Consider the following 144,179-nt stretch of genomic DNA (forward strand, 5'->3'; position numbering starts at 1 on the left):
GCTATCCATATCCAGAAAAAGAATTATGGAGTTTGAATTTAAACAACACATAATATTTTCACTTTTTTGTTTTTTTCTTTCTGTTGTTTTTTTTTCCTTTTTGTTCCAATTCCTCTTTTGCAATATGATAAATGCCAAAATGTGTTTAATATGATTGTACCTATTATATCAGATTGCTTGTCATCTTGGGAGAGGTAGAGCTGAGAAGAAGCGAGGCAAAAATATAGAACACAAAATCTTTTAAATGTGAATGTTGAAAAGTATTTTTATATGTAACTAGAAAAAACAAAATACTATTTAAATAAATAAATGTAAAAATAAATAGATAGCTAAACAATTACTTACCTGATAGATTCTTTTGCTTTTTTTACCTTATATTTGAGAAGATAAGCTGTTTTCTCCTCCTTAGCAGGAAGAAATTCAAATCTGTTTTAAGCTGTAATTGATTAGATGTCATTTTCCTCCCTTTCACCTCTCTGTAGTATGTTTCTATTTTCCATCATCATAACAAATTTATCTCTGCAAAACAAAATGTTATCTTTAGGAACCTTTCATCTGACAGAACAATCTGCAAATTAGAAATGTTTTTTTTTTCCTGGTCCCTTTCCCTTTCTCTTCCACAATCACATAAAGACTACTCTAGAAATATGGATAAAAGTAATTCCAGTTATGGAAAAAATACATAAATATTAGGCATTTGAGCAAGTACTGTCAAATTTACCATACCCTTCATAATACTTGAGATTTTTTCTCTCAACAATGTCTAGGTTATGAATATTCTTAAATAATGATGACCAAAACTAAGCACAATAATCTAGAAATGGTTAGATCATGTTTTCAATCCTGAAAGCTATTTTCCTCTTAAAGCAACCTAAGAATCACATTATATTTTTTGAATGACATATAACTTTTAGTAGGAAAAGAAATATATTAAATTGAGGCCAATGGTTTTAATTGTCTGACTAATGATTTAAATAATGATTTAATATTCTTTTATTTTATTTTAAGCATTGTACTTTTACAATGCCAGACACTTCTACATGGTGACAGAAGGGTAAAAATAAAAAATTTCCTTCCTTCAAATATCTTGCATTCCATTGGAGGGAAAGGGAAGTAACAATATATAAATATTAGCAAATAAAAATGTATAAACACTAAACACAAAGTAATTTTGAACAAGAAACTAGTAAAATAGTTAGGGACCAAGAAAATACCCATGAAGGAGATAGCACTCAAAGTGACCTTTGAAAAGAACTAGAGATTCTAAAAAGTGGACAGCATATGCCAAGATATGGATATAAGAAATGGAATATTATGCATTCAGAATGGCAAATAGACCCATTTGGCTGACATATAGAGTGTACAGAGAAAAGTAATGGGCAATAAATCTAGAAATGTAGGCTGGAGCCAAATTATGAAGTCCTTTAAAGGCCCAATAGAAGAGTTTATTTTATACTAAAAGTAATCCAGAGGAAGACACTAGAGCTTTGTGATAAAGAGTGATAAGATCAAACTTGTGCTCCAGGAATATCATTCTTATAGTTGGAAAGAATAAGTCAGGGAAGGGAGAAATCTAAGACTAGGAGAACAATTAAGAGGCCTGTGAGTAGAGAAAGGATGATAGATGTGAATGATGAAATAAAGGTACAATCAACATGGCAACTGATTAGATGTGGAGGACATGGAAGAATAAAGAGCTGAGCATGACCTGGGGTGATGAACCTGAATGAATAGCAGGATGGTAATGGTCTTGAACATAATAGGGATGTTTAGAAGAGAAATGAGTTGGGTTGGGGATGGAGTGAAGATAATGAAATAAAATAAACTACAGGTCAGCTTTCTCAATTTTGTAAGCTCAATATGAATCATTGGCCAGATGGCAGCCATTAAAAGCAAAAGTAATATGATCTTAGACTGCATTGACAGAGCCACATAAAGGAGAAAAAAGATTAGAAAAAGTTCATTCTGAAAAACATTTGGAATGCAACTGGTAGAATTTATTATAGTACAATATTTCTTGTTCAGGACCAAGAGATAATAGAAGAAAATCAAATTTTTTTATAATTATGAAAGAAATTCTTTTAGACAAAACTATAGGGTCTCTTGTTCAAGAACAGCAAGTAGTTGTTGCCATAGTGAATGTGACCATAACCTTATATAGTTTGTTGTATTTTATTTCTTCCTGAATTTGAATTGAGAATTTTCAAATATTTTACCAATAGATGTTACAAGATAATAGGAGTTTCTCTTTTTCCTCCATGATATCAATAAAAACACAGATTCCACTGTTCTCTATACTGCTCATATTCTGTTCACAATACTGTTTATAGTTCTGGTCATCACATCTTAGTAAGAACATTGACAGCTATGAATATGTCTTGGGAAGAACAACCAGTATGCTAATAATAATGAAGACCATGCCCACACAAGAGTCAATCAAATGAATTGGGAATGTCTATATATTCAAGAGAAAAGAAGGTTTGGATCAAGGAGCATGTCAAAACTACCACATTAGAGAAGTATTAAAGTTATTCTCCTAGGTTTATGAGACTAAAAGCAGAGTGGAAACTGAAGACAGAATTGGGTTTAGAGGAAATCTTAATGATAAAACCTTTTTAAAAGTAGAAGCAGGACGTAGTTCATTCCTCATCACTTCAGATCCCCATAGAGAATTTTGATAAAGGGCAACTAGGCAGTGCAGTGAATAGAGCACCAGCCCTGAAGTCAGGAGGACCTGAGTTCAAATCTGACCTCAGACACTTGACACTTTCTAGTTGTCACTTAAGCCCAATTTTCTCAGCAAAAAAAAAAAAAAAGAAAGAAAGAAAGAAAGAAAGAAAGAAAGAAAAAAGGAAGGAAGAAAAAAGAAAAGAAAAGAAAAGAAAAAAGAATTTGGATGACATTGGATGAGGATTCTTTTTTAGGTATGAATGTGTTGGCCTAGATGACTCCCTTAGTTCTAAGTTTTTTTTTTCTATTCTGTCACTAAAAATTCAAAACAAATAGCTGAGATGGCATACATCTCAGCTATGTCTCTGTGAAAAAGAATGGATAAAGATAGAGAATATTAAGGGAGAAAAGAGGTATTAGAAAGCAAGTAGATATTAGCAGAACTTTGGTTTCTCAGTTTCCTCACTGAGAAACACATTAGCATAATCAGGGGTATGCTAGAGCCAGTTGGAACTGACTCCTGAGAACCATTTTGTTTTCATTCTGAATATTGACACTTCAGAAATCAGAATACTTCACAAATAAGAGCTTGATTTATTGTTTTGCTGATTATCTAGCTCTAAGAAGCTAATAGAGAAAATGTTAATCATTCATATTAAATTTTAATGTGTATTGTGCATATTTTTGAAAGTTAATTATTAATCATTTACCAGCACACACCTTACTTCTGCCCCTCACCCAACAAAGCATTGGGGTGGTTTTCTCAGTGTATGCCTTTGGTCTTAAGCTAATATCCTGAAACTGAGGGTAAGGAATTATGTAAACATTTATATAGAAAGTGATCTCTTTTAAGCAGTAGTGATTTCTTTCAGCAAGATGACACCAGTAGTAAAAATAAGGAATCATAAAATCTTAGATTCAGAAGGGATTTCAGAGCTTATCTTAGGTAATTATAAGTTAAAAGATTCTCTAACTAATAAAAGTGACTTGTAGAAGGTCTTTCTAGGATAATACTCATAAAAATACATCAATCTTTTCATAAAAGAAAGGAAGATGCTGATGATAATGATAATCTACTCAAAGACCAACAACTGAATATTTTCATAACTTCTTGAAGGAACACAATCATATAGACAGAGGCTTTTTAAAAGACTTATCTTAGGATATTTTGTCTCTTTTTCCTTCACTCTAGATATTCTAAGTGATACTAACGAGCTATAAAAAAGAATGAAAATGATAGTTTCAAAGAAATGAGCAGAATTGTATGCAAGATGCAATATGATATAGAATCAGAAGACCAATTTATACAACAATAACACTATTTTAAAAATGAACAATTTTGAAATGTATAACAATTATGATCAATGCAATGAATATCCATGGTTTTAGAAGAATGCTACCCATGATACAAAGAGAAATTCCATTCAAAATAACTTTTGATAGTATAAAATATTTGGGAATCTATCTGCCAAGGGAAATTCAGGAACTATATGAATGCAACTATAAAACACCACAAAAATAAATCTAATAATTTGGGGGAAAAAATCAAATGCTCATGGGTAGGCCAAATGAATATAATAAAATGACAGTTCTACCTAAATTAATCTACTTAGATCTAGAATCTCAAAGGAATTAATAAAATCAAATGAAGGTGGCGTAGCTGTACCTGATCTAAAACTATATTATAAAGAAGCAGTCACCAAAACCATTTGGCATTAGCTAAGAAATAGATTAGTTGATCAGTGGAATAGGTTAGGTTCACAAGACAAAATAGTTAACTACAGCAATCTAGTGTTTGACAAACCCAAAGATCCTAACTTTTGGTATAAGAATTCATTATTTGACAAAAACTGCTGGGATAACTGGAAATTAGTATGGCAGAAATTAGGCATGGACCCACACTTAACACCATGTACCAAGATAAGATCAAAATGGGTCCATGATTTAGGCATAAAGAATGAAATTATAAATAAATTAGAGGAACGTAGGATAGTTTATCTCTCAGACTTGTGGAGGAGGAAGACATTTGTGACCAAAGATGAACTAGAGTCCATTATTGATCACAAAATAGAAAATTTTGATTATATCAAATTAAAAAGCCTTTGTACAAACAAAACTAATGCAAACAAGATTAGAAGGGAAGCAACAAACTAGGAAAACATCTTCACAGTTGAAGGTTCTGATAAAGGCCTCATTTCCAAAATATATAGAGAATTGACTCTAATTTATAAGAAATCAAGCCATTCTCCAATTGATAAATGGTCAAAGGATATGAACAGACAATTTTCAGATGATGAAATTGAAACTATTTCCACTCATATGAAAGAGTGTTCCAAATCACTATTGATCAGAGAAATGCAAATTAAGACAACTCTGAGATACCACTATACAGTGGTCAGATTGGCTAAGATGACAGGAAAAAATAATGATGAATGTTGGACAATGATACTATATGAAGATGTATTCTGATGGAAATGTATTTCTTTGACAAAGAAAAATAATTCAGTTTCAATTGATCAATGATGGACAGAAGCAGCTACACCCAAAGAAAGAACACTGGGAAATGAATGTAAACTGTTTGCAATTTTGTTTTTCTTCCCGGGTTATTTTTACTTTCTGAATCCAATTCTCCCTGTACAACAAGAGAACTGTTTGGCTCTGTACACATATATTGTATCTAGGATATACTGCAACATATTTAACATATATGACTGCTTGCCATCTAGGGGAGGGGATGGAGGGAGAGAGGGGGAAAATTGGAACAGAAGTGAGTGCAAGGGATAATGTTGTAAAAAATTATCCTGGCATGGGTTCTATCAATAAAAAGTTATTATAATTTTTAAAAAATAAATAAAAGAAAAACAAAAAAAAGGGAAAAAATGAGGGATGAGGGAAAACTGGGACACTTATGCATTGTTGGTGGAGTTGTGAATGCATCCAACCATTCTGGAGAGCAATCTGGAATTATGCCTCAAAAGTTATCAAACTGTGCATACCCTTTGATCCAGCAGTGTTTCTACTTGGCTTATACCCCAAAGAGATACTAAAGAAGGGAAAGGGACCTGTATGTGCCAAAATGTTTGTGGCAGCCCTGTTTGTAGTGGCTAGAAACTGGAAAATGAATGGATGCCCATCAATTGGAGAATGGTTGGATTAATTGTGGTATATGAATGTTATGGAATATTATTGTTCTGTAAGAAATGACCAGCAGGATGAATACAGAGAGACTTGTAGAGACTTACATGAACTGATGCTGAGTGAAATGAGCAGAACTAGGAGATCATTATATACTTCAACAACGATACTGTATGAGGATGTATTCTGATGGAAGTGGATTTCTTCGACAAAGAGAAGATCTAACTCAGTTTCAATTGATCAATGATGGACAGAAGCAGCTACACCCAAAAAAAGAACACTGGGAAATGAATGTAAACTGTTTGCATTTTTGTTTTTCTTCTCGGGTTACTTTTACCTTCTGAATCCAATTCTTCCTGTGCAACAAGAGAACTGTGCAGTTCTGCACACATATATTGTATCTAGGATATACTGTGAATATATAGGACATATATAGGATATATTTAACATGTATAGGACTGTTTGTCATCTTGGGGTGGGGGGGAAGGTGTAGGGAGGGAGGGGAAAAATTGGAACAGAAGTGAGTGCAAGGGATAATGTTGTAAAAAATTACCCTGGCATGAGTTCTGTCAATAAAAAGTTATAATTATTTAAAAAATAAAAATAAAAAAATAAATTAATCTACTTATTTAGTGCCATACCAATCAAATTCCCGAGAAATTATTTCACAGACCTAGAAAAAATAATAACAAAGTTTATCTAGAAGAACAAAAGGTCAAGAATTTCAAGGTAATTAATGAAAAAATGCCAGTGAAGGTGGCCCAGCTGTGCCAGATTGAAAACTATATTATAAAGCAGTAGTCATCAAAACCATTTGGTACTGGCTAAGAAATAGAGTAGTTGATTAGTGGAATAGGTTAAGTTCACAGGATAAAATAATCAATAACTATAGCAATCTAGTGTTTGAAAAACCCAAAGACCCCAGCTTTTGGGATAAGAACTCACTATTTGACAAAAATTGCTGGGAAAATTGGAAATCTGTATATCACAAACTAGGTATTGACCCATACCTAACACCATATATCAAGTTAAGGTCACAATGAGTTTATGATTTAGACATAAGTGTCATTTTATAAGCAAATTAGAAGAATATTAGGATAGTTCACCTCTAAGATCTGTGGAGAAGGAAATAATTTGTGACCAAAGAAGAAATAGAACCATAATTGAACACCAAATAGATAATTTTGATTATATTAACTTAAAAAGTTTTTGTACAAATTAATTTAGACAAGACTAGAAGGGAAGCAATAAATTGGGGAAATATTTTTTACATTTAAGGCTTCTGATAAAGGCCTCAATTTAAAAGTATATAGAGTATTGACTCAAATTTATAAGAATTCAAGCCATTCTTCACTTGATAAATGGTCAAAGGATACGAACAGGTGATTTTCAGATGAAGAAATTAAAACAATTTCTAATCATATAAAAAGAAGCTCTACATCACTCTGGATCAGAGAAATGCAAATTAAGACAACTCTGAGACACCACTATATACCTCTGAGATTAGCTAAGGTGACAGGAAAAGATAGTGCTAAATGTTGGAAGGGATGTGGGAAAACTGGGACATTAATACATTGTTGGTGGAACTGTGAATGGATCCAGACATTCTGGAAAGCAATTTGGAACTATGACCAAAGGGCTATCAAACTGGGCATACTCTTTGACCCATCAGTGTTTCTATTGGGCTTGTATTGCAAAGAAATCAGGGTAAGGGACCCACATGTGCAAAAATGTTTGTGGCAGCCCTTTTTGTAGTGGTAAGAAACTGGAAACTCAATAGTGCCCATCAGTTGGTGAATGGCTGAATAAGTTACAGTAAATGAATGTTACAGAATATTATTGTTCTATAAGAAACAATCAGGAGGATGATTTTAGAGAGGCCTGGAGAGACTTACTTGAAATGATGCTAAGTGAAATGATCAGAGCCTAGGAGATCATTGTACACAGCAACATCAATATTATATGACAATCAATTCTAATGGATGTGACTCTTTCCAACAATGATATGATTGAGGCCAGTTCCAATGATCTTGTGATGAAGAGAGGACTGTGGGAACTGAATGTGGATTACAACAAAACATTCTCACTTTTGTTGTTGTTCCCTTCCATTTTGCTTTCTTACTCATTTTTCTTTCTTTTGGATCTGATTTTTCTTATGCAGCAAGATAATTGTATTAATATGTTTACATATATTGGATAGAACATATTTTAACATGTATTTAACATGTTAAATTAAACAATATTTAACATATATTGTTTGACATCTAGGGAAGGGGAGAGGGAAATTTGGAACACAAGGCTATGCAATGGTCAATGTTGAAAAATTATCCATCATATGTTTTTAAAATAAAAAGTTTTAATAAAAAAAAGAATGCTACCCACTCCTTGACAAAAGTGATACTCATCTTTTTTATGTATTTACTGCTGCCATTGGAAGGAAAAAAAAAACTTATAATGGTAGCCCCCAGAAGACAAAATTTAGACAATCCCTAATACAGTGTATATAGTTAAAAGTCAGCTAAATTCTATAAGTTTAGCTCCTCCATTTTGTGACAAGTCATAGCATGAAAAAGTCATTTGGAATAGGCAAACAATTGATGGGAGTATTTTGTTATCTTTTATCTTACCCATTTTTAATCTAACCTTTTTATTGTTCAATATTTATAGTACTTCCTTATGACTGGTATTTTCACAGGATAACTAGCAATGAGGAAAGATCATTGCTTTTTCTTATTGCTATTTGAGTTCCTTTCTTGGGCCACTATTTTTACTAGGGAGAATAAAAGATACTAAATATGCTCAATTTGCATTTATCTTTGTTTTGTGGTGTGTGCTCACTTATGAAAAAAAAGAAAGCCCAATGGCAAAGGCCATAGGTTCATGGTGAGCTATAATGAAAACATTACAAAGGGAAAAGAAATCTGGCAACAGAAATCAGGCGATAGAGTGCCTCACATTTCTCTACATGGATTTATTAGCAGAGCCCCCAAAAAGATATTCTTCATGCTAGTCAACACTCTTAGCTAAGCTCCAGGTAAACTGGTCCTTAAAAGAATAACAAATGGGGTAGTGACACACTTGGGACAAAGTCTTATTCCCACTTGCATACAGACAACTCATTGGATTATGTCTTGTGGGAACAGGAAGCCAAGTTATGAGATTGTTAAATACATATGGATGCTGTGGAGAAATAGTTGAAATCTTAAACCTGAAGAATTCATTGGTATCTTATTTCTTCTACTTCCTAGATTTGTATACAACAATGAATTAAAGAATAAGGTATTTTCCAGACTAGTATGTCCCAATAAAAGGATTAATGAGTTTCAGTTTATTTGGCCCTTGCATACTTACTGATAGTTGATATATCTGAAACTTACCCAACAGATGTTAAAAACATATCTGAGACTCATATAATTACAGTAAATTCATAATAATGTCCTTATGACAACAAAGGTCAAGTAGGTAGATTGTCTGTCCCTCAAGGACAGGTATATTGTCCTGAGGACTGACCTCTCCACTTACCAAAGCAGCCCATGATCCTCATGCAACATGTTTTCTACTGAATAAAAATATTGGGAAGATTTAGGATAGCAAATAGCATGGGTTAGGTCAGGAGAATACTTTTTTTACCAACCTAATTTTCATTTTTTTCTGTTTTTTTAAAATCTCTCTCATCCATCATAGGACAGGCAGTATTAAATAAATTCTTCCTAATAACAGATCAGATAAAGTCACAATGTCAAGTAACTAGGAAAAATCAGAGTTACTGTCAGACACTGTGACCTCGTGGACCCAAAAAGATATTGTAAAAGGCTTAGAAATATGGTTAAGACACAACTATCACTAAGTTTTCTGAGAGAGTCAACATTGACAAATGTTTTAATATTCTCTGTGACCAAACTTTGGGCAATTTATAGAATAATTCAATTCAGTCAATCAATAATCAGCATTTATTAAGCACCTACTATGTGTTAGTCACTATGCTAACTGCTGGAAATACCGAGAGTCAATCCCTATTCTCTCTTTTTTTTCTGATTCCATACATCACTTATTTTATTCTAACCCCAGAGATAAATGTGTTGGGACTCATCAGATGTTTTGAATATTCACACCAGTAATCCCTTTCAGTTATTCAAGAGATCAATATATTTACTTTGGTTATAACTCCATACAAACTGTGGCCATTTCTTATATCTTAACATTGACTTCTTTCCAGGCTATTGTGTTCTATTTTGTGGGTGAATATGATTTCATAAACAGAAGTAGTTAATTTTTTTAAAGCAGTTTATTTTCTTTTTTTTATTTATTTAATAGCCTTTTATTTACAGGTTATATGTATGGGTAACTTTACAGCATTAACAATTGCCAAACCTCTTGTTCCAGTTTTTCACCTCTTACCCCCCACCCCCTCCCCCAGATGGCAGGATGACCAGTAGGTGTTAAATATATTAAAATATAAATTAGATACACAATAAGTATACATGACCAAACCGTTATTTTGCTGTACAAAAAGAATCAGACTCTGAAATATTGTACAATTAGCTTGTGAAGGAAATCAAAAATGTAGGTGGGCATAAATATAGGGATTGAGAATTCAATGTAATGGTTTTTAGTCATCTCCCAGAGTTCTTTTTCTGGGTATAGCTAGTTCAGTTCATTTACTGCTCCATTGGAAATGATTTGGTTGATCTCATTGCTGAGGATGGCCAGGTCCATCAGAACTGGTCATCATATAGTATTGTTGTTGAAGTATATAATGATCTCCTGCTCCTGCTCATTTCGCTCAGCATCAGTTCATGTAAGTCTCTCCAGGCCTTTCTGAAATCATCCTGTTGATCATTTCTTACAGAACAATAATATTCCATAATATTCATTACCACAATTTATTCAGCCATTCTCCAACTGATGGGCATCCACTCAGTAAAGCAGTTTATTTTCAAAACATATGCACAAATAATTTTTCAACATTGACTCTTGCATAGTCTTGTATTTTAGATTTTCCCCTCCTTCCTCCCACCCCCTCCTCTAGATCACAAGCAATCCAATATATGTTATACATGTTAAAATATGTTAAATCTAATATATGTAAATATGTTTACATATAAACATTTATATAATTCTCTTGTTGTACAAGAAATATCAGATCGAAAAGGAAAGAAAATGAATAAGAAAACAAAATAAAAGCAAACAACATCAAAAACAGTGAGAATGTTATGTTGTGATCCACATTCAGTTTTTACTGTCCTTTCTCTAGGTATATATGGCAATTTTCATCACAAGATCATTGGAATTTGCATCAATCATCTAAATATTGGAAAGAGTCACATTCATCAGAGTTTATCATCATATAATATTGATGTTGCTGTGTACAATGATCTCCTGGTTCTGCTCATTTCATTTAACATCAGTTCATGTAAGTCTCTCTAGACTTCTCTAAAATCATCCTCCTGATCATTTTTTATAGAACAATAATATTCCATATTATCAAAGGGTATGCACAGTTTGATAACTTTTTGAACATAGTTCCAAATTGCTCTCTAGAATGGCTGGATCTATTCACAATTCCACCAACAATGTATTAGTGTCCCAGTCTTCCCCCATCCCCTCAACATTTATCATTATTTTTTCCTGTCATCTTAGCCAATCTCAGAGGCATATAGTGGTGTCTCAAAGTTGTCTTAATTTGCATTTCTCTGATCCAGAGTGATTTAGAGCTTCTTTTTATATGATTAGGAATTGTTTCAATTTCTTCATCTGAAAATCATCTGTTCATATACTTTGACCATTTATCAATTGGAGAATTGTTAAATTCTTATAAATTTGAGTCAATTCTCCATATATTTTAAAAATTAGGTCTTTATAAGAACCCTTAAATATAAAAATATTTTCCCAATTTGTTGCTTCCCTTCTAATCTTATCTAAATTAGTTTTGTTTGTACAAAAATTTTTTAAATTAATATAATCAAATTTATTTATTTGGTGTTCAATTATGAGTTCCAGGTCTTCTTTAGACACAAATTCCTTGCTTCTCTACAGATTACAGTGCCTATTCTCAAGGAGCCACAATTTAATAGAGGAGAGAAGAAGCAAACAAGGTATATTCAGAGAAAAAATAGAAAATAGTGGAAAGTAAGAAAATTGAGAGAGAAGAAAATGTTTCTTGTAGAAGAAGGATTTTAGTTTGGACTTGAAGGAATCCAGGGAAGCCAAGAAGAGAAAAAGAGGGATAACATTTAGGCCATGGGGGAAAAGTCAGAAAAAATGCTCTGATACAAATATTTTGTTCATCAAACAACAAGAGTTTGGCACCACTAAATTGAAGAGACCATGCAAGGAAATAATATTTAAGAAGACTATAAAAGTGAGGAAAATGTTAAATCATGAAGACTACTGAATGACAAATAGAAGATTTTGTATTTGATACTTGAAGGATCCAGGGGAGTTTACTAATTATTGTGTAGCAGAAGGGATCTATGCTTTAGGAAAATCAGTTTGGTGGCTGAATGGAAGATGGATTGGAACAGGAAGTAACTTGACAGGCAGACCCATGTGCAGACTATTGCAACAGTTCAAGCATATAGTAATAGAGGCCTGCATCAGGGTAGCAATAATAGCAGAAAAAAGGGAGTATACTAGAGAAATGTAAAAGTGAAATAGTTGTATGTGATCAAAGTAGGGCAGAGATCATGGGAAGTAAGTAGATTGAGGGACTGAGTAGTAAGAGTGTTTAAGAGAGAATTAATGTTTAAATTAAAGCCTCCTAATATGAAGGCAAGAGTTGAGGAGGACAGAAACACTAGGAGTGAATCAATTACTGAACCAGCCTTGCTAGCTATTTGACCCTACAAATGTCACTTAATTTGCTTCAATTTTGAACTGGAGGGTAATAATAGCATCTACCTTTCAAGGTAGTTATAAAGATCAAATTAGATTGTATCTATAAAGCACTTAGTACACTGTCTGGGCCATAGCCTTAAAGCTTAGTACTTTCCTATTCCCTAAAATTGTTGAGGAAGGAAGAGTAGTGGTCTGGATTTTAGTAGGCAATGACTACTAAGATTTGAATTGGGTAGTAGTTACCGGAGATAAAGGAAACTGAAAATGGTAACTTCAGTGAGCTGAATAAGTGAAAATACAATTAGCACTGGAAAGAGTAGCCAGGGAGGCTATGTCCTCAAAGAAGATACAGTTTGTAGTGATTGCTAAAAAAAATTGAAGTAAAAGAAAATTTAACATGAGGGGAAGTGTATTGCCTCTGGAACAGATATTCCATAAGACATGGTGAAATATGTGAGTAATTCTGTATAAGAATTTGGAGCAAGAGAGTTGAAAGGGATAGGAATAAGGAATCAGGTGGTGGAGAAAAGGATTTGGATGATGATTTACAGAGTTTCAGAATTTCTGGGTTGTATATGGCTCAGAGTGAGTTTATTCCTTATTTAGTGGAAAGGCTATTCCTATTCCTAGAGAAGGTAGGAGAGAAGCACAGCATGAGTGGAAGACACAAGTCAAATTATTTCACTTTTTTTCTTCCTTATGAGGTCTGGAGAATAGGCAAGAGATGTCTCAGCAGATGAAAGTCAGAAATGCACAGACAATTATCATTCCCCACCTACTTTTGCCTTTCTTTTCCCTCAGGGAACAGATATATCAGTATATTTAGGGTCTGAGATATATATATATATATATATATATATATATATATATATATATATATTCTTTTCACCAAAAGTTCTCCACAACATGAAAAGCTGGAGATCAGTCTATTGGGATGAATAGGAGATAGAAGTTCTCTTGCTCTAGTGCAGATGGAAGTCTCACCTATCTCATCCCTAGAAGCCTGAGGCTAGAGATGAGTCCAGCTCAACGGGAAGTAGAAGTCTAATTCATAGGAATTATCCTATTTTTTTTTTTTTTGTACAGAACTAAAGCTAAAAATAATTTATCTAATTAAAAAAAAGGTTTATTATATTTTTAATGCAAATACCATTCTAAGATTCCCAGGTAGTAAAAAAAAAAAAATGGTCTGATTTGGTCTTCAGGTCAATGACTTGTTGATTCTCTCACAGGCTTAAAGAGTTACTTAAAACAAAATTATTAGTTTAATTGATTTACCCATGACTAGTATCAGAGGTAGAATTTCAACTTAACTCCAAAGTCAGAACTCTTTACACTAGACCACACTGTCTCTGTAATATAAGGAATTTTAATTTCAAATTCGATATTCACACACAGTTTCTCTGCCAATGCCCTCCAGTTCCTTCTCATGAATCTGAATTCCCACTGTATTCTTGCAGTTTATGTCAGCAGAGGCAAGGGGAGTATCAGTTTTGGCAAGTCTCCAAAATATGTTTGATGATTTCTATCATGCAAAGACAAGCCCAACTTTTAAAGAGGCTCATCACTAGAAGTCTGATCAACAAGAGTAATTTTTCTTGGCCATGACAACCAACAACTAATTTAAATTTTCAGTGCAGGTGCATGCAGGGTCACTGGAGTAGACTTTTATGGGCCAGAACTTGAAACAGGATGCTAGGTCACTGGAATTGATAGAAACAATGCTTATGTACTTGGTTCACCCCTTTGGAGTTCACACCTTTGGGAGAGTTCACACATTAGCTCACACATTTGAGTTCACACCTCTCACATTTTTAGAGTTCACACCTTTAAGAGATCATATATAAGGAGCTCCCACAAGCCAACTAGAGACTTCTGGGAGATTCACAAGTCAGTGGATGAGATTCACAAGTCACAGCTCCCACAAGCCCACTCTCTCGGAGGAGGAATCAGATCCATTCGATATTCCACCATTGTGCTGGCTGGAGGCTTTGGATTCAGAGGGAGCTGGAGGTGGAAGCTGGCAGAAGCAAAGCAACAAGAGCTCTCAGAACCAAGGAAAGCTAACCAGGCTATTTTGGAAGAGACAATAAAAGACTGGACTTTAACAGCTGGCTGTATTTGAGGTGATTATTACTCAGAACTGAAATGAAGGCTGCTTCCAGAAGCTCTCTAAGAAACCTACTCCCAGAGTACAATTATATTTAAGAGAAGAGAACATTATAGCTGGCAAGGAAAACTAAAGGGACAAATAAGAAAGATTATGGAATGCCATATTTTCTCTGTTTTTCAAGAAGAGTGAAACAAAATGTAATCTCCAAAATATGGAACAATGACACTGAATTCTATTCCTAGAAAATTAGAACATATTACTGAGACAGATATCAAGGTAAGATAAAGAAAAGTAAACAATAATTTAAAAGAAGAAGGGTGTGAAGGAGGGAAAGCACGAGAGAGTATTAAAGAGCTGACATATTAACAATGAAACAAGTTTGTACATATAAGATCTATATACAAAGCTAAACTGGAGGTGATCACAGAGTAAAGTCATAAGCATGGAACAAGAACATGAAAAGCTTTTGTGAAGAAATAAGCAGACTATTGCAAGACTTCAAAGCTTGCAGGAATTATTGGATTCCTGGAACATGAATTAATAGACAATAAATTCCTTTTGGACTATTTCTAGGACTTATGGACATGTATAATTCCTCATGTTGATTCATGTTATTTGTTACATCACTACTAGCTCATGTTATGTTACTATGTGCTTATGTAATTTATGTAATTATGTGTAATACCTCCCATATTGATGGATTTATGTATACCTGTTTCAAGTGAGCCCCTTCAGGAACACGCTAATCTGGTTTGATTTCCCATTTCCTTTGGTGTTTTCGTCTCCCTTCCTGAGAAGTCAGGAAGGATGTGACCACCTCTATTTATGATGTTTTCACTTCTTTTTTGAGCAGTCAGGGAAGGTGTGATCACCTTCTTTTGGGGGGTTCTCACCTCCTTGAGAAGTCATGGAGGTCATGACCACCTATCTTCTAAATCAAAAGAAAGCAGGAGATGTTATGGGCCAGAACTTGAAACAAGGTGCTAAGTCACTGGAATTGATAGAGACAATGCTTATGTACTTAGTTCACACCTTTAGAGTTCACACCTTTAAGAGAGTTCACAAATTAGTTCACACTTTAGAGAGCTTATATAAGCTAGGAACCTCAACTAAGATGGACTTTGGAAGATCAGAGCCAGGATTCAGTGTGAGATTCACAAGTCCAGGAGATTCATAAGTCAAAAGGACAAGCCCACTAGAGGAGGAGCCCACTAGAGGAGGAATCCACTAGAGGAGACAAGACCGATTCATTCCAACTTCTACCTTTGTGCTGGATAGAGGTTTTAGATTCAGAAGGAGCTAGAGGCTGAAGCTGGCAGAGACAAAGGACAAGTGGCAAGAGCTCTCGGAACCAAGGAGAGAGATAGGCCTCTAAGAAAACTAACTGGGCTATTTTGAAGGAGACAATAAAAAACTGGACTTTAACAGCTGGCTGCATTGAGGTGATTTTTACTTTGAACTGAAAGGAAAGCTACCTCCAGAAGCCCCCCGAGAAATCTGCTCCCAGAGAACTATTATATTTTAGAGAAGAGAACATTACAATGGATCTTCAGCTTTGCCCTGGTGAAGAGGACAGAGTGGGTTCTCAAAGAAAAAAATGTAACATACCAACTTACTGTTAGCTAGGAAAGGCTGCCAAAGGTGTCTTCAACAATGGATATGGGTTTGGTATGGTTAATAGATCTTAGCACCAAGTCTTGCAGTGGAGTGGAATTTTCCACATCTGGTTATTCATATACTGAAACAGGTAAAGCTTCAGGTAATTTGCTAATGAAATACAAGATCTGTGACTATGGGATTACCTTCATTCAAAAATGGAACACAGACAACACCCTGGAGACAGAAATCAGCTAGCATGAAGGATAAATTGGCTGAAGATTTGAAGACGATTATCGAAACCATATTTGTACCAAGCACAAGGAAGAAGAGTGGGGAATTAAAGCTCTCCTACAACTGAAACTGTTTCAATCTTGATGAAAATGTTGTCATTATTTGTCTGGACCGACCAGCTGGGCTGTATTGGCTTACAAAGGATTGATTGCTAGCTATCAGATGAATTTTGATACAGACAAATCGAAAATTTCTCAGAATAATTTCATCCTAGTTTATAAGGCTGTTGACTTCCACTTACACATGTGAATGATGGCACTGGATTTGAAAAGTTGACCTATCAAAAAGTTAATAAAAAGATGAAAATATCAATAAATCTTGCTTGGACCACTGGAAGTAACAACAACCGTTTTGGCATTGCCACTAAGTACAAGCTGGATCTAAAAACTCTGTTGGATAAAGTGAATAATGCCAGCTTTATTGGAGTTGGTAATAATCAGACACTCTGAGCAGGTTTAAAATTGAAACTTTCAGTTTTAATTGATGGAAAAATTTGATTGCTGAAGTTTGGGTTGGAACTTGAATTGGAAGCTTAATATAGTTGGTCTTTTTTTTTGTTTGTGTTGTTTTGTTTTTGCTGAGACAGTTAGGGTTAAGTGGCTTGCCTAACTCACACAGCCAGAATATGTTAAATATCTGAGGCCAGATTTGAACTCAGGGCTGGTGCTCTATCCACTACATCAACTAGCTACCTTTTAATATAGTTTTTAATTAAAATATCAGACCCACTCCTGGAAATAAGGAGAAATAAACTCACTCTGTTTTGGTCTTTATATTATTTCATGAGATTTCAACAATGTAAACTTTTCTTATTTCCCAAAAAGATATTAAAGAAGGGAAGGGGACCTGTTTATGCAAAAATATTTGTGTCAGCACTTGTCATAGTAGCTAGAAACTGGAATTTGAATGTACCCATCAATTGGAGAATGGCTGAATAAATTGTGGTATATGAATGTTATGGAATATTATTCTTTTTTTTAATATCCTTTTATTTACAGGTTATATGTATGGGTAACTTTACAGCATTAACAATTGCCAAACCTCTTGTTCCAATTTTTCACCTCTTACCCCCTACCCCCTCCCCCAGATGGCAGGATGACCAGTAGATGTTAAATATATTAAAATATAAATTAGATACACAATAAGTATACATGACCAAACCGTTATTTTGCTGTACAAAAAGAATCAGACTCTGAAATATTGTACAATTAGCTTGTGAAGGAAATAAAAAATGCAGGTGGGCATAAATATAGGAATTGGGAATTCAATGTAATGGTTTTTAGTCATCTCCCGGAGTTCTTTCTCAGGGCACAGCTGGTTCAGTTCATTACTGCTCCATTGGAAATGATTTGGTTGATCTCATTGCTGAGGATGGCCAGGTCCATCAGAACTGGTCATCATATAGTATTGTTGTTGAAGTATATAATGATCTCCTGGTCCTGCTCATTTCACTCAGCATCAGTTCGTGTAAGTCTCTCCAGGCCTTTCTGAAATCATCCTGTTGGTCATTTCTTACAGAACAATAATATTCCATAATATTCATATACCACAATTTATTCAGCCATTCTCCAACTGATGGGCATCCACTCAGTTTCCATTTTCTAGCCATTACAAAGAGGGCTGCCACAAACATTTGTGCACATACAGGTCCCTTTCCCTTCTTTATGATCTCTTTGGGAAATAAGCCCAGTAGTAACACTGCTGGATCAAAGGGTATGCACAGTTTGATAACTTTTTGAGCATAGTTCCAAACTACTCTCCAAAATGGTTGGATTCGTTCACAACTCCACCAACAATGCATCAATGTCCCAGTTTTCCCACATCCCCTCCAACAATCATCATTATTTTTTCCTGTCATCTTAGCCAATCTGACAGGTGTGTAGTGGTATCTTAGAGTTGTCTTAATTTGCATTTCTCTGATTAATAATGACTTGGAGCATCTTTTCATATGACTAGAAATAGTTTCAATTTCTTCATCTGAGAATTGTCTGTTCATATCCTTTGACCATTTTTCAATTGGAGAATGGCTTGATTTTTTATAAATTAGAGTAAATTCTCTATATATTTTGGAAATGAGGCCTTTATCAGAACCTTTGACTGTAAAAATATTTTCCCAGTTTATTGCTTCGCTTCTAATCTTGTCTGCATTAGTTTTGTTTGTACAAAAACTTTTCAGTTTGGTATAGTCGAAATTTTTTATTTTGTGATCAGTAATGATCTCTAGTTCTTCTTTGGTCATAAATTGCTTCCCCTTCCACAGGTCTGAGAGGCAAACTATCCTGTGTTCCTCTAATTTATTAATAATTTCATTCTTTATGCCTAGGTCATGAACCCATTTTGACCTTATCTTGGTGTACGGTGTTAAGTGTGGATCAATGCCTAGTTTCTGCCATATTAGTTTCCAATTTTCCCAGCAATTTTTGTCAAACAGTAAGTTCTCATCCCAAAAGCTGGGGTCTTTGAATTTGTCAAAGACTAGGTTGCTATAGTTGTTGACTGTTTTGTCCCTTGAACCTAACCTATTCCACTGATCAACTAATCTATTCCTTAGCCAATACTAAATGGTTTTGGTAACTGCTGCTCTATAATATAATTTTAGATCTGGTACAGCTAAGCCACCTTCATTTGATTTTTTTTCATTAATTCCCTTGAAATTCTTGACCTTTTGTTTTTCCATATGAATTTTGTTGTTATTTTTTCTAGGTCATTAAAATAGTTTTTTGGGAGTCTGATTGGTATAGCGTTAAATAAATAGATTACTTTAGATAATATTGTCATCTTTATTATATTTGCTTGCCCTGTCCAAGAGCATTTAATATTTTTCCAATTGGTTAGATCAGACTTAATTTGTGTGAAAAGTGGTCTGTAATTTTGCTCATAAAGTTTCTGATCTTCCCTTGGCAGATAGATTCCTAAATATTTTATATTATCAGTAGTTACTTTAAATGGAATTTCTCTTTGTAACTCTGACTGTTTTGTTAGTGATATATAAGAATGCTGATGACTTATGTGGATTTATTTTATAACCAGCAACTTTGCTAAAGTTGTGGATTATTTCTAATAACTTTTAAGTAGAATCTCTGGGGTTCTCTAAGTATATCATCATATTGTTGGCAAAGAGTGATAATTTGGTTTCCTCATTGCCTATTCTTATTCCTTTAATCACTTTTTCAGCTCTTATTGCCAAAGCTAGCATTTCTAATACAATATTAAATAGTAACGGTGATAGTGGGCAACCTTGTTTCACTCCAGATCTTATTGGGAATGGTTGCAGTTTGTCTCCATTACATATGATGCTTTCTGATGGTTTTAAATAGAGGCTGCTGATTATTTTAAGGAAAAGTCCATTTATTCCTATACTCTCAAGTGTTTTTAATAGGAATGGATGTTGGATTTTGTCAAATGCTTTTTCTGCATCTATTGAGATGATCATATGGTTTTTCTTAATTTGGTTATTAATATGGCCAAGTATATTGATAGTTTTCCTAATATTGAACCAGCCCTGCATTCCTGGTATAAATCCTACTTGATCATAGTGTATTATCCTGGGGATGATTTTCTGTAGTCTTTTTGCTAATATCTTATTTAAGATTTTAGCATCAATATTCATTAGGGAGATTGGTCTATAATTTTCTTTCTCTGTTTTCAACCTACCGGGTTTAGGTATCAGTACCATGTCTGTGTCATAGAAGGAATTTGGTAGGACTCCTTCATTCCCTATTTTATCAAATAATTTATGTAGCATTGGGGCCAATTGTTCTTTAAATGTTTGGTAGAATTCACATGTAAATCCATCTGGTCCTGGGGATTTTTTCTTAGGGAGTTGTTTAATTGCCTGTTCTATTTCTTTTTCTGAAATGGGACTATTTAAGCAATTTACTTCCTCCTCTGTTAGTCTGGGAATTCTATATTTTTGGAGGTAGTCATCCATTTCACTTAGGTTATCAAATTGATTGGCATAAAGTTGAGCAAAATAACTCCTTATTATTTCTCTAATTTCCTCTTCATTGGTGGAAAGTTCTCCCTTTTCATTTTTAAGACTACTAATTTCATTTTCCTCCCTCCTTTTTCTAATCAGATTTACCAAAGACATCTATTTTATTGGCTTTTTCATAGAGCCAACTCTTACTTTTATTAATTAGTTCAATAGTTTTTTTACTTTCAATATTTTTAATTTCTCCTTTTAATTTTAGAATTTCAAATTTAGTATTTCATTGGGGGTTTTTAATTTGGTCTTTTTTTAGTTTTTTTTTTAATTGCAAGCCCAATTCATTAATCTTTTCTTTCTCTGTTTTATTCAAGTAAGCCTCTAAGGATATAAAATTCCCTATTATTACCGCTTTGGCTGCATCCCACAAATTTTGGTATGACGTCTCATCATTGTCATTATCTTGAGTGAAATTATTAATTGTATCTATAATTTGCTGCTTCACCCAATCACTCTTTAAGATGAGATTGTTCAGTTTCCAATTACTTTTGGTCTATTTCCCTAATTTTTGTTGAATGTAGTTTTTATTGCATCATGATCTGAAAAGAAAGCATTTACTATTTCTGCTTTCTTGCATTTAATTTTGAGGTCTTTATGTCCTAATATATGGTCAATTTTTGAATAGGTTCCATGAACTGCTGAGAAGAAAGTATATTCCTTTCTATCTCCATTCAATTTTCTCCAGAGGTAACATACCTAATTTTTCTAATATACTATTTACTTCTTTAATTTCTTTCTTATTTCTTTTGTGGTTTGATTTGTCTAATTCTGAGAGTGCAAGGTTGAGATCTCCCACTATTACAGTTTTGTTGTTTTGTTGTCTATTTCTTCTTGCAACTCTCTTAACTTCTCCTTTAGGAAGTTGGATGCATACCACTTGGTGCATATATGTTTAATATTGATATTGCTTTGTTGTTTATGCTACCCTTTAGCAGGATGTAGTTTCCTTCCTTATCTCTTTTAATTAGATCAATTTTTGCTTTTGCTTGATCTGAGATAAGGATGGCTATCCCTGCTTTTTTGACTTCACCTGAAGCATAATAGATTTTGCTCCAGCCTTTTACTTTTACTCTATATGTATCTCCCTGCTTTAAATGTGTTTCTTGTAAACAACATATTGTAGGGTTCTGACTTTTGATCCAGTCTGCTATCTGCCTCCTCTTTATGGGGAAGTTCATCCCATTCACATTTACGGTTAGAATTACTAATTCTGTATTTCCTGCCATCCTAATAACCCCAGATTATGCTTTACTTTTCTCCCCCCAACCCTCTTTCCCTTTTGAACTTATGTACCCCACTTGTATCATGATGCTTACCCTCTTTAGAATCCCTCCCTCCCCTTTGAATCTTTTCCCTTCACTTCCTTATTATCTTTTTCTTTTCCCTTTCCTCTCCCCTTATTAATGGCAGAGAATTTTCTCTAAAACAAATGTCAATTATTTTTTCTTTGAGCCAACTCTGATGAGAGTAAGATTCACACAATGTTCCTCCTCCTCTCTAAATTCCCTCAGATATGATAAGTTTCCTTTGCCTCTTTGTGGGATGTGGTTTCCCTCTTTTTATCCCTCCTTCCCACCTTATTCTGCCATCATCCCTTTTCCATATCTACTTCCCTTTTTTATGTTACATCAGTAAAATCAAATTATACATGTATTCTTTTTGTATATCCACAACAGAAATACAATTCTCAAGAGTTCTTTTTACCTTTTCTGCATCTCTTGAGTCCTATGGTTGGAGATCAAATTTTTTGTTTAGTTCTGGTTTTTTCTTCAGAAACAAATGAATTCATTTGTTTCATTAAATGTCCATCTTCTTCCCTGGAAGAAAATGCTCAGTTTAGCTGGGTAGTTTATTCTTGGCTGCATTCCAAGTTCTTTTGCCTTTTGGAATATCAGATTCCAGGCCCTTCGATCCTTTAATGTGGAGGCAGCCAGATCTTGGGTGATCCTTATTTGGCACCCGGTCATTTAATTTTTTTTTTGGCTGCTTTAAAATTTTTCCTTAATCTGATAGTTCTGAAATTTCGCCACAATATTCCTTGGGGTTTATTTTAGGGTCTCTTTCAGAAGGTGTTCGATGAATTCTTTCAATACCTATTTTACCTTCTGATTCTATTACATCTGGGCAGTTCTCTTTAATGATTTCTTGTAAAATAGTATCTAGGCTCTTTTTTTCATCATAATTTTTGGAAAGTCCAATAATCCTCAGATTATCTCTCCTAGATCTATTTTCCAAGTCTGTCATTTTTGCAAGTAGATAATTCATGGTTTTTTTCCAGTTTGTCATTTTTTTGGTTTTGCTTGACTGATTCTTGCTGTCTCAATGAATCATTGGTTTCTATTAGTTCAGTTCTAATTTTTAAAGAATTATTTTCTTCATTAGCTTTTTTAATTTCTTTCTGTATATGTCCAATTGAGTTTTTAAATGAATAAAACACTGGACGAGCTATTGAAGTGCCCAGTAGGGTTGTGTGGGTTAGCGATTGCCCTAAAGCTAGAGACTAAGGGGTGAAAGTGTCACTGCCCCAGGCCAGAGCCTCTTGTGGGGCTGTGGGTATTAGCAGCAGACCACAGACCGCAGATTCTACTGAAAGTCTTCCTGGAACTCTGCCCCAACATCTCTGCCCAATGCAAATCGGCCCTGTGAAAGCTCTATGGCCCCAAGCCGAGCCCCCCACTATGCAGATTAGAGGCTAACCTGGGCTGTGCCCTCCTGCTGCCCCAAGGAAAAGCCCCTTACTGCGGGTTGGAGCTGAGAGCTTGTGCTGAGATCTGTGCTCTCACTTTTGTTTTGAGGCTCTTCTTGGAAACTAATTTCTCTCCCAGTCTCCGCTGATCTCCCCCCTAGCCCTGGAACAAACCTTTTTTGGTGAGACTGCTGATTTTCTTCAGCTGGTGAGTTGTTATACTTTTTATCTTTATGAATTGTAGCAGTCAAGACGATTTTTGAGGCTCGATATACTATTGATAAAGAGGGTAAGAGAAGAGCTTAGAAAGTCGCGTGTGCCTTCTCTGCCATCTTGGCTCCGCCCCCCAAATATTATTGTTCTATAAGAAATGACCAACAGGAGGATTTCAGAAAGGCCTGTAGAGACTTACATGAACTGATGCTAAGTGAAATGAGCAGAACCAGGAGATCATTATACACTTCAACAATAATACTATATGAGGATCTATTCTAATGGAAGTGGATATCTTAGGCAATGAGAAGATCTAATTCAATTCCAATTGATCAGTGATGAACAGAACCTATTACACCCAGAGAAAAAACACTGGGAAATGAATCTGGACTACTTGCATTTTTGTTTTTCTTCCCAGATTATTTTTTCCTTTTTAAATCCAATTTTTCTTGTGCAACAAGAGAACTGTATATGTATACATATATTGTATTTAAAATATATTTTAACATCTTTAACATATATGAGACTGCCTGCCATCTAGGGGAGGAGGTGGAGGGAAGGAAGGGAAAAGTTGGAACAGAAGTGATTGCAAGGGACAATGTTGAAAAATACCCATGCATATGTTCTGTCAATAAAAAGCTATAATAATAATTTAAAAAACAATGTAAACTTTTTATCCTTCCAAAGAATCGTAATGCCATCATGCTGAAGTCTAGAGAATTTTGAGTTTATTATAAGAGAGAGATACTTAAAGGCATGTTTATGTCACATTTTAGTTCAGTTTCTTAGTGTCATTTTAAATTTGTTTTTCAAAGATAGTTGCAGTGTCATTTTACAGAAGAAATGACCTGATTCTCCAGTTTGTACATCATATCCTATATATCCTTAACACCAATTTTTAATAACCTTTTATAAAATTGGTTTTTATGCTAAAGTGAAAGTTTCGGTTTTGCATCAGAGTAAAATAAATTCATCACATTTGGAATGTAAAAAAATTAATTTAAACTAAGACCCACAGAGACTACATCAGCACAGCACTTACACAGACTGAATCATAGATCACTATGTAGTATATACTTATAATAATATCTATAGCATCAACAACATGAGTTCCTTTAGAGAGGAGGATGTAGTTGCTTTTTGTCACATGTAGAATATAACAAAAGAGACTCTCCATGGGAGACATTTCAGAAGGCCATTCATTCTGTCATGGATGATGAAGAAAATGTCCAAGGTCACATAAATAACAATTATGAAGTAGAATTTGAAGTCCCTGTAGCACAGAGATCTCTTTATGAATACAAAGGGGAAAAAAAGTTTCAATCATTAAGCTTATTCTCAAAGGATGATGAATTCTTTGTTCATATCAACTTATTACACCTATTCTCTAATAATGGGATTGTGATAGAAGGGTGGGGAGAAGTCCTAAGTTAATAAAATTATGAATCTCTGAAATTTAGAAATGTCAAAATCAAGGACCCAATAATATTCTTGAATTCCTGGATTTAGGCTGCTTTTCTTCCCAATTATGTGAAATAGATATGAACTTCCACAGTGTACTGAGCAAGGTTAGGGAAATGTTTGTAAAAGGTTAAAATCCTTTTAAAGAATTATATGCATCAACATCCAATCAGATAAGAAAAAGAGATGTTCCCACTAAAGGATATGAACATTCATTACATAAGAAAGTGAGCATAATCCTAAGAACTTTACTAAGGACCAAGACAAAGCATATTCTCACTTAAAAAAACATAAAAGCTGACTAGAGAAGGGAAGGTACAGTATGTTTGTGACATCTTCCAAAATATCATCACCAAAATAAAGCACAGGAAACCACCACAATGTCCATTGACTCTTCTTTAAAGTAAGAATTCTCCTGGAATTCCCTCTATGAATATCCTTAGGGCATTAATCTGTTCCTAACTGTGAGACCTTAATCAAGTCACTTGACATTTCTGAATCTGTTTCCTTATTTTTTTTTAAATGTGGCAATAATATCCGTATTACCTGTCTTATAATGTTATTATAAAAGACTACTTTGTAAAATTTGAAAATATGATATAAATCTGTGCTGTCATTTATATATTATGTAGTAGACAAGATACAATAGATAGAATTCAGGCTTATAGTCAGTAAGACTTGTGATCAAATCCCATTTCTGACACTTACTAGCTTTATAATCCTGGTAACATACTTAACCTTTATGTTATTTTATTTAGTCATATCTGATTCTTTGTGATAGCATTTGGTTTTTTTGGAGGGAGGGAAAAGACACTGGGGTGGTTTGCCATTTTCTTCTCTAGCTCATTTTATTTTTAATTTTTTAGGCTTCCTGTCATTTATTTCAGTAGTTTTTCAGCAACAGTTACAAAAGTTTTAAGCTTTTTTAATACTCTTGATAAGAAAATAAAGTAGTGGGAAGAATGTGTCCTTATGTCCTAGTTTTTATTGGCTCTTCCTGTAACCACTTGCTCCAGCTGACCTTTTCATGTTCTTGATAAGAAAATAAAATTTAAATAAAAATACATTTTAATAATACAACAGTCACACACACAAAACTACAGTTTTAATAACTTACACTTCCAATTGGACAATAAGCAAATATTTATTGTTAGATTAATAAAAATGCAAGTAACTTAATATTGGCATCAGTATAGGACAATCATTTGACTCTAGAATGACTTGCACATTTTTAACATCCTATAATCACATCTAAAGTTTAGTCCAGGTGGGTTTTTTGCCTTTTTATGTTGTGTTATCAGAGCAAAATAAAAGTGTTTTTGTTAAAAATGCATTGAAGAGTGTCTGAAAAATGAATTTTTTGTGACATGGAGGAATCTTTGCTGATAAATAACTTTAAAAAACAGAAAAAAATCAGTTGTAAAAACAATGAAGTCTAATTTTATTTTCATCATTATCATAGTGATATTTTAAACTTATTTTATAATAAACTTATTAAATAAAATATTTCTGTTCACATCACCAATTTAATAGATACTGAATTTTAAAAAGAGTTTTAAGTTTAAAATTAAGACATTATTTTTTGAATCATTGAAATCAAGTTGGGGGAAATAGTTACAGGAAGAATCAATAAAAATTAGTATATAAGGACACATCCTTCCCATTACCCACCACTACCTTCTTGCTTTTCAGGATTCTAAGGTGACTTGGCATACCAAAAGATCAATTCTAGGAAGGGAAGAAGTTGGGAATCAGAAGGATGTTATAAGATCTAGGAAGTTAATAGATGGGCAAAGCTAAACAATATTACTGAATAATATTGAGGAGAAAAAAGTCAAAGAAGCTTGTATGCTTCTGCTCTGTCAGCCCCACAATGATGCTTTTAACTAAGCCAGTCTTATGAAGAAACAAACTTGTTTTTCCAGTTCTTAGACTAAATCAAAACCAAGCTCAGTGGTTTGAGTGACATGTAAACAAGATGAAAGTAGAAGACCAGTGTTGTGTAATTATAAACACATCCATCTCATTTTGTAGATAAGGAACTAAAACAAATGGGATTAAGTGGTTTCTCCAGGACCACATAGTGTGTGGATTGGATTTGAACTCAGAATCAGTTTTCCTGAATAAAGACTTGGAATTCCTTCAGGCAATTTCCCAAGGATTATCTTTTGAGTCATAGGTAGGTTTCAATTCCTTAAAAGTATCTCAAACTGGAAAATCTGTTTAACATTAATATATTTATAAGTTAATAAACATTTATTAAGCACCTACTATGTGTCAAGCATCATGATAAATGCTAAGGATACAAAAAGAAGCAAAAGACAAATCATCATATATTTTTTTAATTATCATTCCTGTTTCTACCTCTAAATATAGGACCAAGAGAAGGAAAGGTAACTGTGGGGCCATCTAATGCAACTTCTTTCTTTTAAAATTGAGGGAAAAGGAGACTAGGAAGTTTAAGAACTTTGCTGGAGATCCCATGGAGAAAGAAAATTAATATTTAAACTCACATTTATCCTGCTCCAAAGTTAATGTTTTTCTGATTGTAACATGTGACTTTACATTTGAAATAGTCTTTTCAGATTGTTCTCATTGCCTCAGTTTTGTTTTTCCTTTAATCCATTTTCCACCCAGCTGTCAAACTGATCAATCTCTCCTGTCTATTTCTGTCTTTAACCTTCCTTCCAATCCCAGGCAAAATCCCAGTACAGAAGCCTTTTCCCATTTCTCATTAATGCTACTTATTAATGCTTATTATCTCCAATTTATCATATATATCACTTGCTTGAATATAGTTGTTTTCATGTTTTCTCTCTCCTTAGACTAGGAGCTCTCTGAGGACAGGGACTATTTTTTTTCTCCTCTCTTCTTTATATTACTGATCCTTATCATAATGCCTGGAAATAATAAATAGGTGTTTAAAAGATATATATTGACTGACTGACTAACCAATCATTGGCTCTTCAACTAGTCCCTCAATTAAAGTATAGTATGAAGGAATTGTTCCAGAGAAATTCTTCTTTAAAAAAAAGCATCATCAAAACCAGAAAAAATTGTATGCATTTCAGAAGCATAGAGAACTGACATCAGATCATTCTTTTGCTTCCAAATGAATTTGATCTCAAAATTTGCTACAGAGCTGTCAGATTCAAGTAATCCAAAAGATTAAGTCTTGAATAACTGGATATGGTTACCTGAGAGAGACTAAAGCATGAGGGAATTGCTCCCTGAGGCAGGCAGGGAAGATAACTGATAGGAATCAGTTTAGTCTCATAGTCTCACCCTCTTTGGAGGTCTTAGGGAGCACCCACCCTGCTATGTCCAGGAAGAAATCTGACATATCAAATCCCTGATGTTAAATTTCCACTATAAATGTATCCATGGCTCATGTCATCTTTGCCAAACCCTTTCTGGGTTATAGCCTAATAAGACACTAACTTTCTCATAGTGTCTTTCCCCTTATCCCTTCCCCATACCACATGATATCTCTCTTCTCATCCCCCAATGTATCTTATGTGTCTCTTCTCTCATCCCACCATGACTCATCATATCTTTCTCCTTCTTATAGCTAACTAACTCTTTTAGGGTGCTAAGCTGCTCTATAGATTTAACCTACCAGCTAAGGGCATACTCCAACCTAATAAGATGTGTCCTTTCTCCTGGCTAATTGTAAATTCCATTAGGGAACTTGTCTTTTCCATCATTAATTATTAAAATATTTTTCCTTACTATGTGCTCCCCCACTCCATTTCATATTTAGCATTGCTGATAACTATTGTATATCTTCATTTTATCTATAACCTCTTCTCCTAAATAAGTTTATCTTTTTGCCAAAAAGAATGGTCATTGTGAATTCTTCACATGACCAAACCCCAGCATTTGGTAACCCCAACACTGAGTGTCTGAACCTCAGTTTCATTATTTTCTTCAAATCCAAAAAACATCATTTGGAACCAGGAATTGTTCTCCAAAACTACAGCACACATATCAGGAAAAGGCTTCCTTTATTTTGTAGGCCACACCAGGTAGAATGTCAAAAGACTTTCCTTTGCAAGCATCTGAGAAGGAACAGACAATTTCCAACTACTAATTTAGATGGTTGAGGACTGAGTTGTTCATTCTACTTCCTGTTATAATTAAAGCAAATTCAAGCATTTATCATAGAAAATTAAATCCTCTGTATTCCAGGATGATTAGTTCCATCCCACAGCTAATTTTTTTTAACAGTCAATTAGTGAAACCTTGTTGTATCAGAGAATTTAACTTTGGACAGATGCAGCTGAGAAAACAACAAATGGATCCCAACAGCATTCTTCACAGCAGTACAAGTGAGCAAGATGGAATATTTGTGGACTAAATATAATGCAAAAGGTAAATGTCAATCTTGAATCCACCAACTTGAAATCAGTAAACAACAGAAACTTTCTACTAATGGATAATGAAATGCAAATGCATCTTAAAACCTATTCTATCTTTGTTTAAAATCTACCATTTCATTTATAGAAATATGCTGCAATTGGCCTTCCCTTCAAAGACCAACCTCTCTGAAGTTAGCCAAAACTGCAAAATGAATGTGCTCTAGACTATTCAAGTAGATGATGAACTTCCAAGATCCCAGCTTTATATCCCTCTCTTTCTTCTGAACTGTAAAGATTCCCTGTTTCCAAAAGCAAGTCACAAAATCATCCTTGAATTTTGTCTGTGACCTTTTCTCGTGGAATACCTTTTAGTACTTTTTGATAAAGAGAACAAATTTTGATTTTGTCATATGGGTCTTGTACCTTATGCCACATCTTTCCAACTAGGAAATGCTCTCCTGACCCTCATCACATACAATTATCATCTCTATGTAGGAAGTTTCTAGATCTGTGCATTTATAGATGTACCTTTAATCTCTCTCTTGAGCTGCAGTCCTTTATTACCAACCTGTTAAACATTTTGGATGTCTTAAAGACATACAAAAATCAAATGCCCAAAATAAAAACTCAACATCTTAAACTTTAAAGCAGATCTTTGTCTCTGTTGCTCTGATATGTTCATGGTAGCAATTCCTAGTTCCAAATGATGTATTTTAGGTTTAGCACCAAATGTTAAGACTGATGATAAGCATCAGATGTTGAGGATTGGTCATGTGGAGAATTCACAGTAACCATTATCTTTGGCAAAAATAACCCTTATTTAGAAGAATTTGCAGACAAAATAAAGAGATACAATAGATGTCAGTGATGGTAAATATGAAATAGAATTGGGAAAGTTATAGTTAGCAAGAAAAGGGGTTTTAATTATTAACAAGAAAAAAGACAAGTTCCCTAGTAGAATTCACAATTAGCCAGGAGAAAGGAAATACTCCATGAGGTAGGAGTCTGCCCTTAACAACAGGCTAAATCCATAAAAAGATTTAGTATTGTAAAATAGTTAGTTAGCTATAAGAAGGCGAAAGACACCATGAGACAAGATGAAAACTACCATGAGACATGATGAGGAGATGAAAGACATCATGAGACATTGTGGGGGAATGAGAGGAAAGACAGCATGAGGCCTGGAGTAGGGGTGAGGAGAGAGACACCATGAGGCAGAAGACAGTGGCAGGCTTAACCCAAAAGAAATTCAGCACAGATGACATGGGTAATGAATAGATTTATAGGGGAAATTTAACCTCGGGAGTTTGACACAATTTGGATTTTTGACTGGACAGAGCAAAATGGAGCTACCCACAATCTCCACAGAGGGTGAGATTATAAGGTTGAACTGATTTCCATCAGTGACCTTCTCTGCTTGACTTAGAGAGTAATTTTATCAGTACTTCAGGTTCTCTCTGCCAACCTAGTAACCCAGGACAACAACAACAACAACATTATCATCATCATCATCATCATCATCTCTATTTCTCTCTCTTTTGTGTGTATGGGCATGTCTCTCTCTCTCTCTCTTTCTCTCTCTATCTCTCTCTCTTTCTCTCTCTCTTAATCTTTCTCTCTCTTTCTCTTTTTCTCTCTCTCTCTTTCTCTCTCTCTCTTTTTCTCTCTCTCTTTCTCTTTCTCTCTCTTTCTCTTTTTCTCTCTCTCTCTATCTCTTCTCTCTCTCTTTCTCTCTCTCTCTCTCTCTCTCTCTCTCTCTCTGTGTAATGTAGGCAATATAGCTATTATTAATTCCATAATCTTGAGTTTTTTTACTTGATTGCTTCAGACTTGGGATTCCATTGCAGAGAGACACGGCCATAAGAAAATTTTCTTTACCAATACTAATTAGCATTTATGGTATATCTTATAATCTTGGAGATTTCCTTTGGTTATTCAGAACTGAAATGACTTTATCTAAGGTCACTGAGTCAAGGAATGCAGTTTGGAGTCCTAGCAGTGTATTTGAAGAGAATAATTCTTTAGTTGGAATCCTGACTCAAACAATTACATAATTGTGCAACTTTAAGCAAGTCTCTAAACCTTTCCCAGCATCATCTCCCACACCTGCAAATAGAAATAATAATGGTACTTACATCACAGGATTCTTGGGAAAACGAAATGATAATTATTATTATATGTCAGAAGAAGTATTTGCACCCAGTTTTTTCTGCTTATAAGGACAATTCTCTCTTTAGTGTGATATGATATTTTTTTTGGCCCAAAATTTTAAGGATGGGGTCTTGTTATTTCAGTCAGTCAAAAATTTTAACAACTATTGTAATGTAAACAAATGTAGATAAAGCACAAACTTCTCTGCCATTAATAGCATTAGAAACCTGCCAAGAATACTAAAACATTAAGTGACTTACTTGGGCCTATAACCAGAATGTGGGGGGAAGAGAGGATGCATGAACAATTTGAATGTGGTCTTCCTGACTCAAACGTTAGTTCTCCCTACTCTACCCTACATTGCTTTTCATATTTTGACTCCATATACATATTAAAAAATGACCTGAACATGGTTATCACACAGATAGCAAATATATCTTGAACAATGCTGGTCTGCTGACTTTGTGATTGATACTTTTTCTTTGTGGCAGCAAGGTAGCATAGTAGATAGAGTAACAGCCCTAGAAACAGGAAAATATCTTCCTGAATTCAAATCTAGTGTCTGAAATTTGCTATCTGTGTAATCCTGATCAAGTCACTTAATCCTATTTGTCTCAGTTCTTCATCTATAGAATAAGCTAGAGGAGGAAATGGCAAACCACTCTAGTATCTTTCCATGAAAACACTAAATGAGGTCATCAAAAGTGATCCGAAATGATACAAGAACAATAACAAAATTTGTTTTCTACTTACTCCACTCTTCCTGTAACAGTATAAATAAAAGATTTAGCAGATCCAAGCAAGCAAACATTTAATTCCAACAAATAAAGAATGGCACCAATCCAATAATCTTCATTTTCCCAAATATTATTAATATCAACAGCTTTCCAATTAATAACCATGCCTTTGGACTTCAATTGCCCCCATTGAATAAAATGTTCACATTGTCATAGATGTGTGTGTGTGTGTGTGTGTGTGTGTGTGTGTGTATGTGGAGGGGGGGCAGTAATTTAAACACTTATTTACACTGACTTTTATACTGTCCTTAATTTAGGAACATGGATTTCACAAACAGCATCATTTTCTAATCTATGACTTGACTATATTTAAGATTCCCGGTTTCAACTTCCTGAATGGTATGATCAAGGGAATCTGGCAATTCTCAGGAATGAAATGTTTCAGAAATCAATTTTCTAATTTCCTTACCCTCAGGAAAGAAGAGTAAGTTTCTAGATAACTGTTATCATGTTTTCTCCAGTTCTACAACCTTCTTCAGCACACAAAATGCTCATTGATAAAGAAAAGAAAGAATCTCTATGGCCAGCAACAGAATTAGACAGAGCCCAAAGAACTTGAAATTTTGAATCTCTCCTTTTCAGTCCACCACTGTTCAGGAATTTGGCTTTCTGATTTTTGAAGATATATTATATCCTTAAAAAAAAATAGGAAGGAGATATGAAAATATCCCCTGTTGCCTGGAGATTAATAGAAGAGAAGGTAAAACATATTTTTTGTGTTAAAGTTAAAAAAATAATACCAAGTCCATAGCTGTGAAGGGTTAGGAACATGAATTAAAATGAATGTGCTTTGCTTAAATATCAGTCATGGACGTAAGATTCATTACATGATGTCAGTAATGTACTCTTTTCTTCACAGAATTTCTATGCTAGACTCAAGTAAAATTCAACCCATTTGGGAAGAAAGGGAATAAGTATACAACATCTATGATGTGTCAGGCATTTTCTAAGTGCATTTTCAAATAATCTAACTTGATAATATTTGTGGCTGCCTCACTCACCCAGGCAAAAAGTACAAAGTTCATCAAGCATTCCAGTCTAGGAATATAAAAGATAATCTTCTGTTCAACAAAATATGAAGAGAATTCCTCCTTGCCTACCAAAATGGAGGAAATTATAATAATGCCCCACAATCTAATTTAAACTACTTCCATTATTCTCCCCAGAGGCAGCCAAGTAGTACTAGATAAGCACTTACTATGTTACCCTGGTCAATTCCCTTAACTACTGTGTATTTCAGTTTCAATTATTGTTGTTGTTTAGTCATTCAGTCTCATCCCACTTTTCCTCATTCCAAGGATTAAAGCTCACCTCCACCCTTTAATCCTCTACTATATCACATTTATTTCCATGATACTACCTATCCATCTCATTCTCTTCTGTCACCTTTTTGTTTTGCCTTCAATTTTCCCCAACATTGTCTTTTCCAATAAGTTCCAATTTCTCATTATATGACTAAAGCATTTAAGCTTCAGCTTCAATATTTGGATTTTCAGGAATTAACTTAAGTATTTAATTAATTTATTTAAGTGTTGATTTATTTTATCATCTTTGTTGTCCAGGAAACTGTCAAAAAAGCCTTCCCCGACACTACATTACTCCCATATTTTGGGGGGAAAAAAGTTCTTCTGATATCTCTAATTTTCTTATAAATATCTTGTTTTTCAGATTGTATTGTTTTCTTCTATTTCTGTGCATTGCTTGTCTAAGGGAAACATCAGATTAATCTTCAACTTAAATTGACCATACCACTTACTTCCCATTGCTGTTGTGAATATCAAATGAGATAATACTATTTCTCCAGCATGTAGGACATCCCTTGATTAATTAATAAATTCTCATTCCCCTCAACTAACCATAATAAAAGAAAAAAGCTTCCTTTCTCTTTGTCACTATGCCCAATATAAGATATCTGAAGTATCTAGATATCCTTTTAGAATAGATTTGATATAAATGTAAGTAAAACAATGAGTCAGATTGGAAAATGAAAAGGGTCTTAGAATGAGAAAGACCAGCGTTCAAGTCCGATGGATAAGTGACTCAGCAATTTTAGTGTCCATCTCACAACTCATTAAAATTATAATGTGAATGAGCACTCCATAGAGTGGAGGAGACTGAGAGAAAGAGAGAAAGAAACAGAGACAGAGACAAGGAGAAAGAGTTGGGGGGAGAGGAGGGGAGGGAGAGAGGAAGAAGGAGGAAGGGAGGGAGGGAGAGAGGGTTAAGGAAGGAGGGAGGGAGGGAGAGAGGGTTAAGGAAGGAGGGAAGGTTAGGGAGGGAGGGAGGGAAAGAAATGGCAAGAGGGAGGGAGGAAAGGAGGCAAGGAGGACAGGAAAGAGAGAGGGAGAGGGAGACAAAGAGAGAGAGCCTCTGATCACCTCTAGTCAGTTAACAAAAAAGTCAAAAGTGTTTTTATAGTTGACAAACATTCATTAATCATCTACAGTGTACCTAAAATTGCACAAGACTCTTGGAAGAATGAAGAAAAGGTTTTTTGAGGAAGACAGGTAGATAAAATATATAGTAGTGATATATGACATGGTCTCTATCATTAATAGAAAAGCCATCTGGACATGAAAGATAGAAAAAAAAAAACACAACTAATAGATACCATATTATGGTTTATATGTGAAACAAAAATTCAGAGAAGGACATTTTTAGTTTACATTGGGGTATTTAGGGAAGGCTTCAAATCAGTTAGAATTTCTGCTGGGCACCGAAGAGTATTTATGATTATTTTACAATAATTTTGAGAGTATTGATTTGTCCAAGAGATTGTTAACTAGATATACATGGAAATGATTCATTTTACATCAACTTAAGAGAACCCTATTGGATAAAGCAGTCTCAAAAAGAGGAAAGCCTAAGTTTAAATCTTACCTCCGATACATATTTGATGAATAAACCTACTTCTCAATAACTTAGTGAATTTTCTAAGAATATAGGATTCAGAGATAGTACCCACTAGCATTGGAAAAGTTTCTTCAGCCAGGACTTCCTATACTAAAAAATAATAATAATAATAATAATTCAAGTCTAATTCCTATTCCTAACATAAATTTATTATTTGAAGAACCTAAAAACCATCTGTTACAACTGTCTCAACTTACAGATAACTAAATAATTGATTCTTTTTTGCTACAGACAGATTTGCATTATATGCAAAAGGCCCTGCTTCACCAGGGATAATTCAGTTTCTGCAAGGTATATAGTCCTGATAGGGAATAAAATTAAGGAAAATTTGGTGTCACATGAAATTCTACTACCCATTTAGTAGACCATAATAATGGTATAAAAGTTTTTTTTTTTTCTGGAAATATTAGCGTAAGATAAAATCACAGGTGCATTTGAATATTACTGGCAAATCAAAACACCATAATAGATCACATTTATAAAATGAGTTATCCTATGGAGTTTACTTAATTTCTTTATACATAGACCCAAGAAAAGATTAAAACTCAAGAAGATTTCATTAAAATAGTTTCCCTCTGGGATTCTATGAAAGAGTTGGTGACTTTCTGAAGAGCTATTTGGAAAAAAATCTATTTCCTCATGGAAAAAGAAAAATTACAGCTGTAGATGAAATGGCTTCATTAACTGGTACATGGGATTTCCCCCTTAATAACAGCTAATGTTTAATAATAGCTAATATTTATATAGCTCTTTAACATTTATAAAGTTTGCAATATTATATTAGATATATTATATTCACAAATATTATATTATTTTATGCTCACAATAACCCTGGGTAGTAGATGCTATAATAATCCCTATTTTTCAAATGAGAAAACTAGCCCAGTCTGAAGTGAAGTGACTTGCTGATTTCCATACTAAATATCTGAAGCCTAGTTAAACTCTGGTCTTTCTAATTCTATCTACTGTTCCATCTAGCTATAAAAAATAAAATTTCTCAACTATTTTTGTATATCATGAACCCCTTAAGAAGTCTGGTAAAGCTCTGGACCTCTTCTCAAAAGAATATGTGTTGCCTACATTAATAATGAAAGGAAATGATCAATTTTTATTAGAAATTAAAGACACAAAAATCTGCATTTATCTCAATGGACAATGAAATACCTTTTCTTTTTTCTGAATTCTAATTTTACATATAACTCAAATCATAAAATCAAGAATTTCATCTTCGTTGAATTTTTTCTTAGCTACTCCATGTCTATATACTCTTTTTTCTTATCTAAATTTAACACACATGCCTTTCCCAAAATTTATCAAAATGCTTATTCTAAAATATAGTGCCGTCGGTGCTTCCTAAGAAAGCACTTTCAGGCATTCCTTCACTACCACATGACTTTGAAAAAAAATCTCTAAGAAGGGGCAGCTGGGTGGTGCAGTGGATACAGTACCAGTCCTTGAAGTCAGGAGGACCTGAGTTCTAATATGGTCTCAGATACTTAACACTTCCTGGCTGTGTGACCCAGGGTAAGTCATTTAACCCCAATTGCTTTAGCAAAAAAAATAAAATAAAATAATCTCTAAGTTAAATTTGCATATACAAATTCATGCACATAAAGGAAGCACATAAACCAATATTACTGAAAAACCCATTCAAACTTCACCACATTTCTATGGTAAAATGATTTCTAAATTGGTGTAATTTTCCAAGTTTTAATATTTTATAAGAAATCACTGCTTGGTTACCAGCACATCCTCTTCCACTTCTGGAAGTACCTGCTCTTCTCTTGACTATCTCCTTTTCCTTCCCTTGAACTGAAAATATAGAGAGGTTACATACCAGAATTTTGAGCAAAATTCTAACTGAGCCAAAGCAAATTCCTGATCTTATTTCCTCTGGACAAGATTTGTATAAAACACAAATCTAAAAACTGAAAAAAAAGGAAGCCTTAAAAATATTCATTCATTTACCTTCCCATGATATCCATAAATCCTCATCAACAGACATGCTTGAAAAAGAGAAAGCAGCATGATACTGCTGGCAGAAATGCCAGATGTTGAGTCAAATTATCTGTATATGAATCTCAATTCCAGTATTTAATACTTATGTAACCAAGAACAAATCAATTTATATCTCTGGACCTCAGTTTCTTCATAAGTTAAGTAAGATGATTGAACTAGATGCCTTTAAAGTTCTTTCATCCTCTTGTGTCCTAAGTAATGAGAAATTGCTAAAGTAAAAGGCAAGTGTTAGGAAATTTCATTCACAATAAACTTTGCCACAGAATAATGGTCCCATCTAGTTTTCAACATCCTATAAGACTCAGTGTTTCTGATCTTTTAGGAGGTTCTTTATGTAGTATCTAGGCTTGGAACTATACAAGGTTAAGAAAACTAGTGAAGGTGGCAATGGACCAAAACCCAAATAAGTGAACAATCGTTTCCTTTTTCCAATCTATTTCTAGTTTTAAACAGAAAAAAGTCAAAATTTGTATAAACTTAAGCTTAGCAAATAGTTGTTTAATGAATTAATGAATGAACAAAAAAATCCACTAAACAACTTAGAAATGGAATTTATGTCTTTGACAAATAGAACATCTTCCTTTGAATTTGTGTTTTGGCATACTTTATTTTACACACATAAAAATCTTTTTTATTTCAAATATCAAGAGTATCTGTATATTCATGGAACCCTAGAAACTTAAGCCCTTTCAGTAGTGTGTTTATAGTATTCTGATATTTGCCAAAAGTTCTCTGAAAGAAATGGCTAAGATAAACCATTATTGACACACTCTGGAAGAATGGACATACAATTTATAAACAGCAATAATAGTTTATTAAACAATTGGATGATCTGTTCAAGCCCAAACATTCTTACATTTGTCACACTAGGCTTAAGCAAAATTTTGATGCTCCATACCCAACTGAAATGCAAGAATAAATAAAAATGAATGGGACATGTGCCTAATCCACAAGAAAATAAGGTTAGGAAACCAAGAATGTTCTCTTGCCTCTTCCTTTAAGAGTGGATTGAGGATCAAGGAAACCACTAACAATCAATACAGAATAACAGTGCTACTGCATAGTAATGGCTAGAAATTTTAACCTGGTATGTATTTATACATCATCTTCTGGAATAATGGCAATGAGAAGAATAATAGCAAAAATAGTAATTTGAACAATAATTCAAGATTCAAGGTCATGGAGAAAAGCCAAGAAGTTGCTTATGGTTTTCCAAGTATCCCTCAGAAACAACAGTAAATCAAGCCTCTGAACAGATTCTGAAGTGGCAGAACCTACAAAGAGACACAGTGAAACAATTTTCTAACTTAAGATAGATTGGAATGAATTCAGGAAAGTCAGTCTCTCTTGGATAAAAGAGGAGCACAGTGCAGACAATGTCCAGGCAAGCCAGCAGGAGACATTCAACTACAGCACAGATCAGCAACCAAGACTCCTTGGACCTGGCTCAATAGGACAGTGGAATAACAGAAGGCTACAGATCCAGAGCAGAAAGTAAAGGACATCTGTAACTTAGATGGATCAGTGCCTTCTCCTCTTTCCCTGAACTGATTGCATGCTAGTACCTCTGACCTTTTCCCAGTAGTTAACAAAGCCATTGTGGAGCAAGGTGAAACTTGATAAGGAACCATAGTTTTTCCTACAGTACCTTTCTCTTCTGACAGTTCTCCCATGCCTTGCCTATATCTTTGCCTTCACTCCTCACTGTCCAAAACCATATCTTGTCTTTTGAAAGGGGAACAGAGTTTATTAAGTCCTTCCACGTGCCATATCTCTAAAATACCTGGGGACATAAAAGCAAAAGATTAAACAGCCCAGGATCTGAAAGAATTTACATTCAATTGGGATGAGGGGCAGGATGGGCAAATACCAAGATAAGTAAATACAGAATATATCAAAAATGAGAAAAGACCAACAAGGGTCTACTTTGTAGAGATGCTCAAAGGACCCAACATGAAGATCTGACGAGCCTGTTTCTGGAAATTTGCAATGATATGTATTAACTGATTGGGCTCAACTTAAATAGAAAATATGATATAGGGTGAGGGTGGAAAGTGCTAACTACTGAGAGGATAATTGATGGCCTTATTGAAATGGGAGTTTTTAAGCAGATTTAATTTAAAAAAAAAGACACAAAGTAGAGTACAATCCTGGAGGGAGGGACAGATTTCATTGGGGCAAAGAGGAGGGAAAGGAAATATTATGTATGGTAATCTTTATGTTTGCTAATTTTCTTGAAATATAGAGTACATACATGTGAAAGAGTAATATGAAATTTATCTGGAAAGATATTATGGGATATGATTATAAAGGGCTGCTAGATGCTAAACAGAAATCATATTTAAAACTGGAAGAATCACTGCAGCTTCTTGACCAGAAGAATAGCATGGTTCAGTTTGTAATTTAGGAACATCCCTTTGACTCTGTGTGAAAGATGTTTATGAAAAGAAGAAAAATATAAGATGAAGATACCAATTGGGAAACTATTCCATTGATTCGGATGAGAAACATCGGAGGACCAGGATTACTAAGATGTTGGTAATAAGAGAGGACACAGATACAAAAAATGTTGTAGAGATAATGTCCAACTGATTGGATATGTGGGCTGAAGGCAAATTAAGAGTAAGAATGACTCTGGGATTTCAAAAATTAATAAGTATAAAGATGGTGGTATTTTATCAGAAATAAGGAAGTTAAAAATGGGGAGGCTTAGAAGTGGAATGGGGGAGAAATATTGAGTACTGTCTTGATTTGATTTACTTACTATGGTCCTGTAGTAGGGGCAGAAAATGCACACATAAGCAAATAAGACAGTCTCTGTACTCAAGAACTGATCTTCTGATACTTTCAAAAGAACTGGGGGTGGAGTCAAGATGGTGGAGTGGAGTTCAAAATCAGCTAACGCTCTGTTTCCCTCCAAAACCACATCAAACTAAGCCTCTGAACATAGTCTGACAGAATGAAACCACTCTCTAGCTCAAGATAGACTGAAAAAACTTCAAGAAAGGTCAATCTCACTTGGGAGAAAAGGGTGTTCATCCTAGCTCAAATAAATTCTGGGAAAGCTAGTGAATGGGTCTTAATCACAACAAATCACCAACACCCTCAGTCCTGGCTCAGTAGTTTCTCTCTCACTTAAATCTAATTCACTTGCATGTCATGGTTCCACCTCCCTGATATCATGCTCCTCTTTGAAAACCAGGATGAACAACAACAACAAAAATTGTTTTCACATACAATAATATTCTATATTGATGCAACATAATGTTACAAGATACTTTTCCCAGTTTCCTTAGACATTCTTCCCTACCATGCACTATATATTTCAACTGAATTTATTTTATTTTTTTGTTTTTCACACACAATGCTCTATTTTTTATCTCCATGCTTTTGCATTGTGTCTCCCTTCCTAACACTGTCTCTTGGGATTACTGTTTTTCTTCAAGACTGAATTCAAGTGTTTCCTTATGAATGAGACCTTTATAGGTACCCCAAGCTTCTAGTACCTTCCTTTCTGAGCTATCTTATAACCATGTTTATGTATTTTACATATGTTTTCATACATGTTTTATATATACCTTTATATTTGTATGCTATCTTCTCATAATGTAAACTACTTATGAGCATAAATTAATTCATTCCTTATATTAGTATTCTTATTGCTTAATAATCCACTTGAAACATTGATATGAATTGATAATAGTCATTCCCATCAGTTAGTAAGCATTTGTTAAAAGTCTGCTATGTTAGAGCAATATGTCTGCTATATGTCTATTGTCTACCTGAAATGTTCAGCACCCTGCCAAGCACTGAAAATAGAAAGAAAGACAAAGAGAATCCTACTCTGATTGATTGATTTTTCTAGTTCAATCATAGTTATTGACCATACCCAGGATCCAATTTCAGGCTTTTAGTTCTTTTAATTTACAATATTGTAGTTGCATATATTCTTTTCTTAGATTTCTTTCCTTTCCTCTACATCAGTTCATGTGTTTCTTCCTATACATCTCTATATTCACATTAACTATTTACTACTTTAGTTCAACTATAAAAATCATTTCATTCACTTATGCTGTAGTCTGCTCAAAACTATATTTAAAGGAATTGTAATTATTATTACAAACCTTTTCTATCTGAATTCCTTTGAATAAAATCATAATGATGAAATAATAAGAACAGAAATATGAATGGAGTGAAATTGTATAACAAGGGATATTTAAATTGCTTTTTGAGATTTGCACAAGAATGCATACCTATACACATACATACATACAGGTGCATTTTTATATGCTATATATATATATATATATATATATATATATATGTTTATAATTAAATTTGAGTCGCACAGTAGCTCTATATGTTGGTGTTCCTATTATTCCTATTTTATAGAGAAAGCTGTACAAGTCATTTCCCTTCTTTAGATTTCAATTTCTGTCACTATAAAATGAAGAAATTACGTTAGATAGTTTTTAAATTCTCTTCTGGTTCTAAATCATGAGTTCTATCACTTCCTGAATAGAAATAATTGTAATTTGAGTGCTTCACTGAATAAAATTTACTAGGAGATTTGATCCTACCTTACAGGAAAAAGCAAATAATTCAAAGTCAATTCATTTTATCAAGAAAGAAGAGTCAGGAAAAGGACATCATTCCCTAAGCCTCTCCTAAATCCATACTGGTGTCAAGATGGTACTAACTCCACACACAAAAAAAAGATTTTACCTGACTAGTTAACTCCAAAAATATGTGAACTTAGAATACTTAATACCTACTGATTGGCTAAGACCTGGCTTTGGAAACAATGAACTCATTTCTTGGCTCTTGAAATGGTTCCCCTAACCACTTGAACTTTATAAACACCATGTGAGAAAAACTTCTGGGTAGTGTTTGACTTGTAAAAATTTATATTTGCAAACACAGATAGTTGGGAGAGTTTGAACTTCCTTTCTAGCAAATTGAATTAATATTAGTGTTATTTTCCCTAAAATTGACTCATAGCATGAGTATGTTTTCTAGGTTGACTCATCTTCTTTTGGAGGACCAATGCAGTCCTCATGTACCACCTTTCATTGACTTCTCATTAATCATACTCCCTCTCTTTCCTCTATCCTATGGTCTAATCATGTCAATAAGCCTAATAATGTACAGACTCATTTAGGGACATCAGAGGTTCAACTGACATTGTCAATATCTTTGAAAGAGTCACACAGTATGCCCCAGAGATGGTTTAAGATAAAAATGGGGGAAAGAGGCATAGGAAGTTATTTAAAAACTTTACACTTACACTTGTACACTCTTACCTAAGGTACTCCATGTTTGATTCCCTACAAAAAAATTTATGAAGACTCTCTAGATATTCCTCAGAAACCAAATTACAAGAATATTATATTTTTTAAAAAATTAATCTGGTTTCTACTGCACTGCCAAGTCTTCATTTATAAAAATCCCTAATCCTTTACTTTAAATTTAATTGAAATTATCACCACATTTTGCACAGGCTTTATTTGGAAAAGATAATTTTATAATATCATAGTAGATCAATAGTTATAAAGGACCTTAAAAGTCATCCCAACTCCTTCAGGTGTTTTTTTTTTTTTCAATTTTAGTCCCTTTTTTGAAAAACAGTAGTTTCTAACTTTTTGTAAGTTATGATCCCTTTTGAGAGATTATTGAAATTCTTGGACTTCTTTTATAAGAATTACATTTTTAAAAGAATAAAATAAAATTCAAAGTATTACAAAGAAGAGTGAAAAGTGAAAATATACTGTTTTCCCATCCAAGTACACAGACCCTCTGAAATATGCCAAGAGACCTCTTAGGTGTCTTTGGCCCCAGATAAATAACCAAAATGACCTCACTACCACTAATACCAGGATAGCTAGATGGTAGTGGATAGAATATCAGAGCTGGCTTTAGGAAGACTTATCTTCATGGATTCAAATCCAGCCTGAGATACTTATTAGATTATCACCTTGGGCAATTCCTTGCCCTGCTTGCCACTGTATCCTCATCTGTAAAATGATCTGGAGAAGAAAATGGCAAACTGTTTCAAAAACTCTGCTGAGAAAATTCAAATGAGGTAATGACAAATCAGACATGAATGAGATGACTGAATAGCAATAAAACACCCCCTATTTTAAAATGAGCAAAGTGAACTTCCACATAAATGTATCTATAAGAAATCAAATCATTTTTAGCTTTTAGCACTCAATTTGTTTCTTTTTGGAGGGGAAATGCTTCATACATATAGCAAAAGGTAAGATGAGTCAAAAAACCTTGGTCCCAGTCTTAACTCCACTGCTAACTAGTTATGTGACTTTGCAGAAATTCAAATCCCACCTTGGACTAACCATGTTTCATTTCTCTTCAGGCTGTTTTAGATTTTTTCCATTATATCTCAGTGTCTAGGCCTGTGGGGTTCCTTTGTCTCCCTAATCCACCTCCTTTTCAGTTTCCTTTTATATTTTGTTTTACCCAATTAGAATTTAAGTTTCTTGAGAGAAGGTATGTGATATGTTCTCTGTTATATTCTGTAAGTGACAGGAATGTTTGGGTAATCAAATTCACTCGAATACTCAGTCAGATTAATAATACAGCTCATTTCTTAATCTAGAATCTTCACTGGAAGCTTTCTTTCTCATAGACCAATGACCACAAACTGCTCGGCAAATTGCCTTTCTCATAAATACAGCTGATCAAAACTAGATCGAAGAAAAATTATACTCAAGGCCATTTTACAAGTGTTTCTTATGAAAATGCTAAAGAAAATAGGCTTTGCCATTTTAATCTCATAGTCATTAATGAAATACTTTTAAGACAAAAATGATTCTATAGCATTACTCATAAATATATTTTTGAAACTGTAAATTTTTTCTTTCTGTTGCTCTTGAACTAGGAAAGTAGGTGGAAGAGAGGAGGGAAAATGGTTGTTAAAAGGGAATAAAGTAATGTAGTGGATAGAGAGCTGTGTTTAGTATAAAAGGCAATGTTAAAATTTTACCTTAAGCACTTACCTGCCGTGTGACTTTGGACAAGTTCCTTAAACTTTCTATGATTGTTTCTTCATTTTTAAAAGGAAAGGATTGAATTAAGTGTATTTGTAGGCTCCTTTCTGGCTCTGTTTCTGATGGTATGAATGAGAAGAAAAAAATAAAGGTGATATTTTTTCCTAAAATTTTCCTAAAACCATATAAATTATCAAAAGTACCCTAAAGTTTGGGGGACATGGACAGAGATGGCTATAACTATATTAAACTATCTCATTGGAGCAAAATGGGGGTGACAATAAGATACTCATACAGAATAATACTTTTTTCCAAGCTGAATTGTGACCCTCAGTTTCCCTACATGTAAATTGGAGAGGTTAGACTAGAGGATCTGTATAGGTGTCCTCTAACCCTAAATTCCTATAATTTTGTGTCTATGAACAAGTTATGTTAAAATCTTTAGTGTTTCCAAATACTTCATCTTATAGCAGCCAACCCTAGAAAAGCAGATGGTCCAGTTCTGCCCCATAGTCCATCTCAAAGGGCATTTCTAATAATTCTAATAATAATAATTTGCTTTATTTTTCTGGTACTTGGATTTTCTTGAAAATCACATGGCAGAATTGCCAATTCCCACAGCACGGTAAAAGGCCACTGCCCCCTTGACTGGCCAACTCAGAGCAGCACCAATCCTTGTAAAATGTCTTAAGGGAGGTTTGCTTATTTTCCACTTTGTCAGTATGTGATTTACACTGGCCAGAAGCCAAATTGATCCAACTCATTCATTTGGCCTAAGGCTGCTGGCCAAATACCATTTCTGGATTACAGGTCTATCAACCATCTAGGAAGAGGTGGACTGTGTTTATTCTTGCCTTTGGGGAAGCTGTTTTCCTACCCTCAAATAATACTTGTTTTTTCAATAATGATATCAACTCTGAACTGGGTAGCATAAATACTCTCCACCCAATAGACTAGAACCAAGTAGTATACTCCAATTTAGGCTTATTTTCTTTTCTGATAGCTTTCAATGCATGAAAGAGTGGGGAATTTTCTCATCTTCCTGTGATTTACTTTTTACCACATGAATAAAATAAAAACTGCTAAGCTTAGGCTCAATGAACTTTAACTTAAAAACCAACTGATTAAGACTTCATTTAAAAAAAAATGTTATCACTGGACTGTAATCTAAAACACAATGTTATCTTGTCTCCGGAATATCCATTGATAGATCACTATTGAAGAACAAGGAAGAAATGAGGCACTCTGGCTTCTGGTAACAAACACAACCTCTTTTCCTTGTGCAATTTGATATCCCTGTCAATTAACCATCTAGGTGTTCTCTGCATTTGAAAAGGAAGGTTGGGTAGTTTCATTACTTTGTACACACAACTCTGCAGGTAATAAAAGTTTTACCTCCTTTGGCAGTGTGTAACTAGGCAGTTTTCAGGAAGGTCATAAATATCCTGACCACAGTCAAAGGAGAAAACACAGCCATAAAATTCCTGTTATCTCACATGATCCAGACAAATTGCTTAATTTTGCAAATTAACTAAGGCAATAGGGAGGGGAAGAGAGAAAGAACAGGAGGAAGAGAAATGGAATGGAAGAGTGAAAGAGAAAGATAGGGAAGGAAGGAACAAGAAAAATGCCCCAAGTTCTTTGTCAAATTACCTAAAGAAGCATCAAAATCTTTGTAATAACAGTAAGGAGAATTGATTTCTGTCCAGTCATTTCAAGCTCTTGGTCTGGATCCCCTTGGGGTTTTCTTGGCCTAAATAACTGGAGTGTTTTGCCATTTCCTTCTGCAAATCATCTGACAGATGAGAAACTGAGACAAATAGATTTAAGGGACTTGTCCAGTGTCACGCAGCTGGAAGCCAGATTTGAACTTAGATGAATGTCTTCCTGACTACACACCTGGTGGTCTGTGCACTATGGCACCACTTAGTATCCTGATAACTATTAAGTGATGTTTAATTCACATAAGTTCTGAACAACATATTCTAATTCATAGACTAAAATGGAGTTGGTTTCCCAATAACTGTATTCTTTTCAGTATAAAAACCATAAATGAATGGAATGTTTTATAGAAATTAGCAGGGAAGAAATACTAGAAGAAATTGTCTGTTGAAAATTATCTCCAGCATTGAACTTTAATGTCTGACACACAATAGGCATATAATATAAAAGTTTCTTGAGTAACCAACTAATGTATTCACTCTTTGATTTAATCTAAATTGTTAACAAGAAACTAGTAGCATTGAGTTATCCTTTTAGAATTTTAGGTAGTTTTTTTGGTTCAAAAATACTATGATTAATTCCTCCCTGTCCCACTTTCTGCTCTACTTCACCCCCATGAAATTTCAAGTCAATTAATTTATTCATTCAAAAAACATTTATTAAACACCTACTATGTTCCAGACTAAAGATTGGTGATACAAGAGAAGACAAAAAGATAGTCTTCATTTTTAAGGAGCTCACATTCTAATGAGAGAAACATGAAAACACCTAAATACAAATGGATCATGTAAGGATAAATTCAAAATAATCAAAAGAAAGATGGCACAAGAATTAGAGTGATTAGAAAATGCTTTCTTTCTTTTTTTTCCTTCTTTTCTAGAATGTGAGGTTTTAGTGGAACTTGAAGGACGTTAAGGAGTCAGAGATAAGGACTAGATAGGATAGAAAGCCAGTGAAAATGTGCAGATCCGAGGTATGGAGAATTTTGTTTGATTAACAGCAAAGATGCCAGTATCACTAGATCACAAAGTGAGGAGAATATATCATGGTGAAAGAAGAGTGGAAAGTATAGGAGGAAGGCGTTTCTTGGGAGAGACATAACATGAAATTCTTTGAATGCTAAATAGAGAATATTTTATTTGATCCTGGAGATGATAGAGATCTACTAGAAAAAAGGAAGGAAGAATCACATTTTTTAAAACAATATCAAATTTCAGTATTGATCCAATATATTTTGAACTGTTCACTTAGGATACACTATTCAATAATTAGACCAACACTCATTCATGCCGGCATATCCTATTTAACTTTTAATCTGCAACTAGGGGCCAGCCAATGTGCTGAGAACCTTCATCAAGTTCTTGTGATATTGTGTGAGGAAAAATGGAGCTTATGATCTATTGCCCCTCATTCTAAGTGACCAGCCTAATTTTTTTCCCAGTCACACATTTCTGTGATGAATATACAACATATAGACAAACTTACCTGTATTTTGGTGACAATTTTTATGTTATTTATACCATGTGGCATTTGCCTTCAGGGAATACCAAAACAATATACAATTGCATGAATATTAATTTATTCCATTATGTATAAACTGTGATGAAGGCTAAATGCCAGGGATGTGATGGCAAATGTTTAATAACTAGCCTTTTAAAAAATGTTTTAAGTTTAAACTGCATTATCTATGTTTTCACTATCACTTTCCTAAGTCTAGACAAAAAATAAATAAATAAATCAAGTTTTAATTTGAATTGTTTGCCAATTTCCAAGGTATAAATTCTCACACTAAAAGTTTAGCAACCAGCTCTGGAGAGACAATATAAGAAGATTCCACCATTCCTTCTCCACTTTTTTATCTATACGATGTCAAATAGTAATACTAATTAATTGAACTAAGGGACTCAACATGTTCTATTTCACAGTGTGTCTGCTGTCAAATGGATATTTTCCACATCATTATGGAATTTCTCATGTACTTGCATACAAAATAAAATGTTCTTTCCATGTAACCATTGAAGAAGGTAAACTAATTGATGCAGGCTGAAATCCCTGTGAGAATGTTTTATTTATTAATAAAAGAAAAATAAATTTGTCTTAGATGAAAGGAAAAGCAAATTAAGTGATATTCAAAAATCAAAAATAAATGAAGCAAAATTCAGTGATCTTTGGAATTCACTGTTAAAATAAACATTCAGATTTAATAACATAGAGCAGATATTGAAAAAATATAATGGAAAACTGTTAAAAGGCCTCTTCTGTAACACCACCATCCTGATGCTTCTCAAAGCCAGTTGCTAATGCCTTCTCCCTAATTTACCTTGTATGTGTTTATTTGTTTGTCTATGCCCTTGGAGACAAAGATTGTTTCACTATTATATTTTATATTTCCAGAACCTAATACACTACCTGGTCCTTAAAAAAATCTCATTAGTTGGTTGGTTAAATGATTGATAGCATGAATGAATGAATGATACATTCTCCCTAAAGAAGATTTGAGATTAAAAGATGAATTTAGTAGAAATTATTTCCTCAAAAGCACTAAGATAACTTTTAGGTAGCTTCCCTAGACAGTTATACCTAATTAGCATAATTCATGACCTATGCTTAGACTTCTTTTAGATATTAATAATTATGACAATCAGGGAAGCACTATTAATATAATAAAAGACATTTGGTTCCATTTTAATTGGATTTGTGAACAATAGTATATAAACTATTTAATTTATATATTGGAAAAATCATATTCAAGGCAATATTTGAAATTATGACTTCAAACATTAATTTAATAAGCATTTATTGAGTACTTATAAATAAAGTACTATTCCAAGTTTCAGAACTAATGAGCATTATCCAAAAGCTTCAATTCTCCAAATACCTGCATTGATATTATTCATAAGATACTTTGCATATTCAAGGCATTGTTGATCTTCTACCCTTTATCTATGGATATTGTAAACCCTTTTTATCACTTCTGACATTGATTCTAAGCTTGCAAGGCTTCATTTTTTTTTTTATCCATTAAGTGAGTGTGTTTGTTGTATATACCCTTTAATTTTCCTAGAATTATTTGATTCTATTTAGTTAGTATTTGGAATCTAGGGAACAACTGTTTCTCACTCCTTCAATGATGCTCAATCTCTTTATCTCGGCTATTTCCCTTGAAATTTGATGACTCAAGCTTTACAATTTTTCATCTCATTTCTCTGCATCTACATTTCCTTTTTTAAAAAGACAAATGCAAATCTAACTCCATCAATTCCTGTGAGATGACCTCCAGTTGAATATAGGGCTTTTCTAATTTGTTCTGCATATCTTGAAATCATTGGTAAAATAATGCAAATCAAGATCTGACAATTTCTACCACGCTGAAACACTTCAGAGTAAGAACTTGGAGATTGATAGCCATTAGGCTAAACACTTACTAATTGATTCTTCAATCACTGAAACATCAGAAAAAGAGAAAAACAAGAAATGATACTCAGTCTTATGTGTCCCACTACTCCTATTGCACTGATTGTAGGTATATAATAGAAAGAAGAAGAAAATATTAAGTAGGACAGTTTGAATTCTCTATAAATATAACAGTTGTTGATATTCTAAATGTGATACTTGTTTAATAACCAATGACTGAACATAATTCTGCAGGAACTGAATCTTGTCAATTTTGACCTTCTCACTCTAATCCAGAAGAGAGAAGGAAGATTCTCAGAGGGTCTCCTCAGAGAGCAAATAAAGGAGAGAGGGAGTTAGCTTTATTATAGTTCCATAGGAAACAAAAGGTTATTTTATTCAGTACTTGGTCATCTCTTATTGGCATGTTTATGGTAAGCAAACACAGAAAGATCATCATGAAAGTAATTCTTAACTGATATTGATAGTATCATGTGAATATCAGTTACAGTCATGTAAAGAAAAAGAGAAATTATATGAAGATCTCAATAAGTATTGACCATGGAAGTTGTAAGATCAATAATTGTAGGATACAATGTGACAACAAGAATCTCAATAAAAATAGAAAACATTTTATCCAAGCAATAGAAGCAATAAATGAAGTAGACTATAATTCTAAAAGCAAAGTGAGGGTTTGATGATATTCTTTTTGAGTGGGATAGCTATGTGGAGACCTCCAAGGATCATGGAGATTTGATCTGGGTAGAAGCTTTACTGAGGTAGGCCAGACAAGCACTTTTTAATATACAATTGGGTTATTTGTTCAAGGATCAACCTAGCAATTAGATATTTCAAAAAAGATTTCACCCAATGGATTATCAAAAAATGGTTTAACACAATGGTTTTTATTACATTAAATAATAAAGGTAGTCTAGTGACTGGGTTCAAACAGATATAACTTCATGTCTAAAATTTTGAGAGATCCTTCTTTGAAATGTGTCTTTATGTAAATAAAGTCTTTTCAAAAAAAATTTGGCTTAAAATCTTCCATTTTAAGTCAGTAAATAATGGAATAATCAGTAACTTCAACACAAAGGGGTGCTTGGGGAAGAACTGTGAAAAATATCATTGAAAAATAAGATTTAGTGAGAAAAATCAGTGGATTATTGACTACAAAGAAACCTACCAAACATCTTGACTACTTTCATGGAAAAATAATTGAATTTGAAATAAAGAATTTGGTGAGTCTCAATTAACAAAACCCAAAAAATGAAATCGGCTATATTTTAATAGAAGAAAATTATCCATTACTGGGGTAAGAGTTGTTTCAAAATTGGCTGACTCTCTAGAATTGGATCATCAATATGCTAAAACAAACATCAAAATTAATTTAAATTTAGAAGGAAATGGAAAAATATATAGTGTGTCACCAAAATAGTTCTAACTAGAAAAAAAGTTTTAACAATTACTATTGCTGAAAATTGAGAAATGGATGAGAAAAAAAGACATCAAGAAAGAGTATAATAATCTCTTACAGAAAAAAGTTAAACAACACGAAATCAACTTGCTCAAAGAAAAGGCCAAAACAGGCTTGCATCCAGCAAACTTTTTTTTTCTACTTGGCTACTATCTAATTTTGCCTTCTTGACAATCAAAGATATAGAAGCTACTTAGAATAAATAGCCTTTTAACAAACTCATGAAGACAAATGGCAGAATGTTATGAGTAGCACTACTTCTTAGAGGTATTAGAAGTAGTAGAGAGAAAAAAAAAATAGGAATTTAAAGAAATTTAGCAAAAGAACTAATGAAAGGGAGATATCCAAAGGACATGCTTAAATATCTAAGGATGAGAGTATAAAGAACACAATAAAGAGTTGACAGTGAAAATTGTATATAAAAATAAAATTTCATAATGAACTGTTTTCTCCATCAAGAATGGTAGAATCAATCTAGTTGATCTCTAATACCATATTTCCAGTTATTCTTCATGAGGAGGTAAAAATGTTACTGAAGAAAGCAAAGAACAGAAGAGCAGCAAATATAAATTGATATCTAAACATATTTAGGGACTAATATCCCAGGTGTCTGAAAAAGAACAAAGAAATTTTCAGACATTATCAGAAGTGAATGCTAATGATTATTAACCCATATCCCTACTTTATTATCCGTACAAATTTTTGTGAGAACAATCTATCTGTATTTTCAGACTAATCTTTTAGAAAATAGGAAAAGAGAATGGCTTTCACAGATATTCTCTGATATAAAATCATCATTTTAATTAGACTTGCATGAAATACATAGATGATTTCTATGGAAGATATAGTACTTAGATATATATCTATATAGATATAGATATATCATAAATAAGCTTTTGTTTTAGTGGAGCAAAATACAACCTTACATGATTTCTTCTAACAAGGTATTAAAATCATAAAAAATTCTTTAAAAAATGTAACAATAACAATAACTTTGATTGTCAACTCTTTGATCATTATCATCAAGCAAGGCATGGTACAAAGAGCAGCATTCACCAAAGATATTCACTACTCAAGGGAAAAAGACCCACATGTGTAAACATGTTTATTAGCTCTTTATGGTATATGAATGTAACAGAATGTTATTGCTCTATAAGAAATGATGAGGAGGTTGATTTCAGAAAAGTCTGAAAAGACTTATATGAACTGATAAGGCTAAGTGAAGTGAGCAGAACTGAGAGAACATTGTACACAGCAACAATAAGATTATGTGATGATCAACTGTGATGGACATGGCTCTTTTCAACAATGAAGTGATACAAGGCCATTCCAATAGACTTGTGATGGAAAGAGTCATCCACATCCAGATAGAACTATGGAGACTGAATGTGGATCAAAGTATAGTATTTTCACCTTTTTGTTGTTGTTTGCTTGTTTTTTCTTGTATTTTTCCCCTTTTGATCTATTTTTTCTTGTGTAAGATAATGCATATAGAAATACATTTGGAAGAATTGCATATATTTATTTTTTTATTTAATATTCTTTTTTAATAACTTTTTATTGACAGAACCCATGCCAGGGTAATTTTTTATAACATTATCCCTTGCACTCATTTCTGTTCTGATTTTTCCCCTCTCTCCCTCCACCTGTTCCCCTAGATGGCAAGCAGTCCTATATATATGTTAAATATGTCGCAGTATATCCTAAATACAATATATGTGTGCAGAACCAAACAGTTCTCTTGTTGCACAGGGAGAATTGGATTCAGAAGGTAAAAATAACCCGGGAAGAAAAACAAAAATGCAAACAGTTTACATTCATTTCCTCTTGCTCTCTAGTGAAGGAAGCAGAGAGAAAAAGAGGGAGAAAAATTTATAATACAAGGTTTTGTACAGGTAAATGTTGAAAACCATCTTTATGTATATTTGGAAAACTAAAACACCATTAAACAAAATAAAAAATTATGTAGTAGATTCATGAAAGAGTTCCACCAGAATCCAAATTCCCTATACATGATAAGGTACTTAAGATATCCATATTTGTGGTTGACATTGTACAGATTACATTAAATCCTGGACCACTCAAGAAATTCTTATGTCTACAATTGTTTAAATAAATTAGTCTGTCTATGAATGAAAGAAGTAAATTCATGGAGAATGTCAGTTTTCCATATTATAAGCAGAACTGTAGAAAACTCATAGCAGCTAGGTGGCAGAGTAGATAGAATGCTGGACCTGGAATCATGAAGACTACATTTAAATCTACTTACTAGCTATATGAAGTTGGATTTGAATTTAGGTCTTCCCAATTCAGCTGTCCAAGATTATAATTATGAAAGTTGGTCTGAAAGCAAGACCGGTAATCTGGCAGGACATTATCATTCCCTAAAGCTTACTTAGTAGCAATTTATCAGTGATTGCTTTTGGTAGTGGTAAAGAAGGTGAGTCCCTTCTTCAAAGGGATTTTTCTCATCAATGATGACTTCAAGATAAACTAGTAGTAAGAATGGTGAGCTGTAAGCATTGCTTTTCCTAGAGCTCTTGGATTTACAGTTCTCATCTGTCTCAATCAGGATTTGAGAGAATGCAGCATCTTATTACTTCCCAGATCAAATAAAACTCCACTAACTGACTTTCAGGGCCTTCATAACTTGGTCTCATTCTATCTTTCCAGTGTCTCTGCACCTTACTCACCCACACATACTTTAGGATCCAGAGACACTGGTCTCCTTGATATTCCTCAGTCATAATAATCCATCTTTCAACTCTGACCATTTTCATTGACTATCCACCATGTCTAGAGCACTCTCCTTCCTCATTTCTTTCTCCTAGTTTCTCCAGCTTCCTTTAAGAATCAGGTAAAATTCCTCTCTTAACATTAAGCTTTTTTCAGAACTCCTTAATCTTGGTGCTTTTCCTCAAAGATGATCCTCTATCTATCCTGTATAAATTTCATTTATAGATAGTTTTTTTTTAATGTTCTTTCTTTTACAAGACAGCGAACTCCTTGAAAACAAAGACAATATTTTTGCCTTTCTTTGTATCACCAGTCATCAGCACATAGTGGGTGCTTAATAAATACTATTTAACTGACTGATTGGCCATGGTTTAAGTATATTTGGCCATACCACTAAGTATATTTGGCCATAAATCTCTTTTTGAGGATACCTTACAAATATATTCTAAATCATAAAATTAAAGAGATATGTACAAGGAAATATGTTTGAGATAAGTTTGAAAGATAATAATCTGATAGCTCCAGTGTTCCTTGGGTATCCAAATAATGTCAAAAGAAACTTTAAAAGGCTCCTAAGGTGCTGGTGTATTTCTCACATTCAATAACCAGAAGAACAAGAATGAGAGCCATGATCTGAGCAGAAACAAATGGGTTTTGAAATGCACCACTGAAGATGGTTCCCATTTTCATAAAAACCACAGATTTACTGGAATATTAAAGCAAAAGAAAACATTGATTAAATTTAAACAGATTTTTTTCCAAGAAACTAAAAATAAATTTATAAGTGAAATTAAAATAAAACATTCAAAAATTCCTTTTTTATATTTATAATTTTATAAATTTATAATTTATAAAAGGATTAGAAATATTATCAAACCATTATATAATTTCCTTAGGCAGTCAATAAATTTTACTTTAGTCTGACCCTGAATATCATGGTAGAGTGGAAAGGACACAACTGAGAAAATAGAGATGAGTTCTAAGACTTATTTTGTTAACTAATTCTATAAGCTTTCCAAAACACCAAACCTCTTCAGGACTACTTCTTCATCTTTAGAATGAAAAAAATTAGTCCATGAGTTTATTCCAATTCTCAACTGTATGGAACAAGAAACATTTGTCTTTGAAGTGAACACCTTCCACTTTTTATATATTTTATTCCCGTATTTTTGTCAGTTTTGTGTTCTTTATATTCTTTTCTACCTCATCTGCTACTAAGCACCCAGAATCCTTAAAATATGCCTATTTTCCCTATCACTCAGTCTGATTATTTTAGTCACATGCAGTAATCAGGCTAGTTCTATATGAAGAAGGAAATAGATGTCTAAAAAGAGTGACACTCAAGATACAGTACCTCAGTAACCTATGAATTTTCTAAGACATTCACCCAGCTCTTTCAAATCAAGTTTTGTCTTTTAGATAACTTAAGTCAATTATATTTTAATTTTAACTCCAGTCTAATATGAACTTGAGCAACAAAATGGTACAATGAATAGAGACCCTGGCCTGGAGTCAAGAAGATCTGAATTCAAATCTGTTTGCAGATAGATCTTTTGCCTTTGTTTTTATTTCCAGTACTTAGCTCAGTGTGTCATATATAGGAGGTGCTTAATAAGTGCTTTATCAACTCAATGGAATTTTTATTCACATGATAAACACCTAATAAATACTAAATATCATCTGTTTATTATACAAATCTGATTCTCAGTTATAAGACTCTGAGAATATAGGAATAAGAAATCCAAAAATAATTACACAAAGTCACAAAAGGTCAAGTGAGAAGTTCTTGTTTTATAAGGATCTGGGGAAAACATCTCAACTCTTTTTCAATGCACTGCTGGTCTCAATGTTTGGCAAATTATTCAATGTTTTCTTTAACTTTAAATTTTAAAAATGGTATTAAGAGAGATGATGTGACCCTGTGGAATTTCTGTGTCACTGAAAGAAAAGAACTTGGAATCTTTTCTTTAACCTCCCTTATATATCTTTGACTTTAGAGAAATCTGTTTCATTTTATTCTATTTGAAATTATAGCACACACCTTGTTTCCCAGAAGGCAGCAGTGATTATCTCCATGAATTTTAAAAAGAAAATAAGTAAAGATGTTATATTGTACATGCCAAGTGTTAATACCACATTATGTCATTATTCTTAAATCAATCCACATTTTGACCTTTAAGTAAAATTTTTCTTCTTTGAAGTCTTTGAAAAATCTGGCCCTATAACTTGAGCCTATTGAAAATTTCACACAAACTTCTCTGAAGATTTTTAGTTCCATGCAATGTCATATGATATACATGCTTTTTCTTTGATGAGACTATTCTTTGAAGAAAAAGATTTCATTTTTATTTAGATAAGTAAAAGGCAGCTGATGACTTTATTACTTCATTTAGGATTCAACCAGTCAGGGCTTCTAATCCTTTCAGACAATGTGATCAATTTTTAAAATGCCAGAGTATTCCATCTCTAAATTTGCTATTTGATTTTAGAGAATATGTATGCACTTTATTCTGCTAAAACACAAGTTATTAAGCAGATGCAGAATCATCTGCCTCTTAGACATTGTTTCAGTGAACTTAGTTCCATTTTGGCACAGATGCCCTGCCACTCCCTTCCTTGATTTTTGATTTGAAAAAGTCATTGAGATCCCTTTCCCCCACATATCAATTAATTAATATGGAAATTTCTAATTTTCAGCATGGCTTATCTCTTTTTTCTGCCCAATTGCCAAAACACAATATGAATATTTGCCACATATACATACAATCTGTTTTTCAATTTATCTCATTAATGAATATAGTATAATAACATTTATTTTTTGAAAGACTTCACTTGTGGCCTGCTGTCAGAGCATTTTGAGGAAACTATGAACAATCCTAAATTCAAATATCTTAAATACTCGGTACTACCCATTGCTAGGTAGTTTCAGCTTCTATTATTGGTTAGGTAAATTCAAATTCAATCAGCATTCAGCTAATTACAAACCTGGGCTTGTTTATAATATAGAAACAAATTTTATATGTGTATGTGCATGTATGCATATGTGTATGTATTGTATATATGTCTATACACACATCTATGTACACATGTGTATGTATAAAATCAGAAATGAGATTTCTATTTTTAAAAATTCTCAAACACATAACCAAACATTTTTGGGAATCTTATACCTTTACCCAACTTAAACTGAAAAAAATAAGAGGACCTCATTGCTGGAAGTTCCTGTTCTCCAGAAGCTAAGACATTTAGGAAAAGCAATTGTGTGGTACACAAATATATGGAATTAGAGTCAGGAAGATCTGGATTTGAACTTTGTCTCAGATTTTTACTAGCTATGTTATCATGAGCAAATACTGAACTTCTCTGAATCTGTCTCCTTATTTTTAAAATGGAGATAGTAATAGCACTTGGTTCACAGGGGGATCATGTGAAATAATATATGTAAAGTATTTTGTAAACCATAACATTTTACATGAAATTAGCTATTATTTTGCATAAAAGGCTCAGTTTATATTCACTGAGCCACTATAAAATAGTCAATGCCTTAGTGGGTATAACACTAAATAACACAGAAGCTTAACTAAAAGGCAATAGGTAGAAACAATATATCTTTTTTCCCAGTGATTGGATATATGGATTTCACTGAACAACTAATTCAACATTTATATAAATCTAGTTACTAATCAGATTTCCAGATCTCCTTTCCTGGGAAACATTTTCACATTCTGTTTAATAGACGTTCACAGGCTCATTGTATTTGGAATCCAAATTACCCTCTCCAGGTCTCGCTAACCAAGATTAATTGATACAAATCAGATTCAATAAAGGATTTCCTGCCAGGTTTAGTTTTCACTAATTTCATTTGAGTAGAACTTTAATAAAGGTTGAAGCTAATGGTACTTACATTTTAGTTTCTTTTATCCTGGTACCAACTCACTGTAGTTTTTGCAGACTTATCTCTTCCAAGAAACTTCTCTAGATGAGAAACCTGAATAACTACAACTCATGCTTTAATTCAATTCTATTTATTCATGTATTTAGGTTAAGGCCTATGACTACCCCATTGTATAGAACTCCTATGAAGGAAGCCCTTTTCATTGTTTCAGATTAGTAACTCATCCGTAACTCAAAGTCTTTTATTGTTCTTTTCTTGACTCTTGTACTTGAATATCAAAATTTCTAGTCAGCTCTGGCCTTTTCATCTGAAATGACTGAAAATCCTCTTTTTCATTGAATATACATCTTTTCCCTCGAAAAATTATGCTCAATTTTGCTGGGTAGTTGAATATTGGTCATAATGCAAGCTTCTTTATGATCCCAAATTTCATGTTCCAGGCCCTCTAATTCTTTAATGTGGAAACAGTTACCTTCTGGATGATCCTAACTATGGCTGAATTGTTTCTTTCTGGCTGTTTGCAGTATTTTCTCCTTGACCTGATAATTTTGGAATTTACCTACATTTCTTGGGAGTTTTCATTTGGGATGCACTTTCAGAAAGTGATTGGTGGATTCTTTCAACAATTATTTTACCTTCTGATTCTAGATAATCAGGATAGTTTTCTTTGATCACTTCTTGAAGGATGTTATGCAGGCTTTTTTTGATCATGGCTTTCTAAAATTATTTTTCTCAGATCTATTTTCCAGCTCAGTTGTTTTCCAATAGCATATTTTATATTTTCTTCAATTTTTTAAAATTTTCTTTGACGAATGTTTTATAGTCATTAGTTGCATTTGTCCAATTCTAAGCTTTTTATTAAAGGTTTTTAATTTTTAAAAGATTTGCATGGATAATTTTTCAATATTAACTCTTACAAAACCTTGTGTTCCAATTTCCCTGCCTTTCACCCTTTTTCTCTCCCCTCTCCTAGATAGCAAGTAATCCAATATATATTAAACATGGTAAAAGTATATGTTAAGTTCAATATGTTTATACATATTTATACAATTATCTTGCTGCACAAAAGAAATCAAATGAAAAAGGAAAAAAAGAGAAAAAAATAAAATGCAAGCAAACAACAAAAAGAGTGATCCACATTCAGTTTCCACAGTTCTCTCTCTGGGTGTAGATGGCTCTCTTCATCACAAGGTCATGAGAAATGGTTTAAATGGTGTCATTGTTGAGAAGAGCCATGTCTATCAGAATTGATCATCATATAATCTTGCTGTTGCCATGTACCATGATCTCCTGGTTCTCCTGTCACTTACCATCAATTCATGTATGTCTCTTCAGGCCTATCTGAAATCATCCTGCTGATCATTTCTTATAAAACAATAATATTTCATAATATTCACATATCATAAATTATTCAGCCATCCTCCAATTGATGGGCAGCCTCTCAGTTTCCAGTTTCTTGCCACTACAAAAAATAATAAAATAAAATGCCATAAACCTTGTTACACATGTGTGTCCCTTTTGCTCCTTTAAGATCTCTTTGGGATATAAGCCCAGTAGAAACACTGCTGGCCCAAAGGTTATGCACAGTTTGATAGCCCTTTGGGCATAATTCCAAATTGATCTCCAGAATGGTTGGATCAGTTCACAACTCCCCCACAATGTATTAGTGTTCCAGTTTTCTTTCAACATTCATCATTATCCTTTCCTGTCATCTTAGCCAATCTGAGAGGTGTGTAGTGGTATTTCAGAATTGTCTCAATTTGCATTTCTCTTTAGATTTCTTTAAATCAATAGTGATTTAGAGTACTTTTTTCATATGAGTAGATGTGTGTTTAATTTCTTCATCTGAAAATTGTCTGTTCATATCCTTTAACCCTTCATCAATTGGAGAGTGGCTTGAAATATAAATTTGAGTCAATTCTCTATATAGTTTAGAAATGAGGCCTTTATCAGAACCTTTGAATGTAAAAATGTTTTCCCAATTTATTGCTTCCCTTCTAATCTTGTCTGCATTAGTTATGTTTGTAGAAAAACTTTTTAACTTAATATAATCAAAATTAATCTAATTTTTGTTCAATAATAATTTCCAGTTCTTCTTTGGTCACAAACTCATTCCTTCTCCACATATCTGAGAGGTAAACTATATTTTGTTCTGATTTTTTTTTATAATTATCACTCTATATCTAAATCATTTTCAGAATTCCATATTTATTGTGGGTTTTTATTGTATTCTTTTTCTAGCTTTTTCAGTTGCAAGCCCAATTCAATGATCTGCTCTTTCTCTATTTTATGCAAATAAAATCTGGAGATATAAAATCTCTTCTAATAACCACTTTGGCTGCATTCCACAAATTTTGATATGTTGTCTCATTGTTGTCATTCTCTTGGATGAAATTATCGGTTGTGCCTATGATTTGTTGTTTCACCCACTCATTCTTAAGGATTAGATTATTTAGTTTCCAATTAATGTTTGATCTATTTTCTCCCGGCTTTTTATTGCATGTAATTTTTATTGCATTATGATCTGAGGAAGATTAATTTATTATTTCTGCCTTTCTGCATTTGATTTTGAGGTTTTATGCCCAAATATATGGTCAATTTTTGTATATGTTCCATGTACCACTGAGAAAATGGTATGTTCCTTTCTGTTTCCATTCAATTTTCTCCAAATGTCTATCATCCCTAACTTTTCCAGGATTCTATTTACCTCCTTAACTTCTTTCTTAATTATTTTGTAGTTTGATCTATCTAGTTTTGAGAGAACAAGGTTGAATCCCCCAAGTTTTGAGAGAGCAAGGTTGAAATCCCCCATTATTATAGTTTTGCTGTATGAATCTTCTTGCAGCTCTCTTAACTTCTCCTTTAGGAATCTGGCTGCTACACCATGCATATATGTCTAGTATTGATATTACTTCATTATCTGTGATACCTTCAGCAAGATATAGTTCCTTTTCTTATCTCTTTTAATTAGATCTATTTTTGCTTTTGCTTGATCTGAGATCAGGATTGCTACCCCTGCTTTTTTTTAACCTCAGTTGAAGCATAATAAATTCTGCTTCAGGTTTTTACCTTTACTTTAAATGTATCATTCTGCTTTAAATGAATTTGTTGCAAACAACAAATTGTACAATTCTGGCTTTTTAATTCAGTCTACTACCTGCTTCCATTTTATGGGAGAGTTCATCCCATTCCCATTCCCAAATAGAATTATTATCTCTGTATTTCTTCCCATCTTGTTTACCCTCTGTTAAATTTTTCTCTTCCCTTTCCTACTTTCTCTCCTCCTCAGTATTTTGAAACTGATAACTCTCTCCCTCAAATAGCCCTGCTCTTTTGCAGTCCCCCTCTTTTTAAACCTTTCCCCTTATACTTCTCTTTTCGCTTCTATTATCCTTCCCCTTTCTTTTCCCCCTTCCCCTCATACTTTCCTATGGGGTGAAGCAAGCTTATCTGTGAAGCTAAATGTGTCTGATAATCTCTCTCTGAGCTAAATCTGATGAGAGTAAGATTTACACAATGCTCATCCTCCTCCCATCTTTTCCTCAATTGCAATAGGTCTTTTTTGCCTCCTCATGAGATGTAATTTACCCCATTTTGACTCTGTTTTCCTCTTATTTCAATAGAATCACTTTTCCTCCTCTAATTTCTTTTTTTTTTAAATCATCACAATAGAATCAAATTATACCTACATCCTCTAAGTATACTCATAACAGAGGTTCAGATCTCAAGAGTTAAATATATCATCTTCCCATCCATGAATATATTTTTAACTTTTAAAAGAAAGTTACTTTTTTCTTTACTTTTACTTTTTTATGCTTCTCTTGAGTTCTATATTTGAAGATCAAATTTTCTATTCAGCTCTGGTCTTTTCATCAGAAATACAGGAAATTCACCTGTTTCAATGAATGTCCATCTTTTTCCCTGAAAGATGATGCTCAGTTTTGCTGGATAATTTATTCTTGACTGCAACCCAAATTCCTTTGCCTTTCAGAATCGCTCTTCAATCTTTTAAAATGGAAGCTATTAGGTCCTGGGTAATCCTGATTGTGACTCCTCGATATTTTGATTGCTTCCTTTTAGGGGCTTGCAATATTTTCTCCTTGATTTAATAATTTTAAATTTTAGTTATGATGTTCCTTGGAGTTTTCATTTTGGGGTCTCTTTCAGGAGGTAAATTCTTTCAATGATTATATTACTTTCTGGTTCTAGGCACCCTACACACTTTTTTTGATGATTTCCTGAAATATGATGTCTAGGTTCTTTTTTTCATCATGGTTTTTAAGATGTCCAATAATTCTTAGATTGTCTCTCCTAAATCTATTTTCCAGGTCAGTTGTTTTTTCAATAAGATATTTTATATTTTCTTCTATTTTTTTTTTTGTTTGACTGATTCTTGGTCTCCTTGATTCATTCATTTAGAGGTTTAATCTATTGTTGATTTGAGATAATGGTGGAGGAGGTCAGAAAGTTGTGTCTGCTCTTTGCCATCTTGGCTCCACTGCCCAATTCTGTTTTAATAAATTATTTTCTTCAATTAATTTTTAACCTCCTTTTCCATTTGTTCAATTCATTTTGAAAGGAATTGCTTTGTTCAGTAGATTTTTTCCATTTTACCAGTTTTATTTTTAAGACATTGTTTCATTTAACATATTTTTCCATTTCTCCAAATCTATTTTTAAGGAGTTGAGGGTTTTTTCAGTCATATTTTGTCCTTTTTCCATGCTGTTGACTTTTTTCCATAACTCTCCTTTATAATTTTCATTTATTTTCAAAATTTTCTTCTATCTCTCTCCACTTGATTTTTGCAGTCCTTTTTGAAGTCTTGCAAGAAAATTTTTTTGAGTTTCAAATTAATTTATATCCTTCTTTGAGGCTTCACACATAGGTATTTTGTCATTATTGTTCCCTTCTGGATTCGTGTTATCTTCTCTGTCACCATAATACCTTTCCATGATTAGGGCTCTTTTTGGATTTTTTGCTCATTTTCAAAAGTTGAGTTCTGCTCCTAGAGTACAAGAGAGATTGTCCCAAGGTTCTTTTGTGAGGGGACAAGTATCTCTCACTGACTTTCTGTGCTGGGCCTGTAGGTCCTACTGACTTTCCACTACATTGAGTTGGCCTAAGTCCTGTCTGTTGTGCTATAGTTTGGGGGAGGGAAGCTTGCAATTTGCCTTCTGCTCTTGGATTGAAGGTCTTACAGTTGGCCTGCTGAGGAACTGGCATGCTGAGCCAGTATGAAGGGATCTCTGCTGCTGGTTTGTACTTTGGTTAAGAGACTCCCCCTAAATTCCCCTCACTGTGTTTGTTCTGGGTCATACTGTGTGACCTTTATGCCCAAGTGAGACAGACCTTTTCTAGGTCCTTCCAAGATATCTTAAGCTGTAGTATTGTTTCACTCTGAATTTTTGTGGCTTCTGTTCCTCCAGAATCCATTTAGAAGCATGATTCAACATTGTTTCTCAGAGAAACTATGGATTGCTCAGGTGAATGTAAATCTGGCATTTGGAAAATGTGATCTGTAATATTCTCTTCTCTAGAATATAATCTTTCTCTGGGAGCAGATCTCTTGCAGGGCTTCTGGAGGCAGCCTTAGTTTCAATTTAGTGTAATAATCATCTCAAATGCAGCCAGCTGTTAAAGTCCAAGTCTTTATTGTCTCTTCCAAAATAGCCTGATGAGCTTTCCTTGGTTTAGAGAGCTCTTGTTGCTAGTCCTTTGCATCTGCCAGCTTCAGCCTCCACCTCCCTCTGAATCCAAAATCTCCAGCCAGCACAATGGTGGAATATCGAATGGATCTGACTCCTCCTCCAAGAGAGTGGGCTTGCAGGACCTGTGACTTGTGAATCTCCTCCACTGAATCTTGATTTGTGAATCTCCCAAAGTCTCTAGTTGGCTTGTGGGAGCTCCTTATATATGATCTCTTAAAGGTGTGAACTCTAAAGGTATAAGAGATGAAAACTCTAATGTGTGAGCTAATGTGTAAACTCTCCCAAAGGTGTGAACCAAATACATAAGCATTGTTTCTATCAATTCCAGTGACTTAGCACCTTGTTTCAAGTTCTGGCCCATAACAATGATCAATCCAAGATATTTGTGCTCTCTATAGTACAGTTGGAATGCTTGGCAGTTTAGGTGGGAAAAGCACTTCAGTGACTGGTATTTTATCCTGCCAGGTGACCTTCAGAATCTTCCTAAGACAATTCTAATAGAAGCAATTCACTTTCCTGGCATGGCAACGGTGTACTGTTCAGGTATCACAGACATACAACAATGAGGTCAGCACAAAGGCTCTGTAAATCTTCATTTTGGCTATTAGTCTAATACCTCTCCGCTTCCACACTTTCCTTTCAGAATTTCCTAAACACTGAGCTAGTTCTGGTAATGCAAGATGTACATAGTTAGAGAAAGTACATATGGACTATTTGTGTCCATTCTCTGTCAAAGAATTTCAAGCTCATATTGGTCTTATCAGCCTCAGTAGGATACACTATAACTCAACTCTAACGTAACTATGTCATTTTGATACTCTTCAAGAATGAAGGACAACAACCTCTCATTCAAAAAACCTTATAAAGATATATGCATCCTTTCTTCCTTTCATGCAAGACTGAGTGTACTTTACTACTGTCCAAAATGTCTAAATTACTTTCTCTTCAGAAGGGACAACTCAACCTTATCAGCATGTTGGTTTTGTGAGGCTTGTAACAGTGAAAATAGTATACTGACAAATTAATTGTAAAACATGTCTACTTTCAAAAGTAACAATTGACTTTATTTCAATTTTAGTGAAAGAATTTTATGCTGAACTTATACCAAAATGGACAGTTTCAAGTGAAAACCAATTTTTAAACAAATTTGTTCACATCAAAGCAAAGATTAATACAAAATATGACAATTAGGAGCCTATATTTCATTGTTCTGGGAGAGAGAAGACAGGATTTTTCTTAGTCCAAGCTGTTAAAAACACAAAAGCTGTTATATGATGACCAAATTGTTGCTGATGTTGTTCTAAAAATGCAAGACTTTTTCATCTTTTGGTGAGGAAAAAAGATGCTTGAAAGATTTAATTAAAATTTCTCTTAGTTATCAAGATTGTGATTTTATTGCTATTAATCCTAACAATTCAATCGTCGGTAAAAATGGTATCAGAAAAATGTCCAAATAGCTCAAGGGTATACTAGCAAATAAAAACTAACACTTCAGGAAGAGGATGAATAAATAACATAGTTTTTAAAGTTTAATCAAAAGTATTTCCATTTTCTAGATCACTTTCTTAAGTCTAGAGAACCAACAAAACAATAAACCAAACTCAGTTTTATAGTATTTTTTTTTACTTTCCAAGATATTAATCTTCACATTGAAATTTAATAATTGTTTTTCCTGGACCAATTTGAGTTACCTCCAGCATACCTCTGGCAAAGTTGTATCCTATAACCTTCAACTGTAAAACTGCAAAAGAAATGAATTATGCTTTGGAAATGTAGTAATTATAGTTAAATGCAAATGCAGAAGATATGAAGATAGAAAGCATACACAGGAATAAAACATCATGGATTAAGATAAGAAAACATAAATATTTATAGATCTCATTTACCACCTGTGCCACTTCAACTAACCCAAGAAAGTTCATTGATTTGTGACTGGTTCAAATTGTAGGAATTTCCCAGAGCAGTGACTAATCTTCACAACCTGTAAGAAGTGACATAAATTGATTCTGCTTAGTCAATCCATGGAAAGAAGAATGCAGGATTAAATAATCTGGCAGGGTAAGAGGTATATCCCATGTAACATACAAAACAAGGCTAGGCAGCAGTAAAAAAAAAAAAAAAAATCAGGAGACTTATGAGAACTAGATAAAACAATAGCCTATGGAGGAAAAATCAGGATGTTAAAGAACAATAGATTGTTGAGCCTGATTGAGTCTTCTCTGGGACTGAAGCTGTCACTTCTAGAATATACTTAGGTCACGGATTCATGGGATCTTTCAAATCTCATATTCTACAACACTCCATCCTCAGATCATGACCAAAGACTTTGTGCAGCAAAAATTCTAGAAGAAGCTAAAGGAGAAATAAAATGATCAAAAAATAAAAACTTGGAATGAATTTATGACAGAAATTAGTGCTTTCAATGCAAAATTTTAAATACACACAGAGTATGAAAAACAGATTATAAGATGGAAAATCTCTCCAAAGACATAGTGATATTAAGAGGAAAAAACAGATTTGGAAAAAAAAATCAAAGAAAATTTGGAAGAAATGAAACAAAAATCAACAATACTATATAAATTATCATGAATGTTCTTGAAGATAGGACACATCTTAAGAATCATATGTTTTCCAGAAGGATATGACAAATAAAAAAAAAAAAACTAGATTGTCAGGAAAGAGGAAAAATAACAAAAGTGCTCCAGTTCTACCTGAATACAGTAAATAAAACCTTGATTAAGAAAATCAAAATCAGTAACAAGAAAAAAAGGTACCTTCTTTACTTGAATGCAAATAATGGTTCAGTTCCAGTAACAATTTTTGCAAGTGATTAGGGGAAAGAATCTCAAATATGATGGAAAGGCAATTAGAATTACTCAGATTTTTCCAAATTCATGGGAAATCATAAAGAAGACATTATGGAAACAAAGAAACTTAACTATACATCTAAATATCATATTATGCAAATCTAAGCCTAATCAATTGTGAAAAATAAAGATAGATGTTCAACAAAAGAGAAAAATTTGGGACATTCTTATAAAAAGTACAAACAGATATTACTGAAGGTAAAAAGAGAAGAATAAAGTGAGGAAGAAGTAAAGAAGGAAGGAAGGAAGGAAGGAAGGACGGAAGGAAGAGAGGGAGGGAGAGAAAGAGGGCAAGAGGGTGGGAGAGAAAGTGGGAGGGAGGGAGGGAGAGAGGGACTCCTAGAATTGGCATTTTAAATTCCTTTAAATCTAGGTCTTTTTTTACATTTCCATGATTATTTCATATGATACTCATTTACTCACTCTTTATTCCAACTAAACTTTTCCTCAATAAGGCACTTCATCTCCTGTCTCCATTCCTGACTCCCATATCTTTGCCTTACATGGATGCCTTTCCTCATCTCTTTTGGACTCTAAAGGTTCCATTGCTTTTTTTTTTTTCTACCTCAAATGAACATACCTGTGCTTATCCAGTTATATGTTGCATCTCCTCATGAGAATAAGTTCCTTTGAGACAGGATTTTATTTTTTTAAATGTTTTTGTATCTCAGGTATCCAGCAAAGGGACTTGCATATGACAGATGCTTAATAATCATTTCTTGGATTAGATTAGATAGATTATCCTAGAATCCATTTCTCTGCTTTTTAAAATATCCTTATGTCTCTGCTTCCCTTACCACATATACTTAAATAAGGAATATTTTTTCTGACTCTTGCCCCAGGTATAAAATTCTGAGTAACATTTCAACCCCACACATGATTGGAGGAAAAGGAGTAGAATTCAAATACAAGTTCTGTCATCTTTTATCTGCAAGACCTAGGCAAGTTATTTAACTTCTTTAGGACTTAGTTTTCTTATCCATAAAATAAATTTGACTAAAGGACCTCTAAAGTGCCCCCCATACTAAACACACACACACACACACACACACACACACACACACACATTATATAAACTGCTTCCCACAAATTGGCATCCTCCAAAGAGCTGCTAAAATGAGATTCTTAAAACATGAGACCATGTCCCTTGCTCAGCACTTTCCAAGGGGCCCCATTGCTTATAGGGCCAAATAAACATTTTTCATTGGCATTAAAGTTTATCATAATGTATTACTCCCTGCCACATACTCTATTAAATTATCCTTCTTGTTTTTCCTTGCACACAACTCCAATGTCATCTATTTCTATGCCTGTGCACAAGTTTTAGCTATATGACCCTAGCCATGCTACTTAATCTCTGTAATTTCCTCAGCTATACATTGTGCTAGTAATAGTATCTACCTCCCAGGGTTGTTGTGAAGATCAAATAAAATTTCTAAAGCATTTGACACAACCTGATGTAAACATTTAATAAATATTTGTTTCCTTTCTTACTTAGCAGAAGTATTATTGCACTTATATTTAATTATATGTATATACACATCATCTCCTCAATCAGAATATAAATTTTTTGAAGCCACCGCTTGTTTCTTTTTTTTATATCCAGATCCTTGTACCATGCCTAGAACATAGTGGATGCTTTATGTATGCTTACTGATTGTTTGAATGATTGAATGAAGAAAATTTAAAAGATCTTTTTAACTTTTCCCCTCAAATTTTTTGCAAGTAAACTTTCAAAGTTTACTTCTTCAGTCTTGAGTCAATCTCTATCATTTTTAGGCTTAAAGGAAATTTCCTAATTTGACTGTAATAAAAGGTTTACCTTTTGTACAAAAGGACTTCCATCTATTGTTTTAACTATTACATAAGCTCTAGTCACTTCAGAGTCACGTGGTTTATATCCTCAAGCTTAAGAATCCTTATAACATTTCTTTTACTTCTATCTCAGTGGTGCCACAGCAGTGTCCTCCTAGCCCTAGTTTCCCTTTGATGATCAAACATAGCTCCCCCAGTGAAGAGCTTACCAGTGTATCATTTTCTGGATCCTCTGGCACAGAATTCATTTGGTAGAGAAGAGTCAACAGATGGGATTTAGCTATATTTTGTTAAAGTTAATAAATAGTGGATATCTTTTTTTGGTTCTATCTCTATCTCCTTGATTCACAGTTTTCAGTCAATTGCAGATGACCTCCTTCTAATTTAGGGAAAAGCTGTGAAAGTTCCAGGTCTCACAATAGTCACTTTTGATGAATAAACAACAAAAAATTTTCTTCATCAAGAAGCCTGTAGCATGATATCATTTAAATATCCTAAGGAGAGTTGCAAAGTGAAAAAAGAGGAGATAAGATTGGTGAAGAATAATTAATGGCAAAATATCATTATATATTGGTTTATAAATTTATGAAAGGTAAACTACCTAATTGGTATAAGAGAAACTCTTATAATTATGAGAAAGAATTCTATTATGGTGATGGCACTACAGTCAAACTTCACTTTCCTGTTGTCTCTGACTTTTGACTTAGAGAGGTACAGAAAAAGGTTTGTTTTTGTTTTTGTTTTGTTTTTGCCACATCCATTCAAATGAAAATTTATAATAACAGGCACTACTGTTACAGGTACATTCTAGAATCCCATGATAATTGATGGTTAAAACAATGACCCTGAGACCTCTAAGTTCCAGAATAGCCTTATGAATCACCAAACAGAGGTGTATTCTGTTCAACAAAGTTGTAATAAAAAGCATATTTTAAATATTAGAAATGTTATTCATCTATATAAAATGTGTGTGGTAATCCATTAACTTTGCTGCTCTACTCTCTGACAATTCTAAGGAACAAAGCAATATTTTATATCCTGTTTGAAAATTTGATTCATAAGAAAATGTGTTTTTTGTCTACTTAGAAAACATAATCTTTAGTTGGATTCATTATCCCCAGACAAAATATGTCATAGAACTCCTAACTTAATCGGGATACATATGCCTCCCCCAGCCTCCTTCTTTCATGAAAATTATCTATGGTAGTATACTCTCATTTCTTTTTATAAGGCTAGACCACCTTGCCAAACCAATCTCCCAAATTAGTCTTTCTCTATTATTGTTATTATTGTTTTAATCATACTCCTCCACAATCTCTCAATTGCTATCACCTCACTTCTCACCTGACAAGTAGATAGGACTTCATAATTATTTTGTCTTCCCTTGTCTCACTTCTCCCTGCAGAATTCATTTCTTAGTGTCCTCATTCCCACAGAAAATACTGATTCATTTACAAGGGAAGACATGCTTTAGTTCTCACTTTTAATATTCAGAATATTCCTTCAGATTTTCCATATGTCCTTCAAATTCCTTGATATCTCTTCAAATCTTTAACCCTTTAGATACCTCTGTCTCAAATATATAGAGAACTGAGTCAAATTTAAAAGAATATAATTCTTGAATTCATATATGGTCACAGAATATGAATAGGCAGTTTTCAGGTGAAGAATTTAAAGCTATTGGTAGTCAAATAAAACATTCTAAGTTACTATTGAACAGAGAGAGGTATAAATTAGAACAACTCTGAGATTTATCACATTTATCAGATTGGTTAATGTAACATAAAAGGAAAATGATAAATATTGGAGATAATATAGAAAACTGGATCACTAATGCATTGTTGATGAAGTTGTGAAATGTTTCATTCATTCTGGACTGCAGTTTGGAACTATGTTCAAAGGATTAAAAAACCTTTCCATGCCCTTTGATTCAGCAATACCACTGTCAAGTCTGTATTCCAAGGAGATCATAAAAAAGAAAGGATCTACATGTTTAAAAATGTTTGTTGCAGCTCTTTTTGTGGTGGCAAGAAGTTGGAAATTGAAGGGATGTCCATCATTTAGAGAATGGATAAACAAACTGAGCATGTAATTGAATAAATAGAATGCTATTTTCCAAAAAAAAAAAAAAATGAGAAGGGATTAGATTTCAGAAAGAAGGGAAACAAGCATTTAAAATATTTTGGAATGTGTCTAGCAACATTCATTCAGTAAGTTCAGGAATCATTATAAAATATTCTTTGAAGAAAAAAAAGCAGACAACTAACTGAAACAATAACTATTCATGGATGGGTTGAATAAATATAATAAAAAAGACAATACCAACTAATTTCCTTATTCAGGGTTGAATCAAGCTCATCAACTTATATTTTGTAGAAGTAGAAGAAAATTCATACAGAGGAGAGACAGTCAAAAATCTCAAGTGTAATAATTTTAAAGGAGAAAGTAATGGGATCTTTTAGCATCAGATCTCAAATTGCAATTAAAAGTAATAACCACTAAAATTATTTAGATAATGTAAAATATATTACTCAATGGAATGGATTAAATACAAAATATGCAGAAGCAAACAGACAGCATATTGTATGTATTGTACTTGTATTGTATGTGATACCCCCTGTATCTGTAATATTGTATTTGATAACCCCAAAGATCTAAGATATTTGCAGAAAGACATATTGTTTGTCATAAACTTTTGGGGAGGGTATAGACTGCAGTCTGGCAGAAATAAGATTTGAACCAAAACCTCATGCCATATACTATTATGGGCCAGAACTCTGTACTTGAAACAAAAAGTCACACAAGGTGCAAACAGGAATTGATAAGACAATGGTTATCTAGTTTAGCATGGTGATTAAATAGCTCTCTAGTTCAGTACATGTACTTAGTACTTAATATAGTTCTACAAGATTGACACCTATTCTACAATTCACACCTATGATGATGTAATTATAATAGAGTATAACTGGGACAAACTTAGCCAGATTCATTCATTCCATTTAATACCACCTTGGTGGCAGGCCTGGCCTTCTTCATTTCTCCACTGAGACCAAGGCCTGTCTGAGCCAGAGACAGACTCAGAAAGGGTTCGGAGACAGACTTGGAGAAGACAGAAGGCTGGAGGCTGGAGCACAAGCTCTTGGACTGAGACAGACTTCAAGACAGAGACTGTTATGCTGATCCTCCTGCCTCCCCCACAGAAACCAAGACACATTCCAGAGGACCTCAAGAAAGCTAGCTGAGCCCCAGGAAAGGAAACTAGACTTTGAAGGAGATAATAAAGAATTTGGACTTTAACATCTGGCTATTCTCATAATGATTACTCTGCTGAAACAAAGGCTGCTCAGAGACCTCCAGAAAATCAACCAGAACACTACAATATACCAAGATAAACTATAAATAGATACATGCTCCACATATAAAAGATCACAAATCAAAGAGGAGCAAGGAAAAAATTATCTTTCAGTTCCATGGATAAGGAAAGAAGTTATGACTAAGCAAATAATAGGAAAGATCAAACAAGATAAAATAGACGATTTTGATTATGCAAAATTTAACAAATTCTAAGGATATGAACAGGTAGTTTGCAAAGGAAAAATATTTAAGATATCAAAAATCATACAAAAATATGCTCCAATCCAATAATTAGAGAAATGCAAATTAAACCAAGGCTGGAGGCTCCATCTCACATCTACCAGACTAATAAAGAGGATAAAGGAGTAAAATGATAAATGTTAGAGGGACTGTAGGAAAATAAGTACCCTAAGCACTTTTAGTGGAGCTGGACATTGGTCCAGCCATTTTGGACAATAATTTGGAATCTTCTCCAAATCTTAGTGTCTTCTTTGTTTATACTCTAACACTATAACATCTATACCCTAAAGAAACCAAAGAGGAAAAGAATCACTATGCATAGAAATAAATTACAATAGTTCTTTTGTGGTAATCAAAAGTTAAAACTTAGGAAGGTATCTTTTTATTGGGGAATTGGCTAATCAAATTATGATACATGCATGCAATTGAATATCCTGCCTCTAACCTAAGGCAGAGTGAAGGAACCCAAACTAAGAAAACAAATTTTTCAAGAATATCATTATGATAAATAAAAATAACTACTTCTGTTATTAATGTTATGATAAAGCATGAGTTCCAAAGAGAAAAAATGAAATTATGCCACTCACCTTATGTCAGAGAAGTAATGAACTTAAATTACAAAAACTGACCTACATTTTTGGCCATTTAGCACATGAATTTGTAGAAGTAAATATTTATTGATAGTTTTGTTAATTGATCAATTGGAGATAGGGTAATAGGAGAGCACTATTTATTCCACATGCCTGCAATGTTTTCCCTTTTCACCTCTGCCTCCTCATTTCCCTATATTTCTTCAAATATTAGCTAAAGTCTCACTTTCTATAAGAAACCTTTATTAATCCTCTCTAATTCTAGTGCTTTCCCTGTACTGATTATCTCCAAGTTATCCTGTATATATTGTGTCATTGTCCTAAAGTTTTTCTTTGTCATCTTAGTGCTCAGCACATAATAGATGTGGCTTATAGAGTGACATTGTATAAAATGTTCTCTTACTTCTGCTCACTTCACTTAGCCCCTCAGTCCATACAACTCAGCATTCTCTACAACAATCTCTTTTGTAATGATTTTGGCATAATATTATTCCATTAGATTAATATGCCAAAATTTGTTTAATCATTCTTCAATTGTCTGTGGAGCAATCTATATTCTGCTTATTTTCTTTTGTTTAACCTTTTAAACCCTCTTTCAGGATCTACCTGGTATTTTCTTCTTCTCCCTTAACCCACCCCTGGTTATTGATATGAGAATCATTTTCTAATCAGCTTTCTGAATAATCTGGCCTCTGACTTATTAGAGCAATGATTAATATCAATATTAAATTACAATAAAGAAAAAATAGAAAATCAAATATCCTACTGAGACAACTCAAAACTGATATATTTAAATAAGTGTTGACCACCCTCTCCCAAATGGAAATGTACATTCAAAAAAAAAAAATAGAGATAATCATTTCTTAAGAAGGTGGAACAATGCAAGTGGGGTAGGTGTTGGGCATAGGAGTCACAAAGTGTCATCTGTCTGATTCCACATATGGCCTTAAACATGGCCTTAAACACTTACTAATGTGTAACCCTGGAAAAGTAACTTAATCCTGTTTGTTTCAGTTTCCTCATCTATAAAATGAGCTAGAGAAGGAAATCAAAAACACTTCACTAACTTTGACAAGAAAACTCCAAATGAACTCAAGAAAAAAGAATTGGACATAATTGAAAAATGACTAAATAACAACAAAACAAAGTTTGTAGCTATATGCCTAAGCAGATAAAGAACTCTCTTTAATAAATTTAACCTGGGTATTTGTGGGAGACACACCCAATGAAACATCAGAAAAAATTGTTCTCAAGCTTCTCTGGGTTTAAAGGTCATTTTGTTCCTGGAAATGTGTTGGAGATTTATCTTCTTTAAGAAAAAAATATTTTTTTCTTTCCTTGAAAGTGTTCCAAAAAGATAATTCTCATTTGTGACAGGAATATAATCATTCATGATTCATACCCTGGGAAGGATGACACACTAGTTCCTACTGATTCAGGAGTATGAATGAATTCTCAGATTACTTTAATTTCTGCTAAACAACATGCACACATTTCATGCATAGAGAGTAGCAGGGATTCTCTCCATGAAGTCTCACAGTCATTGTGATCTTGCTATCTGGCCAGTCATCAGGACAACCCCACTCTAATCATATTATGTAGTTCTTTATCCCTTCATCAAAATAAATTTTTAACTAAATTAACAAATCCTTACAAAGAGAAGAAAAGATCTAGGCAGTAGTTGAGTGTCATGAGAAAATGAATAGAACACATTTTAGACACACATTTTTGGAATCTCTGAACTGGATGAGATAACACGAGCCTTTCGTCCTTTAATATTCTATAAATAGAGATAACTTATTTAAGAATCTTGAATACAACAAATTAATTTTATATAACAATGGAGCTAAGTGGTCCTGAAGCTGTTTGAGGGCATTTTCTCATTTACATTTCTCCTTCTAAAGCTATGGATAAATTTAATCAATATTTTAACTCGTTAATTTAGGGCATTAGTTTACCAATTTATGTGAAAATCAGAAAGATTTTCTTATCTTATCACTTATATTGACACATCACTATATTGAGGTTACAAAAGCACAAGTACCCTTCTTGAAAAGTCAGGCCAGTCCAGCTTTATTTCTAAATGAAATTTCTAAGAACAAGTTTGTACAGATTGAACATATGACTCCTTTGCATGGCTGGATCTTTAATCACATAATCAATAATCTCCATAACTTTAACAAATTCTAATGCATATATAATAAGAAACAAAATTACTTTCTACATAACACTTTTTTCTTTGGATTTTGTTGTTATTTGTTTGCTAAGAAGTTTGGAGCTGTGATTTTACTGATGTTAAGAATTCCTTCTATGGAAATAAATTATAAAATATATACAATCTTAGAGAGCCAATGACAGACTGAGTGAGTGGGCCATGGTTACACAGCTAGTGTTCAAGAGGGACAAGATTTGAATGCAGATTTCTTGACTGTAAGACCAGCTATGTTATCTACCCAAACCATGGTGCCTCTTTAAATAGCAATCAGTCAAAAAGCATTTATGAAATATCTACTACATGTAAAGACATATGCTATGTGCTGAGGGTAGAAAGATTAAAAATTAAACAGTCCCTCATTTTATTCTACTGGGATTACCTGGGGAAACAGAATGAATACCTCAGTGTTACTATCCACATTAATGAGATACCCACTAATTCTTTGGAGAAAAATTTTAGAATTCAATTCTACCTTCAATTTAGGTTCAATAGAAGCAAAGTTCCACCCATCCATTATCTAGATGGGAAAAAATGAAGTAACAAAAGAAACCAAAATATGTTTTAATTTAATACATTTGCTAGGACAAAGCTAAATGCTGATTTTTTTTCCAGGAAAAGCTGAATTCAAGTCCATAACAGATATACGATTCTGGGGAAAGTACATTTATTTGCTCACTGTCTTAGGAAGTTGTCCAAAATAGATGTTGAAGTAATGGTGCCAAACTTCATTGGTAGAGAATGTCCCCACTTGAAAGTTAACCATCCTGGTGAAGTCACTGGTTCATTTCCTCTCTGTTGCACTCTGTCACTGCTGTACTCCCAAAGAAAAATGTTTTGTTAACTAACATTCAAATAATTCACATTCATATAGTTTTTAAGCATTTTATAACACATCATTTTGTTCTCAATCAATCAACAATAGTGTCATCAATTTCTCCTATATGTAAACCAATGTGCTAGACAATGAGTATAGAAATATAAAGAATGCAACAAACTCTCCTAACTCTACAGAGGTTTACATTTTAATGGGAACAACAAAGAGTATATACACAAATAAACACAAAATAAATATGAAGAGGATAAATACAAATAAATTCAAGAAAAAGAAGTCATCACTAAATGTTAAGGGTTTTAGCAAAGGCTTCATGTAAAAGGTTGTACTTGAACTGTGCCTTGAAGGAGCAATAGGTTTTTATGAGGTGAAAGTGAGAAAAAGTACATTCAAAGCATGAGGAAAGCCAGCACAAAGGCACAGAGATGGGTGACATAAAATCATATGTAAGAAACAAATATCAGTTTGGATAAATTAGAATAGGAATGGGAGTGTTTACTATGAAATAAGGATGGAAAGGTAAGTAGGAGGCAAGTTGTAAAAGGCTTTAAAAACTAAACAGTGAATATTTTGTCTATGTTTTTTCCTAGAATCAAAGGACAGCCATAACATATATTCACACATAAAAGTGTGAAATAAGTGATATAAATATTGGTGTCATTTATTTTTAATGGTAAGGAAAGTGAAATTCATATGTTTGTTTAATGTCAACAAAAACTTTTAAGTTGAAGGTCTGGAATTTGATTCCAAGTATGTAGAATCCAGATACACCATCTTTTTAACCATATTTTACTTCACTTTTATTTCTATGTTCCCATAGTTCACATCTGCAAAAAATAAGGGTTTCAATGCATTAGTTGGCTATGTTTTTAACTCTTTTGTGTTGTATAAATAAAAGATACTGTTGAGAGGAATAGAGATGTTACTAAAGCCAGTGTAGAGGGGGCCATTGATAACCAAGTGCTAGGCAAATTTTTCAGAAGCATCACCTAAATAGGATAAGAAAAAAAATAGATTTGAAGCATATATTTTGATATCAGTTTATTGAGGTTCAAAAGGAGACTCCAAAAGGTTGGAATTACAGACTGGCATCATGCAGTGTTTCACAAGAATTTGCAGACTTGAACCCATCTCCAAGTCAAGGGACAAAGTTTATTATAATTGTAACACCAAGTGAATTGGGTTAAGTTCCAAAAGAATTTAGCAAAGAACAAACCAAGAAGATACATTTATAGCAAAAGACAGAGAGATCTGGTTCTTCATGTCACTGATATGCTAATGTTATGACTTAGAGATAGAACTGAGGAGTGGTCCAGTTGAATTTTTTGGTTTAGAGGTAGGGCTGAAGAAGTAGTCTGATATGCATCTCACCCTTTGTCTCAGAAACCCTGCTAACAGATTGTTATCTACAAGTCAGCAGGGTTTCTATGATTGTGCTATAGTATTCCTAAAGCCAGGAAACTGTAGGATCATTGACAGAACAATAGCACTCCTAAGGTCTGGGGTCCTCAGAATTACTGCTTTATTTCTCCTAGAAGCTGCATTCTATCAATTTAACCAGGAAGACTACACAAAGAAACTACAAGAATTGGTAAACTGCCTGGATAACTGGGATTGGGATTGAAAGACTTTAAGTCATTAGGAAACAAATCCTATCCTGTAATTCTGAGAACAGAATTCTTGGAGTGATTCATCAGGGCAAAGTTAGAATTCTTTTGCTCATAGGAACTAAAATTCAGAATTTGAATGGTGTCACAAAATAAATTTAGCGATAACATGCTCTTTTAAACTGGAGCAGTATATCCTGAAATATCACATATTTCTTCCTGGCATTTTTGTCCAGAAAAATTTCATTTAGTAAATAATCATTGTTTGAGATGGTGTTGAGGATTAGCCTCCATTTTGTCTTAATAAATAAACAGAGATTGGAATAAATTGATTTTAAGATATCTTTTATCTCTAAGTCTAGGATGCTTTGATCAATAGCATTTGTCAATAGCATTTCACCAATGCAACAAGCATTTACTATGGACATACTGTGAATGATAATAAAAATAATAATTGCATTTATAAAACATCTATACAATAATTATCTCATTTGATCTTTATAGCAACCCTGGAAGGTAGGTGCTATTTATCATTCTCATTTCCTCTCAGGAAAATAACACCATATATTAAGTGAAATGTTCAGAGTCACACAGCTAGTAATTGTCTGAGGCTGAATTTGAAATCAGGTCTTTCTTAATCCGGGTTTAGTGCTCTACAAAGAATTGTGGAGCTAACCATTGGTTTGTTATGGTATGGTTTATTTTGTTTTGGTCTCAGGAGAAAAAAGAGTAAAGATAAATCCTTAACAGCTGAAAGAATACTCCTCAGTTGGGGAGTAGCTGGACAAATTTTTGAAATGAATATAATTGAATGTTATTGTGCCATTAGAAATGCCAAAGTGGATATTATAAAGGAAAATGGGAAAATCTACATGAACTGATGGAACATGAAATGAGCAGAAACAGGAAATAATGTCCACAATGATAATAATATTACAGAGGGAAAATAAAAATTTTGAAAGATTTTAGAATTCTTATCAATGGTGATGCCATAGGTCCAAAGGGCTGAAAATTCATGCCAAGTTTTAACCATTGTCAAGTTTCTATAACTTACAGGTTCTGGAACAATGAGAGGTCAAGTGAAAGGCAATGTGAGTTAGAAGCAGGACTTGACTTCTGCCTCCAACACTGTACCTCCCTCCATCAATGAAAACAAACTGCTTTTCTAGGAATACAAAGACACATGCTAGATTGTACTTGTAGGGGAAGGGGAAGTAGGGGGATAATCTTGGTCATAGATAAGTGCAATGAAAGCTAGAAAGCAGCTTGGGGAAAAGTGAACAAAGTGCTCTAGAATTAAAAGGAATCAAAAAGGAGGAATGAGAAAGATTAGGAATGGAGAAAGTGTCATGGTTGAGCAAAGAAAATGATACCTCAACTGAGCCTTAAGGTAAGATAAGGAATTAAACAGCCAAAGCAGCGTCAAGTACCCCAGAGACATAGAGGAGAGATTGTGTGAATGCACAAGGCCTCCATATGGAGACTTCAGAATAGGGAATAATCTATTTAGCAGAACAAAGATGATGCCTTCCTGGGGCTCAGGAAAAGATGCCCTACAGATGGTCTTCTCAATTTCTGACATGGACTCTATGAGTTTTATGAGCAAGTATAGTTTTACACAAATTCACGAACACACAAAACTATCTACATATACAATGAAATGAAACATTCAGTCCTTAGAACTTTTGCTGAGGATCAGGTTGAGCACTTAATAGAGATAAATAAGCTATTAAAAATTCCTTTATGGGGTGCAGTGAATAGAATACCAACTCTAAAGTCAGGAAGACCTGACCTCAGACACTGAACACTTCCTAGCTGTGTGACCCTGGGCAAGTCACTTAACCCCAATGGCCTCAGCAAAATTTCTTAGTGTATAAATTTTTAAAAACAATTTATATTATATTTTCCAGACAATGACCTTCTGCCCACTTTCCTATAGACTAGAAATTAATTTACACATAATACCAACACAGAGCTCATTGCTCTCATGTGAATAGAGACAAAAGTTACTGTAGTTGACATTTTATCTCTTCAAATTGACATTTGTCTCTTCATGGTAGACATTTCTTTTATCAACCATTTTTCTATAAGCTTTCTAAAATAAAGCTAGGAAGATAGAAGAGCTAACTAGAAAATGTACCACACAAATCTGGTATTCAACAACATTGAGTTCCTATTCTTCATTTACCAATCAGCTTACCTTCCTTCTTTTGACAATTTATAAAATTTATGTTTAGACTAAATCAGCCTTATTTGTAACAGAATCTGAGCCCAACAACTGAGCTAGAGAGGGAGTGTTAGTGGAAAGGAAAGAGAGGAAGTCATAGTGGAAAGACCCCCTCAACTTGGAATAATACTTAGGTTTAGACTCCCTCCTTAGACTAACCTCTCTGAACATCAGTTTCCTTGTCAGAAAAATAGGAACAATAATTGTACCTACTTCACAGGATTGTCATGAGGTTCAAATGAGATAATATCTATGCAGTGCCTGAAAAAACTTTAAAATTATATATGTTAACTAATTAATAGAGGCTTACACAGCATTCACAGTCATTATGTTCTGGAAACTTTTAAGGTTTGGTAATCTATTGCATTTGGGGGATGTATCCTATTATTGATTACTAATACTTTTCTTTAGAGGGAAAGGAGGAAGATTTACTTTAAGTCATTAATTCATTCAGAAATTTGTACAAGTATTTGATGTATCTCCTCACTGCCCCCCCAAATTAGCAATGAAAAATGAAAATCTCATAATATTTGACTCATTATGCAAATTCCATCTTTCATCTTTCTGGCAGGTGGCCTGAATTTTTAGCCCTTTGGACTCATGGCATCACCACTGATGGGAATTCTAAAATCTTTCAAAAATTTTGTTTTTCCTCTTTAATATTATTATCATTGTGGACATTATTTCCTGTTTCTGCTCATTTCACTTTCCATCAATTCATGTAGGTTTTCCCATTTTCCTTTGAAATATACATTTCAATATTTCTAATAGCACAATAACATTCAGTTATATTCACATTCAAAAATTTGTCCAGATACTCCCGAAATGAGCAGTATTCTTTCAGCTGCTGATTCTTTGTTACCATAAATATGCTATTTTTATAGTCTTTTTCTTTTTGATTTGATTTCTTTAGGGCATAAAACTGGGTATGAGGTATGAGGGTACAAGAAAAGTTGTATGTGCAAAGCTGAATTGATTAAAAATTTATTTTTTTAAATTTTTTTATTTAATAGCCTTTTATTTACAGGTTATATGCATGGATAACTTTACAGCGTTAACAATTGCCAAACCTCTTGTTCCAATTTTTCACCTCTTACCCCCCACCCCCTCCCCTAGATGGCAGGATGACCAGTAGATGTTAAATACATTAAAATATAAATTAGATACACAATAAGTATACATGACCAAAACATTATTTTGCTGTATAAAAAGAATCAGACTCTGAAATATTGTACAATTAGCTTGTGAAGGAAATCAAAAATGCAGGTGGGCATAAATATAGGGATTGGGAATTCAATGTAATGGTTTTTAGTCATCTCCCAAAGTTCTTTCTCTGGGCGTAGTTGGTTCAGTTCATTACTGCTCCATTAGAAATGATTTGGTTGATCTCGTTGCTGAGGATGGCCAGGTCCATCAGAACTGGTCATCATATAGTATTGTTGTTGAAGTATATAATGATCTCCTGGTCCTGCTCATTTCACTCAGCATCAGTTCGTGTAAGTCTCTCCAGGCCTTTCTGAAATCATCCTGTTGGTCATTTCTTACAGAACAGTAATATTCCATAATATTCATATACCACAATTTATTCAGCCATTCTCCAACTGATGGACATCCATTCAGTTTCCAGTTTCTAGCCACTACAAAAAGGGCTGCCACAAACATTCGTGCACATACAGGTCCCTTTCCCTTCTTTATAATCTCTTTGGGATATAATCCCAGTAGTAACACTGCTGGATCAAAGGGTATGCACAGTTTGATAACTTTTTGAGCATAGTTCCAAACTACTCTCCAAAATGGTTGGACCCGTTCACAACTCCACCAACAATGCATCAATGTCCCAATTTTCCCACATCTCCTCCAACATTGATTAAAAATTTAAAAAAAAAAACTAAAGTTTGGGGGAAGCCCTTTTTGGGCACTATTGGGGGCACCTTTTGTTTTTCTGATACTTTTCCCTTGTTAAATCCCAGTACCTAACAACATATAGAGAGTTGTCATATTTCATCTCAAACCTGACTTGTCAGATGAAAGTGAGAAGTAATATTGCTCCATCATTTTTAGCTGAAAGAACAGACATCAGGACATGGCTCTTAACTGGTTTCCAGATGAAACAACAGACATATCTATGTACTCTGTTTCATCCTGTAGCACCCATTCTCATTGTGACAGAAAGGACATGAACCCTGAGAGAAAATTTGATGGAAATAATAGTGGAAAATGAACAAATGGATTCTGTGGCAAACCCAGCCCCAGAACCACATACTTCCACAGGGATAAGAGATTTACTCAGTTCTCTTAGAATAGAAGCCTCTATTCACTGCACCATCTAACTGCCCCTTCTTTTGAGATTCTTTTCCAGGATATTCTATCTCTTGGATTTCCATTAAGCTGGAGATTTTTCTTCTCTCCAATTCCAGTGGTAATGGTGGCAATGATGACTTATTTAAGAAATATATGGTGATGATAATCAATTTGTATTTCCCTAGACATGACTAAAGTATACCTTGAGGTCTATTGTTTCTGTTTTCTGCTTCTTATTTACCTCCTTGTGAATCAGGGACCAATGTTCCTAAAAATGGATGTCTTCGATCTAGCAGATACTTGATGAGTTTAAGTATTTGAGTGGTCTTAAACTGAATTCTAGTGGCCCAATGGAGAGTGATTTCCATACTAGCTTGTTCCTAGGAGGAAAGATTCTATACTTGAAAGATCAAAGCAATGCCCAGGATAATTACAAATATGGATCTTGTGCAGATGGTGCAAGACAGCAATGAAGGTGTCATTCCCACAAAGGATCGTTACATTAGGAAAGAAAATGCACCTAAAGGGGAAAAGCATGCATCTAAAAGGCTATTTGAAATGCTTTTTGGGGTATTATTTTCATGTTTACCTTTGAATTATTTTGTATTACATATACATTTATATGGTGGAGAAAAGATAATAATAGTCCCATACCAGAAAGCCATATTGTTCACAAATATCTTTCTCAGATGAGACTTTTATTATCCACATTGTGGGAAAATCATGGGTGTGAACTTAACCTAAGCTTTTTATAAGAGATTTCCGCTAACATTTACTCAGTGATGAGAATAGAGTCAGACAAGAGAAGTGACATGAAGGAGCAATCATCAACTTGCCATGGGTATACAATGTACATCTAAACATAACTTGAAAGAATCAGTCTAGTAGGAATTTGAAAACCAAGAAGAGGAATAAAAATTTGAGAACAACATGGAATAATTAAAAATACCGATTCTGGAGTCAGAAAATTTGTATTCAAATCCCAAATATAACAACTACTATTTTAATTGGGTAGACCTTGGGCATGTTCCTCTTTTGGACTCAGTATCTCCTTTTGCAAAACAAGGTCAATGAATTAGACAGCTTTTATGGTCTCTTTCAGTTCTAATTTGAAGATCCTATGGTAGGATGGAATATAATAATGACTAGAGGGTAAAATATAGATTCTTTAAAAACAATTGCTAGTATAAAACAAAATCTTTCTAAGACCAACTTATAAATATGCTACTGAAAGAAAATACTTTATCTTATTAAGGCATATTTCCTTTATAAATGTTATCATGAGGGAAATAGAAGGATTGGAACTATTAAAATATTATGTAGAACTCATTTCCCTAATTATTAATGAATATTGCCATTCCATCATCACAGATTCATTTCTGACTCATAATTAAGTGACTTACAAATACAGGATTTTGTATTTAAGAAAGGAAATAATGAAACCATTTCCTATATTTGATGCCATTTGGATTTATAAAAAGCACATAACTTCATTCTTCCTAATGCCAGTACTCTAGTTAACCCAAAGTGGAAAGAAAGTTGGTTATTCTTAGATATAGACATTAGACTTGTAAAATCCAAGGCTTTGTTCTTTTGAAAACAGTCTTGGAAAATTCATTCCCTTTCCAATCGGAATGTGAAGAGAAGGAAAAGAAAGGGAACAGTTACTAAGTGTCAGGTGCTGTACACAGAGTTTTACAGATATTATCTCATTTAAGGGGAAGTAGGAGTGGAAAAATTTTTTCACAGAAAGCAAATCATTTTAATTTAGAAACCACAACAGAAATATCATGTTGCTCAATTCCAAATCTGAAGTATAATAACTATTAATAGAACACATAAAGGAAATTCTCTCCAAATACACAAGAGTTTTTTTTTTTATTTTCTTTGTTGTATGAGGGATATAATAGAAAGGTGAAACTGTCTCTTTCTAAACACAATAAATATGCATATGTATGTATCTTTTTGTATATATTCACATACTTATACATACATACATATACTTGAAGTCGTTGAGTTAATTACATTCATCCTGACAAATCCCAGATAAATCCCAACGATATCACCTATGGCCCAGAGGTTTCCTTTCCCACAAAAAGACTCTAGCTCTGAATTCTTTTGTACAATAGTTAATCCTTAAGGGGTCCTAACTCCAACGAGAGAAGATTTAGATTTTTTTCTCATGTTCTGACTTATTACTTCCAATCTAGAATCCTATGGAAAATCTCTCAAAAAAAATCTTAGCTTTGTCTCATGTCTAAGGTCTGAACAAAATGTGTTAACCAGATTTCTTATGGACATGGGTGTGATTTTCTTTTCTAAAATATGATGGTTCTCTGGGAGCAGGTTTTTTGGGGGGTTTCTGGAGACAGCCTTAGTTTCAGTTCAAATCAATAATCACTTCAAATGCAGCCAGCTGTTAAAAGTTCAAATCCTTTATTGTCTCTTCCAAAATAGCCCGGTAAGCTTTCCTTGGTTTCAAGAGCTCTTGTTGCTTGTCCTTTGCCTCTACCAGCTTCAGCCTCCAGTTCTCTCTGAATCTCCAGTTCTACTCACTTCTGACTGAGGCGTGTCCTTTTATATGCTTTTTTAGTGGTGTGAACTCAAAGGTTTACTCCTCCTCCGAAAGAGTGGGATTGTGGGTTCCTGACTTGTGAATCTCCTCCACTGAACTTGTAAATCTCATACTGAATCTTGACTTATGAATCTCCTCCACTGAACTTGTGAATCTCCCAAAAGTACTCCAATGAGTACTTAAATACATTAGTGAGGTAGAGAACTTGCTAAGTACCATGCTAAAATTAGATAAGTGACTTAACACTTTGTAAGGATTCTAACACATGGGATTCATGGAATAAAGTGGTAGATAATCAGTGTAGAACACATATTTATGTCTCCAGTTGCAAAAGAAATGCTTAGAACTTCTAAGTGTTCACATTGTTAAATACTTACAACATAAAATTATAACAAGCCTTTTTAATCATTCAGTAGGAATGATTTTGAACATAGCCAATATGTTCCAATTTGTTGGAAATTTATTTAATCCTATAAAGAAGTAGGAGAAAGAAGAAAAAAAGGTAGGGACAGGATAGAAGCTAAAATGGAAATACTAGGGGAAAAGGTAAGAGAAGAGAGAAAGGATTGATAGAAGATAAGGTAGTAAGTGGAATGGGTTAAAAAAAACCACTACTAAGACAAGGGGGAAGGGTGGTAGGAGTTAAGGTAGTAAGTGTGGTGGGCAAAAAAAAAAAAAAAAAAAAAAAAAACACAGCTAGGGACAGGGTGGAAAGAGAACAAAAAAGTATTTACAGGGGAGAAAATAGGATGGAAGGAAATACAAAGCCAGTAATCATAACTGTTAATGTGAATGGGATGAACTCTCCCATAAAACAGAAGCAAATCACAGAGTAGAGTAAAAAACAGAATCCTAAAAAAATAAAGTAAAATTAAACAAATATGCCTTTTTTTTTTTTTTTTTGATGTGCTCCCAAGAAATAGGAAGCATTCCTGGAAGACTTGCTTAACAGATTTCAATTTCACTTGAGCAACAACTCAAGGACTAAATCTTCTATCCAGCCTTGACAAGACACATTCTGCTACAAGTTATTTTTTTCTTCCTACAAAAAGAAGAGGAAGCATTCCACACTGGGCAGCCAATACTCAATTCAAGGACTCTGCCTCAAACTTAGGAAGCTACCACCAAGACTAGAAACATAAATCTCTCAGGATCACTAATTCAATGATCTGTGCTTAGGTAAAGAAAAACAAAACAAAGAAGTAATTAAAGAATTGAGAATCAGGATCAAATCCACTTAGATAAGCACATGTTCTCATTACTGTAGCAATAGGTGGTCAAAAAGAGAACAGAAAATGTTTCCCCCTCCTTTTAAAAATGCTTCCCCCTCCATTGGAAAGCTGATGTTGGCTATGTTCCAACAAAGAAATCAATTACTTCAAAAAAGACCAGAAGTTTTCTTTCCCAATATTCTTTGGCTTAGCTTTCCCATCAGAAGGACTAATCACATACTGCTATTCACACAAGGAAAGAAGGGTTTGTAAACATGTATCCTGTCAAATCTCTGAAGCAACATTGTGTGTTCTGGATTGGGATTGGGATCATAAGGTTAGGGTCCTATGAGGTGGTGAAATATTTGTACCTGGGTTTCTGGAAGGCATTCTTTCTATATCCTGTTTCATGTCCTTTTCCACAATAATGAAATGAGATGTTCGTTGGGGGTGGAGGGGTGGGAGGAAGGAATGATTACATTATTGTGAGTGTTATAGAATTCATCCCTTAAAGAACTCCTTACATAAACAATGAGTTCAAAGTTTTCTAGGATGAAATTTGATTATGTTAGTCACTCATCTATCCTTTACTGGAATTAAACTTAACTTGCCCCAAACTACAATCATTATCTTTCTTTCTATCCTACTTCCAAGCCTCCCCTCCTTCCAACTTCCTTATTTCTGACACTATACCACCATCCTTTTACTTAATTAGTTTTGAAATCCCAGAGTCATTCTACTCTTCATTTGCCTTCAATTCACAAATCCAATCAGTTGTATCTTACTTCATCTATTTCCTCTCTCAGGGTTAACACCTTAATGATCTTTGTCCTCATAACTTCTCATTTCAATCAGTGTAACAGTTTCCTGTTATCCCCAATTTATCTTTCTTTTTCATTATTCATCTTTTACACAAGGGCCAAAGAGATCTTCCTAAATCACAAACCAAACATACTATTCTTCTGATCAAGAACATCTAGTGACTTTTCCAGCTTCGAATATGAATTTCTTTTTTTTTTTAATAGCCTTTTATTTACAGGATTTATACATGGGTAACTTTACAGCATTAACAATTGCCAAACCTCTTGTTCCAATTTTTCACCTCTTACCTCCCCCCACCCCCTCCCCTAGATGGCAAGATGACCAGTAGATGTTAAATATATTAAAATATAACTTAGATACACAATAAGTATACATGACCAAAACATTATTTTGCTGTACAAAAAGAATCAGACTCTGAAATATTGTACAATTAGCTTGTGAAGGAAATCAAAAATGCATGTGTGCATAAATACAGGGATTGGGAATTTAATGTAATAGTTTTTAGTCATCTCCCAGAGTTATTTTTCTGGGCATAGCTAGCTCAGTTCATTACTGCTCCATTAGAAATGATTTGGTTGATCTCGTTGCTGAGGATGGCCAGGTCCATCAGAACTGGTCATCATCTAGTATATTGTTGAAGTATATAATGATCTCCTGGTCCTGCTCATTTCACTCAGCATCAGTTCTAGGTAAGTCTCTCCAGGCCTTTCTGAAATCATCCTGTTGGTCATTTCTTACAGAACAGTAATATTCCATAATTTTCATATACCACAATTTATTCAGCCATTCTCAACTGATGGACATCCATTCAGTTTCCAGTTTCTAACCACTACAAAAGGGCTGCCACAAACATTCGTGCACATACAGGTCCCTTTCCCTTCTTTATAATCTCTTTGGGATATAAGCCCAGTAGTAACACTGCTGGATCAAAGGGTATGCACAGTTTGATAACTTTTTGAGCATACTTCCAAACTACTCTCCAAAATGGTTGGACCCGTTCACAACTCCACCAACAATGCATCAATGTCCCAGTTTTCCGCATCCCCTCAACAATCATCATTATTTTTTCCTGTCATCTTAGCCAATCTGACAGGTGTGTAGTAGTATCTTAGAGTTGTCTTAATTTGCATTTCTCTGATTAATAATGACTTGGAGCATCTTTTCATATGACTAGAAATAGTTTCAATTTCTTCATCTGAGAATTGTCTGTTCATATCCTTTGACTATTTTTCAATTGGAGAATGGCTTGATTTTTATAAATTAGAGTTAATTCTCTATATATTTTGAAATGAGGCCTTTATCAGAACCTTTGACTGTAAAAATATTTTCCCAGTTTATTGCTTCCCTTCTAATCTTGTCTGCATTAGTTTTGTTTGTACAAAAACTTTTCAGTTTAGTATAATCGAAATTTTCTATTTTGTGATCAGTAATGATCTCTAGTTCTCTTTGGTCATAAAGACCTTCCCCTTCCACAGGTCTGAGAAGGTAAACTATCCTATGTTCCTCTAATTTATTAATAATTTCATTCTTTATACCTAGGTCATGAACCCATTTGACCTTATCTTGGTTCTCGGTGTTAAGTATGGATCAATGCCTAGTTTCTGCCATATTAGTTTCCAATTTTCCCAGCAATTTTTATCAAACAGTAAGTTCTTATCCCAAAAGCTGGGATCTTTGGGTTTATCAAAGACTAGTTGCTATATTTGTTGACTGTTTTGTCCCTTGAACCTAATCTATTCCACTGATCAACTAATCTATTCCTTAGCCAATACCAAATAGTTTTGGTAACTGCTGCTCTATAATATAATTTTAGATCTGGTACAGCTAAGCCACCATCATTTGATTTTTTTTCATTAATTCCCTTGAAATTCTTGACCTTTTGTTTTTCCATATGAACTTTGTTGTTATTTTTCTAGGTCATTAAAATAGTTTTTTAGGAAGTCTGATTGGTATAGCGCTAAATAAATAGATTAGTTTAGGTAATATTGTCATCTTTATTATATTTGCTTGCCCTATCAAGAGCATTTAATATTTTCAATTGTTAGATCAGACTTAATTTGTGTAAAAAGTGGTCTGTAATTTTGCTCATAAAGTTTCTGATTTTCCCTTGGCAGATAGATTCCTAAATATTTTATATTATCAGTAGTTACTTTAAATGGAATTTCTCTTTGTAACTCTGACTGTTGGTTTTTGTTAGTGATATATAAGAATGCTGATGACTTATGTGGGTTTATTTTATAACCAGCAACTTTGCTAAAGTTGTGGATTATTTCTAATACTTTTAGCAGAATCTCTGGGGTTCTCTAAGTATACCATCATGTCATCGGCAAAGAGTGATAATTTGGCTTCCTCATTGCCTATTCTTATTCCTTTAATCTTTTTCTCAGCTCTTATTGCTATAGCTAGTGTTTCTAATACAATATTAAATAATAAGATGATAGTGGGCAACCTTGTTTCACTCCAGATCTTATTGGGAATGGTTGCAGTTTGTCTCCATTACATATGATGCTTACTGATGGTTTTAAATAGATGCTGTTGATTATTTTAAGGAAAAGTCCATTTATTCCTATACTCTCAAGTGTTTTTAATAGGAATGGATGTTGGATTTTATCAAATGCTTTTTCTGCATCTATTGAGATGATCATATGGTTTTTGTTAATTTGGTTATTAACATGGCCAATTATATTGATAGTTTTCCTCATATTGAATCAGCCCTGCATTCCTGGTATAAATCCTACTTGATCATAGTGTATTATCTTGGAGATGATTTTCTGTAGTCTTTTTGCTAATATCTTATTTAAGATTTTAGCATCAATATTCATTAGGGAGATTGGTCTATAATTTTCTTTCTCTGTTTTCAGCCTACCTGGTTTAGGTATCAGTACCATGTCTGTGTCATAGAAGGGAATTTGGTAGGACTCCTTCATTCCCTATTTTATCAAAATAATTTATATAGCATTAGGCCAGTTGTTCTTTAAATGTTTGGTAAAATTCACATGTAAATCCATCTGGTCCTGGGGATTTTTTCTTAGGGAGTTGTTTAATTGCCTGTTCTATTTCTTTTTCTGAAATGGGACTATTCAAGCAATTTACTTCCTCCTCTGTTAGTCTGGGAAGTCTATATTTTTGGAGGTAGTCACGAATATGAATTTCTATTTGGCATTTTAAAGCCCTTCATAATCATATCTCAGCCTATCTTTCCAGATAGATTTCACATTACTCCTTCACATGTATGCACCCTATATTCTAAGAAAATTAGCCCATAAAAAAGGTTTGCATGCATAATATTTCCTTTCTCATATCTTAGCCTTACTAAAATCTGTCCCTCATTCCAGGACTATACTCTACTTCATGTCTTTAATTATTTTTTTTAAATCAGCTTAAAAACTTCCATTAAAATAAGATCACCAATGTTCTTCTCAGTAGTTAGAACTTTTCACCACTACTCACGATGATATTTTGTATTTAAGTTAAACCTAATCAATTATTCCATATCATCACAAATTTCCAGAAACAGGCTTATCAGATCTTCATGTTGGCTCCCTTAGAGCATCTCCCAAAAGTAGACTCTTGTTGGTCTTTTCTCATTCTTGATATATCCTGTATTATGTTATCTTTACTTACCCACCCTGCCCCTCATCCCAATTGAGTGCAAATTCTTTCAGGTCCTAGACTGAGTAATTTTTGCTTTTATGTCCCAGGTACTTTAAACAGTCCCTAGTGAAGAGGGGACCTGGAACTCTAAAAATCCTTAAAGGAGAAAATTTCCTTCAACTCTGCCTCAGTGAACAGTTTCTTTCTTGTTATCTAGGTGGGGTCGATCCAGTCCTGAAACTCATTGAATTCTATTCAAATCCTAGCCCCAAGTTGATGAGCCTACTCCGATTGTCCCAGCCCCCACTAAGATACTCAATATAAAAGAGCTAAACTAATATTTTCTCTTTGCAGAGGTTCCAAACATGCCAGCTATGTCATGCTTGTTGTGCCAAGGGCCTCTGTCCATTGGAATATTCTTTTCCAGTGTTATCCTCTCTTTATCTTCAACTATTTCCCTAACCAGACTTTATGCCTCTTTGACAGGATTTCTAACTTTCTCTATAATAAATCTCTTTTATCAATCTATGTTTTCATGTCTGTAAATTCCTTTACAGAGAATCTCTGTGCCACAAAAAGAGAGTCCCCAAAACTCCCTGCCCTTGCACTGAATCCCAAGGGGTTGCAGGGGATTCAAACCTCTCCATTTGGTTCCCTGAACCCCGAACCTGCCACTAGACCTTATCATTTAACTTCCTGACAACCAGAAACCCTAATCCCCATTTTGGCTCCCTAAATCTAGATCTTATCATTAGCACTTGGAAGGCTTGATAAGCTCTGCTCCCCTCTCGAGAGACAAGAAGGGTTTTGAACAGTGAGAAGAAGTGAAGGCAAATATATAGCCATCTCAGGGGAGAGAAGTCAGGGAAGAAAGGTGCTATAGGAAAAGGTGTGGTTCTTCATCAAGTTTTGTAGATTCGGCTTGCTCCATGATGAGCTAATTAAGCTACTGGAAAATGGTCAGAAGTTTTAGCATGCAATCATTCTGGTAGAAGGAGAGAAGACACTGATCCACCTAAGTTACATTTTGTGCTTTATCTCTCAAATTTATTTAAATCCTGAATTTATTTCATGGCCTATAAGTACTAGCATTAAAGTTCCACCCGAATTTGACTCTCTAATAAATTAAAATTCAAATGGACACGTCTTTGCCCTAAGGTGAGCTGCAGTGAAAAACTTAAAAGAAATTCAAATTGTACATATCATAGAATTTGTGATTCTATTTCAAGATCAAAATCCCATTCTTTTTTGTGGGAGGTGGGGAGAACTTCTGGAGTTTGGAAGGTAGAAGGCAAATTAATGGCTCCTAACACTTCCAAAGTCTAATTTCTTTTAATAGCAAATCAGATTGGTCTGATGAATGCATCAGCAAAGGAAAGGAGCTTCTCCAAGTCTTGCTAGCAACACTATGTTTTCTGGATTGGGATCATGAACAAAGTAAAATAAGTCCTATGAGGTGGCAAAATATTTGCACATGGGTTTCTGGATGGCATTCTTTCTATATTCAGTTTCACATTCTTTTCCATCATAATGGCATAGGAATGGGGGAGGGAATGATCACATTACTGTGAGTTTTAATCCATTTGTCCTTTAAGAATTCATTACATTAATAATGTATTACTAAAACATGCATTACAAAGTTTTCTAGGGTGAAATGTGATTTTTTTCCCATTCATTCATTCTTTTATTGAAAGCAAACAACCTTCCCAAAACAGCACTCTAATCTTCCCTACCATCCCCCTTCCAAGCCTTACCTCTTCCTAAGTTCCTTATTTCTGACATGGCATCATTATCCTTATACTTGCCCAGTTGTGAAATCCCAGACATCTTTACTTTTTATTTTCCTTCAGCCCACAATTCCAATTAGTTGGAATACCTCTACATTTTTGCATCTGTCTGTGTTCTCATGACCAACACCTTAGTGATCCTGGTCCTTATTATTTCTCATTTCAACAACTGTAAGAGTTTCCTAATTGTTGTCCCTACCTTATGTCTTTCTTCTTCATAATCATCTTTTAAACAAGAGTCAAAAAGCTGTTCCTAAATCATAAAACCAACCATGCTATTCCTCTGGTCAACAAGCTTCAGTGACACTGAGTCTGTTTCCAAAGAGATCATAAGAGGGAAAATGAACAACATACACAAAAAGGTTTGTAGTAACTTCTTTTGTAGTGACAAAGAACTGGAAGTTGAGTGAATGCTCCTCAGTTGGGGAATGGCTGAATAAGTCAGGGTATGTGACTGTAATGGAATATAATTATTCTATAAGAAATGTGAACATTCTGATCTGATTTCAGAAAAGCCTGGAATGTGGCTCTTTTCAACAATGAGATGAACCAAATCAGTTCAATTTGTTCAATAATGAAGAAAACAGAACTATGGAAAATGAGTGTGAACCACACCAAAGCATTTCCATTCCCTCTGTTTTTTGTCTGCTTGCATTTTTGATTTCCTTCTCAGGTTATTTTTACTTTATTTCTAAGTCCAATTTTTCTTGTGCAGCAAAATTACTATGGATATGTATACATATATTGTATTCAACATATACTTTAACATTTAACATGTATTGGTATACCTGCCATCTAGGGGAGGGAGTAGGGGGAAGGAGGGGAAAAGTTGGAACAGAAGGTTTTGCAAGGATCAATGCTGAAAAATTACCCATGCATATATCTTGTGAATAAAAAGCTATAATAATAATTTAAAAAGCCTGGAAAGAATTTAACGAACTGATGCTAAGTGAAGTGAGCAAAACCAAAAGAATATTGTACACAATAACAACAAGATTATGTAGTGATCAATTGTGATAGACAGCTCTTTTCAGTAATTGGAATTCAAGGCAATTCCAATAGTCTTGTGATGAAAAGAGCCATCCATATCCAGAGAGAGAACTATGGAGATGGAATGTGGATCAAAGCATACACATTTTACCTTTATTGTTTGCTTACTTTTTTTTTCTTTTCTCATTTTTTCCATTTTGATCTGATTTTTGTCATTCAGCATTACAAATATGAAAATATGTTTATTTTTATTTTTGCTGAGGCAATTGGGATTAAGTGACTGGACCAGGATCACACAGCTAGGAATATTAAATGTCTGAGGCCAGATTTGAACTTAGGTCCTCCTGACTTCAGAGCTGGTACTTCATCCACTGCACCACCTAGCGACCCCTATGAAAATATATTTAGAAGAATTGCACATGTTTAAGCTATTTTAGATTATTTGTCATCTTGGAAAGGGAGATGAGAGGGAGACAGGGAGAAAAACACCAAGTTTTGCAAAAGTGAATGCTGAAAACAATCTTTGCATGGTTTGGGAAAAATAAAATACTATCTTTAAAAAAAATGTTCTAGTGATTTCTTCTAGCTTAGGATACAAATTCCTGTTTGGCATTTAAAGTGCTTCACAATTATACCCCAGTCTTTATTTCCAGGCAGATTTCATATTAGTTCTTAGCATACATGTACTTTATCTTCCAATAAAATTAACCTACACATAAGTTTCCAAGATAACATTTCCTCTCCCACCTCTTTGCATTAATAAAATCTGTCCCTTTTGCAGATGCTAGGATTATATAGTTAGAGAATCCTAGAAAATCATCCAAAAACCTACTGGAAATAATTCACAGCTTTAGCAAAGTTGCAGGATATAAAATAAACTCACACAAAGCAACAGCATTTCTGTATATTACTGACAAAGCCTGTCAGCAAGAGATAGAAAGATTAATTCCATTTAAAATTACTGTAAACCAAATAAAATACTTGGGGGTCTACCTGCCAAGACAAACCTGTTAGAGACTTTCCTTCTGAGAATTGCTATGTATGCCATGTCAGCTGGTAGGGTGGACCCAGGAGATAGAAGGAAGCTTGGCCTCTGAGGCCAGAGGTTGTGTCTTACAGATGTTTCCTTAAGAAAGCAAGGGATGTGTCCTCTTGCTAGATCTTTTCTTAGGGTGCAGCACTAACTCCAGGTGTCTCCCTTCTGCAATGCTGCGTGGGCTAAGCACGAGGTAATCCCAAAGGAAAGAAATATAAATGGCCCGCTTGCCACAGGCAAGAAGAAGGATGAGGAGAGAGGTAGAGAGAGGCAAAGATGTAGAGAAATTCAGGAATGCAGAGAGAGAGAGATGCAGTGACATACATACACTTGCTCTTGCTTTCTGCTAACCCTTGCTGAGATTACCAATAAAGAAAGGCTGTCTGGCACTTTAACATCGGCTCCTCTCCATGTCTATCCCAGGAAGATTGTATGTATGGCTCTGGCACTTAGAAATCTCGGAGTGGGAGGTTACACAAACCCAAGAATTATATGAATACAATTACAAAATATTTTTCACACAAATACACAAATAAAATCAGATCTAAACAAATGGAAAAATGTCAATTGTTCATGGCTAGGGCAAGCTAATATAATAAAAATGACAATTCTGCCTAAATTGGTCTACATGTTCACTGCCATACTAATCAAACTGCCAAAACATTTTATAGAACTAGAAAAATAATTTAAAAATTCATATGGAAGAACAAAAGGTCAAGAATTAATGAAAAAAATACAAAGAATGGTGGCTTAGCAGTATCAAACCTAAAACTATATTATGAAGCAACAGTCATCAAAACCATTTGGTACTGGCTAAGAAATAGAGTGGTAAATCAGTGGAATAAATTAGATACATATGACACAATAATAGAGACCTATAGCAATCTAGTATTTGATAAATCCCCAAACTCCAGCTTCAAGAATAAAAACCTCACTATTTGACAAAAATTGCTGGAAAAAAATAGAAAATAAAGTTGGAAACCCAGCATAAACCTACATCTCAGACCTTATTAATTATATATGCATTATAATTCATAATTGTATAAAATATATGTATATAAATGTATAAAATGTTGCATATATAATATTCATTGATTTCACTCTGATTATCACATTTATTGGTTTGTAATTGGGCAAACTATTTCCTAATGATTGCTTTAATTTCTTTATTGGTGGCAATTTCCCCCTTTTCATTTTTGATACTGGATATTTGAGTTTTCTTCTTTCTTTTATTTAATCAAATTAAACAATGACATGTAGTTTGTTGGGGTTTTTCATAAAACCAGTTCCCAGTTTTATTTTTTAGATTGACTGGGTTTTTTTTTGTTTTGGTTTGGTTTTATTTTCAATCTTTTTAATTTCACCCTTGATTTTTCAAAATGCCCAACTTGGTAATCAATTGGGGGCTTGTTCTTTTTCAAATTGTTTTAGCTCTATGCCCAATTCATTGACGTGTTCTTTTTTCCTTTTTATTAATATGTAATAATTTAGAGAAATATTTTTTCTCTAAGAAGTGCTTTGGTTGTATCCCATAAATTTAAATATGCTATCTTCTTCTTGTTACCTTTAATGAAGTTACTAATTGCTTCTATGACTTGTTCTTTGACCCATTTATTCTATACGATTTTGCTGATTTACAATTAATTTTTATCTCTTTTCACTGACCATGGATAAATGTAATTTTATTACATTGATTCAAAAATAATGTATTTAATATTTCTGCCTTTTAACGTTTGTATTTTGAGATTTTTATAGCCTATGAAATGTGTATTTTCCAGTAGGTGCTGTATGCTGCTGAGAAAAAAGTTATATTCCATTCTGTTTCCATTCAGTTTTCTCCAAAGGTCTACCATTTGTAACTTTTCTAATATTCTATTTATCTCCTTAGTTTCTTTCATGTGTATTTCTTGGTTGGATTTGTCAAATACTGAGACAGGAGAGCTGATGTTTCTCACTAATATAGTTTTGCTGTCTATTTCTTCCTATAACTTGGCTTCTTTTAAAAATTTGGATGCTATACAACTTGGTGTGTATATATTTAGTATTGGTATTGCTTCAGAGTTTATGCTACTTTTTAGCAAGATGCAGCTTCCTTAATTAGCTGTATTAATTAGCTCTGTTTTTGCTTTTGCTTTGTCCATGATAAGATTTGCTATCCCTGTTTTTTTTTTTTTAACTTCATCTGAAGTATAATAAATTCTGCTATAACCTCTTACTCTTTACTTCAAGTAAAGAAACTTTTCTTGGAAACAAAATATTGTAGGATTTTAACTTTTGATCAATTATGCTTCTATTTTATGGAAGAGTTCATCCTATCATGTTCACAATTATTATTGCTCTCTGTATATTTCCCTCTATCCTATTTGTCCTCTTTCTCCTTTCACCCTTCTCAGCAGTGTTGTGTTTCAATCTACCACCTCCCCTGATATGCCCTCTCGTCTGACAATCTCCATTCACTTATTTTATTTAATCTCCTCTCCCTCCGACTTCCCTATCAGGTAAGATCTAGTTCTATATTCAATTGATTAGATATATTATTCCTTCTTTGAGCCAATACTGAGAAAGGTTCAAGTGAGGCTCACTGCCCATTGTCCTATTTTCTCCTCCATTGTAATAGGTCTTTTGTGCCTTTTCATGTGAAATAATTTATGTGGTGTTCTTTTCTTTAAAATAATATAAATGGTTCTCTCTGGGAGCACATTTCTTGGGGAGGTTTTCTGGGGGCAGCCCTAGTTTCAGTTACAAGTAAATAATCACCCAAATGCAGCCAGGTGCTAAAAGTTCAGATCTTTTATTGTCTCCAATATAATCCCATTAGTTTTCTTAGATGCCTCTCTCTCTCCTTGGTTCTAAGAGCTCTTGCAGCTTTGTCCCTTGCTTCTGCCTCTGCTTTCTTCACCCTCCAGCAAGCACCTCCTTGCCTGGGGCTGGGCAGCTTTCTGGAGAGCCTTTCAGACTTGCTGGTCTCAGTGGGGGAAGTGCAGGAGCCCAGCCACCCCAGCTGTGTGAGATGAAGTGAATCTGGTTGTGCCTCCGAGAGTGGCCTTCTCCTGAACTGATTGACACTCCTCCACTCTGAATCTTTTCAAATGAACTCCTGACCAAGCCTCTGTCCACTTCTTTTATATCATCTCCCAAAGGTTGACTCCTCCTTCTGGAGGCAGGGAGGTGTGAATTCGGATATCTCATGCTAAACCCTGAAATCTCCTAAACGTGTGAATTCCAATGAGTACTTAAATACTTCTTGCTTATATGAGCTCTCTAAAGGTGTGAACACAAGCATTGTTTCTATCAGTTGTACTTAGTACCTTGTTTCAAGTTCTGGCCCATAACATCCCCTCATAGGATCAGACCAATCATACTGAACCATGCTAAATTAGATAATTATTGTCTCTATCAACTCTAATGACTTAACATTTTGTAAAGATTCCAACAAATTTGTACCATTTTGCTTTCCTTTCTTCTGCATTCCTTTTGCATTTCTTTCTTCTGCACCCAGGGTTCTCCTCTCTCATTCCTTAATTTTTTTTTTATGTCAAAGTCACCTTATACCTACACCCTCTGTTAATGTATATTCCTTCTAGCTGTACTGTTAGTGATATAATTTTTAAGAATTCTCAGGTATGAATATAAACAGTTTAGCTCTATTGAATCCCTTACATTTTCTTTTCCTTTTTTACCTATTTGTGTTTCTCTTGGATCTTATTATTGGAGGCCAAATTTTTGGTTTAGTTCTGATCTTCTTCTTATGAAAGCTTGAGAAATTTCTATTTCATTGAATAGTCATCTTTTCCTTTGATGTATTATGCTGAATTGGCCAGGTAATTTATGCTTGGTTGTAGTTCTGGTTACTTTATCTTTTAGAATATCATTTTCCAGGACCTTCTGTCTTTTAATGTTGAACTATCAAGTCTTGTGTTATCTTTGTTGTAATTCCCCAATATTTTGAATTGTTTCTTTTGGGCTACTTTTAGTATTTTTTCCTTGACCTCATAGTTCTGAAATTTGTACCTCCCTTTCCAGTAGGCCAATTTTACTTGTTAAGCAGTTTTCCAAACTGTTGAATTTTTTTTTCATAATTTTTTTAATCACACCCATTTCTTTTCCCAATTGTTCTTCTACCTCTTTCATATGATTTTTGAGCTCTTCCATGAGTTCTTTCTGGACATGAGCCTATTTCTGTTTTTGTTTGGTATTTTGCTCATAGGAGTTTTGACATTGTCCCCTTCTGAGTTTGGATCTTAGTCTTGTTACCATCATAACTTTCTATGGTCAGATTCTCTCTCTCTTTTTTTTTTTTGGGGGGGGCTGCTATTGTTTTTAGTACTTTTTTCCTTTTTTTCTTTTAAATTTGAGCTGTGCCCCCAAGGTGAAAGGACTACCATCTCAGGCTTCTTGTGCCAATTGTTGTAAGCCATGGCTATTTACCTAGTACTACACTAATGTTATCCTGAGACCCATGCACTTAGGATGGAGTAGTGCATGGATGGCTGGCACTGTGTGAAATTGTAGGAGTCAGGCAACTTAGCTGGTGCTGAGTTGAGATACTAGTAATGATGATTAGCATATGCTAAGGATTAATGGAGTATTTCTGCATTTCCTCCAAGATTACATGGAAGAACAGAATAGTCTGATGATCTATGCAAGTCCTGCCACTAAAGGATATCTGCCTGCTTTGGGACTATACTAAAGTATATGTTGGTTCCTGGAGCTGGAGCCCATCAGCTCCCCTGGATGTCCCAGGGTATGTGAGTGATCCTGGTGTTGGCCTTTGCCTGCTCCACTATACTGGATCTCCTGTTGGTTTGCTGAGATGGGGCTTGCCACCAGCTTAGTATAAAGCTTCCTATCCTGGATTGCCCCCCTCACATTTGAGTGAGATAGATTCCTCCTGCCATTTCTCCAAGTTTTCTAGGCTAAATGATTGTTTCATTCCATCTCCTTGGTAGTTCCACTACTCTAGGACCTGTCTTGTAGCATTATTTTCTGATTTTCTGGATTTGAACACAGGAGAGTTGTAGCAATTCACTGCTTAGTTTGCTATCTTGGCTACCAGAAATAGAATCCTGCCTCCTTTTCTTAAAGACCCACTTTGAATGTCACATTCTTCAATCATTCTTTCCTATCTATATCCTCCTTCCCATGCCCAGATTATATTTCTTCCCTTGATATTTCTTATGCCACTTAAATCTGTGTTTTAAACAATTTCACCTGTATCAGTGATTATTTGGAAATCCACCACATACTCCCAATGTATTAAAAGTTCTATAAGAGTGAGTTATTTTATTTGAGTCCTCAGCATTTGTGTGCCACAGAGGCAATTAAATATTTATTGATTTGATTATTATACTTGCTTTTTACTTTTTATGATCTTTGTATTTGTGTTTTTTTAATGTTTGAATTTCTTACAAAATGAATTAATAAATATTTGTTGAATTGAATTTATGGATTTGTGAAAAGAGAAATGATAACTCATACAAGTCATCACCATAGTATTTAGAGTTGTAAGGATCATTAGAGGTCATCAAATTCAATCCTTTCTTTTGACAGAAGAGTAAATAAAAATTCAGAAAGGCTAAGTGATTGAAGATCATAGGATCATAGATCTAGAGCTGACCTCAGAAGACATCAAGTCCAAATCCTTCATTTAGCAGATGAAAAAGCTGAGATACAAAGAGATGAAGTAATATAAAATCATAGATTAAGAATTGGGAAGGACTTAAGAGAGCACTGGAACAAATATCTTTTTTATAAATAAGGGAACTGAGACTGAGGGTGGTTAGGTGACTTTTCCAGCTTTACAGACAGTAGTCTGTGATTCAAAGCCAATTTGTTTGACTCCACATCAGCCATCTTTCTATCAAACCATGCTGCTTCTCCCAGTGAATTTACAGATGAAATAACCAAAAGGTAAACCCAAAAAATGGAAAAAAGAGGAGTTCAGGGAAATAGATTGTATTCCCCAAAATGGGAAAGATCTGTACAGTGTAAGTCTTCTCTATATTGATTACTACCACAAGCCTTTATAAGTTTATAAGCAGTCTTAAAAATATTTGGGCCCCCAAAATCCATTTCCCCTTTAGCTAAACTGGTAACAAACCTCTAAAAAAATCTAACATTAGGACCCTCCTACAAAACAAACCATGGATAATCAGCCTATGAATAACTGTATGTTATCTATAAGAATGCCCTTTACTATACATTAAAAGTATAAAATAGCAGAAAGATTAAAATATTGAATTCCTATTACTGAGAAAATGATGTCCCAGCTTCAGCAGAATGATTTACTCTAGAGACTGGCTAGTAATGATGTTCTTTCAGGATTCTTAACATTACTTAACTTACTATTTAAATACTACTTAAACATTCATGTTTTGTTCAGTGTTATAACCAAGTGAAATTGAGAGAAGAAAACAGAGAGTGACAGCACAAAACCTGAAATCAAGTGTTGACTTTTCAGTCCACAACTATGTGATCCAAAGTGAGGTTTAGCCCTCTTTGAACCTTACTTCCTCATCTATGTAATAGGATAATACTACTTACCCTAGTGAATTCATAAAGTTGCTGAGAGTGAGATAGTACAAAAGTGATTTATTTTTCTAAAGTGCTAAATAAATAAAAGGAGTCATTTTCTTAATTAGATTTCACTTCAGACTATTTTGAAATTCGCATACAAGAAAATTATAAAATAATACTGTTGCTATTATCATGATTAGTCCAGGACACTGATAGTGAGAAACTTTTCCATCAAAAGGACTGGCAATTAGAAATTTAAAATTTTCTGTTTAGATTAAAGTACTTAGAGGCAAGTAGGTGGCTCAGTAGTTAGAGTACTTGGCCTAAAATCAAAAAAGTCCTTAGTTCAAATCTGGTCTTGAATACTTATTTTTTTCCACATGACTTTTACCAGGTTACTTAATTTGTTTGCTTCCCAGTCTAAAATGGAGGGGGAAAAATAAATTTCACACAGTTGTTGTGAGAACCAAATGAAATTATACTTGTAAGGCACTTAGCACATGCCTGGCACATAGTAAGAACTATATAAATGTTATTTCATCCCCTTAATACACTTTATCTCTGTATCCATGGATAAAGTAATTGACTATTTAACAAAGCAAAAATATTTCTGAGAAATTGCTTCACAATTTCTCTTTAAGTTCCTAGTATCTAACATGATGTCTGGCATCTAGTAGGTACTTAATAAATGCTTATTTATTGTTTCATTAAAATGAGATTCCATGTGTCATTCTTATCATTATAGTATCTACAAACCACAATTTGTTTGAACATTGGAAATTCAAATTATTTTTTCATTCACACTTAATTTCATCTGTTTTCAAGGCAACAATTTTCTTAATTAGTTGACAAGACTTAGTTCCACAAGGTTGTGAGAATTGACAGTCTCTCAGTCAAAATCCTGTAGTAGTTCCCTATAACCTAAAATCCAGATTCCCTCTCCATGCTACCAGTGTCCAATCAATCTAGACATCTTATCATCTGCCCTACTGCAGCTCTTGACCACTGCAATCAATAACATCCTCAGACCCCATGTTCTCCCCTCTCTTCCTTCATCCTCCACTCCAAAGTCTAACTCACCCTTATCAATAGACAAAGAGCCACCTTATTAGAAAAGGAATGACTTAAAACCTTACCTTAACTCTCTACATCTAGCCATCACAAGATGAAGTTTAAATCTGTTTTTGTTAGGTCATAATGATCAAAAAAATATCACTATTGCTACCCAGAAAGTGTCTGATAATCTAGCACCCTACGTCTTCACTCACCTTTTTTTGTGGTTATGAGTCATAGACTTCCTGCCTCAAAAATTCTTAATATTTTTTAATGTATCATGCTCCTATTTGTCAGTCTGGTGAAACCATGAACTAATACAGTCTACTGATCTTGGTTATTTCTTTAGTCTCGCATGTCTGTTTATGTCAGTTCTTTCCCTCCTGGATTCCTATCCAATGCTACCTTGAACTTCTATTAATCCTGTGGAACAATTATTCTGTCATTCAAAAAAATTTCTCAGTAGGAAAAAACCATGTTAAAGACAGGAACTATTTTGTTTTTGTCTCCATAGTGCCAGAACTTATAATGGTGCTAATATACACCATTATAGGGTATTTTAATATAAATGGTGCAAATAGGCACTTTTAAATTAATAAAAATAATTATTTCTCTCATATTCATTTCATCTTGTTACATTTCCAAAACCTGGCTCTCCCCTGAAAATAGAGCATCCCTGGTGATCTTCTTTTATACTGAATGTGCTCTCTCCCATATCCCTACAAAATGGGCCAAGATGGAAAACAGGCATTTTGGTTGTTTTTTATTGTTTATTTTTCATTGTTACTTCTAGACCCTCTATTCTCCCTTTCCATTTAGGGATTTGTACTCTTTTTAACCCTATCCATATATATCACTCTATCTAGATCCTGCTGGCCCTTATTTGCCATTACCTTGATCATTTTTCCTCTTCTCATAAGAATTTATTACTTGGCTTACAGTCATTTTTGACACCACCAACTGTAGCTTTTTATTTAGGGATACATCCCATCAAATACTATCACTTTCTAATTTATTAACTTGATCTCTCAACCTTTACTCTACCCATGATAAACACAGAAATCAGCCAGATCCAGGATCCATAATTCTAGAATTTCTCTATCTTATTCTTTTTTTAAATCCATTTTCTGATCTTATTGCAATCTTCAATTACTCTACTTTTTCCACTTTCCCAAGTCATGACCCTTATTCTGGTATCACTTTCCTGTTTTCAAAAATTTTAATCTTTTAATTAACCACTTAAATGAGTTTAAAATAATCATAGACTACATGGGAAAATTGTGTTGCTGAAATTAAGAGCTTTTGAAGCTCATCCTAAAAGAAGAGATGAGAAAATGCACTTAACCTCCTTTACATATATGAGGATGACTACATACATTTGTTGTATGTAAAGTGACATAAGAAATAGAAAAAAGAAAACATATCAATCATCTAGAAGACAAAAAACTCTTTAAAATAGACTAAATAATAATAACCTAAAAATATAATTCATGATATGATGTGCACACTAAACAGATAACTAGGAAAAGAAAATATTACTACAATATTACTACAAGGACCACTCAGCACAGGAAAAAAGTTTAATAGCACAATAAATATGTGAGTTAGTTGGTAATGTAAGATACTATAGTACATCTTATGTTAACTTTCAATCATTGCTACAATAAAAAACATAATATAGATAGAAGAAGCAGAAAACTTAGGACAAATTAAAGTAATAATGTCAGGACAAAGTATTAGACTAAATAAAAAAAAAGGCAGCAAATTAATTGAACCAACTCCAGTAGTTATGACTTTCAATGAATACATTACTTGTGTCAGAATTGAATGTGAAATTAGAGCAGAACATACCGAGCCCATTGACTACTAATGTGTTAACTTCAAGTTCACTAAAACTTTAGATAGTAGGTTTGGTATGATTGATTCAAAAAAATACCAAATATATTCAAAACACTGGAAAATGAAGGATTACACCTAACTATGAGCTCATACATAAAACACTGGAATAAAGTGCCAGCATGGGGAGAAAACTGGAAAGAGTCTGACAACACTGTAAAAAAAAAGAAAAGAAAATCAACCAGAAAACACATCAAATGACATTCCCACTGACTGGGAGTTCTTACTGACATAGAAGCAGGGATCAGAAGATCACAAGAAAAAAACTACAAGAGAATCTGATTGCACTGAACAGCATAGTAAGGAATCAATCAGCAGTTCCAAAGGTAACCAACCAATAAACCTAAACATGGAACAGCTTACTTCTTTGAGCAAGCTCAATCATCAGTGTGGGACCAGGATGACTTATGGTTATACTCCAAAATGGAGTAAGCTGGTCTATAAATGTCAAACATCAACTGTTCAAGACAAAGTAAGTCTAAAAGCTACATATATTAACTAACTATCTCAAGATTAATTATAACAATAACCTAATGCAACTCTCTGAATCACATGGTATACTTGTATACAAATACTTTGGACCTGGGAAAACCAACCATTCCAATTGTTCAAGCTGCCAAACAAACACAATGAACACTATCATCCTACACAACAATTGGATAACAAACTTTACTTCTATCTCAATGAAACTGACTCTAACATTATCAAGCAAATAGAGCATGCTAAAAAGTGGGATGGCTGGATAGGGGGGAAAGGCCTTCAAAATCAGAAGAGCAATAACTCCAGAGCTGAAACCTTCAGGAAAAAAAAAAAAAACAGAAAAAACCAATCATATGGGAGCAAAAAAAGATCTGTATTTCAACTATATTCATAAACCAAGCAAAAAAGTTTTAGGTGCTAAAGAAAAGGAAACAATGTCTGACTCGCAAGGATAATCAGACATGGACACTTTAATTATTTTCAGATAAACCAGGTAAAACTATGGGAAGTGGAGAAAGTGATATTGATAAATCAGCAGAGAACTATAACAACACAATGGAATGGAAATTTTAAGGAGACTGTAATGATAACATTTCAAAACAAAACAAAACAAAAAATCACCAGCAGGATCTTCAATATTTAATGAATGGAGAGAAAATGGCCATGCTCAAATATTAACGCCATGATTTCTATTATACAGCAATGCATGGGGAGTTTGGATGAATCTAGCAGATTTTTCATATAAGACATGAATATATTAATAATAGAACTAATTGACTTAGAGCAAGAAATTTTCAATATCACCATTAAAACAGTGACTGAAACAGTCACACCACCAGTAACCCAATGCACAAATGATCCTAGAGCAACTTTGTTAATAGCAGAGGATACAAACAACATCTTCCCATGGTCATCAAAAAGAACTCTTCTAAGTACACTAGGATACAAGCTATGGAAAATCAACTAAGTAAAACAGTTCAGAAATTTCTTCAACAGCTTCAATGATTTTAATAGTTCTACAGCAATAGCAACAGTAACATAACAAACAGAGTTGAAATACCAGAAAATGGCAGTCTCTTTATAACATTTTAAAACACAATACTAATAGAAATGTTAAGAACAGGAGATAGTAGACAATGAGGCAAATACACATTTAAAACCAACAAGGTGAACTTAAGAAAAAAACATACAAGACACAAGAAAATTTGGAAGAACGCCAAAAATAAAACTAGACTATAACTCAAAAAGCCAAGCAGAAGTACTTGAAGGCACACACAAAAAAATGGGACTTAAGATCAGACCCAATATACTCAGAAGCAATAAGAAAATGACATCAAATTCGTCACTTTTTCCGAGAATGCATATTTGAGAGGAAAATGAAGGACCAGCAGTTGCAGCTGGACCAATTGGTGCACAAGAAGTATGAGTCAAAAAAAAAAAAAAAAACCACAAAGCACAACTACCAAATGTGTTATAGATGACAAGAAGAATTAAGGAATAATTTATGACTATGCTCATTAGTTAACATAAGTGAGCTGCTGGGCAGCAAGTCTTTTCAATCATCTTTACTTTCATTAATCTTTTTTCTGATTGATATCAAATATTGGGAATCCTCTTTATTAATTATGAAAATCTCAAAATAATAATTTGTTGTCATTTTGTGCTTATTTTCAAGATTGCATTAAATTATAGAAGAATTATAGATCATTAATCGGTGCTTTTAAACCCATTTTTATAAGGAATGCAAATGCTTATCTTCTTAAACTATGTTAATTTTACCTTTCAGTATAAAAATCTGGAACTTACCTGCTGGTATCCATATATTAACATGTTTGTTACTTATTATAACCATTTATCTTCTTAGTTTCAGTTTTTTTTTCAGTTCTGAAATATTTTAAAGTACCCATTACAAGTGAAAACCTGAGATTTAATGAAGGTGAACATCTAAAAACAAACAATTACCATACTTAACAGGTTCTAAGGATTAAAAATCTAAAAATTAAATGTTAATAACAATTTTTTTAGGCTGAAATGCAGAAACTCCATGGAAAAATAAGTGTTTTCTCCTCTAAACTATTATGCTGAGTAGTTGACATGTTCCTAAGGGTAGATCCTGTATTTTTAGTAACATGGGAGTCATTATGACTAGGTAAAGGAAACATTCTGGCTGAACTTATGAACATTTATAAACCAATCAATAAGTGAATAGCTTTTAAAAAATGCAGTAAATCAAATTTGAAAGCAATATAACCAATAAAACAGGTCAGGGTGAGGGATTTTTCCAACATAGGACAAACAAAGAAAACTAAAAGAGAGAGCTCTGTGATCCTGGGTAGAGGTTGGCCACAATTACAGCATGGCAATGACACCAGTTGTAGACTTTGGAGGTAATAGTGGTAGCAGTAGCAACAGCAACAATAACAGAAGCTCTCACTACTCATAAATGGCAAGAAGTTTGAGCATCTGGACAGGAAAATATTCTAGGGGACTCCTTTGTTAAAACTACATTTAGCATCAGATACAATTTGGTGGTTCTCTTGTATACCCAATTATGTAATTATGTAATACCCAATTATGGAATCACAGTTCCAGAGTTCAAAGAAATACTTATGATTATGTGCTTGGGCCCTAGTTTCAAGTTGCAGTTCCAAGGAGAAGAAGAATTGTGTTCACAAAAGAACAAAGGATCTAGCTGGATAAGGGCCAGAATTCAAACTAGGAAAACATCTCTCCCTGTATTACATCACCTTAGTTACATCAAAAACTTATAGGTTTCCAGAACTAGCTGTGAAAATAGCCTGAAGATCAACAAAGTAAATAACCCTCCTCAATCCAGAGATAACACATATATGTAAAGCCTAAAAGAAAAAAAATTGTACATTGGGCACAGGCCCAAGAAGAATTTTTAGAATTTTCAAAAAAAGTTAAAAATGAACTAAAACAATTTTTAAAATAAAGTAAAAATGACAAAGGAAAAATGGGAGGAAATTAGAGTAATGATAAAAATTAAGAAATGAAAATTAACACTTTACTAAAAGAAGTAAAAAAAAAAAACATACTGGAGAAATTATCTCCTTAAAAACCAGAATTGGCCAAATGGTAAAGGAGGTACAAAAATTCACTGAAAAAAAATAACTTTTTATTATTGTTCCATAAGAAACAATCAGCAAGACGATTTCAAAGAAGCCTGGAGACACTTGTATGAACTGATGCTGAGTGAAGTGAGTAGAACCAGGAGAACGCTGTACACAGAAACAAGATTTTGTGATGACTAATTCTAAGGGACATGGCTCTTTTCAGCAATGAGGTGATTCAGGCCAATTCCAATAGACTTGTGATGGAGAGAGCCAACTGTACCCAGAGAGAATTGTGGGGATTGAGTGTGAATCACAATACAGTATTTTCACCTTTTTTTGTTAAATAGAGGTCACTGGTATGAGTTGATTATGTTGGATTTAGCTCAAAATAAAAATGGAAGACTGAGAGAAAGGAATGTAGTACAAGTAGGTGGAAGGAAAAATAAAGAATATAAACTACCATAAAGGAAAAGAATAGACCAATACTGCCCTCTCTGAAATAGTTCAAGGAGGGAAAAATATACAAACACACTCAGATATAGAAGTACATTTTACCTAATAGGAAAGCAAGAGGAGAACTTGGCTAGCAGAAAGGAGGGAGTGGTATTAGGAGGGCAAATTAAAGGGGACAATGGTCTTAAGCAAAAACAAACAAAAAAAACACACAAAAAAAAAAACAAAAAAAAAGAGATGCTTTTGAGGAGAGAGTGTGTAAAATACTTAAATAAATATATCTTAGAAAAAAATAGAAATTGAACTAGGCATATATAAGTTCCCTAAAGAAAAATATCCCCAGGAACAAATGGATTTTCAAGCCAATTCCATCAAACATTTAAAGAATAATTAATTCAAATACTGTATAAACTATTTGAAAAAAAATAAAAGAATGTTTTAACAAATTCTTTTCATAAAAAATAGGACTTTTGATACATAAACAAGAGAGATCAAAAAACAGAGCAAGAAAAGAATAAATGTTTTCCTAATGAATATTGATACAAAAACTTAAATAAAATATTAGCAAGGAAATTGTAGCAATATATCACAAAGATCATTCAATGGGTTGGTTTATACTAGAAATTCAAGGCTAATTTAAGCATAATGACTATATTGGTAGCAAAAACAATAAAAATCATATGAATAGAAAAAATACAACACCCATTTATATTATAAAATATTAAAAATCATAGGAATAAATAGTTTTCCTTAGAATAATAAGTAGTATTTATTTAAAACTAAGAGTAAACATTATCTATAATGGTGATAAGCTCAGTGACATACTTAACTATTATATAATAAGTTGTAAGTAATGTAGTAAGTTACCACTTTCCACTTACCACTCTCTGCAGGACGTTCTTCTTTCACATATATTCAACTATTTCGCTCATTACAAAATGTTCCTTATACTTTCTTTCTCAGGCATGAAAAAGCATCCATCATGAAGCTTAACAACCTTATTACTTTGTGGAGAATCATTATTACTCTGATTGTGGTCCCATAATTACATATGGATGGCATATTCACAGACCTGGAAAATGTCCAGAAAACCTCTTGGTGCATCATTGAGCTTTTTATGACAACCACATATTCATCTTTTCCTTTTATTGAAGCATTCCTGAGAGCACACTCTCAAAATATTGAAATTCTTTGCCTTAAGCCCCATGTTGATATTTCCCATAAATATCCTATTATTGACATTACATGACAAAGCAAAAAAGAGCTAGAGGCTTCAAATTAGCCACCAAAACTTCAGTCTAGTATGTATATGTGCATATATGAAAATTCATATATATATATATATACATATAATTTCATGTTTTCTTTTTATAATAATATTGTTCTGTCATGTCTAGCTCTTTATTACCACATTTGTGGTTTCTAGGCAAAGATATTGGAATTGTTTATCTGGTCAAGCTTCAGCTCCTTTTATAGATGAGGAAATTGAGGCAAACAAGGTTAAATGACTTGCCCAGGGTCACAAAGTTAGTAATGGTCTGAGACTAGATATAAACTCATGGAGATGAATCTCCTGACTCCAGACCCATCCTAATATCCACTGTGCCACCTAGCTCCTTTATCATTATCATTATCATCATCATCATTTTATAGTTACCACTTATATAATACTTTTTTAAAAGTTTGCAAAAAATTCCAGTATCTCACTTTATCCTCAAAACAATCCTGAAAACTGTTATTAATTTCATTTTACAAAAAAGAAAAATGAGGCAGGTGTGATTAAGTGAATTGAATCAAACAGTAAGTGTCTGAGATCGTATTGGAACCTAAGTCCAACTCTTTATTTACTGTCACCCACCTCTAACTGTTTCAATTCAGCAAAAATCCTTTTTTAAAAAAAATTCTCTTAATAGAGTATGAAATGATAAGGGCCTGTAGAAAACCTTGTTCACAACATAATGGAAAATATACTAGATTTGAAGTCACAAGCCTGATTCTAAAATTTAACTCTCTCCCTTTTCAAATGAATGTTCAATCATTTTTCACTCATGTCCAATTCTTTATGACCACATTTAGGGTTTTCTTAGCAAAGATACTGAAGTGCTTTGCCATTTCCTTCTCTAGATCATTTTATAGATGAGGTAAACAGGGGCAAGAGACTTACCCAGGCTCACATAACTAGTAAGTATTTGGGGCAAGATTTGAATTCAGGAAGAGTTTTCCTGCCCTCAGGGCCAGCACTGTATCCCCTGTACCACCTAGCTTCTTACAGAATAATGAGAATAACAGAAATCCAATGAAAATGGGAATAATAACATCTCTCTCATGAGGTTCTTGTGATGACCAAACAAGAAAAAATGTAATTAAGAAGAGCTCAGAGGTTAGTCTCTAGAAGAGTTTTTGGTTCTAGTTATTTTGAGGGAGTAACTCCATCCCCTACTACCTGGTCTTGCCATTGAAATTCCAGGATGTAACAATATGGGGACAAATTTCCAATGCCACTGAAAATCCAGAGAGATAGACAGACAGAGACATTGATAGACAGATGAAGAGAGACAGAAAGATAAAAAGACAGACAGAGACAAAGATACAGAGACTAAGACAGAGAGAAATAGAAACTAGGAGCGGGAGGAAGGAGACAAAGAGAGAAAAACAGAGACAGAGAGACAGAGAGGGGAAGACAGAGACAGAGAGATAAAAATATGAGAGCTAAAGAGATAGAGATATCAGAAAAGTAATCACTTACTTCCATTGAGGAGTATCTTGTTTTATTTCCTAAGTTTCAGTGAACAAATACACAGGAATGCTATTCTTGGACCTCCCAATCTAGCTATCAGGTAAAGCATTTAACATCATGTCAAAAACTCAATAGTAATAATATCAAAGATTTATAATGAAGGCAATCAAAGAGAATACCAAGAAGAAATGGAGATAACATATGCCAGTGAATAATGTTGGATTTGGAGTTATAAAGACTTAAATTTCAATCACAGACGCTTGACTAGTTGTGTGATCTTGATAGAATCATTCAACCTCCCCAAGTTATATTGTGATTGAATGCAACTATCACTAAAATAACTTTTATATCTGAAATTATTATTATTCATGGAAACCCTGACTTGGATGACAAAAGTGGTATGGGGAAAATGAAAGAAATTATATTGGAAAAATATTATTTTGGAACATAAAATTAATGAATCCAAATGTTTGCATATTGCACAAAAGTTTCAGGACTTTATATCATGAAATGCACTTCTTCCTAAGAAAATCAGAGAGTAAGGCAAATATTGATGGACAAAACAAAGGGGAAATTTGCCATTAACAAAAAGGAAACAACTGGTTACACACATGATATTGGTTCATAATTAACTGTCAATATGCAATTACATTATATGCAGCAACTTGTAAACCTCACATTAGAAGAAAAGATAAAGAAAACACCATAATTTTGGTGCCTAGAATTCTAGGCAAGTCATTTCACCTCTATGGGCCTCAATTTCCTCCTCTTTAAAATGAAAGATTTGGACTTCATTATTTCTAAGTTCTATTTCATGTCAAAATCTCTAATCTTATGGAAAAATAACCTGTTTAAATGAGTTTTCATTCTTAATAATCATATTCGTAGTAATAAAAAAATTTAAACAAAATAGACTAACACAAAAACGCTGAGCATCTAGACCATGGCTTCTTAAACATTTTCCTTTACATTCAAGAAATTCCCAGATAAATAGTAAAATAGATCAAACATTTACTGATAACAAATGATAATTTCATGATCCTCCCATAGTTATGCAACCTATATGGGATTGCGATCCACAATTTTAGAAATTTTGCTCTAGAAGAGCAGTGTCTCTTCACTAACTGGTGAAGATCACTGGTGCTGATTCCATACTGTCTTCTGCAGCCATTACTGACAGTGGTTTCCTTTCTGTAACTTCAAACAGCTTCTTATTATTATTTATCCTCCATTCTGCAAGAGGACCAGTCACAACACAAGGATGATATCTAGACTTGTTTGTGAACTGGATTGAAGGCAGAGCTACACCAAGTCATCATTCTCAGACATCCTTCAGAGTCATCAAAATCCAGTGGCAAGACGAGAATCAGAATTACTGACAATGGCCTCCAATGCAGTGGTTGATATTAGCCTTTTAAAATTAGGGGTCTTTCCCAGGTCTCAGTTTGTTTGACACAATGTCCATTCAGTCACTAAAGGCAAGGCAAGAATTGATATAGATGATGCCCTAATTTACAATAACAAAAATATCAATCTGGAAGAAAACTCTCAGAGATTCCAAGATTGTTCCCTTCTATTAGAATGTGAATATCTTGAGAACAGGGACTAGCTTATTTTTTCTATTTGTATCCCTAATGCTTATCAAAGTGCTTTACACATACTAAATGCTTTTTCATTCATTCATCTCTTAGAGAAATTTAACTGGTGCCAAAAAGAAAAAAAATAGTCATCATAAGAAGCAAATTGATACAGAAAAGAAATTATCTCAGTCAAGATTGACTTAATCTTTCTGCCTAGTGAGAAAAATGATGGCCAAGGATGCCTCAGTTAAAAGGCAAAACCTGGCTCCCTTCCACTTATCCAGCTTTATTTATTATATTTCCTCTTTATGCACTCTCTATTTCAGTTTAACTAACTTTCTAGCTTCTCCCCCCAAATAATATTCTAAATCTCACTGTCATGTCTCAGCATAAATGGCAACTCAATCTGGGAATGTCCTTACACTTCACTTCTACCTGATAGAATCCCTAATTTTCAAAACATAGTTCAGGTGCCACCTCCTACATAACATTTTTCTAGATTTCTCCCACCTAACCAAGTTATTAACATTCTCTTCTATTGAAATTACTTTACATGACTTTGTACATGTATGCTAGTTGTTTGCATACATACTGTTCTCCATCCCCACAGCAAGTAGAATATAATCTTTTTAAAAGCAGTTGTCTCTGTTTCTCTGTGTTTCTCTTTGTGTGTAAATCTACCATTTAATCCAAAATTGTCCATTTGATTTGGAATACTTTGAATTCAATTGAAAATGAGTCACAATTCCTTAGAAAACAATAAAAAGCATTTGAAAATAAAATTAACCAGAAAAGAGATTTGGCACAAGATCCTATTGCATCATGCCATTCCTAAGAGCATCTGTGGAGGAAATTGGAAAAAAAGAAAATGAAAACAATAGCAGACTCAAGACAGTCACTTATAAAGAAGTGGGGATTTCTTTCATAGATCAAAAAGAATAAATAGTTTTTGAGTTCCTTTCCAAATCTCAAATTCTGTAATTCCTAAAGATTTGAAGTGAAACAGATCCATCAACATTTTATGGTGATTTATCATTATAGATAACTGATATCAAATTAAATACTGTTTAACTCCTAATGTACTGTTTCCAGACTGGTAATGACAGTTAAGATGAAATTAGGAAAGACTGATAGACCTAGATCTAGTCAAATGAATTAATAATTACAAAATATAATTTTGATTATATAAAATTTTAAAGAACATTGTGCAAAACAAACAAATGTGACCAAAATTGGAAGGAAAAACAGAAAATGAGGTGGGGGTTTCAACAGGTATCTCTAATAAAGGCCTAATTCCTGAAATATATAGAGAACAAAGTCTTCTGAAGGAATCCAAGAAGGGTTCAAGCAATGTCCTGTCTACTTTCTGCCAGCTTAGCTTTGCCCCAGAGTCAAATATATAAAAATACAAGTTATTCCCCAATTGATAAATAATCAAAAGATATGAACAGGCAGTTTTCAAGAAAAAACATCAAAATTATCTATATGAAAAAATGTTCTAAAAGCCTAAACGCAAATTAAAACAACTCTGAGGCATCACTTCATACCCATCAGAGTGGCTAATATGATAAAAAAAATGTTATATGTTGGAGAGGATATGAGAAAATTGGGACATGAATGTACTGTTGGTGGAGTTCTGAACTGATCAAACAGTTCACATTGGAGATCAGTTTGGAACTATGCTCAAAGGGCTCTAAAACAGTGAACACCTATTGATGCAATAATATCGTTGCTATCTCTATAGCTCAAAAACAGACAAAAAGATGCAGCAGTGGGGAGGATCGACAGATACTTTTTTTGAGTTGGCTAAGAATTGGAAATTAAAAGGATTCCCATCAATTGAAGAAGCATTAAATAAGCTGTGGTATATAACTATAATGGAATATTATTGTCTTATAATAAATGAAAAGCAGAATGATTTTCATAAAACCCTAGAAAGATTTAGATGAACCAATTCATAGAGAAATGAACAGAATCATGAAAACAGTGTACCCAGTAACAGCAATATTGTTTAATGAAGAATGTGAATGACAACTAGTCTAAACAATACAATGATCAAGATAATCCCAAAGGACTAATGAGGAAGTATACTATCCTCCTCCAGAGAAAGAGTTTGATATTGATTGCAGACTAAAGTATGCTATTTTTCACTTTCATTTTTCTTTCATTCATATCTTCTTTTACAAAATGACTACCATTGAAACACTAGCTATAGCAATAAGAGCTGAGAAAAAGATTAAAGGAATAAGAATAGGCAATGAGGAAGCCAAATTATCACTCTTTGCCGATGACATGATGGTATACTTAGAGAACCCCAGAGATTCTGCTAAAAAGTTATTAGAAATAATCCACAACTTTAGCAAAGTTGCTGGTTATAAAATAAACCCACATAAGTCATCAGCATTCTTATATATCACTAACAAAATCCAACAGTCAGAGTTACAAAGAGAAATTCCATTTAAAGTAACTACTGATAATATAAAATATTTAGGAATCTATCTGCCAAGGGAAAATCAGAAACTTTATGAGCAAAATTACAGACCACTTTTCACACAAATTAAGTCTGATCTAACCAATTGGAAAAATATTAAATGCTCTTGGATAGGGCGAGCAAATATAATAAAGATGACAATATTACCTAAACTAATCTATTTATTTAGCGCTATACCAATTAGACTCCCAAAAAACTATTTTAATGACCTAGAAAAAATAACAACAAAGTTCATATGAAAAAACAAAAGGTCAAGAATTTCAAGGGAATTAATGGAAAAAAAATCAAATGATGGTGGCTTAGCTGTACCAGATCTAAAATTATATTATAGAGCAGCAGTTACCAAAACTATTTGGTATTGGCAAAGGAATAGATTAGTTGATCAGTGGAATAGATTAGGTTCAAGGGACAAAACAGTCAACAAATATAGCAACCTAGTCTTTGACAAACCCAAAGATCCCAGCTTTTGGGATAAGAACTTACTGTTTGATAAAAATTGCTGGGAAAATTGGAAACTAATATGGCAGAAACTAGGCATTGATCCATACTTAAGCATGACACCAAGATAAGGTCAAAATGGGTTCATGACCTAGGCATAAAGAATGAAATTATTAATAACTTAGAGGAACATAGGATAGTTTACCTCTCAGACCTGTGGAAGGGGAAGGTCTTTATGACCAAAACAGAACTAGAGATCATTACTGATCACAAAATAGAAAATTTCGATTATACCAAACTGAAAAGTTTTTGTACAAACAAAACTAATGCAGACAAGATTAGAAGGGAAGCAATAAACTGGGAAAATATTTTTATAGTCAAAGGTTCTGATAAAGGCCTCATTTCCAAAATATATAGAAATTAACTCTAATTTATAAAAATCAAGCTCATTCTCCAATTGAAAATGGTCAAAGGATATGAACAGACAATTCTCAGATGAAGAAATTGAAACTATTTCTAGTCATATGAAAAGATGCTCCAAGTCATTATTAATCAGAGAAATGCAAATTAAGACAACTCTAAGATACCACTACACACCTGTCAGATTGGCTAAGATGACAGGAAAAAATAATGATGATTGTTGGAGGGGATGCGGGAAAACTGGGACATTGATGCATTGTTGGTGGAGTTGTGAACGGGTCCAACCATTTTGGAGAGTAGTTTGGAACTATGCTCAAAAAGTTATCAAACTGTGCATACCCTTTGATCCAGCAGTGTTACTACTGGGATTATATCCCAAAGAGATTATAAAGAAGGGAAAGGGACCTGTATGTGCACAAATGTTTGCAGCAGCCCTTTTTGTAGTGGCTAGAAACTGGAAACTGAATGGATGTCCATCAGTTGGAGAATGGCTGAATAAATTGTGGTATATGAAAATTATGGAATATTACTGTTCTGTAAGAAATGACCAACAGGATGATTTCAGAAAGGCCTGGAGAGACTTACACGAACTGATGCTGAGTGAAATGAGCAGGACCAGGGGATCATTATATACGTCAACAACAATACTAGATGATGACCAGTTCTGATGGATCAGGCCATCCTCAGCAACGAGATCAACCAAATCATTTCTAATGGAGCAGTAATGAACTGAGCTAGCTATGCCCAGAAAAATAACTCTGGGAGATGACTAAAAACAATTACATTAAATCCCCAATCCCTATATTTATGCACACATGCATTTTTGATTTCCTTCACAAGCTAATTGTACAATAATTCAGAGTCTGATTCTTTTTGTACAGCAAAATAATGTTTTGGTCATGTATACTTATTGTGTATCTAAGTTATATTTTAATATGTTTAACATCTACTGGTCATCCTGCCATCTAGGGGAGGGGGTGGGGGGGGGTAAGAGGTGAAAAATTGGAACAAGAGGTTTGGCAATTGTTAATGCTGTAAAGTTACCCATGTATAAATCCTGTAAATAAAAGGCTATTAAATTAAAAAAAAAATGACTACCATTTCAGAAAAAGAAATAGAACAGTCTATTAATAAACTCCCTAAGAAAAAATCCCCAGGACCAGATGGATTTACATGTGAATTCTACCAAACATTTAAAGAACAATTGGACCCAATGCTATATAAATTATTTGATAAAATAAGGAATGAAGGAGTCCTACCAAATTCCTTTTATGACACAGACATGGTACTGATACCTAAACCAGGTAGGTTGAAAACAGAGAAAGAAAATTATAGACCAATCTCCCTAATGAATATTGATGCTAAAATCTTAAATAAGATATTAGCAAAAAGACTACAGAAAATCATCCCCAGGATAATACACTATGATCAAGTAGGATTTATACCAGGAATGCAGGGCTGGTTCAATATTAGGAAAACTATCAATATAATTGGCCATATTAATAACCAAATTAACAAAAACCATATGATCATCTCAATAGATGCAGAAAAAGCATTTGATAAAATCCAACATCCATTCCTATTAAAAACACTTGAGAGTATAGGAATAAATGGACTTTTCTTAAAATAATCAGCAGCATCTATTTAAAACCATCAGTAAGCATCATATGTAATGGGGACAAACTGCAACCATTCCCAATAAGATCAGGAGTGAAACAAGGTTGCCCACTATCACCATTACTATTTAATATTGTATTAGAAATGCTAGCTTTGGCAATAAGAACTGAGAAAGAGATTAAAGGAATAAGAATAGGCAACGAGGAAACCAAATTATCACTCTTTGCTGATGATATGATGGTATACTTAGAGAACCCCAGAGATTCTACTAAAAAGTTATTAGAAATAATCCACAACTTTAGCAAAGTTGCTGGTTATAAAATAAACCCACATAAGTCATCAGCATTCTTATATATCACTAACAAAATCCAACAGTCAGAGTTACAAAGAGAAATTCCATTTAAAGTAACTACTGATAGTATAAAATATTTAGGAATCTATCTGCCAAGGGAAAATCAGAAACTTTATGAGCAAAATTACAAACCACTTTTCACACAAATTAAGTCTGATCTAACCAATTGGAAAAATATTAAATGCTCTTGGATAGGGCGAGCAAATATAATAAAGATGACAATACTACCCAAACTAATCTATTTGTTTAGCGCTATACCAATCAGACTCCCAAAAAACTATTTTAATGACCTAGAAAAAATAACAACAAAATTCATATGGAAAAACAAAAGGTCAAGAATTTCAAGGGAATTAATGAAAAAAAAATCAAATGAAGGTGGCTTAGCTGTACCAGATCTAAAATTATATTATAGAGCAGCAGTTACCAAAACCATTTGGTATTGGCTAAGGAACAGATTAGTTGATCAGTGGAATAGGTTAGGTTCAAGGGACAAAACAGTCAACAACTATAGCAACCTAGTGTTTGACAAACCCAAAGACCCCAGCTTTTGGGATAAGAACTTACTGTTTGACAAAAATTGCTGGGAAAATTGGAAACTAATATGGCAGAAACTAGGCATTGATCCACACTTAACACCGTACACCAAGATAAGGTCAAAATGGGTTCATGACCTAGGCATAAAGAATGAGATTATAAATAAATTAGAGGAACACAGGATAGTTTACCTCTCAGACCTGTGGAAGGGGAAGGAATTTATGACCAAAGAAGAACTAGAGATCATTACTGATCACAAAATAGAAAATTTCGACTATATCAAACTGAAAAGTTTTTGTACAAACAAAACTAATGCAGACAAGATTAGAAGGGAAGTAATAAACTGGGAAAACATTTTTATAGTCAAAGGTTCTGATAAAGGCCTCATTTCCAAAATATATAGAGAATTAACTCTAATTTATAAAAAATCAAGCCATTCTCCAATTGATAAATGGTAAAAGGATATGAACAGACAATTCTCAGATGAAGAAATTGAAACTATTTCTAACCATATGAAAAGATGCTCCAAATCATTATTAATTAGAGAAATGTAAATTAAGACAACTCTGAGATACTGCTACACACGGTCAGATTGGCTAGAATGACAGGGAAAGATAAGCGGAATGTTGGAGGGGATGTGGGAAAACAGGGACACTAATACATTGTTGGTGGAACTGTGAATACATCCAACCATTCTGGAGAGCAATTTGGAACTATGCTCAAAAAGTTATCAAACTGTGCATACCCTTTGATCCAGCAGTGTTACTACTGGGCTTATATCCCAAAGAGATCATAAAAAAGGAAAGGAACCTGTATGTGCACGAATGTTTCTGGCAGCCCTTTTTGTAGTGGCTAGAAATTGGAAACTGAGTAGATGCCCATTAGTTGGAGAATGGCTGAATAAATTGTGATATATGAATATTATGGAATATTATTGTTCTGTTAGAAATGACCAACAGGATGATTTCAGAAAGGCCGGGAGAGACTTACATGAACTGATGCTGAGTGAAATGAGCAGGAACAGGAGATCATTATATACTTCAACAACAATACTATATATGATGACCAGTTCTGATGGACCTGGCCATCCTCAGCAATAAGATCAACCAAATCATTTCCGATGGAGTAGTAATGAACTGAACCAGCTACGCCCAGCGAAAGAACTCTGGGAGAGGACTAAAAACCATTACATTGAATTCCCAATCCCTATATTTTTGCCCACCTGCATTTTTGATTTCCTTCACAAGCTAATTGTACAATATTTCAGAGTCTGAGTCTATTTGTACAGCAAAATAACGGTTTGGTCATGAATACTTATTGTGTATCTAATTTATATTATAATATATTTAACATCTACTGGTCATCCTGCCATCTGGGGGGGGGGTAAGAGGGGGAAAATTGGAACAAGAGGTTTGGCAATTGTCAATGCTGTAAAGTTACCCATACATATAACCTGTAAATAAAAGGCTATTAAATTAAAAAAAAAACAAAGCAAAAAAAAACTAACAAAAAAACCCCAAAATGACTAATATGGAAATGTTTTACATAGTTGTACGTATATGATCTATATCTGATTCTCACAGTCTCAGAGAAAGGGAGAGGGGAGATAGGAGTAGAATTTGAAACTCAAAACTTTAAATAAAAATTTTTTTAAAGAATGGTGGGGGAAAGAATCATAAAATAAGGGCAGCTAGGTGATACATTGGATAGAGGACCAGCCAGACAAGACAGGAGGAACTGAGTTCAATGTGTCCTCAAACATTTATTAGCTATGTGACCCTGGACAAGTCACTTAATCCCAATTGCCTCCCCCAAAAACAACAACTACAAAATCATACCATTTGAGAGTTAGAAAGGACCTCAGCAATCATCTCTCTAATCTATACATGAAAGAAATTCCTACTGCAACATAGCTGACAAATGGTCACCCAGGTTCTTCTTGAAATAAACAAAGCCACCTCTTTCAGAGCTATTAGATGATTCTTTTTGTTTAAAAGGATTTTGTTTGGTTTCTTCCTCTGTCCCACTGATTAGCTCTGTAAAGCTTGTTCCTGTTTCTGCTTTCTGGGGCTAAACAGATCAAGTCTGATCCTTCTCCCATATGATATGAAAATAGCTATCCTGTTCTCTTGGATCTTCTCCAAGATCAGCATCTCTGCTTCTTTATATCACAGAGGACATCTGTGTAAAAGGCAATGTAGCTTTAAAGGAGCTCATATATATGGTAAGAAAATCCATTCTGGGCCTCAGAGACAAAAGGGATCAAAGATGGCTCAAAGGATGAATATAACATGATGGGGAACAGTAAAAATGTGTGGAAGGGGTGATGGGAGATAAGGTAGTGGGTGAGATAGGTTTTAAAAAAACATTATTAAGAGAATGGGGAGGGGGTGATAGGAGATAAGGTAGTGGATGGACTGTGTAAAAAAAATACACAATTGAGGACAAGGGAATAGAGAGAACAAAAATATGTACAGGAGAGAAAATCGGATTGAGGGAAACATGGAACTGCTAATCATCACTATGAATGGGAATGGAATGAACTCTTCCATAAAATGGAAGCAAAAAGCAGAGCGAATTTAAGAAAAGTCATCACTAGCTAAAATCTATGGGTTAAGTAAACCATTGGAGAGAGTCAGTCCAATTGCAATTTGAGTACCATAATTTGCTTTAATGTCAGATGGCAAAATGGTAGGTACTATTAGATTTCTGTTAATTGAACTGCTTAGAATTTCACATTTGTCCCTTAGCCATACCATGATAACTTCAGAAGAAATTACTTATATCTATCTTAAATCTTTAAAAATTCATTAACTAAAAGATGTCTTAGATGCTCAATTTTATTTTTGAAACAAAATGGTAACTAATGCAATGAACTAGAAATTGAATTTGGGAAGTGGGAAACTAAGTTATATGAGAGTAATGGAATATTATTGTTCTATAAGAAATGAAGAGCAGGCTGAATTCAGAAAAGTCAGGAAAGACTTACATGAATTGATGCTAAGTGAAATGAGAAGAACCAAGAGAACACTATACACAGTAGCAACAAGATTATATGATAATCAGCTGTGATGCACTTGGCTCTTTTCAACATTAAAGTGATTCAAGGCAATTCTAATAGACTTGAGATGGAAAGTGCCATCCACATCCAGAGAGAGACGTATGGAGACTGAATGTGGATCAAAGCATAGTATTTTCACCTTTTTGTTTTTGTTGTTGTTTGCTTATTTTTTCCCTTTTTCATTTTTTTTTTCTTTTTGATTTGATTTTTTTTGTGTGTGCAGCATGATGAATATAGACACAATTGAGCAACAACTGCATTTTTGATATCCAGAGTCTTCTTGTTGTCAGCTTTCATGTCTCTGAAGCTTCCAAAGTATATATCTAAATTGTGGACAAATAATGTGGCTGGGGGTCAGATTCAGCTGAGTGCCAACTATCTAACCAATGGATTTGCTTCCTGTATCCTAGTTCTATAGAAGGGTGCTAAATTGGCAATATTCTTAGACATATAGAATAGCATTCAGAGACTTAGTTCTGAAATATCTCAAAAAAGAGAGGATTTCCAGTTAATTGAAAAGATCCCTAATGATGTTTTATCCAAAAAGGACATCAGAAATCAAGTCATATATCTGCTTTTTATATCTCTAGAATCCTTGTGGGATAGTAAAATAAAAGAATAACAATAGCCAGCCTTTATATAGTCCTTTAGATTTTGCAAAGTATTTTATATATGTTCTCCCATTTGTTCTCACAACAACTCTGGGAGGTAGATATTATTATCTGCATTTTACAGATAAGGATATTAAGACTAAGAGGTTGAATGGCTTGCTTAAGACCATTGAGCAATTAAATGTCTAAGGTATCAATCATATTCAAGTCTTCCTGTTTCCAGGTCAAGATGTGATTGACTGTGGAAACTAGCAGACTCTTTCAAATAGGCCAAGAGTCTATTAAGAATATGAGGATAAAGGAAGCTGTTTTAACAAGTTAGACTTGATCACCTCTCACAAGCCTTTCAGTTCTAAGAGTCTATGATTTTAGTAGCCATATTGGTGGTGATTAGTGAGAAAGAAATCAATTAGAAGGATTAGTGAAGAAAGAGATAATTAAATTATTATAAGATTTTTTGAATTATTGTTATTTGACTGAATTTTATTTTTAACTTTTCAACTAGCTGTTTTGAGATGAATAACCCTGATGCATTTATTATACCATTCTTAATCTTCTTTTTGTCTCTCTGTCTCTGTGTCTGTCTCTGTCTGTCTGCCTCTGTCTCTCTTTCTCTGTGTGTGTGTCTCCATATACATATAATGGGAAATAACTTAAGTAACTAACTATATATATATATATATATATATATATATATATATATATATGTGTGTGTGTGTGTGTGTGTGTGTGTGTGTGTGTGTGTGTTTATGTATTATGTGTGAACATATACACATATATTTATAATTATACAATATATAGGATAAATAAAAAACATCTAACAGAAAACAAACACTAGAATATTAGGGAAAGCTTCCAGTAAAAGAAAGAATTTTTATCTGTGAGACTTAAAGAAAGACAGAGAGGTCAATCATCTAAAAAGAAGAAGAAGGAGCACAATCCAGGAATGATATAATTAGAAAAATGCCTGAAGCTGAGAAATGTATTGTCTAGTTCATGGAACAGCACAAAAGCAAGAGTCATTGAATTGAGGACATATAGGGAAGCATGATTAATGAAAAGTCTGAGAGACATACTTTCTGATAAATAATAATCAATTTATTAATTATAGCTAGTTAATAATTAATAGATTGATTGGCTTTCTCTTGTGAACTAAAACTAACATTGCCCCCCCCACCCCAACCCCATCCCTTGGAAGAGTGTTTCCAGCAGGCAGAAATCAATTCTGTTTGGTTAAAAATTAATGAGAAAATGAATACTATGATGACAGGTGGGTTTATTCTAATGAGAGGCTTGAGAACTTTGACTATGTTCTCTGTACAAAAAAACTCATCCCAATCACCCCCATCTGGGTCAATCTAGACTAAAATCTATCTCTACCCAGTCTTATCTGAGTAGGACAATGATGGAGGCATAAGAATTCCACCTAGATAAGATAGTCTTTACCTTTTAATAAAAAATTTAGCTTTCTTAGTTGGGTAAGGTCTCTGGTAGCTCAGCACACCGATTGGCACATGCAGGTGTTTAATAAATTGATTGACTATCTTGCAGAGGAAAGATAAGAGATGTTGTAATAGGCTCTGGATTCTAGAATCAGAGGCAAAATATATAATTTATAGAAAGGCAAGTTTAGGTTTGAGATATGGTAAAACTTCCTAGTACTTCTAATCGAACAAAAATAGAACAAACTATCTTCTGGGAGGTCTTCAAGCAGAGGTTAGAAGATTACTTGTTGAGTATGTTATAGGGATTTCTTTCAAGAATGGATTTGACTAAATGACCACTGAAGTAACTTCCTCTTACCAAATTGTGTGATTCTGATACATGTCTCCTGTAAGATATAATACAAACATTTCATTCTGTTATTTAAAGGTCCTATAAGTTTTCTTTTTTCCCTTGAGGCAATTGGAGTTAAGTGACTTGCCCAGGGTCACACAGCTAGGAAGTGTTAAGTGTTGAAAGTCACATCTGAACTCAGGTCCTCCTGACTTCAGGGCTGGTGATCTATCCACTTCACCACTTAGCTGCCTGGACTTTCACTATTTTAATGTAAGGTACTCTCTTTCAAAAGTTCTTTGTATTCAACCAACTGAACTTTAAGCTATTCTCTAGCTTTGTCCTATATCTTCATTCATTTAGACAAGCTCTTGGGAAACTCCCATATGTGAAGATCGCGTATTTTAAAATCAGCAGGAGTCAGGAATTCAGGTTAGGGGAAAATCGTCAGTCTTTATTCTCAGTGAAGAAAGATCGGAGGTGGAAGAGAATCGGCGATAGCCATGTGTGCAGCTGAGTCAAGAAGCTAGCTCGACCAGCAGCCACACAACCAGCAGCTCGGGGTCTTGAACCCAGGCCCAATCTCTCCCAGCTTCTCTTCCTGTCTCTCTGCCTCCATCCACCAAAATCGTCATTTCCTATACAACACATCAGGACTTGCACGGAGAGTGGGCAGGGACCATTCTTTATCCAATCATGTATATTAATAGAGTATAGCCCAATTACTCTTTAGCCTCATGTACTTGGGACCTCAGTGCATCAACTCAAACCTCAGCCCATTACACCCATACCCATTCATCTTCCAAATCTCTACTTAACTGGAATTTTTCTTTTACTATATAACACATTCAGATAACTCCCTAGCACCAATCTCTTTTTGTTTTGCAAATACTTATTTATAGATTGGCTATCCTTCATTATAAGAGTGTTAAAGTCTTGAGTGCAGATATTAAGTGGTTTTTCATATTTTGAATCTTTAGTTACTAATACAGTCCCTTAAAAATAACAAGCAAAGGATTCTATATGCAGTGGAAACTTGGTACTATTTGTTAAATTGTCCCAGAAGGCATGACAAGTGGTGAAAATGATGAATACAGAACAAATTTATCCCATAAGGAGTGCATGTCCAGCCCACAGCCTTACCACCCCTCCCCACCCAATTGCCCAAGGGGGCAAATAGTCTTCCAGATGTGGAAAAACAAGCTAGCCTAACCCAGCCCAGCCAGGCCGCTCCCTTTTTGACCAAAACTCACTTTCTGAAAGGAACTGTGACCTTTATGTTACTGCCCCACTTCATGCCATCCAAGCCTCTTTGATGGAGTGGGGGGAGCCTGGATGTGGAGACAGAAGCTATAGTCCCAAGCCCTCTGCTACCCAGAGCTGTTATCAACACCAGGGTTCAAGGCTCTGACCTGCAGTGGAGAGTTGAGGCTGTTGTCCTGGGCCCTTCTCTGCTTACTGCCCAGAGTGGACTCACTGATGCTGCTTGCCCCACCACAACTTCTCTTGCTTCTGCTTTTTCTTCTGCTAATCACTCTGCCAGCTGTGAGCCTCTTTCAGACTACTGTTTTGAGAGCTAGGAGACTGTATACTGCATCATTCTGCAGGAACTGCCCTGCAACCAGTGGGCTTCCACTTGACAGTTCTGCAACTGCTGCCTTGGCTGGGAAGAAGTTGCCATTAGCCAAAGGCAATAGCACTGGTGTCGGGGGTTGGGCAACATGCCTGGCCAGCCTCAAATCCTTTCTGCTCAACCAAAATAACAATCAAATGTGATGAATACTAAGCAAGCATCAAGTGTTGAAGCATTTTTTCTCTCATCAAAATGCATCAAAAACCCAATTTGATAAGTTTTGAAGCAGATGAGTGTTGAAGTACCACTGGATAATATTGTGAAAAATTATACACATTAAATAAAAGCTATCATCTTCACCAGTTACAAGTCAATTACTTTGAACCTTCAAGCAATTTGAATGCCTTTTGAGTTCTTCTTTTAAGAAATAAAAATGAAACATGAGAGAGCAAGCATAACTAAAATAGACATTAGTTTTTAAAGTTTTCAAGTTATAATGTAAAAATTAGAAGATATTCAGTAATGTATTCTACGTCATAATAAAAAGTAGTATATGTTATATATATATATGTACATATATATATAAATATATATATGTATGTATGTATAATAAATGGAGTAGCAGGCTAGGAATTAGAAAACATGACTTCTAACCAGGGAGTGTGCTGATAAATATTTAATGACTGAATTTTTTTTTTTGGCAAGGAAAGGGAGATGTATGTGCAATATATAGACATGCAGATTTAAATTTAATCTGCAATATTACAATTTTTCAATCACTTTCCTAAGTCTATTCAATCTAGTAAACCCTGATTATGTATTACATTGGCATTTTTCAATTTCCTAAGTATAAATGCTCACTGAAAAATTAACAACCTGTTCTTGGAAGCCTGCTTCCAGCAAACCCCCTTTTTCTTGCACAGATACTGAATGTCCTTGTATAATCCACTTACCTTTTCTGGGTTATATTTTCCTCCTTTGAAAATAAGGGGATTGGATTAGACTTCTAAACTCCAATGAACTTTGTATAGCTTTTTATTTACAAAACATATATGCAAGGGAAATTTTTCAACATTGACCCCTGCTCCAAATCATTATTAATCAGAGAAATGCAAATTAAGACAACTCTGAGATACCATTACACACCTGTCAGATTGGCTAGAATGACAGGGAAAGATAATGTGGAATGTTGGAGGGGATGTGGGAAAACAGGGACACTGATACATTGTTGGTGGAATTGTAAACACAGCCAGCCATTCTGGAGAGCAATTTGGAACTATGCTCAAAAAGTTATCAAACTGTGCATACCCTTTGATCCAGCAGTGTTTCTACTGGGCCTATCCCCCAAAATGATACTAAATAAGGGAAAGGGCCCTGTTTGTAGTGACTAGAAGCTGGAAAATCAATGGATGCCCATCAATTGGAGAATGGTTGAGTAAATTGTAGTATGTGAATGTTATGGAATATTATTGTTCTGTAAGAAATGACCAGCAGGATGAATACAGAGAGGATTGGCAAGACTTACATGAACTGATGCTAAGTGAAATGAGCAGAACCAGGAGATCATTATATACCTCAACAACGATACTGTATGAGGATGTATTCTGATGGAAGTGGATTTCTTTGACAAAGAGAAGATCTAACTCAGTTTCAGTTGATCAAGGATGGACAGAAGCAGCTACACCCAAAGAAGAACACTGGGAAATGAATGTAAACTGTTTGCATTTTTGTTTTTCTTCCCGGGTTATTTATACCTTCTGAATCCACTCCCTATGCAACAAGACAACTGTTTGGTTCTACACCCATATATTGTATCTAGGATATACTGTAACCTATTTAACATGTATAGGACTGCTTGCCATCTGGGGGAGGGGAAAAATCGGAACAGAAGTAAGTGCAAGGGATAATGTTGTAAAAAATTACCCTGGCATGGGTTCTGTCAATAAAAAATTATTTAAATTAAAAAAATTAAGTTAAATTAAATTAAATTTAAAAAAAAGAAATTAGGCCTTTATCAGAATCTTTGAATGTAAAACATGTTTTCCTAGTTTATTGCTTTTCTTCTAATCTTGTCTGCATTAGTTTTATTTGTAAACTTTTAACTTAATATAATCAAAATTATCTATTTTGTTGTCAATAATGATCTCTAATTCTTCTTTGATCACAAATTCCTTCTTCCTCCACAAGTCTGAGAAGTAAATTATCCTATGATCTTCTAATTTGTTTATAATATCATTCTTTATGTCTACATCATGAACCCATTTAGACCTCATCTTGGTATGTGGTGTTAGTGTGGTTAATGCCTAGTTTCCAATGAACTTCTTAACAAATCAAAATTAAAATAAAGACATATGAAGTCAAAATATATAGAAATTATAGAAATTTCTTATCTTAAGTCATTATAGAAATAATTGGATTTACTCTACTCTACTATTTTTAGTAAGGTAGGAACAATCTGCTTTAGAAAAATTTTCAACAAAAATGTTTGAATCCAAAAAGTTTTCTACTTAACCCTAAGTAAACCACCAAAAAAAAAAATACTTAAGAAGCTCTTCATTTCCTGACCATCACAATAATTTGAGGTTTTACTCTATTCCAATGAATTATAGCACTGTTTCATATTCAGTGCAAAAATACTGAATTTGCATGCTGTCTCCCATTTTAAATATATGGCGATTTTGTAACTATCTAGCTGTTTCTTATTTCAATTGCAAACCACATAATGGCTTAACAACAGCCCCAACTTGACATCACTTGTTTGATATGAGTCATTCTAATTATTGTCTGAAGATTAAAAATAAGATCACTCACATATCATTAACTCAGTACAGTATAAACAGTTGAGAGAGCATGGGGATAAAATGTACCACTTAGGTCTATCATTTCCCTTAAATCTTCACAGCAGATTGCCAAGCAGTCACACATAAACATACATCCCCATTGTACACAAACATTGTTGACAAAGAAAGGGTAATTGGGATCTCAGAAAGAAAAGATTAAGTTCTCCACCTTTGCTCTATAGATTTTGGAATTTTTTTTTTTTTTGCTGCACTGTTTTTGGTGCTTCTTAAAATTATGGGAAAATAATTTAATAATGATGTATTTAATAATTAGGAGAAAATCTTATTTTCCTAAAGGTTTGATCCCAGATGTCTGTTTCCTCTCCCTAGAGTCTCTACATCATGACTTCCAGTTAAAATATGAACACATTATCCACATCTGTCATGAGCCATTCACTAGGATAACTTGTGGCTTTTTCTTCTTCCAGTCCTTTGAGGGGTTATCTCCTCTCATCTTTAATTTCTGAGCATTTTCTCTTTCCAAGGACAGTAAATGTCTATTGATGGGATGAGTGTGACTGTTAGGTACATTTCCAGACATTTTAATTTTTTGATAAATTTATTTTAATAAATGACTGAATTGCCATTCATCAGTAATGTTTTGTTTTGGAACCACATCAATTATATATAGAGAGATACACATGTGTATATGTATGTGTGTATATATATATATATAGGTGTATATATATATATATAACTGTATACATGCTTATATATGTATTTGTGTATATATATATAACAATAAATATTTACTAAATAGATATTATGTTTCAGGCATTGTGCTAAATGTCAGTAATATATTAGTAAAAAAGGAAAAAAAATAACTTCTATCTTAAAGGAGCAGCTAGCATGTAAAATAAGGCAAAAAAGCAGGGATGTGGTTTATGGAGGGGGAGAGACATCAGGGGATAGCCAGAACAAGGGCATCTTGTTCTGTTCAGTTGAAACCAGAGTCCCAGATGGCAAGAAGAATGATTTGAGTCTAATTTCAGCCCTCTATAAGGGAAGACATTGAGAGAAATTTGCTACTTTACCTAACAGCCCTCTAACTAGACAGAAAGCTAAGGGAGATAGCCTAAATCAAGACTTGAGTCAGCAGCACAGTGAGGTAAGTTTATAAATGATAATCTTATTCTAAAGGGTTATTTTGTTCAATGGAGTTGAAGTCCAACTCAAAAAGACCTTTCTAAGAATACTGACTAGATTATCCAATGTTGTCACTTTGGGCAAGTTATCTCTGATATGTTTTCTCATCTACAAAATGAGAATGTTCATAAGAATCATAGAACCAGAGCTAGAAGAAAGCTAAGAGACCATCGTGTTCAACTTTTTTTTCCATTTTGCAAATGAGGAAATTTGTACCCAGAAACATAAAAATAGCTTGTCTAAGTTCGCATAATTGGCAACTTGTATCAGAAACAAAATTTGAACCTAGGTTCTCTTATTCCAGAATTAGTAGGGTAAGAATTCTTGCACCGTATATCTGGAAAATCAGATGATTTCTTCATAAATTCTTTGTAAACATGAAAAACTCTATTAATATTATTATTATTATTATTGTTACTCTATTAATATTATTTGAAAGCTATTATTCTTGCAAACTCTATTTTCCAACCTTAGCTCCACTATGTTATGGTATATTGTAAAGGACACTGGATTCAAAATCAGAAGACTTGGTTTTGTTATCTTCAATGAATTATTTTATTACTTTGGGTAAATCATTTAGCTTCTCTGAAGCTGTTTCCTCATTTGTTAAAAACAACAATTCTAATTCTTTCAAATAAAGTGAGAATCAAAGGCGCTTCACTTCTAGAACAGCAGTGCACTTGGGAAGCCAACTTGACAGAAAGGAAGATAGAATGAGGTGATTAAAAGAGGAGTAAAGAAGATATTTCAAAAGAAGTCTTGAAGAACTAAAGAAAATTACACAGATGTTCAATTTAAGCATTACTGATTAAGCACATATTGTGTAAAGTAATAGAGATTTAAAAAAAAATTGATACTTTACCTTCAGGGAAATTACAATATAATCGGGAGAAATACATATAATACAAGGTGGTATGTGGTGTGCCAAAAGGAGAGATGCAGCCAAAGTATTATAAGGAAATTTGAAGCCAGGGACATCTCTTTAATTCAAGGCGCTCATAGAGGAGGTGATATATTAAACAGGACAGGAAGTAAGAGACCAATTTTTATAGGTATTAGTGTGGAAGCATGGTATACTAATCATGAGAAGAATGTTTTTGCATATTCATCAAAACATAAAAAGGAGGTAGAATGAGATCAGAGAACAACTTGCTATATAATTTGTCTAGAATATGAAATTATTTAAGATCAAGTTTAAATCAAGTTTAAAATGTAAATTAAAATTATATTGTCCCTGGTCTAAAGTGAAAAGTTAGAGACTATACTTTATCTTAGGAAAACAGAAAACTATAAGAAGTTTTAGGACAGCTCCACAGAACAGCAGGCCTAAGGGCAGAAAGATCTGAGTACAAATCTAGCTTCAGACTCTAGGTATTTTGATTTTGGGAAAGTCACAACCTGTTTGTCTAAAAGAAAGCTAGATAGTTCATTGGATAAAGTAACAAGAATGGAGTCAGAAAGACCTGAGTCCAATTTCAGCCTCAGATACTTACCATCTATGTGACTCTGGGCAAGTGACTTAACGCTGTTTTCCTCAGTTTCCACATCAGTAAAAAGAATTGAAGAAGAAAGTGGCAAAAAACAATAACAACAACAACACTCCAATCTCTTTGCCAAGAAAATCTCAAATGAGGTCACAAAGATGAGGAACTTAAAGCAACATAACAGGTTTTAAAGGAGAAAGATATGCCCAGAGAAACAGAAAAGGTACAAAACATGCAAAGAAATGTGGAAGTTTAAAAATATTGAATGCTAGCAATGCATACTGCAATGCTTAGAAAAATATGTTATATGTCTTTGTTTATATGTGTACATATATGTATATATAGTATTTATAGATATAATACATAGAAATATATATAACAAAATAGATACATAAATACATTTAGTGTATATACATAAGATGGAAGAGAGATAGTATAACATTATCTTTCCTAGTTATCTTACTACTTAGTACCTAATTCAAACCATTTTCTAAATAATAGCAAAAGGCATCACTTTTTCTGTCTTTGTTTCTTGGATTATAATGTATAATGTCACTTATACACATGTTTTGTTTGCTGTTGTTTCCCCTTCATTGTCAAAGAAGACTAACAACATCAAGGAAGCTTGATATCTTGACTTGCAAGTGAATTAGGTTTAAGTGAGGCAGCTCTGTACAATATCATCAGTTTCATTTCCTCTAAAGTCATCAAGATCCAATGGTAAGATGAGAGTCTGGTTGATTGGCAATGACCCCTATGTATATGTAACCTGGCTATATCATTCCCAGTGTGCACAGCAACAGATATGTAGCATCCTGGAGATTCTTAAAAGGCTGTGTGCGTGTGTGTGTGTGTGTGTGTGTGTGTGTGTATGAAGTTTCTTGAAAGTTCTGGGAGAAAAGAAGGTGGGAACTGTAGCACAGAGTGGAAACATAAGTAACCTCCATGTTAAGGTCAAATGAGGACTTTGCAAAGTTAGGAATTTAATGTGAGATTTGTACTTCTGAGATCTGTGCCTTGAAATTGTATCACATCATATGCTATGTTATATTGTATTTGAACCATCACTCCTTAAATAATATAGATATTTTTGCATAGTATACCCTTTTATATGTTATATCTCTTTATACCATTGTTATCATATAGCATAATATACCATAGCATGTAATCATATTATTTATTACATTGTATAACACTGTATCATATATTTTATTACATTATTATATAATATTGTCATATTATAGTGTATCATATTATATCAAATTGTATCATATTATAATGAGTTCCAAATCCAAGTATATAAGATAGATTTACAAAAAAAAGTATAACATGTACTTTACTGGGTACCTCACCACTAGGAGCTTCATACAATTCTAGTGGTCTTCACTCAGCTTCTTGGCGTGCTACATGGTAGTTCAATATGCTTCATATGTTCACAACTGTGTCTTTAAATGAAGATATCCATGACAATACTTCCAGGATTTATCATTTCACTCATGTGAATAGTCCAACAAAATTACACATCTTTGAAATATTTCTAACATTTTTTTTCATCATACTATTAAAACAGCTAAAAACTTGTTACTCAAAAACTGAGGGATTTGGCAGAGACATATTTAGATTTTTTTGTTAGAACAGAAAGAACTTTGAAAGATGATAAGAGAAAGAAGCCTAGCTTCTCTTTCAAGAGGTTTTCAATAAGAGGAAAATCAATAATTTTAATAAGCAAAATAGATAGTAGTGATTGTGATGGTTCTTAATAGAAATGTTCACAGAAAAAAATTTAAATACCATTGTAGCAGAAATGACAAAAAATCAAAGATCAAATCAGAAATTTGCCTAGATAGACCCAAGTTTATGAGAAAAGGTAGATCAAGGAACAAAAGAAGAAGAAATAAGAGAGAAAGGGACAAAAAGGCTTGTGGGGCTAAAGAAAGCCTGATAACAAATATGTTTCAAGAGTACAAAAAATCAAAAATGAAAGTTAATGACAAGATAGATAGCTATCAAAGACTGAAGGAACAAATGGTAATAAGAATTAAAGCCATCAGACCTGTCCTCAACAGTTTTCTCTCAAAAGTTCACTTCTTTTTTTTGTTGTTGTTTTGTGGTGTTTTTTGTGGGGGGATTGGTAAGGCAATTGAGGTTAAGTGACTCAGGATCATACAGCTAATAAGTCTGAAGTGTCTGAGGTTGCATTTGAACTCAGGTGCTCCTTACTCCAGGGTTGGTGCTCTATCCACTGTGCATATCTAGCTGCCCCCAAAGTTCTTCTTTGTAAACTCCTAAATCTACTAAGTTCTATCTAACTTTTGAACAGTCTTGGCTTTTAAAGATTTTCATAGTCTAGTTGCAACTTGAATTTCTAGTTTTATTTTACATTACTACCCTTCACACATTCTTTGATCCAACTAAATATTAGACTCATTCTTCTTGCCCCCATAAGTCAAAACCAAGAGCAGTAGATGAAAGTTGCAAGTAAAATTTAGGCATCAGGTAAGGAAAATATTCCTAGTTATTCAAGAATGGTATAGACTGCCCAGGAAAGTAGAATATTCCCCTTTCCATGAGATCTTCAAATTTTCTTTCTTGCAGTTTCTTACATATAACATCCCATCTCAGCTCAGCTCACCTTCCATCCCTAGAACATACTGTCTCTTCACCTCTGCCTCTTAGGATGCCTATTTACCTTCAAAGCTCAACTCAGATATCCTATATAAGTCATTTCATATTCTTCCACCACCCCAATTTCTTGTCCCTTTCCTCATTTTCCCTTGCCTCGTCATCTCAAAAATATACTATGTAATGGATATGGTCTTGTATGGAACAATGTGTTGTGGAATAGACACTCACCAGTGTCACCCAATATATTGCATCTTACTCAGTTTCCCAAAAATAGACTGCTTCTACATGGTTATATTCAAACTCTCTTAGCATCCTACGTGTAATTCCAGTGAAAATAAATACATTTCCCTATTTACCAATTTAGCTCCAAGTCCTCAAGTCAGCCATTCATAGGGTAACAAGCCTATATAATGCATTATATTAACAAAGGCAAACACTCCTAATAATGACACTTTTAGATAATTCAAAATAATGACATTTTCATGTCATATATAACTACTTAAGAAAAAGGCAAAGAAAATAACACAATAAAATGCTCATATACTGAATAGTTACTATTTAGGTAACTAATTCACAATTCATATTGTAAACTTCTTGGATAGGGCGAGCAAATATAATAAAGATGACAATATTACCTAAACTAATCTATTTATTTAGCGCTATACCAATCAGACTCCCAAAAAACTATTTTAATGACCTAGAAAAAATAAGAACAAAGTTCATATGGAAAAACAAAAGGTCAAGAATTTCAAGGGAATTAATGAAAAAAAAAATCAAATGAAGGTGGCTTAGCTGTACCAGATCTAAAATTATATTATAGAGCAGCCAGCAGTTACCAAAACTATTTGGTATTGGCTAAGGAATAGATTAGTTGATCAGTGGAATAGATTAGGTTCAAGGGATAAAACAGTCAACAAATATAGCAACCTAGTCTTTGACAAACCCAAAGACCCCAGCTTTTGGGATAAGAACTTACTGTTTGATAAAAATTGCTGGGAAAATTGGAAACTAATATGGCATTGATCCATACTTAACGCCGTACATCAAGATAAGGTCAAAATGGGTTCATGACCTAGGCATAAAGAATGAAATTATTAATAAATTAGAGGAACATAGGATAGTTTACCTCTCAGACCTGTGGAAGGGGAAGGTCTTTATGACCAAAGCAGAACTAGAGATCATTACTGATCACAAAATAGAAAATTTCGATTATACCAAACTGAAAAGTTTTTGTACAAACAAAACTAATGCAGACAAGATTAGAAGGGAAGCAATAAACTGGGAAAATATTTTTACAGTCAAAGGTTCTGATAAAGGCCTCATTTCCAAAATATATAGAGAATTAACTCTAATTTATAAAAAATCAAGCCATTCTCCAATTGAAAAATGGTCAAAGGATATGAACAGACAATTCTCAGATGAAGAAATTGAAACTATTTCTAGTCATATGAAAAGATGCTCCAAGTCATTATTAATCAGAGAAATGCAAATTAAGACAACTCTAAGATACCACTACACACCTGTCAGATTGGCTAAGATGACAGGAAAAAATAATGATGATTGTTGGAGGGGATGCGGGAAAACTGGGACATTGATGCATTGTTGGTGGAGTTGTGAACGAATCCAACCATTTTGGAGAGTAGTTTGGAACTATGCTCAAAAAGTTATCAAACTGTGCATACCCTTTGATCCAGCAGTGTTACTACTGGGATTATATCCCAAAGAGATTATAAAGAAGGGAAAGGGACCTGTATGTGCACGAATGTTTGTGGCAGCCCTTTTTGTAGTGGCTAGAAACTGGAAACTGAATGGATGCCCATCAGTTGGAGAATGGCTGAATAAATTGTGGTATATGAATATTATGGAATATTACTGTTCTGTAAGAAATGACCAACAGGATGATTTCAGAAAGGCCTGGAGAGACTTACACGAACTGATGCTGAGTGAAATGAGCAGGACCAGGAGATCATTATATACTTCAACAACAATACTAGATGATGACCAGGTTCTGATGGACCAGGCCACCCTCAGCAACGAGATCAACCAAATCATTTCTAATGGAGCAGTAATGAACTGAACTAGCTATGCCCAGAAAAAGAACTCTGGGAGATGACTAAAAACCATTACATTGAATTCCCAATCCCTATATTTATACACACCTGCATTTTTTATTTCCTTCACAAGCTAATTGTACAATATTTCAGAGTCTGATTCTTTTTGTACAGCAAAATAATGTTTTGGTCATGTATACTTATTGTATATCTAAGTTATATTTTAATATATTTAACATCTACTGGTCATCCTGCCATCTAGGGGAGGGGGTGGGAGGGTAAGAGGTGAAAAATTGGAACAAGAGGTTTGGCAATTGTTAATGCTGTAAAGTTACCCATGTATATATCCTGTAAATAAAAGGCTATTAAATAAGAAAAATAAATAAATAAAAATAAAAAAATAAAAATAAAAATTGTGAACCTTGAGTTAACTCCCACATCCCTACAATACAAACTTCACCTGTCTTCCACTGGTATTTTAAGAATCAAAACCTGCCATGAAAGCTCTTGACTAATCAAGTCAATTCTGTCCATCAATCAGGAAACAGTTATCTGATGCCTTTTGTCAACTGTCTGCTTCAAACTGCCATAATTCAGTTAAAATAGCTTTTCAGCTTAGCTTCTAGGTCTTTCATTCTTTCCCTCAGATATCTAACTCCAGTTCTCTCAAAACCTAAGACAGTTTCCTATACATTCAAAGACTTAAATAAAATTGTTCCTTTGCATAATAAGTAGCCACTAAATATTGGTGGGTATGTCACTATTGTCACAAATTCACAAGTTTTTCCTCATTAAATCAATATTTTATTTGTTTATTTTAATACATATTGCTTTATAAATCATGTTGGGAGAGAAAAATCAGAACAAAAGGAAAAAAATATGGGAGAGGAAAAAAAAAACAGAAAACAAGTTAACATAGCATGTATTGATTTACATTCAATTTCCATAGTTCTTTTTCTGGATGTAAATGGCATTTTCTGTCCAAAATCTATTGGGATTGCTTTGGATCACTGAACCACTGAAAAGAATCAAGCATTTTATAGTTGCAATTCTTTGATACCACAAAAAGAGCTATTCAAATATTTTTGCACATGTGGGTCCTTTTCCCTCCTTCATGATTTCCTTGGGATACAGATCCAGTAATGGCATGGCTGGGTCAAAGGGTATGCACAGTTTGATAGCCCTTTGGGCATAGTTCCAAATTTGCTCTCCAGAATAGTTGGATCATTTCACAACTCCACCAACAATGCTTTACTGTCCCAGTTTTCCCAAATCCCCTCCAACAGCGATCATTATCTTATCCTGTACTTTTAGTCAATCTGAGAGGTGTGTAGTGGTACCTCAGAACTATTTCAGTTTGCATTCCTCTAATCAATAGTGGTTTAAAGCATTTTTTCAAATGACTACAGAAAGTTTAATTTCATCATCTGAAAATTATCTGTTCATATCTTTTGACTATCAATTGAGGAATGACTAGTATTCTTATAAATTTGACACAGCTCTTTATATGTTTGAGAAATGAGACCTTTTATCAGAACACTGGCTGTAAAGATTTTCCCCCAGCTTTATACTTCCATTTTAATCTTGTTTGTGTTTCTGTTGGTTTTGCTTATGCAAAACTTTTTAAATTTAATATAATCAAAGTTGTCTATTTTGCTTTTCATAATGTTTTCTAGTTCTTTGGTCAGAATTTCTTCCTTCTCTAAAAATCTGAGAAGTAAATTATTCCTTGTTCTTTTATTTGGTATCCCTCTTTATGCCCAAATCATGGATCCATTTTGAACTTATTTTGGTATGGGATGTGTTTCTGTTATATCATTTTCTGATTTTCCCAGAAATTTTTATCAAATAGTGAGTTCCTATTCCAAATGCTGGAGTTTGGGGGAGGAGGGGAGGGACTGTCAAATACTAGATTATTACAGGCCTTGATTATTATGTCATGTGTCTCTAATCTATTCCACTGATTTACTACTCTGTTTCTTAGCTGGTACCAAATGGTTTTGATGACTGCTACTTTATAATACAGTTTTACATCTGGTACTGCTAGGATGCCATTCATTGTATTTTTTTTTCATTAATTCCCTTGATATTCTTAACTTTTTGTTCTTCCAGATGAATTTTATTATTTTTTCTAGTTCTATAAAATAATTTTTGGCAGTTTGATTGGTATGGCAATGAACATATAGATTAATTAGGCAGAATTGCCATTTATATTATATTAACTCAGCCTACCCATAAGCAATTGTTATTTTTCCAGTTGTTTAAATCTGACTTTCTTTGTGTGATATGTGTTTTGTAATTGTGTTCATATAGTCCTTGGATTTGTCTTGACAGGTAGACTCCCAAATATTTTATTATCTATAGAAATTTTAAATGGAATTTCTCTATCTCTTGCTGATGGATTTTGTCAGTAACATATAGAAATACAGATGATTTGTGTGGGTTTATTTTATATCCTGCAACTTTGCTAAAGGTGTGAATTGTTTCCAGTAAGTTTTTGGATGATTTTTTAGGATTCCCAAGTATATTATCATATCATCTACAAAGAGTGACAGTTTTAGTTCCTCATTGCCTATTCTAATTCCTTTAATTTCCTATTCTCTTCTTATTGCTAAAGCCAACATTTCTAGTACAATGTTGAATAATAGTGGTGATAATGAGCGTCCTTATTTCACCCCTGGTCTTACTGGGAATGCTTCAAGCTTCTCTCCATTACAAATAATGCTTGCTGTTGGTTTTGAATAGATACTACAAATTATTTTAAACAAAAATTCCCCTTATCCCTATGCTCTCTAGTGTTTTCAATAGGAATGAGTGCTGTATTTTGTCAAAAACTTTCTCTGCATCTATTGAGATTATCATACAATTTCTGTTGGTTTTATTATTGATATTGTCAATTATAGTAATAGTTTTTTTCTGATGCTGAACCAGCCCTGCATTCCTGGTATAAATTCCACTTCATCACAGTGTAGTATTGTGCTGATTAGTTGCTATAATCTTTTTGCTAACATTTTATTTAAAATTTTTATATCAGTACTCATTAGGGCAATTGGTCTGTAATTTTCTTTCTCTGTTTTGGCTCTTCCTTATTTAGGTATCAGAAAAATATTTGTATTATAGAGTGAATTTGGCAGGACTACTTCTTTACCTATTTTTACAAATAGTTTATCAATTTCTTTTTCTAAAATGGGATTATTTAAGTAATTTATTTAATCTTATCTTAATATGGGCAATTTATATTTTTGTAAATATTCATCCATTTCAGCTAGAATGTCAGATTTGCTGTCATACAATTGGGCAAAATATTTCCTAATTATAGCTTTATTGATGGTGGGTTCAGCCTTTTCATTTTTGATGCTGGTGATTCAGAATTTATTTCCTTTTTCTAATCAAATTAATCTAGGTTTTATCTATTTTTTTTTCATAAAATCAACTCTTAATTGATCACATGTAGAGGCAGAAAAGAGCTATTACAATGGAGGGAAAGAAAAGAGGGGGGTGAGCATTGTCTGAAGCTTAATCTCATCACTTTGGGCTTTAAGAGGGAATAACTTAATCCAATTGGGTATAGAAATTTATCTAACTCTATAAAGATGTAGGAGGAGAAAGAGGAAAGAAAAGGGAGGAACTGGATAGAAGGGGGGCAAAAACATTAGGAAAAAAGAGAAGAGAAGAGGGGATCATGGTAAAAGATAAGACAGTGGATCAGGAGGACCACAAAAAAAAAAAAAACCCAATAAGGACTGGGTACAAAGATAGAACAAAAGTATATACAGAGGGGAAAATAGGAAGGAGGGAAATGTGAATGAGATGAACTCTCCCATAAAATGGAAGCAAATAGAATGGATTAAAAAATAGAATCCTACAATATATTGTTAACAAGAAATATATTTGACACAGAAAGCTAAATACAGAGTAGGTAAAAGGCTGGAACAGTATTTGTTGAATACTAGTGAAGTAAAAAAAGCAGAGGTAGCAATTCTGATCTCAGACAAAGCAAAAGTAAAATAGATCTATTTAAAAGAGATAAGGAAGGAAATTACTTTTTTTTTTTTTTTTTTTAGGAAATTACATCTTAATAAAGGGTACAATAAACAATGATTAGTGAAGACATTAAATGTATATGCACCAACTGGTAGAGCATATAAATTCCTAAAGAATATATTAATACAGGGGCAGCTAGTTGACACAGTGGTTAGAGCACTGACCCTGAAGTCAGAAGAACCCACGTTCAAATCTGGCCTCAGACACTTAATACTTCCTAGTTGTGTGACCCTCGGCAAGTTACTAAACCTCAATTGCCTCAGGGGGGAAAAAAAGAACATATTAAGCCAGTTATAAGAAGAAACAGACATCATAACTATATTTCTGGGGGACCTCATTCTTCCCCTCTCAGAATCAGATAAATCTAACCACAAAATAAATAAGAAAGAAATTAGGAAGGTTAATAGGATCCTAGAAAACTTAGATCAAAACTTACCTATAACAAAAGTAATACCTTACATTCTTTGATAGTTAATATAAGTTAATTTATTAATTACATATGTAATTTCTTAAATTTCTTTACACAAAAATACTTTTATCTATTCCTTTCACCATGAAACTATTTCATTTATCTTAAAATGGCAATGTACCCAATACTTCTATTTTATTTTCTATATACTTATGTGAGCACATGCTTTCTTCTTTTACTATGCATAAACTACCTGAAGATAGTTTCATTTTGTTTTCTATTTAAATATTTGCTTTATACCCCCAATTCCTAGTATAGTTACCTAATCCTGCTTAATAAATGTTTATTGATTAATTGATAGGCTTCTGTTTTCAATAGCATTATAGGGGAAAGTTGAATTAGACAAAATACATAGGACTCTAACAATGTTTTTGACGAGAGAAGGAAACTAATAGAAACAGAAGACAAATATTCAACAAATTTTTATTGGGAGGTTTTAATACAAAAATTACTCTTTTGCTACTTACTGTAATAAGTTTTTCTTGACTTCATAGAGTTCTCTGTTAAATAATGAAAGACTAAATGTAAAAATATAACTATAAGAAAGGTAGAATGTGAAAATGCAACAAGAGAATGACAAAATGCACCAAAAATTCAAAGAGACAGATTACTTCCTGCAATGGGATAGAAAGTAGTGTTTTCAAAATATTGATATTAAACAATGATCACAATATTTTGGCGGGAATCTTACTACAAAGATTAGTAAAAAAAAAATGCAATATACACAATATATAAGGCTATGTACATGTACAATGGTTTTGAAATTTAAAAAATATGATTGAAAAGAATAGTAGAAAGGATGTATCCTATATTTTCCTGGAGATAAAAGTTTTGATTTGAAAAATGTAATTTTCTCTTTAAGGACCTTCAAGGTTATTGTATATTGGGGAAATTTTGGGAAAGAATTTTTGTATCACTGGTATCTGTGTTTTCATCCTTAAGATGTACATGTAGGAAAATTAAAATTATCATAAGAGAGAGTCACAAGGAGGTTTGTTAATATTTAACAATCAGGTTTTGGTGTGTGTGTGGGGAATGTATATGACACTTTTTAAAAGTTTAATCCACAATACTTTCTCTATCACTTTAAATCTAGACTATTAAGAATCAAACTTAAGCTCAAGGTCAAATCTAACTATCCTCTTGTTTTTGTGCAGCCAAGAAAGAATAGTTTGCAGATCTCTGGTCTAGACAAAAACAAAATAATAAATCAATCTATGATTTATAGTATTTTCCAGTTTCCTGGTTGACTGCTGTCCTTTGTTCTCAAAGAGAACCAAAATGACATCTCTATGTCAAAGTACAGTGTGTCCAACTGTGGTTGATTAGGCCAATATGAGCTTGCAATACCCTACCACAGTTCAAACACAAATAATCCATGTGAACTTTTGGAGCGATGTCTCTTAATCTGTGCATCTCATATGTCTTTTGAGCTACTGAAATTCTGTGTCACTTATAAAGCAGGCATATCATGCTGGGTGGTCCTTTGTCAGCATCTTCCACATCATGTAATTGATTCCAAAGTTCTTCAGTGAAACCTTGAGAATGTCCTTGCTTCACTTTTTCTGACTGCCATGTGAGTACTTTCCTTATGTGACAATAAAATAATTTTTAGGCAAATGTACATTTGGTATTTGAATAACATGGCTAGATCATTAAAGTTGTTTTCTCCCCTATAAAAGTTGAATGCTTAGCAATTAAAGTTGAGTATATATTAATTTTCTGCTGCTTGTGCTAATTTTGGACCAATGACATCAAAAAACACAGGTTCTCCACCAGCCAACACTACACCATCCATATGTTAATGGATACTGTGCATAAGTTCACTTATCTTGGTCTTATACTTTCCAGGAATGTGCACATTGATAATGAGGTTGGAATATGCATTGCCATAATTAGCTCAGTATTTGCCAGGCCCAAAGAAAGGCCCAGGAGAAAAGTATAAGACTGCCAAGTAAAATAAAAGTCTATAGGGCTACTGTGCTCGCCTGATGAAACATGGACAATACCAATGCCATGGCAGAAAAGTGAACTACTTCCATTTGAATTGTCTTAAAATATTCTGAAGACCACCTGGACAAACAAGATACTAGACACTGAGGTCATTTTTCTGTGCCGATTTCTCAAATTTAAATGCTCATAATGAAAACCATTCATTCTCCTGAGTAAGCACAAGTGAGCTTCAGTATATAGCATACAATTGAAGCAGGATTGTTCATGTACTTCTTATTTGTATGATTTCTGTAAACCTTTAAAAATACATGTCAAATGTCACAAACAAAGTAAAGGTGGAAATGGAGTACAGATGAAAGCTGTAAAAAAAAACAAATATGATATTAATGTAAAAGAAAATAATATCCTTACAATTAGTATAAGTGTATTATGGGCCAATTCCAGAGGTGATGAGTTCCCTGAGACTTTAGATAACCATGCAAAGAATGGCATTTTTCCCAAATAATGATGGAACTAAATGGCCAATGAGGTTTATTTTCTCCTTGCAGTTCTCCCATTCTGTGAATCTATGAAGCATCCTCAATGTGATTTAGGATGAAGGAAGTTAGAAGAAGATTATAAGCAAAGCTTTCAAACTTAAATCCACAAAGATGAGCCTAGTCTCCCATAAAAACAGAAATGCTGGTGTAACCTTCTAAACAAGTCAGTGCCCTTTGTATTTGCACAGCATTGCACATCCACAGAACTAGTCTTACCAGCCTCTTGTTTTGATGCTTCACTGATTCTATGATCTCACCAGTGAAGAGGGTCTTCCCTCCAGCAACTCAAGTCACAAAGTCTTTATTTTCTCTTAGATTTCTATCCATATCTTAGAATAAATCAATTTATCACAGCTGAAGAAGTGGAGATATATGTCAGCTGAAACTTTATCTGTAGTAACAAAGTCCCTGAGACCAAATGGGACACTTTTTAGTACTTTCACATTTACATTGCTTTGCTTTTGTCTGTTTCATTCTTTTCCTCCTTCATATGCTGGAGACTATAACAAAACTAGATTATCAATCATGTCTTGATAATCTCTCATACTTTCCTAACTTTATTCATACAGCTCCCTACTTTTGGAATATCCCCACTGAGCCTCCTATTCCTTATCCATATTCTACAGTTGACACCTATCCAGCCTTCAAGATCCAAATCAGTGCAATTGAAAGTTATCACTCCTTTATTTGAGTTTATAACCTTTTGTACAATCATATATAGTTACTATATTTTGATTTATATCATAATCTTCCCTTCATACATATATCATGTCTAATAGAAGTTCCTTCAAGACATGAATCATCTAATTTAATTGTTTTACCCTACTGTTCAGTGTGCTGTTCTCTTCTTTAAGATATAATAGTTCTCTCTGGGAGCAGGTTTCTTGGGGAGGTTTTCTGGAGGCAGCCTTAGTTTCGGTTCAGATCAATAATCACTTCAAATACAGCCAGCTGATAAAATCCAAACATTTATTTCTCCAAGAGCTCTTGAAGCTTTGTCCTTTGCTTCTGCCTCTGCTTTCTTCAGCCTCCAGCCAACACAAAGGTGAAAGATGGAATGAATCTGTCTTGCCTCTGAGGGCTTCTGGCTCTCCCAGAGGCTCTGTCAGCTTCAGCTTCTCTTCTTCCAAATATCTCCAGCCAGCACCAAGGTGAAAGTTGGAAATGAATCTGACTCCACCTCCGAGAGTGGGCTTGTGGGCTTCCTCCCAGAGTGCTCTGTGTCTGTCCCAAAGTGCCTCTGTGTCTGTCCCAGAGTGCCTCTTGGCCCTGGGAGCTTCTTGCTTATATGTGCTCTCTAAAGGTGTGAACACAAGCATTGTTTCTATCAGTTCCACTTAGTACCTTTTTCAAGTTCTGGCCCATAACATCTCCTTATAAGATCAGATCAATCATACTTAACCATTCTAAATTAGATAATTATTGTCTCTATCAATTCTAATGACTTAACAGCTTGTAAGGATTCTAACAGTTCAGGGCAACAAATGACACAATGGAAGTCTGATCAATGAATAAATGAAAATTTGCTTGTTTTCATACCTCAGTGGGTCCAGCCCAAGCAATATTCTAGCTTTCTATCACATGTAGATCAATGACACCAAATTTGGAACTCTACACAGCTTATCTGAAGTCTCTTCCCAGATTAACCCACCTTCCATTCAGTTATCAAGGAGATTCTTGAAAAGCATAGGTCTGACCATGTGACCTCCATGTTAAATGAAGGCCAGTAGCTTGTTATTAACCTCTTGAGTCAAATACAAAGTTTTCTGTTTGTTATTTAAAGTTCTTCATAACCTGACCCCTTCTTACCTTCCCAATTTTCTCTTCAAGTGGTAGCTAGATAACATAGTAGATAGAGGGTCAGGCCTGAAGTCAAGATTACTCATCTTCTCGAGTTCAAATATGGCTTCAGACCTTAGTAGCTAGTTGATCCTCAGCAAATCATTTAACCCTATTTTCTTCAGTTTCTTTATCTCTAAAACGAACTATAGAAGGAAATGACAAATGATTCTTTGACAAGAAAACCTAAATGAGGTCACAAAGAGTTGGGCACAAATGAAAAATGATTAAATAATAACAAAAATTTCTTTTCATACATTCAACAATCAAGTTACACTTACTTTCAGGTCCTCAAATACACTACTTCAACTCCTATCTCTGTAGCTCTGTATTGGATATGTCCAATGACTACAATGATTTCATCACCAGGGATATGTTGGGAAATGATTAACAGCTAACTCTTTAAAAATGTATACAGGAGATACTTTTCAGTTTAATCTGCATTGCCAACATTTCCTCCATCACCTTCTTAAGTCTAGACATTGGACAGAACAATAAATCAAGCCCTGGTTTTGTAATCTTTGCTGCAGATTTCTGAATTATAAATGCTTACACTAAAAATTTAACAGTTAGTTCTCCCAAGTCAGTACAATCTAGCTCTAATATATATCTGCCTCAGTTCTACCTCTTAGTACCTCTGGTTCTTCTTCAAGACAGTTCAAAAGCCACCTTTCTCAGAAGTCCTTTCCCTGTCCCTTGAAGTCCTAAAACCTTGCATTTTCAGATGACCTTCCTATACTTTGCATAGTTTTAAAAGCTTAGAACCACATGGAGACTTGGATGATGCTTGCATATCTAATATGTACCTAATTATGTACATGTTCCCCAATTAGATAGCATATTCCTTGAGGACAGGAAACATACATACATACACATATACATATACACACTCATATATCACTATACATATACACACATTTTTGTATATAGATCTATGAATACAAAAAAGATAAAGATATACAATATGTATATCTTTATCTTTTTTTGTATTCACAAAACTTAGCCCAGCTTCAGGCACATAAATAATTCTTTAATAAATGCTTTTTGACTGGCTATCCAACACAACTGGTTTTGCTATTACACTTCCTAATTTAGTCTTATACCACCATAGGGCTAGTCACAGAAAAAGAATTGACAAATCACAATGAATCCATTTCTTACTCAGGAATAAGAAAAGATCTTGGAAACATTGGATTCAAGTCCTGCCTCAGTTTTCTATTGGAAAAATTGCTTGATCTCTCAGTGCCTCAACCAACACTCCATGGCTGGGGTTCTTACTGTTTTAGAGT

The 144,179-nt window shown here is 33.8% G+C and overlaps 1 pseudogene; it reads left to right on the forward strand.

The window, feature by feature from the left end:
- The first annotated feature begins 16,296 nt into the window (after positions 1-16,296).
- LOC100931382 lies at positions 16,297-17,142 on the forward strand (annotated as a pseudogene).
- Positions 17,143-144,179: the final 127,037 nt, after the last annotated feature.

The sequence above is a fragment of the Sarcophilus harrisii genome, chromosome 1 (genome assembly GCF_902635505.1).
Source record: "Sarcophilus harrisii chromosome 1, mSarHar1.11, whole genome shotgun sequence".
Classification (NCBI taxonomy): domain Eukaryota; kingdom Metazoa; phylum Chordata; class Mammalia; order Dasyuromorphia; family Dasyuridae; genus Sarcophilus; species Sarcophilus harrisii.